Here is a 144,179-nt window from a genome sequence, read left to right as displayed (position 1 = left end):
CGCGAACGTTTGAGAAATAATATCGCGAATGTTTGAAAAATTGAATTTTTTTCCACGTCGATTCGATAATTTTAATCTTCCATCGTTCTTTGGACGAGAAAGTGCACACGCGGATTGAAATCTGACTGAATTGCAGAACAATCGTCAATTGCAAATATGTATACAACAATTACGTATGAAATCCGAGCCGATAATAAATCTCGAACGCTTTTATACTCGACACGATTTTATATATATTGACCTTTTAGGTGGGATCTTTTCTCCCGCAATAATGGAAACGAACGATCAGCCGTCGATACGAAAGAAATGCAAAATAAATTGGAAATGCCGTTTCTTAAGTACGTCCGTAGCCAATCGTTTGTAACGCAATTGGAGAATAATAAGTTCGATGCAAAATATCTTCTTAAGCGAATAAATTAAATTTAATGGCGGTTTAATAGGTGAAACAGGCTCGATAAAAACGATCGGTTCTTTCTGTCGTTGAAGCTCATACAAAACAGGGAAACGTCAACTAATCGGTTTTATATCAAAGTTTATCCTACGGAAGCACAAATTATCCGTTTCTCTACAATTTCATAAGATATTTGTTATATTATAATTATTCCATTATACCAACAGGTAAAACTGTGATAATTTACGTTTATTTGTAATACACAAAACGATTCGTTATTTCGTTGTTTAAATAATTTCATAGCTGTTTCTAAGAAATTTCTATTTTGTGAATCTAACAAATTATTCGATACGAGGAAATTAAACAAAAAATGGACTTACGCTCTTCTCGAGATTGTATGTTCTTGCTCTTCGTATGCAATCAAATTATGGGAATAAGTAGAAAAACGAAGAAGAAAGAGCGAGGAAAACTATGAATAACGAATGAACAGGAACCGTGGCGAATATTTTAATCCGAGGACCTAGCCAACGAAACGAAGGTCGAGTAATATCTACTGGTGAACAAACGTGATTAAAAAACTTTGCCTGGGTCATAATGCAGCGGGTTGATTACATGTAAGAACGTTTCCCTGCTGACTACGTGAATATAATCGCGTCTCCATAACGTCCACGATATCACGAGAACCTCGCGAGAAATAATGATTGCTGGTTCGAGCTTGATTTTGGCTTGTTCTTACCTCTTCCGTTTCATAGTGTGCTGTTGGATCGTGCGCGATTGCGGTAAATTTTTTTTTTCTGCCTGAAAATCGGACGATTTCTCTACAAAAGGGGGAAGGAACGGAAAAAAGCGTCGAGGGAAAAGAGAACGTGAAACGGGTGAAAAAGAAAGGTTGAAGGAAGGGAACGAGAGAGAGAGAGACAGACAGACAGACAGACAGACAGAGAAAGAAAGAAAGAGAAAGAGAGGAAAAAAAAGAAAGAACATAGGAAACAAGGGCAAAGACGGCGGTGGCGGCTGCAACAACGCCGGCATTCGCCGCTGCTCCGCCGCCATTTATCAAGCTAAACGCGAGGTGCACCGCATAATGTTCACGCCGAGGTTCTCCACCCTCGGCCCTTGAGTGGAGACGCCTGCATTGCATACTGTGCTCATGTATCGCCACAGAAATTCGTGTGCTCGCGCGTACATCTACACACCAGTGTACACCACACGCAGACATACCTTCCCAGAAACGCTCGAATTACGGACGATTAAACGCTGACCGATCGGAATCGCTACCTGACCGTTGCTCTCTGCTTTCACGATCGCTCATCCATTGTAGCACTAACATTAAGGGATTAAAGTCGATGACTCGATACATTTAACGTGAATAAACATTTTAGAATTATTTGTAAAATAGTTTTGCTTTCCTTCTTTCGTACGTGAGATTGAAAATGGATGATTTATGGATGATTCTTTAAATCTTTCTTTCTTGTTTCGTATTAATGGTAATATATTGTGACGAAATATTATTTTAATCGTAGCTTATGTTTGGTTTCTGATTTAATATCACCGATTATGTTTGATACTTCAATATTTATCGATTATTAATAGACCATCTGGTTCGACATCGTCCAAAGATCCATAAATATTTAAGAAATTATGTCTCCATACGAATTTCTCTTAAGAAATTATCGAAATAAAAATAAAAAAACATATGAAAATAATTGACAAGAACAAACGAGTAGAAATTAAAATTTAATTTCCTTCGATACGAAAGTGCACTATACATCTGTATACCAATAGTACCTGATAGATTGATATCGTGGTATACTCCATTTCGAATTAATTCCGGAGCTAATTAACAGCTAGTCATGGGTTAAGATTTGATTTATGAAATTACGAAATATTAAATGGTCATAAATCATTAATATTACTATAGCATTTTACTGGATGTAGTCGTACTTCAGTTTCGGATAAACTCGTTAGCTCTTGATACCTGTTAACCGCGTTTAGGAATAATTTATGACTATGGAAATTCATGTCCCTCGAAATTATATCTTTGTTACGATGGCTAAAAGGACGACGCGACGCGATAAAGTGCGCCGTGGTGCAATACAAAAGCTCGTGGCGTTATAAAATATTACGTTACGATAAGGCGCTATTATTCTCGTTTCATCGCGTTAGATATAATGTTACATCACTGGCATAAATTAATGAATGGCTATCGTTTGTTATTTAGTAATATTTTATTCTAAGAAAGACGTCCTGGAAATAACTGACATTATTCTTCATTATCATTATCGTACGAACAATACGTTGAAGAGAAAGTACAGAAAATTATCCATAAAATTTCACCACGTCGGAAAATTTTTCATCCCTATAATCTTCGTAAATTTCATTCGTTGATAAAATTCTAATTGCAATAATTGTAGTCGAGTCTTGGCATCGCTGTATTTTGCGATAATTTAATAGCAAAAAAAAAGAAGCTTATTTCTCCTTCAATACAAGAGAACATACCAAAAGGAAAGGTGTAGATCAAATAGTGATGTTGAAATAAAATGACTGCACGACATGCAACGGAAATTTATCGATATTTCCATCCGCGTTCCCCTTTTTACGAATATCACGAATAGTTTCCATGAATACGAAACGAAACAATATCTGCCGTGCAAGTCCAGCACCCTGTCCCTTCTTTCGGTGTCGGGAAAATCTGCTTTAATTGAGAACTAAATCTGTTTTACTCGAAGCTAAATGAAAATATTTGCTCTCTGACGTTGAACTCCCTAACAAACATCGTTATTTAACTTGCTCGGAAGGTATAAATATATATATACATATCGTCGTGCAAAGAGACACGTATATATACATATATGCATGTAATGCATGTGCACAGAAAGAAAGAGCCGTTGCAGAAGGAGAATCAGAAGAACCAGGCGACCATGAAAAGACGTCTCTGCCCAAAGGAGAGGATATATATCTCGGACTTCTTCATTTAACGACACGATGGTCAGTTCTCGCAGTATTCGCCACGATTCACAAGCGTTGGAATAAAAATTCATAGGACTTTACCGGTCTGAATTATGAATGCGAACGTTTTAATCATTGCCACGCCAGTGGCGGAGAAATGGTCGGGTCACAATTATATAAACTACCGTGTATCATACAAATGCATCTAAACTTTTGTGCCCGTGTAATTTCCAGGTTATACGGGAAACCAGCAACCGGTGTAGATTATATTGAAAGCGTTCGTGGCTTGGTATTGTTATTTCCATGGTCGTGCCGGTGACACTAAAAATAACGTTTATTTCTGCCGGCGATAAATACCGAAGGAAAAGCTCGGGCGGGAAACCGGCGAAAGGAAAAAGGAAAATATACGAAAGGACAGTTGCTTGGATAAACAAAGATAATACCCGAGCCCGACCTTATTGATCGTTCCTCGTTAACGCGACACTAACCGTCTACTACTTATTTTCGTAAACGGTCGCAGAAGCTTTCACATCGTTCAGCGAGCAACGTGTGCGCACGATCAGCGAACGCGGAGAACCATTTCGCGAAAATAGAAACGAAAATACGAATCTGAACGGAAGAGAGAAATTTTGACAGTGATTCATGCCCGTGTGTAACCTATTTCTATTCGATTCGCTATCGAAATATTCTGCTTTTCTTTCCGATATTTTTTATTTCTCAATCCTTTTTTTCATACCGTCTACTTTTTCCTTTTTTCTTTTTTTTTTTTTTATTAAAAGAAGTTAAAGCGAAGGGTAAGCGACCCAGATTAAAAGTGAACTGGGAACGAAAAAGATTCGAAAATGTGTTTTACATCGTACAAAGGGAGCGTAGATAAAGATGGGAAAAAGAGAACGTAGGAAAATGAGAAGACGTCTGTCCATAAAGAGAAGGATAGTACTCGTCTTGCTTTAACGACCATAGCTACATCACGCTCGCCACGTCATTTATTCCCCGAGAAATGAAGATATCGCTAAAGAAATATGTACATATTTGTCTTTTGTCACGGCCTGAAAAATAATCACAAATAGTGTTGGCAAGCTGCGGGAACCATGGCCAGTTGACTATTACTCTGTCGTTGTGTACAACAGGGAATAACGAACGCGAGACAGATTTTAACGATCGTTTTTCTACGTTTGTGTCTTCCTGAAAATTCATTTCAATAGATTTATAACAGAAAATTAAAAATGATTTATAATTAATCAAAACTATTTAAACGTAACTTGGATTAGTAATCCGATAAAAAATAACTAAATAGAATGGCAGCGGTTTTATAATTTTATATTTCATTGCCTTCAAACTAAGAAACATTTATCTAAGTAGTTTATTATTTATACTCTGTATATTCTTAAAATCGTTAAAATTACTTGTAATTTTGAATCGTATTAAATTAGCTGCTTAAAATGATTTCTTCTCGTAGAAATTATTATGCGGAAAATAACAAATAATAAATGAAAACTATCTTAGAGAATATATTCCGAAATAAAATATTACATTTCATAATAAATAATCAATGACAACGTAACGATAAACCACGATTGCAAAATATTTTTGATTATTACTTTTGTTATAATAACCAAAAGCTAATTACAGGTTTAATCTTATTACGTGTATCTAACATAAAGAACGGTGTATCAGATGATGCAACGCATGAGATCGATAATGCATTAACTGTACCCGGGGGCTGTGTGCAATTTCATTCCGCGTTAATTGACGATTAATTTCAAATTTGCAATTTGGAACTTATAACTCCAACTTCTATTCCATTATCGTGCATGTTAGAACGTGTGTAAAATCGAAGAATTACTTTTGCTCAACAAAAAGATACATATCTCGTCATTCGTCAAAACACGTACAACTTCCAACCATGACTTTTAAAAAATATGCCAAGCAATGTTCATTTGTATAATAACAGTAAAATTAAGTATTTTTCAAAAGAATTTCTTCTATAATGCGATTCTTATACTTCATTTTTCTCAGGATCAAAAAAACAAAAGAACTGATTATTAGAGATTAGTAAATTGGAAAAATGAATCCTGTTTATTTCTAAATTGTTTTCATATTATCCTTTATATCCATACAGCGATATCCAACATATTTTAGTTGAAAGAAAATTTATTTGAGATCGTAAACAAACTGAGAACCAATAATCAACATATTCGAAAATTTGAGGTAATGGAAGCGTACAGCAATTTAATCTTGATATTTTTGCTGTATACGTTTGCCTGAAATGTATGGCTATTTATGAACGAGCAAGATTTCAATTTACAACTTCCATAATCATAATAAAAAGACGTGAACGTGGTCTAGAAACGTAATTTGCATCGGTATGCATCACGTAATTCGCGATGAATTTTCTCTCGACGTTTATGAGTAACGTTGAAAGAAATGTTATTACGAGTTTGGAGTAAAAAGACATTGACAAGCTTTATTTCATTCCGACGAAAATCTAGGAAATATCTTCAAATTAGTTTCAATTTGTATGACTTTTCGACAATTGAAAGATTATATCATCATTAATTTATTTAAGAGATTACGTTATCAAACATGTTAATTATATACACAAACCTTTCTTACAACCTATCTCGGTTATTTATATTCGTATCTTATACTTCCTTTAATATAACTTTCTTAATAAATCAAAATAAGTTAAACCAATCAGACGTACGAAAGGAATCTTAACTCGATGAATAAGTAACTTACATTAAACGAAATACTGCAATTGTCAATATATATCGACAACTACATTACATGAATACTAATGACGTGATCTTACAAACTTCGAATGTCTGACTATAAACGTCTGTAACCACTTATCGTTCGAGTATTCATCTACTGCAACTATTTATCCTTCGATCACACCAAATAATATATGATACCATAATTTCGGAAATTCTTCCATCTACGGCGTGCATAATATCACGCAATAACATTCACAAATTTTTAGAAAAAAAAAGCAGGTAACAGAATCAGTCACGGCTGAAAAGAGACAAATTATACCGGGTTCAGAAACACATTTATCATCGTAGCCAATCTAGAGCGAGGCGTGGATGTATTTTTCGTGTATACTATTTCGGTTTGCAATTCCAATAGGTAAATCACGGGGAGCGGTGTGCCAAATGTGTCGTTGCAAACTGGATTAGTATTCACCGCGACACGCGAGCGACCAAGAGAAATCTACATGCCGTTTTATAAGCTTGGCGTATCGTGCATCGAATGAGAAACAACCGGAAGATTCGTCAAACATCGCCGTACACCGGTATCGAAAGCAATTTGCCTATTTTATCGCGAATTTACAATGCGTTTGGTGCAACTCGTTTCGCTTGTGTTACCGTTGAAAATTCCATCGTATTCGTATTCGCACGCGATTCAAACGTCCAATCAGACTTTCACGCTATAACCGTGCTCTACGTTTTTACGGGATCGTTGTAAACATTTTCTACGAAACGTGTATTCAATAATAAACACTTAATTGATCCAGCATTCACGATAATGCGCGAAATTGTCTGAAGAAGGAAAGACGAGAACGCGTTTCCAACATTGCGATCAAGTGTATACAAGAACTCGAAACAATTTATCATCGGCTGTGTCCCGGGGTTAAATTGACACCAAGTGATACATACTTGAATCGACGGTGTTATTTGCGTATGTGTGAAACGTAAAGGGTCAACGGCGGGCCGTATAACTCTCTTCCTAACTTCGCAAATCGTCGTGGAAATCGTACTCTGCTGTGCATTCGACCCTTTCGCGTAAGAAAGAAAAGTATAGTAAAAATGAAGTTAAGATATGAAAAAAAATGTATACACGAATTTTGATAAATTCATCTGAACGTTACTTCAAAGGGAAAAAAATATCGTAGTCGTTACTTATAAGAGAAACTTACTGATAAGAGAAATTTTGTATATGTTCGATTAATTAAAAAAAAAAAAAGTTTTATCCGTGAAAGGGTTGAAAAGAGAGGAGACAATAGGACTGCCTTTTCGTCACTTCAGCCGATTCGTATCGACGAGTTTCTAAACTAGTCTGATTAATCGACGATGATTAAACGATCAGTGTACCTTCCTCGGATGTAAATATGTATGAAAATACCGTTTAGTTGTTTAGTTCGCTTAGACAATATCTAACGACGACGACATGCCGCATGACCGTTACACTACGATTCGTTTTGTATGATACGCTGTATATGTATATTTTGACCAACCGACCACAGTTATTATTGTAATCGTTAAACGAAAGGGAAAGAAAAAAGATAGAAAAGAAACTATAGGAGAATTTGGCGTGAACGTGGGGAAGAAAGTGAAGGAAGCGACTGTAATCACCTATCAACGTCGAAAAAGATAAATGGTGCGTCGTCTCACGATATAATCATCATGTAACATAAGAGCTCTGGTAGTTTGACAAATCGAGTGTAAAAGAATTACGTCTACACATTATATCGATATGCGTAAAACTATACACCCGTAAACTAATTGTAACACAACATTACTGTCGTTGTAACGTTATCGCCTAGTCAGTGTAAAAAAATACAAAAGGGAGAGAAAAAAAGAAAAGCAAAAGACAAGAAAAAAGAAGGAAGGACAAAGTGAGAGAGACACTTAATTGGAACCGTATCGGGAGAACTGTGAATATATATTTACCCGTATACCGATCGTTACTTCTCGTGTGCACGCGCGTGTGTATGTGTGCGTGTGTGAGTATGTGTACATCATTATGAGCGTTTTCCTCGGAAAAATATGAGAAAACAAAAGGAAGAAAGAGCGTGGAAGAAAGGAAAAGGGAGAACAAAACGCGTGTCTGTGATTGTGGCTTTTCTAAATCCTTCGCAAAAACTGTATCATACAACAGGTAGTGACGGCCGACTGTTTCTAGTAGGCCGGTAAAGTCAAAAATATTCGAAAGTCGCGCTCATAACGGGGCACATCGTATGAATAAAACCGTAGCACTCTCGTGGTGTTTCATTTGTCACGCTGACTACGAAAGGAAAATGTTCGTGGCTCTCTTACGAACCAGTTTGCCTTCCTTTCGTTCCTCGATCATATTTTCGCCGATCGTACATATATTATTTTCTCGCATCGATACTACTGGATTTTCGAGTACTACGAAGAAGGTGAACACAGAAAGATGAATTTTTGGTAATTATTTACATCGAGATTATAAAATTTCGCGATTCCAAAGATATTGAGATATTTTGTCAATCTCCTGAGAAATTTTAGGTACATACATGGCCGTCACTCCACTTTAGTTTCAGACATATGTAGATTTAAATACGAAGATCATCAAACATGGAAAGTAAAGAACTCGTTATAGCCTCTGTTCGAGTTCTATTTCTTTAACCGTGTCGATAAAAATTAAAATTTATATAAATATCCGCAGTCTAATCATCGTGTTTCGTACGAGATTAGCAAGTGTTCTAATATTTATGCGCGAGGGTGCGCATGCAAAATTACCAAGAACATTAATGTTGACTTTTAAGACCATAAATATCAGTGGAGCGTAAATCGTTGTAAATAATTACTGAAAAAATGGCGAAATTCCTGCGGTCTTCAATGGGAAAAAGCGTCAGTTGGGTTGTTAGTTCTACAAAAATTAAATTGGAGTATCGTCCACCGAGTCTCCGTATGCCATTAAAATTCATACCCGTGTGGTGTTACGATTTATGATACAGCGATTGCTGTCGAGCTGCAGAAAACGTTTGCGTTTCTTTCTACGACAAACAAACGGCCGCATCGTGCGAGGGAAAGGAGGCAAAAGGACAACGTATGTTGGAGCGTGTGCGCTCCGAGCGAGAACGGGTACGTGTAAATAGTCGTTAGAGCTGGCGTCGCACGTCAAAACGAACAGGAAGGGTGGAAGAGAGAGAGAGAGAGAGAGAGAGAGAGAGAGAGAGAGAGAAGATAAAAATGGCATGGAGAAGGCTACGGACTGAATCCAAGTGGACTCGGACCGCGATCCACGGAAAAACTTTCGCAGATTTCGAGGGAATAATGGATCATCGCGCGATGAAAAGGAAATTAAGTCGTAAAGTTTCCACTCTCGAATCTGCGACGCTTCTCCGCGCGGCACGAATAGACTTCTAATTGTGAATATGTAAGTAAGTAGAGTGAGAGCGCCGGGTAAAAATGAAGTTTATTCGAGAAATTAAGAAGCTTGATTGGAAAGATTATAGAAGGTAAGAAGGCGTAGTGAGAGACGGGCTTAATTCGTTCAATGGAGCCGTTCGTTTCGTTAGAAAGAGAGAGGAAGGCGGCAGGGAAAGTGCAAAGAGACGAGAAACGAATGAAACGCGAGGAAATAGGAATAAAATGCGAATAAGCGAGGGAAAACGAGAAAAGGAGAGTCTGTATATTATTGCTCATCGGCACGGTTTGTACAAGCGGAATTGACCCTTCGAACATTTTCTAAAAATTCCCTGTAATGTAGTCGCGTTCTCGCTGAAAATTGTTTTCCGTGATCGTTAAGTTTCGTCTAATCGAAAAGAACAATTCTTCGTGAAAAAATACCGATGAATCTATCGTTACTACTCGAGATTACGTCTATGCACGTGAGACTAATAAGAGCCATCGATCCATTCGAATATGACTGGAACAAAACGGCTCGTATTATTCTGTCCTCGATTAATGGACTGCGATATCAATATCAATCTGCCCGCATTTCATTCGTAATTATTCATCTCGTGTCGATGTTGCAACGCTCCTGACCGAATATCAGGAAAGCATTGATCACTGGTACCTACTCGAAATATGGGTCCGTTTGCATTTTGTTGCTCGTTGTTTTACATCTGGCATGCCCTTTTGTATCGTTTATTACACCGGACTCGCTTCGCGTTGCATATCATTAACCTGCGTTCACGGTGTACCCCTTCGCGTATAATATGTTCATCCTTTCTATCTTGTATCCGTGTTTGCTCCCTTTGGACCTCGAAATGATTTCGATTAGCAAAGCAGGGATTTGCGGAGCAACACGCTTGTTATCCGAAGAACATCGAAACGCGTATTACCCCTGAAACGTGTATTGCAGTTTGCTGTCAGTGCTGTGACAACACTGACAGGTCAGTCCTCTACCGTATATACCTTGAATAGCCAATAAATCGAATAAAAAGCGACCACATTGTATGAATTTCGTCCGGCTGCCAGTTCATACCACGTGAGCCGCATTCGAGTGTAAGAATCGAACAAAAAAGAGAAAAAAAGAGAGCGAGCGAACGAACGAGCGTGTGTACGTGTGCGTGCGAGCGTGTAAATATTGTCGAATTACTTCAATTAATCGAGACTCGATCGACACGAGCGTTCACTTTAAATGTAACGAAGGAAAAACGATGTAAGCTAGAATATAACGTCGCACTCGACGCGAATCGAAAAGAAGACTCGATTCACTTGTACATCCACTTTAGATTTTTAAGTTAACACCAATCGACTGCCAATCTAGAGCACGGCGATCAACATGGAACAAAATGAACAAAAAATGAAAAAAACGAAACGACTTTCACATCTGTTTTACATCTAACGACAAAACTTCTTTTGCGTTCTCAGACACGCCGTACCACTTATAGATAGGCTAAAAATATACTTATTAAGTGTTTCGTCTAGCCTACGATGTATATTGTATCTATAATCAGAAATAAATTATCGATCGTAAAGTTCCATGGCGTTCTCAATGTTCCCAAGGATTAATATTTGCTTGCGACAGCACGTGCCCTGCGATATTGAAATTTTCAGCGATTCCTTCGCCGAGCTACGAAAGGATATGTTATTATTCGCGAAACGAAATAAAAGCGTAAGATGAGATCTACGAGCCATCGTTCTACGACAAAAAATGACAGCTTTATGGACAAACGATAATGGTAAGTATACGTGTAAATGTAACGATAGAAAGTAAAGAGAACGTCAACTCGGTCTGAATAAAATATTGAAATTATTTCAAAGAAATATTCGACTACTATACGGAATATCTTTTTACTGATAAAAATCTTCTACTTAATAATCCTTTATTTGTATCCTTTTTTTCAATTTGTTGAAGTCACCACTTCTAAGAAAACTCTATATCTGGTCTTTTAGTTTTCTCAAGCACCGAAGCCATCGACAGCGTACAGACAAAAGACTGCGTCGAAGGCAAACCATAAACTGTAGACAGGCGACGATGGCTTCAGGGCTTCCAGTCATAGGGTAACACTGCTAGCGTGCGGATCTGGACCAGCTCAATTATATTCCGTTCTGTACTTACACCTCTGTATTAAATATATTCTCTGCCTTACAATTTATCCACACGTTCCTTTGTTCACATACATCTAATACCTCTAATACCTCAACACAATTTAAACATGTATTGGACAGTGCAATTATATAGAAATTTGTGAATATTTATAGCAAGAGACTGAGTTTCGAATGTTAGACTTGAGACGAAGGCGTGGAAGAATGATGTATGGTTCAAGATGAACGTGATCGAATGCATCGAGGAGGTGTCTGTAGTCTGTATACTTCGTGTAGATTAAATGAAAAGTCGCAAAATGAGAAAAGAGAACATGAATAGATGTAAGTATATATTACAGAAGGTGCGTAAGTGCAGTAGTAGATGAATGTGATAGAGAGTGAAAGTTCTTTTTTCTTGCTGAAAAATTCTGTCCTATTATTGTATGGAATTAGATATCTCAGCTAAAATTATTTAATATCTATACTGCTTTATATATATTTTTTTTATTTCACCAAAGACATCACCTTCTCATCGCGTGGAAGACAGGTAACCTGTAAGATTCCTACAGCTGATTTTAATGTTTCGTATATCTGAAAATTTCCATTGGGATAAAAAATGTTCATATCGTCTGAACGTCAAAATAGATAAATATAAATTGTGCGCGCTGTGAACGCAAGACTGCTCTAAAATACCGAAAAATAAAAGCCATATCTCATATGTCGTTCCAATGTCTTAACCATCTACGTTTCTAAAGTCAATGAATCACTAGAAACGTCTTAAATCGAGTCACGGAACAATTAATTTTTCGAACGCACGATGCACATAAATTACGAAGAATCGAGCCACCGAAGGCCACGATCCAATTAAAGTTGACAGAGTTACAAAGGTTGATAGGTGGGTAAACGGTCAGAACCCTCTTGGATCGAGTCGGCTGAAGGATAAACGTTAAACACGCGACATACGAATTTGCATGGACGATGCATTATCTACACGTGTAATGTGACGTTCCCACCCCTCGATTACTAAAGCCAAGCCTGCTTGCAATTAGACCACTTGCGGTTTAGTCGCGGCTGATTTTCACGATTGTCTCTTCTACCCTATCAAGCTTTGCTAAACCTTTTAATTTGTCTTCGACTGGTAATTTATTGTTCGTACATATAATTGCAAGGTGACAAAAACATTAAAAAAAAGAGTACATTAAAAAAGAGTTCAAGCAACGCATGAATTACAACATACATTCATCTTGCTAAATAGTATAACTTTATTAGATAAAATACTGAAACTTCTACCCCAGAAAATGGTTCAGTAATTTATTTTTACGGTTAATTTTTACAGATACTTCAAAAGAGTTGAATTCTTAGATGTGTAATTCTCCTAACAAATCGATGATATAAGTAAATATATAATTTTTAATTTCTAATTTAAAATTAGTTTAATAATTTTCTAATAATCGAAAAAACATGTGCCCGTACAAAATTGTACGAAACATTACGAACCCCATTATATTTCAATTACATAAAACTTTTATCCCTCAGGCTTGCATATTGTATCGCTTAAAAAATTCCATAATATAACAGGTGTTTCAACAAGTAAACTTCCAAAGAGAAAAAAATAACATTTGTTCAGTTTGCTACGTTCGCGGAACGAAAAGGGTACAGAGAAAAGTAGAAAAGTCTTGGAAGACAATGAGAGAGCGACCAGTCGTCTTTGAGCCTCGAGCAAAAGAGAGCTACTTCGCAGTACTAAAACTCCTCCGGAGAATTCCCGTTGAAAATTCACCTTCATCACCTTGTCCATCTTGTCTTCAAATTTCCTACTACAGTTGATGCAGAAAATAAAGCTGAAGATACTAATGTTTTCGTTCATAATCAACGATAGATCACTATGTTCAATGCTTTATCATCACCTTAGCAACAAGCGACACGAAATTGATACATCGAAATTTTCACTAGGAAAATCACGAACACCTATTTTAAACGTATAATGGTTAAAAATTTCCCCACTAAATAAATACCATCGTTTAATTTCTTCGAAATTGTACTCTTACTATAAATATTTCGCCGTTTCTACGTACATTTTCAGATTTGTTCGAACTTTATCAATACATTCATGACAGTCGGGTTTCATTATAATTCCAATGAAATTTCAAAATATTTTGTACGAAACGTATATGTAATATATTCATAAGAGGTCTCTACAAATCTTCGAATACTTTGGTAAGCAACTGCATATAAATAGCCAAAAAAACGAAGAGACCAACACCTCGAACGAATTATTACCATCGAAGCCATTTTCACCGATGTACCGACAAATCCCGGAAAATCTTTCTTCGCCGTGAAAGAAAAGGGATCTCCTTCGTTCTCGTATAAATAAAGCGGAACGCTACGACGATGAAATTCCATGTGCAAGTTTAAAGACTCCGGGATATATATCGACACGCGGCAGCGGTGCGGCGTAACGAGCTGCACGAAATGCAGGAATTTTTCATAAGAATTCGTCAAGGGTAGGCGCAGAACGTGTCGGTTGAAAACCACGAGGCCACGGTTCACTGGTGGCATCGTTTGAAAAGGGGTGACGAAAAAAGATTTCGAGATGCGCCCGTGCAGAACCTGTACGGTTGTTATTCAGGTATCGGTAGGCGAACAGATAAGGGGTGAGCCTGGCGCAGCGCGCGCTTTCTGTGGTATTGATTACAGCCTCCTATCCAGGTGCACAAGCAGGGTCAAATCTGCCCCTCTCTCCGTCCCCACATCTACTCCTTCCACCCTTTTCCATCTCCTCTTTCCCACCCCAACCAACGAGTCTCTCCTTCCTCGCTCCGCTTCTACCCTCTATCTCATTTCTGCGCTCTTTTTTCTCTTTTCCACCCCTTTGCTCCGTTTCGCTTCTCGTTCACCCCAACCCCGCCTCTCCGTCACTCCCTGCTGGCATATTTCTTTCTCTGCACATCGGTTCACCTGTGAGCAAAGCTGCTGAATAACAAGGAACAGTCATATTAACATATCGTTCTATTGTTAACGTATCGTTCTATATCGTAAATGCTTGTAACCGTACAATTGGAAGAATTGTTTGGTTGCTGTTTGAGAGGAAGTTGTCCTACTTCTTTGGAGAACATCTTTGGTGGAAAGAAGCGACGTACTTTAATAAGCGGACCATTGGATCTACTTTAAGAGCAGGCTACATATCTCTCGTTACGAATACTCGAAAAAAGAGTCGACAAAATGAGAAACGAACCGAGATTTAAGTTCAACGAAGCCATCGTTCTACATCGTCGAAAGTAATGATTCGATTTCGAAGTAATAATACAGGCAGTAAGATCCTAAGCGCATCGTAATATTTTTCTAAATACATTCTCGTGGTTGGGAAGACGACTCGTCTGGTGGACGAAGGTATATCTTCGTATCTGGCTCGTCAGGTGACTCGTTTTCGAGGCTCTTAGTCTGGTGAACAGACAAGGTCGAGTCAATCGATTCATCCTCGTTCCATTTGCGAATTCACTTGAAACCCCATGGAATCGATCAATGCCTGCAACTTAACACGTCAGACTATCTCGCATAATTGAAACCATTAGAAAATTATACTCTTTCTCTGTAATAGATTAACGTAAAGAAAAAATATTTCAAATGAATTTTATGAAGCATATTGGCCGTTTTAATATATATATTTAATCAAGATTTAATGTGCTAGTATTGTTGGTAAAAAGCAATGAAACAATTGTAATCGCAATTTATTTTAAATACAAGAACATTTTAACAATAAGAAAGGAATATTCAAGACGATGAAAATTATTTAAATATATAAACTATGACTTCCTTAGTTCAAAAATGCTATCCACCATCTCTAAACATTCGAGAAAACTGAAGTTTTATTTTTTTTCTTTCTCCCATCTTTATTTTTCTTCCCTTCTCTGTATAATAAATATTCATTTAAAGGATAAAAAACACGGAGAAGCAAATATTTCAACGTATCTTGGAAAATGAGAATATTTTGATTAGGACATTTTAACTAGCAGCGATATAGGCTCAAGAAAAAATAGTGAAAGAAATAATTGTAAATAATAAATGTAATCTCATTTCTCGAAAATGAAAAAACATTCCATACAATTATATAAATATAAATTTATAAAATACGTAAACTATAGCTTTAAGAAAAGAAGCAGATATAAATATTCCCAAGGAACGAAAAGATGTACTTGATAAGACTATGTATAGCGTAATATAATTATTTACACTAGCTGTGCGTTATTTAAACTATTCTGTCTTTGAAATAGGTCGTTTATGCTACAGAGCAAAATCAATAGGATGTAGAAATATTTGCAGCAACTGCATTGTATACGCGTATATCTATCGAGTATTAATTAACGACTAGCGAAAGACCTATTTCACAGCGAACAATTCGCTTAATTCGTCTACGTGTACATAACGCAATAACGAGACGTAATATTACAAACGGTGCGTACGTATTATAAACATAGAGATAATCAACAATAACATTGTACTGCGAAACACGCCCGATATTGATGGCCGCATTACAGTTTCCGCACAGCCACAAATCCTGTAGTTTAACAGTCCACGCCTTTGTGTCGTGAAATTCGTGTCGTTCCCTCATAGAACATCAACATTAATACTACATGGCATAATCTCTTTGTTTTTCTTTTTTCTTTTTTTTTTTTTTTTTTTTTTTTTTTCGTTAAACGACTCGGGCACTTTCTCGCGCGCCGTTGCTCGCATTGCAATTATTATCTCAAGTGGTACAAATCAATTTATGCAAAGGCAGGCACGATTTAGAACACGACCAACGTATAATTCATGGCTCGGTAGGCAATTCAACGCGGTTAAGGGAACGTTTTAAAAGCACAAAAAATGTCGAACGAACCGCAAAACAATCGATAAGATCGTTTTCAGAGAAAGGCCCCTTGGGATCTATTTTTTACATTAAGGAAATCCCTGTTGGGTATAAGGCGCAGTTAAGATGCGTTCGTGTAACGAAACACGATCCATTTTTGTACATCGCCGATGATATATGCAGAATATTGTGGAAACCAAGATTGGAATTTTTATCGCGCAATTTCGTGTAATGGTAAAGGTATATTAATGAATGTCAAAAACAAGAATGAAATGTGGAGAAAACGTGGAACGTATTGAATTAATGTAAAAGAAATCCGCCTATCGCGTGTAATATACGATGTATGTACAGCGGCTCACAAAAGTATTTAAATATTTCCCATAACAACATTTTATGGACATGTCGTGTATTTTATGCAAAACGCTTTGAAATTTCATTAGCATCATAATGAGACCTCGAACCTTATGATTATTCGTAAGGTTTGGAACAAGCTTTGAATATACATAAAATGTAGATGAAAGTTACAAGTCATTTATCGCAAACATACACTTCGTGGTAGAGATAAAAGTACTTAAGCGATCAATTATCTATTTATACTAACGAGGCTCGATAGATTTCACGAGATTATCCTTATCGCTACGCTATGCATATATTTAGGAGAATTATTCGCGTTGCATACTAATTTTTTACCAAGTATATGTTTGCAATCGATGTTTCCTATACATTTTCGAGTTGGTTGAAACTTGCTCGATCTATTGATTATAATCGTATCTCATCGCGGTATTAATAAAATCTCGAAAGTGCTATACAACACGCATAATATATTCATAAAAGTTCCTTATAAGAAACCTCCAAGTACTTTCATGATTTCAAGTACTGTATACAAAGACATTAAAGGAAAAATATGATATTAATGAAGACCGTATCCTGAGGACATTGAAATGTGATATAGAAATTTTCACGTAGAAATTGGCAAACGCACACGCTTCAAGACATACCAGTAACCAATACACGGATTCGTACAATGCTGTGCGTACTAATATCCTCCGGACAATGGTTGGTATAACGCCCAAGCTCAATTAGAAGATAGAATCACCGATGTTCTAGAATTGCAGAGACGTCAGGATTTCCTAGACTCCAAAGACACCAGACCCTAAAGACATTCATATCTACCCTGCAATTCCAGAAATAACACCATTTCCTGAGATACAGAAACACCCAGTCTGAAGAGTACATAGAGAGTAGGGTTAATAACGCTAGAACTACCTATGATTAGAGTACAAAGTTTGTGGAAAAATAACTTGAGAATCAGATTGTAACATTCGTACAAGATGGGATAAATGAAACGAGTCTTTACGCGCATATTTTTTTTACAAAGAACCACTCAAATTTTCCAAACTGTACTATGAACATTTCTGTGAAAAATTATAAATTAGATACTTTGACTGTTTTAGGAGAATTCAGATTCTCCGAGGAACGAAAGAAGCTATGATATTCCTAGCACCAAATGGTCCCTGGGACCGTACAGACCCTGATGCCAAAAGGATCCCTGAATTGGAGGGATTTTAATACTGAACGATCCCAGGTCTAAAAAGAATCTCTAATGTCCAATTCAACTGTTGCAATGGTTGTGATATATGTTTACGTAAAATATTCATTAAGAAATCAAATATATACAAACATATATGATTCTGTTAATATTTTCATAGTTTCGTTTCATTATTAAATCGCTATTGAAGATCGTTGTTCTAGTTTTGTTATAATAAAATTTACGTTATCGTTATCGAGTTCCGTACTAATTCCAGAAAACTTAAGTACGTCAATTCAAAATATTAAAAATATTCGATATCCTACAATCGTGTCACGACTCTAGAAGATTATATAGACAGTATTAAAATGATCGATGAACCATTAGTTACATAGAAACTCAAACGAAATTTATCGTCGAGACAATACACCAGCAATAGCTTGAAATTCTTTCATCCTTTAATGCATGACTGGTGTTTCGCGTTTGTATCCTTCTTCTACAAGCCTTCCATCCCGATATAAGCGACCTATTTTCAGAAACAAAAAGAAAGAATGAACTCTGCTCGTGAGACACGAGATCGGCTAACTTACAAAGGTCTACCTGATCTACTTGATCGCCACGAAAATATTCACCGCGCATCATGCATGTCCGATGTATACATTTAACAATCTATCGACTAGGAATGCATATAAATCCAATGGATCAAGTATATATTTCTTCGGGGTATATATGATACTAATATTTGAACAGGAAGAAATATCGATGCTAATTCTATTTAAATGAAACGCGATATTAACGTTAACCAAGCTATTTCACTGCAACCTGAGTTTCTTACCGATCATAAAGGAAGCTGATATTTATAATATCGATGCAAGTGTTTTCATATTTAAAAAGAAATCAATAGCTAACGCTGCTAAATATTACGTTCGTGCTGTATATAAAGCTTCCTCGCAATCGCCAGTGTACACCATTCATTTTCGATTGGAACGGCACAATTGGAAAAAATGCAAACAACCACAACGAGACTATTTAAACGTTTCACTTTAATAAAATGTAAACAACAGCCGCCGGAGATCTCGGAATTAAACACGACCATGCAAGTTTATCGAAATAGTACGAGTCGCGCATCGAACAGGATCTTTCGCGTAAGTATTTTAAATTTAAATATTTAATATTAACATAAAACATAAAAAGCGTGATACTAAACGATGAAAAAGGTTACACATTATTTTTCCTAAAACACTCGCTGTCATTAACGTATGACGAAGAATTATCTTACTTGCAATTAGATTCTAAATAACGTCGATGCAGTTATTTTGCTTGCAAGTTTATGTGTTTCGACAGGAAGATTAAAAAGATATATGAAGCGATAAGAAGTGTGTTAAAATGAAAATTATTACTTCAAGTGAAAATCTTGTTGATGTGAGATGATCTTTTTTAAAAAAATTGTAATAGCGCTGAATTCGTTATGATGAAAAATTTCGAATTAGGAAGAAAAATAGAAATATGCAAGAACGTAAGGTGAGACTGTTTTATTAAAAAGAAAGAGACAGAAATGAAGCAATTCAGAGATGAAATGAAACTTTCAGACGCGTACCCTTCCAACAAAGTTTCGGATGGTAGAGATACAAGAGGGTTTAATTACGCACAGTGTTACATGTAAACGAACCCTTCGTTTTCTCTTCATACAGATCGTAAGAACAATCGCAAAGGAGGAAAAAGTGAAGGACGGAGAAGAAGAAATGGTTATGGTTACTTTGCGAAGCAGAATATTCATTAAAGACTCGAGTGCTTGAGGGAGTGATAAAGATTCCTTGTTAGTTTTTATATCTGAACAACAATTACACAATATTTGTTCTATATTTACTTTCACGGTTCTTCGAACTCAATGTGAAAAATCTGTTAACTGAATTACTTTAGTATCGCGATTAATATTATCAGAATAGATATAATCACTTCGTCGAACGTAAACGTAGGTAGCAATATTGGAAAATGTAAACGAAGTAATTCACTTGCTTTGCCAGGATACAAAAAGTGTAATAAAGTGGAATAGACACCATGTAAATACTTGTAAAAGTGCAATACGCCAAACAGGTATTAAAAAACAGAGTTCCATAATTTAAGGAAGAAATAGATCGTGATAGTCCCACGAATACGATAATTCCTTGAAACGTGTAAAATTATAAGATCTAGACGAAAGAAGAAATGGTAATGAAAAAATATTGAGTATACCCTTAAACTTTCGTAATCATAATGTTAAAAAGAATCTATTAATTAACTGAAAGAAGATCGATTAAGAAAAATTTGGAAATGAAATGTTACGTTAATATAATGTTGACTCTTAATGTATCGTTAAGACATCTTCTTTCGTAATAATCGAACCACATCTTAAAAATCCAAGTATCCTATAAACAAACACACTTAAAATTTGATTAAAATATTAACCAACATTTTCTTTGTCGAAGCAACTACAAGCCATTTAACTATCCACCACTTTATATTTCCTCGACAACGCTAATTATTCAATTTTCCATCGTCTAAGATTACACGAGGGTAGAAGCCCTTGTCGTTCGGCATCGACCAAGGAATCGAAGACAACGAAGACTGCGCTGAGAGTGTATATTCCGTGGATATCGTTGTGTATTGCATCACCACTTTTGCGTCTCTGCTCTTCGAGAGACGGCGGCCCCTCAGGTAATAGCATCGCATCACGTTGAGTGATTTTACACTCCTCCGACTCCCACGTCAATGCCCTCGATAAATTAAGAGCTCGAGATAAAAAAAGGACGGGATAAAAAATAACGGCACAATCTACGTCACAATAGGAACCCGTCGATCCCGATCCAGACTGTTCGTCGTCGAATTATGACGAAAAAAGACGGGCAAAAAGCACCAGGTGTGCGTGAGCACTAGTGGCTCGCCAAAGATTATTGCTTTCAACGAAAAATTACACACCAAGAACTTGCATGTTGTTCTATATGATCGTTACGAACGGGCCACTGTATCCTTGCACGTTTTCGTGTCATGAATTTTGTGAGTTTCCAGCAGCTCGACATTCCGTGGGAAGGAACCGTTCTCCGAGTAATCGAAGGGAACGTTTTGGTTTACGATCTACTGAACATGAAAATTGCTTGCTAAAAATGATTTCGAATATAGAGGATACTGGCGAAAGGATAGTACAATCAGGCAGAGGATGGCTTCTTCTAGCAAAATGAATCGGGGGTGTAAAATGAAACCTCTAGTTCTTTAGAAGTCAACATCTTACACAAAAAAATGTTGTTTAAGGAAATTATTATAAAGAAACATTAACAACGATAACGTGAACAAAGAAAGAGAGAGGGAGAGAGGAAAGAGAGAGATTTAATAATTACACTGTTACAGATTAGAACGGTATGTCTTTCAGGATGAAGAAGACATTGAAACTTTATTTTTATCTCGGAGATTTTTACTTAAAATTCCTCCTGATATTTGTTGCGAGAGTAATTATATTTATAGCAATTTAGAAGGATGTATTTGACAGTAATGAAACAGTTTTGTCTTTCGCTATTTATTTTTATGTAATGTTTATGCAAATTCAGATTACTATAATGAATACTTTATTTGAAATCTCTTGTATATTCCTTTGTATATAACATGTATGTTCTTTTTATTTTAACACATTTAAATTTCCCATAAATACATAAACATACTTTGTCTATTTATATAAACCTATTTATATAATATAATGTTACATTATGTCTCTCTTAAGTTGAAAAACATTGATATAAAATAGCGTACGTAAATATTCAACAATGTTTTGCGGATTTTATGGCTCTATGATTTTATTATATATCCTGGAACATTTAATAATCGCTGCTAATTAGATTTAAAAATGAGATACTGCTAGCGAAACGCATCTCGTATCTTTTCCTTAAAAAATGTATTGTTAAGGTCGTTTCATGATCGCTAAATCCGATATGCAGCCTCTTATCTAGTTTTAATCAAACCCACTATTAAAAGTTTTCAGAAATACCTCAACGAATGCAACGGTTCGCTTAATTTCTTTAATGGCTTTCAGCTTTAATACGTTCCGGCAAAGCCGATTTCTTTTAATACGGTGGTTATCAAAGTTCTTTGGTGTCAAATTTATTTTCTTGACTTTGAGGAACTTCGGCCGCTAGTCTTCTACTTTTCTTATTATAGCTAAGTTATAAATTATTAATTAAAGCTGGAAACTACTGAAACGTACGAAAATTTATCTATGAAAAAGAAAAGAAATGACAGAGAAAAAGAATTCATCGTGCTATAATTTTCAAAGTTCTGCTCTAACTTTTATTGTTTATATCTGGCGTAAAAATTTAAAAAATTAATGGACAGATAAAAGAAAGTGCAAAAACGAATATACCTTTATACTTTAATTATAGATGTAAATAGATAAAGATTTACATAAAATATATTTCGCACAGTCCCTCTTTTCACGTTTCACGTTTATATAATTTTTCCAACCGTATTAAGATTTTTATTATTCAGAGGTAATTTAATCCAGTTAGAAGGATTTATCTGATGCCAAGCAAAATTTAATTTTAAAAAATATCTAATTAAAAAACACGAACTTTTGAAAATATTTCATTACTTTCCATCCACGATATATTCCATATAAGGAAAAGTCAAATTGAATTTTAGTTTTCATAGCAATTATTGTATTTTTAGTTGTAATACCATTTATATGAGATTTAAAACAAAGTTACTTTTATTTACAATTAGTAGGAAAAGTATATTACTTAACTCACAATCACCGTGGTATCTAATGAACGAACCAACAATTTGACCGTATCTATGATCTCGCTTCTTCAAAAGTAAAAATGTCACGAAGGTCCGTGGAAGTGGAGTTACGTGGCTGTAATTTATATCAGAGTAACGCGCTTCGAATCGAGTCACGCAGATATTAGACGTCTCCTCTTGAAAAAACCACATCTAGGATCGCGTGATAAACTTGCAGCTTGCTTGCTGATAACAAACGAATGAAAAAGCGCAAAAAGAAAATTCCCTCTAACAAACTCCGTTACGCGTGCCAGAAAAATAGGTTGCGTTCTTATAGTCTTCAAGCAATTTTTCCTCCGAATTTGAAACTTTAACATTTGAAATTAGAAATATGAAGACTCTCTTAATACCATTAATATTCTCATATTATTAATTATCATTATTTATGGTGTATTAAAATTAGTTCTCTACATTGTTGCATGACTCTGTTATTTTAGGAAAACAGTTCTGTTTAGATTTTAGAACAAGAAATAATTAAAAATCTATAAAAAAAAATCAGAACAAAATTTATGAAAAATGTATGAAATTAAAAGCTCCATGATTAAGACTCTATAATCAGAATAATTAAAATACTTTAACTAGTTGTATTTAACGTGTTTACATATGAATCTATGAACTAAAAATGTAGCAACAAAAGGGAGAGTATCTTTTTACAGGCACAAGGGATTTAACGAAGTAGGTATTATATTTATTATAATTTCTCTCTCGTAAAATATTTTAACACATTTAAAAGGTCCAAAATTCAGCTTACATGCTGAACAGCATTTAACTCGGCAAAGCAAAAACATAATATAATTTAACCAAGAAAATGAATATTTCCTCAGAAAATCTTTTCCACTTCATACTCTTTCTGTAATCTTTGTTATGCTATAATTTATCTACTAAAAAGGTCAAAATAAATCAGAGTTTAAAATAAAGCACAAATTACTCTAAAGCCACAATTTACTATCTTGTGTAATCAATATGAAAAATAATCTAACTACAAAACACAATATCTTTAACGTCTTAACATCCTGAATACTTTGAATCTTTCTTAACCATTTCATCTATGTCCATTATATTTCTTTAAATATGTAATTGATAAAATTAAATTTTAGATAATTACATCATTTAAATGCACATTTTCGTATAAACCTCGATAAGATTAAAATTCGAAAACAACATTTTCTCCTCGTCAAACTTCTACGCAAATTACATAGAATTACGTAATGCTTCTACTTTGTTCGTCCAACTTGTACAAGTACTGTTGGCTTTATACATGGCAGGTCAAAAATTTCGAATAACTTCTCAATTACATTTTTACAGAACCTTTTGTTAACTTTACTCCTAATTCGGATAGTCAATACCGTCTCTCTATAAATAACATTCCTTTATTTCGATACGCGTCTGATAAAGAAATTTTCTAAAGTAACAGGACAATTCCAAATTGACATTTTAGAAAATTCTTGGCTTTTATGAAACACGTAGTCGCCAAACTTTTATGCTACAGTATATAATAAAATCGTGAGCGTTATTATTGTCATGGTATTAAAATCTAAAATAGTCCCGCGCAGCTGCCAGTAGCAAATAAGTTATTTCGAAACTTCTGTTCGACACGACCTCCGACACGAAGTCCATAAAGCGAACAACGAGGGATGTTGAAGAGGAAGAGAAGAGAAAGCTGAATTTCCTGGCATTGTATATTTTACGCGGTTAGTTTTAGCAGGTACCGACTAAAGCTAAACCCTGACCTATACCACCTAAGTTGCGAGTTCGTTTCGTCGAGTATGCCGCTGGTTGAAATATTTATCATTTACCCATTCTATCCACTACCCCTACAGCTTTTCCACTCGTCCCTAGTTCTCGCTTCAACTCTTGTTCCCAACGATCTTCCTTTCCACCTCGTATAAACTGACCTCTCGCACAAGCGACCCGTGCTACATAGCAATGCAACCAACGTAACGTTGCATTTCCGTGATGCGCCGATGTCACCAATTCTTCAAGCGATAAAAGGGAACAGGAAAACGAATAACGTGCAAGTATGAAGAGGAAGAGAATGAAAAATATCGGGCTTCGACTGTGATTGATATCTTTCGATGTCGCTCTGTCGATTCTTCGGTGAAGTTAGTATGTACATGAATATAAATATAATACGACTATTAATGGTGTTAAATTACGAAGTATAAATGTATTAGCAGAATATACAGGTGAATTATAATCGAGATTATCACGATGAAAACTAGACTTCGAAAGATCTTCTTTCTTTTGCAATTCGTACGAGGATTTCTAAAACACCATAAGCATCACAAGGGACCGATACAACTATAAGTGAAGAAAATGAGAAGTTTCAAGTGTATAATGTGAACGAATATGTATATGAATTAGGAAAATATAGTAATACAAAATTTACAAATGAAAGAATCCTTCGTAGATTGGTTTTATGTTATATGTATGTAGAAAATTTCTATTATTTGTTATTCATCGTGGAATAATTGTTGAGAAGTAAAGATTAAAATAATATGTCGAGTACCAGAAATTACAACAATTACATTGTAAGTTGACGTATCTATGTCAGCATTATAGGTACGGAAATATTTAATGTCGATCATAAGAAAAAGGTTCGATTTGAATGGAACGACACTTACGACGATTGACATACATCCAATTCATATATTGCACTTTCACGGTGGTATTACTCCGATAATACTACGATATGGCGAACATAAAACGGAATACCGAAAAGTAGAGAAACGTAATAAAAAGAGGGAGCGAACTAAAGTAACTGAACCAACCAATGGATTGAAAGAAATGTAACTGGCGAGAAAGCATAAATGTGAAGAGATAATAAAAATCATACTACAATAAACATATTTCAACCCTTTTCAGGCATACTCATATACGTGTAGCTACTCGAGCATGTCACCGTTCCAAGAAGACGCTTTATCGTCGAGAATTAGAAACGCTGTACAATGTAAAATGCAAACGTTAAAAGCTTTCGTGCCTTGCGCGTGCAGAGGTCAAAATAAAAAACCACTGAAAAGTAATAAAGAGAATGTTAAAAATCTTTTATGAAAATATTTCTATAGACTTTATCCGATGTTTTACATTAACTCGCAAGCGAAGCTACTGTCTTTGTTTACATTATTATTCCTCTTTCTCCTCTCCATTTTTCACATTTTCCTTCGTTTCTTCTTTTTAATGAAAATGAACATGGTGGTCACCTCGAGCCATGGAAAATAACAATATTTTAACATGTTGCGACTTTATGATTCATTCTGCCATTTTCGATTCTCCTATTTGAATCGACGTGCTTTACGGTGTTAAATTAACAAATATTTTAAAATATCATACACAATGGAAAAGATAAACAATTATAAATTTACAAGATCTTTCAATTTATATATAAAGAGTGACATTTAACCAACTCGCATGTTGTATATTCAAGCGGCTCTAATAATTTCAAACCGATTTAAGCACTTCAAACTTTGCTGCAATTTATACTACGTAACAAGCAACTTTGATTTTCGAGGAAACTTTTCAAGCAACATCTCGTCATTATTAAAAGCACCAAACTTACAAATCCTGTAACGTTTCTAGTGAAGCATTTATAAGGGCGCACTAGTAAATTGTTTTTACAAGACACTCTGATCCTGTGAACTCTTTGATTAGCTGGGAAATTGTAATAGATTCCAATATATGAAAAATATACATATGTATGTATACATATAAGGTGTCCCACACAACTAGACTGAGTTATCTCTCATTAGGCGAAGTTTAATGATCTGAAATGACGTATGATCTGACATATGCATTCATTTTAGAAGTCAAAACGTTTTGAAGTATTCCTAGTTAACACTGCTGCAATCTATCAATTCTTTGTGGCTCAATTTCGCAATTCAATTCGTTTCAAACAAACAAAACAAAGAAAATTTGAAACAACGATTCCTTCTCATTTTCCTCAAACTTAAAAGAAATTCAGAACGATAGAAAGATACGATCCGGTTGAAAATGATAGAAAAAACGCAGTAGGACTAATAACTGGAAGTTTGCTATACTACACTGCATACTTTCACAAAAATTGAATATTATTTAACTTATTATTATTTCATCATTATTTTACCTCGTTCATTTAATATTTAGCACTTGGTACTTAGTACTTGAAGGAGCACTTATCATAGCAGATTTTGCTCGACGTAAACAACTTTCATAGCAATGCGAATAAGGAAAGACCAACACGATACTGGAAATGTGAAACGGAGTGTAGCGCGCATTCAACCACGTCGAAGGTGTAATTTACACGGCAAAACGGATTACTTGAGGGAGCCAAGAGGTTCGATGATTACGAACACCCATCAGCTTTGCGTTTGGCCAACGCAGAGTTGATGTTGCGGTCGTTTGTCAATCGCAACGGCGCACGATACGCGACGACATATTGAGCACGACCGCAAAGACAAAACCACTGGTTGGCGTCCTGACTAGACGTGTCTGTATCGTTCGCTTCAGCATTAATCAAAAATTCACTTGGAACAGGTCGGTTAAGTATATCTACAATAGTAACGTTCAAGTTAGTATTTTGGAAAGTAAAACAAGTTCTACCTGCTGATTCAACTCTATCTACAATGGTTTACCAAAGTATTCGTGCACTTGTTTGACACCACTTATGAACGTATTACGCGTGTCATACAGAATATTTTGAAGAGTTTAGCCAACTCTCATGATATATTATATTAGTGAAATATTAGACGATCCTGAAAATATATACAAACGTTACAAGATCGACGTTACAGACGTAGCATATATTATATTTGACAGAGATCAAAAGAACATTTAAACGAGCAGCCATTCGGAATACGAATAAGTCTCAGTATTCAGTGGGACCATCTGTTTAATACTTGTTACATGCTTAAGACCACTACTCACGTTGTATGTATTTTTCTAAATTTTTCTACACGTCACTACAGTATAGATGTGCATGTTGTATCGTCATATATTTTCTGCGCTTTTTTTTAAAGACAAGCTTGTAGTTACAATTCTTTTTTTTTTTTTTATTCAAGGAAACACTCGAAAAAATGACTATCGCAGCTGACTCGTCTACCAAATGGGTTAAATCGGAAAAATTCAGTACACGAGAGAGAAAAAATGTTTGAGTGAAGTTTGAAGTCGTATTAATTTTTAATACTCGTGTTTTAGATAAAATACTATTTTCTATGTCAGAGCGTTAAAATTTACGCTACGAACGTACCGATATATCGTGTAAGTGATAATGAAATTAAAGATCTTAGAAATTGAAGATTAGAAATTAATTTGGAATATTCACTGCGTAGAATGCTTCATAGATTTATTTTATCAAGTACGAGTACTACTTGGCAAATAAATTGAAAAATTCCACGTAAACTTATGATTATGTATACATATATTATAAGGTTCCATAAAGTTATGGTCCCTTCACATTTTGATAGCTGCAATTCTTTAAACTTGACGACGTATTGTATAGTTAAAGAGAAGGTAATAAAAAAGTCATAGCCAAAGTCGGTCAAAGTGCCGCGTATAAGAGGAAAGCTGAACTCTTATGAAAAGGAAACAAAGTGGTTGTTGGTATTCGCAGCGTTACTTTAGGAGACGGTACGTCGAGCTGTCGTAATATTCGACGGACACGTTGCTTTCGAGAATTGCACGACCAAACTTAACTTGGTTTGATGTGAAATTACACGCTATGCGTTCTATACCTTCTGTTCTCGTAAATTGAAATCGATTTTTATAATTCTTCTACAAAGTAGAAGATCATACGATAGTACCTACTCATATCTTAATATGATCGTAAATGTTAAATAAAGAAGATTCTATCAAATATCTCTAGAAAGCCCCTTTTTCAAACACAAAAGTTAATTAACACATTGACAGCACAATAAGATAACGACGAGTTGAAAATGAAATATTTAGAAAATCATCGTCTCCTTATCCTCCAAATTTCTTCCATTTTTCACTTCAGATACAAAAAATATACATACTTTCGACTTTTTATAGGAAATAAATATTAATAATCGCGTTGCATGACGAAAAAATTTGTAGTATTATATTTGACAATATGCCCAAGTCTTTCTCCTGCTACACTGTTAAAGAACTAATTCTTAATTTCAATATCTTCGTGTCTTCGTATTTCAATTTATAAAATCAATTACGTTTAATTATCGAGAAGAACGCGTTCAGCTGATGATAACCTTTTGAGGAAAAATTCTTGATTAATATGAAATACGATTAAAATTCTAGAAAAGTACACCTTCTCTGTTACCCAATTCCCATTATAATATCTTCTTTCCATAATCTTTGAGATAAGATCCTATCGTACTCAATTATTCAAGTTATGCATATCAAACACCGACCATCCACTTACTTCATCATCCTACTTGCCTTATTATTTAAAGCACAAAGTTGAAGTATAACTTATTATTGTGAATGTAGTTGGCGACTCAAAGGCGGCGGATTTTCAAATATCCTGAGGATAGCCAGGAGAAACATCTTACCCGGTCAAAAGAGCTGTCACTGTAGTCGAGGATGGCTGTCGCGAAACTTCTTCGGGAGCGGAAGGAAACGAGCGGTCGAGAGATGAATCCAAAGTCAAGCCTGAAGAGAAACAGGCCTCAAGGGGCACTCCTAGAATATTTGACAACATGTGTCCCCGGACGATCGTCTGGGAGAAAAAGCCAACTAAAATATACGTGCTCGTAGGTATGGCGTACACATATGCACATCAGGGCAAGACGGTTCTTGGGATTTGCGAAGACAACCGACGAGACGTGGCATCACGCCGTTATAAATATCAAAGCGGGACAAGCTTTCGCCATTATCAACGTCATTTATCGTCGTCGCGGTACAAGCACGGTATAATAGATACGCCGTATGGATAATCCATGTTAAGGCTGCTGATGCTACTAAATCTAGGATTTTCGTCCCTCCAGCGAGTTTAACTCGAAACGTTTTACAGGATCCTTTAAACGGTGAACAGAAACGTGTCTAATAATAGGGTGCTTCATATTTAAATGCTGCTGTCCGATGCCTCGGAATAACGTTCTACGTGGATAACAGAATTTTGGAATCGCCGCTACTACTTGCAGCCATGTAGATAACGATGCTGGACAGTTATCCATTTTAAACTTGCTATTAAAGTAACATTTTCGCAAATTATGCGAGATATATACAGATGTTGAAGATTTTCGAAGGAATAGGCGTGGGTGATGCGAAGCGTATAAACTCGAAATAATGCTAAAACCAGTCAGAATACTATATAGTGAAGTCCACATGATATGATTACGATGATTATTATTCTGTTCGATTTTTCATCATTATCTGTAAAAATGTGAATTCTAATAGCGATTCCTGCCAAATACGATTTAAATATCGCGAAAAAGTTTATTCACGCTGGCAACGCTAAGTACGGGCTACCAAACCTTTCATCCACTATATCTGTATCTATTCATATCTATATCTTTATAACTCTATGATCATGAAGTGGATCCATCCTGTATCATCTCGACTGCGCGTTGCGGTGGAATTTGCCGCAATTATGCGAAGCGTTTTCAAGGCCATATACGAATTTCGAACCTCACGTGGCTAATAAACTTCAATAGCCATACCACGACAAAACTCACAACGCACGTTCCTCTGATTAAACGAAATTTCCATCTTCTCTCATTCTTCAAATGGTGTTTCCCTTCATAACATTAAGATCTGATAGAACGATAGGGCGTACGTTGTCGATGAATAAAAAGTAAGAGAGTTTGTAGCAAAAGGAACGTTGGAGACGACCTTAGCCCCTAAAAGGGACAAGTAATTAAAATAATCTGGGACAATGACCTAGCGATAATCTAGAGGTGAGATAAGAAAGATACGTGCTCATCGTGTAAGGTACCAGTTAAGTTTAAAATGTACTTGTAACGCTAAATCATTTTGTGGTGCATTGTGTGTGTAAGTGTACAATTTGTTGAAAACAATGAATAGATTCGAGAGATGCAGCTTTAGGATAATTTAGAGTATCCACTTCACAGGATAAAGTTCATTTCAAACGAAGCAGCAAGTAACGAACAAAAGATTACATGCAAAAGCACAAATGAAAAGTACTGTGTGTTGATAGAAGCTCGATACATTTACGAAATGCTCTACGATGCAACGAAATTCAAAATATGTAAACTTCAATCGATAGCTAAGAACTAAGTAACTAAGTAAATTACGTACTAATAACTTGAAACTAGACTTTGAATCTCGACTTGTCATGAAATGTTTATCATAGCACGCTGTTCAACACGTTTACCACACATATGTGACGCTTTAAACGTAATTTAGCTGCAAAATAAATAGACACATAACTAATACAATAAACGATATATATTATACAGAAGTATAAGAAACAAAACATGATCTGTGGCGGTCGTTTTGCTTCAATCCACTATGGTAGAGTGCGTGTTTTGTTACGAAAGAACAGAAATTACATTCGACGATTTCCATTTCGATTCATTTCAGTTGTGCTTCAATAATAAATAAAAATTGCACGTAGTGTTTAACATATATTAACATGAAATGTGTGTGCGTGTGTGAAGAGATTAACTTGTTTACTGCAAACAATATGCAAGTGATGCAAAGATAACGGAATATTTATCAATGTATATTCAGCACAACAACATGAAACGCTTAAAGAGCTAAAAAAACTTGTAACGAGACCGGGTAGCTACACAGGTACAAACATTGGACACGGTCTAAAGCAAAATTAGCTAAGTTCCGGGGTGGATAACGCAACATACTCGTGAGCTGGATATCAGAACTAAGCCGTTTTGTTCTACGTTGCACCACTGCGGTCGTATAAGCTGCCATACCACGCGTACACCCAGTATACCAACTTCCAAAGTGACTTACCCAAATTTACATTTAGCTCGTCGAGAAGCCAACGGAAGATCATGGTGTCCTTATCTGTCCTAACATGTAATATTTTTCCATTTCTCCTTTTTCTCTTCTTTCTCTTTGCCTTAACTTGTACGAGACCAATGGTAGGTGCGATACGTTCCACAATAATGTTATGATTTTTCTAACACCACTCAAACCTATCGGAATATAAGATCCCTGAAACAAAACACGATAAATACATATGGGAGTGTAAGTCACATTTCAAAACTAATAAAAATTATCAAACGAAAAAAAAAAAAAAAAGAAAGACGATAGAAGACGCGATAATTGGTTTTTCAAATTTAAATATAAAGTAGCTGAGATAGAGGAGTGCGGCGACGTTCAACTAAATTAAAATTTCAGCTCGCATGCTAAAAATTAATGTTCTCCTTAAAAATGTAATTAAATACATTTCCCAGCTGAATCTCGAGGATTCGTTACGCTCGTAAGAGAAGTTTATAATTCAAGAACGTGCAATGAATTACTCATGAGAAGATGCGGAGGATTTGAATTTGTCATGAATCGGATTTTACCGCGCGTAAAGTGCTTAAAACTGGAATCTCTTTCGTATCATTTGATTCAATTTTATTATAGGTACGTTTCCTTCGACGTTCCGAGTTAGAAAATTCATAACAGCGTGTGCGTTGTCTGCCATCCGCTAACTCCACCGTCGTACGTCTTATCTCGATCTATTTGAAGTTTGGCGGCTATTGGAATTGGAAATGAAATTTGGTAGACGTACAAATGGAGACTAACAGGCGCAATACGTGTTACACCACCGAACCGGTAGAAACGTATTATGTGCTGGCATAGCAATCGATTTTAGAAACACCGATTTATGTTTACGGTCGTTCGAATACCTATAGACACTGAAGACTCACTATGAAATGCATGAATGGCAACATTACTCTATCGACCACCTTGTTGACACAATTAACTCTTCAATTGTCCTGAATTCTTCGGTCCTCGAATTCTTATCTTTAAATCGCGATCTCGTTTTGACAAACCAAAAAACGCTTGATGTTTCAACGATGTCTCTATTAAAAGATTGCAAAGAAAAATCGCGGATATCGATAACGATTATTTTATCTTTTCTTCAAACTTAAAGAAATTCTTAAAGATAGAAAGATAAAATAATTCAAAGAACTAAGAAGACTTTGTTATAGTTCATATTATTTATTATTACCTAGTTGTGGCAATAATTAAAGAAATAGTAGTACAGAAACATTTCTCTATCATAATTCTAAAGATATATTAAAGATATGAACCTTGTAATAGAATTAACAATGTACATACAATATAGAATAGTTGAATGATAGAAAAAGTATTTGATTTGAATTTAGCCTACGTATTCTGAGAAGATGGAGAAGTTTATATAAAAGATATTGATTATTCGGTGTAAGTCTAAGAACTGGAAACATTGTAAAGAATAGAAATAAATAAAGTCTCTCGCTAATCTCCTTGATGAAGAAGAAATATTTCAATTCTCTCTCAAGCGTTCCATTCAGAACAAATATTTCACAATTGAAATAGACGAGCTTCGATCCTTTCGACTATTGAAACTCAATAAATATCAGTTGTATATGACTGACATTCTCCAGTCCTACGTCAAGAAGATCTTTAGAAATATCGAACGGGGTCATCTCTATTTTTGTATTTTATTTTGGAATGAAATATCGATATTTTTATAATTCAACAGGAAAGTCAGATACTACATATCCGCAGATATAATATCTTTTCCAAATTTTCAAGCTTCTCGCTGGATGTATACTGAACGATTCAATTTATAAATTTATTGAAAATTACCAATTATTGTATTATTTTCGCACTTCTAAAAGTATTTAATCGAGCGAAGCGATTTTCGTAACGCGATAGAACTAAACGCAATATAGCGAAGATGCATTGTATTTTTTAAGACATTTATAAACGCTAAACGATTATTAAATTAGTAATGCAGAAGATTAGGATTAGTAATCCTTAAGGCTGGTAATTTTATTATAGAGCCGTAAGAAAATTTAATCGGAATAAAACATGTAGCGAAAAATCGTGAATCTTCAGCATTTTGTCGTGATTTATCTTTAGGGCAATAAAAAACTTCGCTATATTTCCATCTAACACGGGTATATGATGCATAGTGTTAATAACGTCCGTACTCTCGTTCATACTTGCGTGTGCAACATCCTACCCATCCGCCACCTCTGTCACAGTTTTTCCCTTTTCCTGTTTCGTTACTGTTTTCCATCTTTCTCTTCTCGTGTATTTTCTTTCGTTTGTTCCTCTCGTATATTCGATTCCTCTCTCTCCCTCTAATCCTTTGTAACAGCGGCTCTCGAAGCTAAAAGTTAAAGAAATCAGAACACTTGTTCATAATTTTAAATAAAGATACATACTATAGATATTTATGTATTTTTAGCGTAAATGAATTTTTTTAAATATTGTGTATCACTGTACATGATATATCAATATGAGCGGTTCTTAAAATCAAGAGAAGTAGAAAATATAAAAATATTTGAGGACCACTGCTTTGCATACAGCGTACTTCATCTTCGTTCTTTGTTCTTTAGTTCTGTTTCCGTTGCACTTTCTTCACTGTTGTCTTTTTCTCGTCTAGAGAATGTATTGTATTCAACGTATGGTACAGTTACTCGGGTTGAACTTTTAATATGTCTCGTTTCAAAGTTTCATTATCTATAACACGACAATCCTGTAGTACGTTTTTATCGATGTATTGCCTTTCTAGTTACGAACCGATATAATGAAATCAAGAATATAATATTACATTGTCACATACATTTCAGAAAAATTAATATAGTAATATTATTGCATATTGATTTAATATTATGATCTACCAAAATTGTAATAAAATATTAATCATGAAGAAATCACAAAGTACATGAAAATAATAAGTACTGCTGTACTTATTAATGAAAATTCCACAATATTCACGACATTAATTATACGCAATTAATTACGTACAAATAATATATTTGCAATATCATTACGTTATAATAAAAAGAAGACTTCGAAATGAAGTTGGGTACTGGAAAATAAATACAGAATCAATTGCGCCTGGAGGTCGTATCGTTTCATATTATGTACATGTACTGCATACATATACATATATTTCACGAGAAGCCGTACACCTATATGAGAGACAGATACAATATTCTGTTGATACGAGGCATCAACGATGTCTCCGTTCAACCCGAACACGTATTCACTACTACAGAGGTTTATAATCCTAAATAGCTCGTGTTATCAGTTTTCCCTATTGCATGTTACAATATATTACATCCATGTTCCATTAGAATAATGGATTTGTAATATATAATAATAGTTCTCACATCGTATGTTATACGTTAACGTATAAATGTTAAAAATGTGCTAGAAATAAAATACGACGGAAACAAATATATTAATCGGATTCAGATGTAAACTTGTTGTATAGACGAATATTTTATTCTGCTGTGAACGGTTTGAACTGCTGTTTATATCCATATGCAAGCTACAAATAAAATCATTGTACCTATAATTACATACATATTTCCACGCAAAAGATGTTTTATTTTACATGTACACATATATGTAATAAATGTGTAATATCTACAGCGTCTCAAAATATATAAGGATAACTATAACCTATTTTAGAAGTTAAAACAAACGGTTGCATATATGGGTTATCTTCCACAGTAACTGAAATACATTACCTATGAGAACAAAACCTCGATGGTACTGCAATGGAGCTGTAAGCCTGTATTGTTTTGAATATTCTGTGGATATATTTCAATGAATTTCCATGAATTTCAGACAATTGTCACGTAAGATGATCATTTACTTTGACACATTTCGCGATTGTAATACCTGTAATCCTCTATTGTCACTTTATAACATTATAACGTAACGCCAAACATACACAGATCTGGAAACTCTGGAGGGACTATAGCTAGGTGCGGATCATCGATGAGGTACCTTGTCTGTGCTCTCACGTATCGGAAGATGTTACTGAAGTAAGGCGCTTCGATCGATTTCTTAGGTTTTATCATGCAGCGCTTATTGTGACTGCAATCTGCAACACGATCCTGCCTGCAACTGAACTTTACTCCATTATGTAAATTTACATCTATCTAAATAACATTTTTCTGTATCACATGAAATACTATATATTTACTTTAAATACATTAAATAAAATTATAATAGATTAATCTATATTCGTTACTTACGGTGATAAGGTTGGAGAAGATGGCGCGAAATGCAGAAGTCTAATAAATCGATCGCAGCGCTATTACCAGCAGTCAATTTATAAAACACACCGCTTGGAATTAAAACCCTTACCATCTCCAACTGGAATTTTCAGATCTGCGTAAGCGACCGTAGTCTGTACGTGGTCTGTATCACCGGCCAAGTACAGCGTATTTTTTTTAGTTTATTTCCTATATAGTTATAATGCTTTTTCGTGTCCCACGTTTTGAGAATCACCTGAACCTCTATACCAATTCCCGGTCGTATGCGACGTTGTCGATTCAGTATAGTACTGATTTGAATTAAAACTAAAGCCTTGTATAAAGTTATAAATAAAGTACAGAACAGGATATCAAAATAATAAAATATTACAAACACATCATTACACATACACGTACATTATACATGTACATTGTACAATATCAAAATAATAAATTTTTCTTATCAACATAATAGGATTTTGATTTGAAGTCAGATAAGTATTTATGTACAAAATAGGTTCATAATGGACTTCATAGGTATCTATCTTATGGTTAATTAAAACCTGGCGACGTTTCGGAAGGACGGTTGATCAGTGACTATTTGCCGATACTATGAAATGTGATGTTTCCATTATAATACAATCAAATTGACAAGTAATCTAAAGTGATCGTTCATTCCAAAATGACAAAATTTATATACTTCAATTTGAAATAATATAGATTTTTCGAAATTCTTGTACAAGATTTTTAGCTTTCACAGGGCCTCGGAATATTTTGTAATAATTTATATATTTTCTTAACGTAATCATCGTTCAACGATTAATTATTAAACATATATATCTAATATATATATTTTCACATACACAAATCTGTCTTACTTTCTAATATAAGAATATGTTAAAGATATGATATAAGATTATGTTGTTTTAGCTAAATTATTAATTTAATTACTCACATTATTTTATTTAATGGCGTCTGTAATATGCCGCAGAATTTTGTTTATTTGAGCCTGCCATGCGATAAATATTTACGTCCTTACTATTTATGGTTTCTCGTTCATATTATATAATAATTCACGTTCGAATAAATAAAATCACTGACCAGAGATTTATTTAATAGCACTGTGTTAAGTTTTATCTGAATAAACAGAACGCGTTCAAGCGGACTAATTATAATTGTCGTGATGCATAAACTGTAGAGGGCGTGAGGAACACTGACTTTTTCGAAATCGGTATTTCAAAACCGTTTTTATTCCGTTATCCTTAGTCAATGACTATTTTTCGTTTCATCATCTGTGATAAAAGTACTATATCAACTGTAGGTTAAATTGGAAACTAGTGTAACTACGCGAGTATTATTATTGATTACTAGTGAGACCTGGCTACTTGTGATGTTACCGACTCGAAATGTTTTACCATCTGTCTATCTCATAGCGAAAGGTTGTGTCGGGAACTATTCGTAAGCCAGTAGGCGCGATAGGTACTACCCTCTGCAGTCAGGTATTAAAACGGGGGTGTGCAATTGAGTTGGTTTTTCGACGTCGGCTGATCAGCTGTGCGGTTTAAGTTGGACTTTCCCCTTGTGGTGTGGTGTCGTGCACATTCAGACTTTCGTTCGATTGGCATAGATACGTCGGATCCGTGTATCGAGGATAGAATCGGAACGGTGTCATAAATACAGGGACGAAGTACGCGCTGGCGGCGATAAATCGGTAGTATTTTCTGGTGAAGGGGGGCAAGTGAGGCATGACGGGAACAGGTGACAATAGAGCTTCGCCATGTTAGATTTGACGAGATCACGAAACGTGCGCCGCTGCTGCTGCTGCTGCTGCTGCTGGTGTTAGTGGAGAGAGAGAGAATTTATTTTGTTTTCTCGACTCTCGTGCTACTTTCCTCAGCGGTGATCCAACTGAAAATCATCCAAGCTGGATAGGTTACCCGAGTATCTCCGCGATACCGTGGACTGGTTTATGGGGTAAGTGTTTTCGAGCGAAATTTTCACGTTCGGTCAACGATTTTCTCGATAACTCGAGAATCACCGGAGCCACGGAATAAAAGGTTAACCTCGACGTTCATTGATGGCCTAACCTCCCCGTCGAGGTTGACGCTCTCTCGCTCCGGTTTGTACTCCGTCGCATGTTTAGTAATCGTTTTGTCGTTTCCTTTTTTCTGAGAGAAAGTGAACTCTGCAATTTTTCGTTTCATCGTTTCATCGTGTCTCGCGTTTCTATGCATGAAAACCATCCAAAATTTCGATCGGGAAAATAACGCGTGGATAGAACACCGTCGTTCGACCGCACAGTGTCTCCTCGTTCCGCTCGCCGTCGCTTTATATTCACGAAAATCGCTGACAGTGCCGATGACAGCGTCAATTATATTGTTCTTAGTTAGGTTACAAATATCATCGGAATTTAGGATATTGATATTTTTATGTAAAAATGCGGTTTCAAGTGGCGACGTTAAAAATGTCCGTATATGTTTGTCAAACGCTGACAATTTACCTTATGTTTATTGGATTTCTTATTTTTACCCTTTTATCGCGATACGTAAGAGAGTAACTTGCACCAATTTATGAGAATTCCGTAAACGTGAATTGCATGACATCCAAGGAAAAAAAGCTGAAAAACATGAAACGAATAACATTTTTTTATGCAAAATCCATTAAACTTGACCGGGTCTGCAAATCTACTTACATTATCTTATTATTGTATTTCATTTTCTGCTGATGACACGCGTGACGTGTGCATTGTACCTGGCCGATATTTTCAAAAATGTTTTATCAGCGTTCAAGAAATGTGTTATTTAGAATAGAGTATAGAGTAGTTAAAACGGCAAAATAAGGTAGCTTTAGGTCTTTTCAATTTTAGGCTATTGTCTGTGTTAGCCATCCGTAGATAATATCGAAATCATTTTACCTATTTTGTAAATTCAGAAATGGCGATGTGTCACGTTTTTACTGCGTTGTTACTACCTTTTTCCTCTTTAATTATATCGTGACACGTGTGAGTATTATGCCTGTGTCGTGTTTGATACCGTTCTGTATTGGTGTCTGACGTATACCTAAGTTCATCCTCCAAGTAAAGTACGTAGTTTTCAAGTAATATAGCATACTCATTGTGTCAATAGTATAGATTTCCTGTATTACCATTCTGATTGTTGTATTAATGAAAACTCGAAAGATAAACGATTCAGAGCGCTGTATTTTGTCATAAAATTGGTACTTCAAGTTCCTTCGAGAAGGAAAATTTATTTCAATGTTACCAACTTAAGAAATATCGACATATATGTTTGAACGAATGAAAAACACTCGATCATGACGAATCACTTGAATGTCGAATCTTTTACAATTACTTTATCAAATGTTCACGATACGAAAGTGCAGGCATATCGCTGTCGCGACGATAAAATTATCACGCGCCACTACCTTTTGTGATTTCTGCGAATCATCGCTAAAGGAAAAAAGCACGATGTTGATAATTCGTGATATCGTCGAGTATGTACAATGGATGACCGATTGTACAATGAATATCGGCATCGGCGCGCTAATTTCACGCGTCGACAACGCGCAAAGCGACTGTTAGCCATAGAAACGAGTCGTGAAATAGCGAACTGTGATATTCATAATCGCGTACGTGCGAATTACTCTTCTTTTTCGTCCCGCCAGGTGGACTCGAAGACGTAGAATAGGGCGTCGACTCGCGTGAGCTGATTTTCTCAGTGACGAGGTTGCTTTTAATGGTTTGCGGTTCATTTCATTCTTTTTTTTTTTTTCTTCTCTTTTCCGTTTCCGTTCAACCTTCGTAGTGTGGTTGAAAACGTATGATTTTATCACGGCTTACAATGGAAGAAGCGAACAAAAAACAAAGGGGGGAACGAGAGACAGAGTACGTACAGATAGCGCTGTTCGTTTCAATTAGGTGCGCCGTTATTTTTGTGAACGCGACCCCGAACGTTAATTTATCGTCTTATGGAAATGATTTGGCCTGAGCTTCGATCACTGCAGTGTACGTATCATGTAAAAATATAACGTGCCGCTTTTAGCCTATTGATACTTGTGGAAACGCGTATCTTTTATTGTTAATGGAACCTTTCTGTAAGTTATCGAGCTTGTGGATTATATATATGTATACAATGTCCCGGTAGAAATAGAACGATTGATTAACGAGATTATATTGTATATTCCTGGTGATCGATAGAAAGCTTAAGAAAATTCTTTTGGGATAATTGTTTTTTTGAAGAACTAAATATTTATTTATCGTGAAGGTATATTTCTAAACTATTTCTACACTATTACAAACTGTTTACTTGTTTGAAGGTTAGTTTTTCGAAATTTCAAGATTATATATATCTTTTGCGACGAAAACAAGTCGAACAGCATATAATTACTAAATTCCATTACGTTTGTAGCAAAGATAATAAAATTATTATTTATTGTACAATTGTATAATTTATATATTAAAAGTATGTGGATTTTATGTAGAGAAAAGATATGTATTTCTAATAATACAAATATGCAACTTCGACTGGCTCACTGTATATGTATATATATACACATATGTATATTCTAATCCAATTTCTACCATTATATATTAAAGATTATAATATTCATAATAAACACCTATATATATTCTTTCACAAATACACATTCAGAGGAAGCCATATTGAAATTTGCTCGGTATCACATAATGTACAGTCGGTGCACTGCATTTAATCAAAAGTTTCTTATTATTTTTCAAATATAAAGGCATAAAACCGTAATGTTGGAATTGAGATTTTCTTGCTGATCGTGTGGAAGAAAAGTAGAATTTCTAAAGTGTTCATTGTACGTAATGTAGGTATATGAATTATTTAATAAAAAATCGCGTGTGATCTTAAAAGCAATATTGAAGTTGACATAAAGAATAACATTCGTAAATGATTATACACTTGATTTTGTTATTTTATAAGTAACCTATTTATGCAAAAAATCACATTACAAAGTAATTAACGACTAATTATCTATTAAAGAGATTTTTAATCGATAAAATTTTGCAGAAAATATTCCTAAAGAAATATATTAGACGTGTAAGAGATATCGATAGTTATACGACTTATGGTCGCCAACAATGCTTCCATATTAATGCTTTGTTGGGTGTGTAACGTGAAATAAATTATATTATATTATATTTACATAATACATTTCGACAGAAATATATAGCCATTTATTTATTAGAAACGAATTCGAACGTGTAACGTTTCCCTTAAAGAGAACTGAATTTATAAGCTTATAAAGTGGCCAAAATAAATTTCATCGCTTTTTTAAAGAAATATGTAGCGAGGAAACATGAGTAAAATCTACACATAATATAGTATCTTTTAAGTATCAAATATTCTGATGTCCAATAGAATTCCATTCTTATCTTAATCTCAATTTCAATACTGACTTTTAGCTACTTGGCATTTTTTCAATACTTTAGTTTAATTGATCCCATAAGTTCTATAGGGGATTTAGCTTGGTCGATTGAAGAGTTGAGCGTTAAACTTTAGGACAATTGCATAATAAATATTCTTTCGTTATTTAAGTTTTTCCATTAAGCTCATTATCTCGATTGAACTTAGTTGTGTTTTACGTTTCTACTTTATGTCTACTTTTGAACAGATTTTCTTTTAAAAGGTTCAAAAATTACTTCTTATCTGAGATATCCATCGGTGAATACCAGTTCACCAACACAAATGCTCGAGATATACCCCCATACCGTTACAGAACCTGCTCCCTGTTTCAAAGTTTAGTTTTATTAAACTTTTAGTTCTCGTGGTGCTTCGTTTGCTCTTCATCGCCCTATGCTTTTTCTATCCGAACCAAAAATGCCATGTTTGCTTTCATCCGCAAAAACAATATCCTCCCTTTGCGATAAACCCTTTAGAATATGTCACTCTTTTTATTTCTTACCTACTTTGTTTGTGTACAGCATTATTCGAAATATGCTAACATAATATTCGTTTGTTTTCCAAGTACTCCAAGTATTATTTCATGAAAGATCTCCGAAGCAAGAGCTATGAAATATTGGAAAGCAAATTTTTTCAATAGTTTTCTGTTTATCAATTTTTCCATTTCATCTTCAATTTCATATCTATAAACGTTCTGTTTGTTCCGTTTATTCGACGTATATTTCTTATATCTTTCGACATCATCTACTACTTGTTTACTACCTTTCCTCGTCCCTTAACAATTTTCTAGTTTTACAATAACTTTTACCCTTTCCTTTATAATAAATTACACACTACTTTTTATCAAAACTGAGACTCTTTTCTATTCGTAACATGTTAAACTTGCGTTATTAATGCTTCAAAGTATACCTTTATACTGACCTAGAATTATATTGTAGCAGCTCATGTTCATAACGAATACGAACGAATACGGGGTTAGCGCGTCAGTTTCTTAGAGAAGATAGATCGCAGAATGTAAGCATTCGAATATCATTTTTACGTGATATTTTTTTTTTTTAATTTCAAATCTATTATGCGAATAATTATTATTGTTGAAAGGAGGCGCAATTTAATTTTATCTTTATGGAAATGCACCGAATTTCGTGATCTACTTTTCTCAAAACTACGAGACCAATTTTAATTCGATATCAATTGAATAAATAAGCAATTAAATAAATTGAATATTAATGGGACGTAATCTTTTTCACAAAGTCTTTAAGAAAAAAGCTCCACGATAAGTAACAAATTTTTCAAAACCTGATTATTAATCTTCTTTTTTCTTTTCTTTTTTGGAGCTTCTAGAATCTTGCGTTTTTTGAATCGTCTTGTTATTACGTAAACAAACAATTATATTATTAGTTTCGAAGCACGAAAAATATCAATTTCAATTTCTGTCCGGTTCGTTATTATTATACGACTTTGCTATATCTCTAGCACCAACTGTACGTGTTTGCCATATTTTCAAAGCACTTGGATAGGACAGAGTGTGTGCTGCGCGCGACGAGCATCACGGAAAGTGAGCGAGAACACCGTAGACCGTAGTGTGGTTGCTGGCTTGAAACCGAGCGGACCGATGAGTCACGCCGTTGTTTCGCGCCGCGATCAGCTTCCTCGGTGAATCACGCGGCGAGTTTGCTCGCCAAAACGGAGACACCGTAGCGTAGTGCTTCCTCGAGACGTCGTAACGTGCAACAATTTTTAAATACCATGGCAATTTTAGATTTCTGTTTAAAATTCCATGAAATCGTTGCCACACGGGTCGTCGTCTCTCACATACGATGAAACTTTTAACAAATTTTAGCACGCAGCATTTGCATCCAATAACCGAATTTATAAACTTTTATCTCATCAACTTTAAAATCGTCTTACTATTGCATAAAAGATAAAATAAAAGTTAACCGGTATATTATTCCATACTTTCGTTAGAATTATATGCGGAATACGATTTTATTTAAACACGACTTTTATTATTTGAAAATACGTTTTGATATCGAAGAGAAAATTTGAACGTTGAAATATACAACTAGAGAGCTGGAAAAATCTATGCATTTCTTTTACAAAGACTATTCCTCTTGAGCAATATTTTCTTCCGAAGAAAATAATAACAGCAAGTCATCTATAGATACAAGTTGCTCTTTCTTCACTTTTAACATCGATTTCACGTTATCCAGCCTTTATTTTTAACATCATCCCTGGTAAGGGTTATAAAAATATCGCTTTAAATATTCGACTTGTTTCTTCACGAATCGTTTTACCCAGTATAATATCTTTTATATATTTCATAAAAGTTAGATTATTCGGAATTAACAATTCTATTTATAAATGGGCGGTGAACAAATTAGGCTCGGGTTGTTGAACGGTTCGCGAACGTGCTCGGAACGTAAAGTACCGCAATGTATATTGTATTCTTTAAATAAATCCGTGCCGGAACGTGTGTGTATAGACCGCGCAGATAAAACGGTTTTATCAACCACTTCGACGATAAGACAGCTTTGGCGAACGCGTACGCGTTGTTGACGGATCCGCAAACAAACTTATCGCGTGATATCGTCTTATGCGACGTGCCTCTGACAAAGAGATCCTTTCTACCTTCGCGCTACATATATTCAGCTTCGTGTTCCACGTTCTACGTGCAAGCTAAACGAACGTTAGAATTCATCATCTTTAACGTTGCAATATTTTACCGTGGTAAATGGTGAAAATTGGAGCACACGGTAGAGACGTTAGAAACGGAAATTATGTATCTTGGTTGATCAAGGTCGACATTTTATACCTTGTACCGTTTTGTGCGCATTATGGGAGCTATGTTAGGATTTGCTAATTAGTACTTGTTGAACCGCCAGATACATGTTGTGTACTATTTATCTCTTTCGTAGTCTCGAAGAGTCATCAAATAATTCCGATGTTATGTTGATTTTCCCAAGGCTTCCACAAATCAGCGCCTTCCTCGAATAAGAAGTAGAGCCTCGACTGCTGTCGTCGTTGTAAAAGTTGCTGATCTCATTTGCTGTCAATATTTTGTTTTATTCGTATGTTACGTCGGTCGACTCTCTACCTAAACCAGGCCACACACCTCGGGCAAGATGGCATCTAGATGTCTACATATCCTTACTACCTCAATAAGCTTAGGGACTTACCTTAAAACTCAGGAATTTTCTAGATAAGGTCCTTCAGACCAAACAAATATCTTTTTACCTAATTGTTCTCAAAAGTGTATTGTATACTACGGGTTAATACGGGAAAGTTAGTTATTCTCACGTACGATGCTTCACACTAGCAACTTTCTCTCGAGGGCGGTTAGGACCCTTCCTAATCCACCAACCTTATTATTATCCAATCAGAAGCAATATCTTCTGCCCTCACTTTCCTAACCAAAATTGTCATCAACAGATCCGATGGTCCCGTGCGCTGGACACACCCATCACTAGCTTTCCTCCGCCATAGCATCGTCACTGGACTGCACTTATTCTTCATCGTTAGAGTAGTCAACATATTTTTACCGGGTTATCACTTACTTAACTTGTACATACGCACCAGCGTAACTAGCTTCTATATAAAGTTGTTGGAGTAAACATTAATTTATACGTGTTAATTCAATGCATACTCAATTGAACCATCCCCATTATCTTAACAGAAATAAGGAGATCAAACAATTCGTGGTGTCGATTATCAAATCGTAACGGAAATTTACGACTCCCGTTGACGTGCTTTCTCGCGAATGGCCGAATAAACACCGTGGCTATTTAACATTGGAAAGTCGCTTCCGATCGATATCAATTCTCGATTTAAGAAAGAGCAAACGAAAGGTCGCATTTTGCATATCTTCGTTATAAATTATTCTTTAAATTCACATTGAATGATGGAAGAGCCTCGTTAATTATATCAATAGCCAACCGCTTCGTGTTTCTGCAGACTGATCAATACCATTTTTTCGATGCTCGCGAATGGAAAGTGCTGATAATTTTCTTCTGCGAGCATCGTTCTTGAGATTGAGCTACAGACGCAGAACGCCGGAGAAAGTTTCTGCTAGGTAAACAAAATAAACTGATATATTCTCGTCGACTATTACTATCATATTGCCGATCGCTTATTTTTAGATGGAAATATGTAGATTAGTCGATAATTGCTGCAATAATCGCTAATTACGCTACTATATTCAGACATTATTATAAAAGTATAAGGATAGGATACGAGTAGCTATAAAAACACGAGAACCGTTAGTTTCAGTACGTTTATTGGTGAAAGTGATATTAGCATTCCTCATTTTTTATCATTCCTTCCAAAGGATATGAACTCCTTACATGAACAGCTCGTGTCGTTTTTTTTTTTTTTTTTTTTTATTTTATTTTGGTTATTTTACAATTTGTCCTTATGGACATTTGGTAAAGTGTTATATCTTATTGGTGAAGAAAAAAAAAAATAAAATAAAAATAAATATAGCATGTGGGTGGCTACCCCCAGCGGGGTGCCAGCTTCGTTTTTTCCAAGTTATATCTTTTATGTAGCTCATGTCGTGACTGTAATTTCAATATTTTTCAATATGCTGCTACGGGCTCCAATTTCAACTAGCGTATACACGCGCAAAGATCTGTTTGCTTAAACGAAAAGATATTTCATGGAGAATTTACTGAGATAAAAAGGCGGTAGAATTTTATAATTGCCAACATGTTGGCCAAGGTTCCACGAAAGATAGGAAATAAAAATGATAAAAGAATTATAAGAATCGTATCGTAGAAATCTGCCATATAGAATTATGTATCGTTTTGAGATACAGTACACGCAATTAAACTTTTGTACATATTACAATCGGCTGCCGTGTGTACGAATTTGAACGTTTTCTTTGATAATTTAGATCAGTTGTGACAATTCATAGCAGCAAGTATCTTAGCTCGTACAAAAGGAATTGTACGTGAAACGTTTGAGTGGAGCGTGTTTCGTGAAATGTATTAAAGCGTTAATGCACAAAGAGGAAGAAACAGAAAGCGGCCGGAATCGTCGGTTCATCTTAATCCTGCAACAGACAGCGCTCCCCTAGGACGAATTGAGAGCACGTAACCGGGGACCGAGTGCCTGTCACATTTACGTGACATTCATCGGTGCTCTCGTTATCCTGCCGTTCATTTTTCACGGTAATGTCGTCGGACGTTTGTTGGCAGCGACACTTGTGAATGGATAAATGTCGTGTGATTCACGGCCAGACACGAGCTCAAGTAATTGACACTGCTGAAAGTCCGGGATCCGCTCCTTTATAGCCCTAGCTATGTGTTTCCATGTTTAGACGCGTGTTGTGATGAAATTTTCTCACAATTTTCACCGATCTTTAATCTTTCTTCTTTCTTTGCTCCGAAAGCGATACGAAACAACAATATGTCGTTAACATACAATTTTGTAAATTTAGTGGCGTTCTTTATTTCTTTCACTCTTTGCAGATATTCTTAGGAAATGTGCACATAAAATCTCTGTAATTCTGTATCGTAATTAGAAACACATTATTCGTTAGACTAAACTCTGACGCTCTACATTCTAATAGATTAATTGTCAGAAGTTCTCATTCTGCCCTCTCGGTCTGGTTCAAACATCAATTTGGCTCAGCCAATAAAAATATCACTTCCGCTGTGATGTGGTGAAAACGAGTAAATATCAGACGATGACGTTGCGTAATGTTTGCCGCAAACTCAATTAGATTCTTGCCCTTATACGGAATCGAAATAAAAAGATTCGATTTAAGCTGCCCGCAGCAGACGGATTACATAATCCTCGAAATCGATATTAACCGTCCGCTATATCTTACTTTTCTTTTGGTTTTGTAAATTTAGCAGATTGGATACATATTTTAGATACAAGCACACTGATACGTGTTAAGGGAGAGAGAACGTCGAGCTTGTAAGTCAGAGGAAATCTAGCAATTGATACGGGATATGATTTCAAGGTGAAAGATTTCTTATTAGCATTGGGTACAAAATTTAACAAAATATCGATCATTTGTGTTAGAATTTAATCTTGAACTTAGGATTCATAACCTTTGGAAGACACAATGTTTGTGTTGAAATAACATTCAGCGATGTTTATTAAACAGAAACTACAGAACCTGATGTATACAAGCGAGCGATATAATTAACAACGTATACAAGAATTGTTGATTGTTGGCCAGTTACTTTCAAACTAGACTTAGGTAGTAACCCATGATACCTTAAATACTTTGAACCTCACTCTCTATACAGTAATTAGTATGACCTGTGTAAGTGTCCTGTTCAAATGTCTGTGTAAGTGTTGTGTAAGGGTACTTATGTCTATGCGTGAAATATCGTTGTATTCCAACAATTTGTATTCTACGTTCTATTGTATTTACATCATATTCTATTTGTATTTTCAAACAGCAACATCCAAAAATATCCATTTCACACATTTAGCAGTAGTAGAACTATTTCTTCCTCGTCTTTCAAATCGCGAAAGAAATTGCCACGAATATGCGTCAATACGCGAGCGTGACTTACTCATCGATATATCGATATTTATCCCGTTGCTGGGAACGGGATAACCGAATTGGCCCCGGACGGTGCGTTTTGTCGGTTTCGTCCTATCGATACGCCTCTCTTTCACCTTTCACTCTCTGCCACCATGTTCATCGATGCCGCCGCGACGCCGCAACGGTTTCACGTAATTCATTTGCTGAAATTTTCATCGATAACCGATATGTACCGTGAACTATATCTACTCTTTTCTATTTTCCCTATTTTTCTATCTTTTTTTCTTCCGTCATTCGGGACGAACCACTTTTTACGAGTTCTATTCGCCCGACCATTTTTTAGTGCATTTTTCAGTGCATTTTTTCGGCATGGATTTTGTACGGATTTCGGTTAAATTACAACCTTAATCTTTCTTTTCATTGAATCCTTTTATGTCCTTTCCGGAAATTCTTTTTTGTACCGATATTTTGTATTTAACCTATTGCGCACCGAAATTATATTCTTCAAGGATCTCTAAAATTTGTGTCTTTGCTCACTTTTCACGCATTGCTGTTAAATCTGCATAAATAACATCTGCGTAAATAAGAGCACTAAAAAATGAAATAATGTTTTGTGATGCTGATATTATACATGATAAAAATGTGTATATACGAGCAACGCAACAAATGTTCGATGTAAACATAAACTCGTGCCGTGTCGGAATTCCTTTTTCGCATAAGTGGCAGACGAGCATAAAACACTCAGAGAAAAGTGGCCTCTTCTGGGCAAAAATCGTGCTTTTACATGGACAACGCATGGAATGCTTGAAGAGGCTGCGCACCAAAATCGCGTTACTAGGCGTGCTACACTTACAGGGTAGATATTTTTTACGGTGTTCTCGACGATTTTTCAACGGACACTTTCGTCAACGATACTTCACTCGAAGTTACCTTTCCTTTATGATTATTATCATAATAAAAGCAAAAAACAAAAGAGAAGAAATTATCTTTGCTCGTTCTATTAAAATATAAGATATATTCTTTGTTTATTACGCCAACTGAATATTTCTGACATGTATCGTAGGTTCGATTCACGATGAAATTAAAGATATTTGCGTGGTATATATCGTCGTATATGTATGTATGTAAATGCTACATAACCAGTATGGAAGTGGTCTTTCAAATAACGTGTAACAAAAATTTCACCTATCCTCTGGCTGAATACTCACAAATTACGAGCTTGAAAACACGTCAATCTGAGAATTATACCAGCTGCCGCTCAATGAAGCATTGATGCCGTGAAACTAGAGATGAAAAGATATTTTTTGTATTCCATGTATTCCAATTTTGAAGCTAATAAATATTTATATTTATTAAAATATAATTTGTCTTATACAGTAATTGAAATATATTTCATGAATATGTTTGTTCGACCGCTAAATTTCAAAATCGATATTTCTTTCTGGAAAACAATCTTTTGCATCTTTTCCAAACAGTTTTTCTTCTCATAAAACTACCTTAATTTATATTCATATCATGGTAGGGTGTTACGAAACGTAATATCATGCATCGACTGGCCTTAACCTTTCGTATTTTGCAAGACACGTGAACCAGTAAGAAGACACGTGAACCAGTTGCGCCCACTTCTTCTTGCTAAAGGTGCATCGACTATTGACAATGCACAAACATCCCTTTTCGTAAGCGTAAGGACACGTTAGTTCATTAGGAAATTACTGGAAGAATACTTATTTTATTGGAAACCTTAGATCGTAAGAAACAATACTTTTGTTCCTATCATATAATTTTTAATTCTCTATATATTCTAAATATTTTATGTTCACGTTTCATTGTAGCAAAGATTAAAATTTAGTTTCAAGAAGGTCTAAAACCTGTTTTCACAAGAAGGCATTCTTCTTATTCAAATTTTATTTGCCTGAAAAAATGGATACGACGCGCAACAAGAGAACGACAAGAAATCGAAAATGCAGTCTGCGTCATTTATCACAAAGCAAAATCCCTTGGAGTTGGCCGTGTCCCGAGTATCCGTAGACATGTATCCCTCTCACCATCGCCTTCCTCCGTTCCTCGACCTCATCTTCGTGGAATCGGCCCGTTCGTTCCGCCATCATCGTCCGTCCGCTGCATCACTCGCGACCCTGAAGAACAGGTACGCACGCTCCCGTGCCGCGCTGTACGAATGTTGAGGAGAAAGAACTTGTCCGGTTTCGTCTACTGCTAGCCTCTCCCGTAATTACATTACAACGAAAGGCGGAAACAGCCAAACGTCCACGCGTATATATAATACATCTATGAGAAATAACGATAAAAAAGTTGAAAAGTGCGACAAAGACGAATATATAGTGTAGGAACAGGGGGGAAGCCCCTTTGTGCCAAGCTATTCCCCGCCCCACTCCTCTCTAAAACACTCTTACACAAAGATATTTCACATCCATATATTCCTGCATCTTCTTTCTGTTTCATCGGTAATGCACACCCATGCGCTGTCTTCTTTCCGTCAGTCTTTCCAAAGTGTTACATGTTGTACGTAGATCTAACATGGAATACTCTTTAGTTTCGATGTTGCTACGTTTCGGCGACGCACGCATCAAGTTGTTTGTTCACGTATTGTATGCGTCATCGGTGGCGTAAGACGAATACCAGATTAAAGAGGCCATGGTGTTTTCTCAGTTCGTTGGCTACGTAGACTGGAATAATAATCGAAGCGCCAAAGATCCAGGTTAAATACCCTAATATAACTTGTCTGCTTTGTTCTAAAGCATCTATCAAGGACTACTTGTGCATACAATCGCTCACGATTCCACCAGTAAACAAAATTCTGCGATCACTCGTGGATGAGAGCTTTAAGGGCTCTGCACATGGTACGATGATCAAATAAATTTCATATCCGTGTAAAAATAGTCTTCATTGATTGAAGTTTGTGAATGAAACAACAAAGGATGAGTCCGCGATCTAATAGGCGACGGAAATATGGAACGCAGGTAATTGTTCGTTATAAAGAATAACAAAACGGAACTAATTAATATTTATGAACGTATCGTACATGTTACGTTGCTATTGTATTACAGAATTACATAGAGGTAGGATGGGTGAAAGATGGGTGTCGATAACCTGATCAATTTGCCAAACGTTGGAACAGTGTGTGTAGACCTTTATACTTCTTCGTTTTTTCCCTTTATTCGCTGCTTTTTTCGCATACCCCACCACTTTATGGACTTACCCCCTCTCCGGGACTTGTCTTCTCCCACTGCCAAGTCGACCGTGAGTCGCTTTCTCCGTTTATCGTAGCGTGGCGGCCGATAGCCGATAGCGGTAGCTGGTACCTGGCGAACGCCTGGAGAACGGCGACGTCAGTCTGTGCTTCGTTGCTCGTTGAATCCGTACGCGTCTCGATCACCGTATCGGTCGTCGCGTCTCCTGTTTACATTTCTCCCCTCTTCCTTTCTCCTCGCACTTTATCCACCTCACCTTCCACGTTCCGTTTCCCTCCTGTCCCTAAATAAATAAACTAATTAGTTTATTTTGGTTCTGATTTTGGCCGTTATCTTCCATTGATCTCGCTCGTTCAAACCGTTTCGGCGTTTCAGTTTTCTTACCTCGCTGTTGGTGGAAGTACAGCTGGTGTGTCGTACCTTGTTCGCCAAGTGTTCAGTGTAATTGGTTCGATGTTTGGTTCGGGAAACAGGAAGGTACTCAAATACTCGGCCATCGACACGTCCTTGTCCATGGACGTTGAGGACACCGTCACGTGCTTCTGCAGGTTAGTCTTTTCTTTGAGCGCATGCGTTCCTCTCGACCGGCTAGGATCTACGAGATCCCTTCGAATACAGCGATCCTTCACCTAACCGCGAACTGGGTTTCCATCTGGCTCCGCCGAGAGAGCTATGAATGTTTCAAGGAAATCTCAAGCGTTTGTTTTCTCCTGCGGGTACGAGCGAGACACGAATTGATGATACAGCGATGGCCAGTTAACACGGCAATACTGTATTCTGCGCGAACTAACTTTCTCTGACGCCGATCGTGGCTGAAGATGTCGTTTGGAGAGCAGTCGAGTTCGTTGAATCGAGTCGAACAGGATACAGAACTGGAAGATTCTATTGTTGTGCGATTTGGGTGGGCTGGCAGTATTATAGTCAGACGCTTTTGGGATAGCTTGCGGAATGTAAGCGTGATTCGAGGTTAAGTGGGGGAAGTTAGAGAGCTCTTTTGTCGAAGTTTTTAGAGAATTGTGTGTTTGGAGGGTCAGAATCGTTCTGTGGCGAATTCGTGAGAATACATGTGATATATGTTGCTTTGGAGTCGCGGTTCGAGCGTAATGGAGAGCAATTATTCGAATTGAAAGGAGCAGTTGGAGATTCAATAAGTACGACCAAGTGTTTGCGAATTTTGTAGAATTTTCTTATTGCCACGTACTCACCGTGTGCTTATTGTTACCGTGTAAGATGTTTAAACAGTGAGATATTAGAAGAAGCAGATAAGTTTTAATACGTTTAGTTGGCTGGGAGTCTTTAAGCGTTTTTTTAAAAATCAGGCTATTCAGCTTTATTTATAAAAGGAATTAGTAACGATAAATTTGTAAACAATATCTTATGTATATATAGTTCTATTAGCTATGTAAGACTTGCGTTAGAAAATGTCTTATGTATAGACATCTCCGTACTAAGCAATAAATCCCTACTTAGTTAAAAGATAATATTTTCAAACTCACAACCTAGTTAGTCTTTGATATAAAGAACGATTGTTTTATTCGTTTTAAGATATATCTTACGCATCTGCGCGCATAGATCGTTTCTGCTAAAATCAATGTTTGTCGAGTTACTCAAACAATTAAAGTTGCGTGTTTTACCTGTGAGTATCGGTCTAGTTAAACGCAAAATGCAAACAGTTAAGAAAATTTTGTAAAGAACAAAGTTCAATTTAACAGTTGGGTTGCATGGTATTTGAGAAACTTGTAAATATTTTCGGAGCAACCGTTTGATAAGAATGAGAGGAACCTCGTTATTTACGAAGTTGATGGTATTTTTTTATCGGGATTCTGCTATTTCTACGTTTCTAGGAATTTAGAGCAAAATGATATTCTCGGTCGATCGATCGATAAAACTTCGATAAAGCATAAAAAGGTTATTCTAGTTTCTCGAGAAGTTATTTTTTTATCATGGAACACGGGTAATCGTAAACTTTAAATTAGCAGAGTACCTGAGAGCGTAAATAATTTGTTTATTAATTAAACGTAGAGGAAAAGATTGTTCGAGAAGATATTGCTATCAATGCCAGAAAAAATATTATGACTTACCATTTTTCTTTAGGACAAATACGATAAATTGTCTCTTATTTAAATAACAAAACTCCCGATAATTTAATCCTGAAATTCTCTTTGATTCCAAGAGAAGGTTGACATTTAAATGGATGTTAAATAATGTTAACGAGTACCAGGAAACCTTCTTTGTATCCTTTGTATGGATATCCTATAATTCTTTAACTAAGGATGTTGGGAAACTTTTCAATTTCATAATTCTGAATACTTAATGTTATAAGTGTAAATAATATACAGACGTTTCCTTGGCTTTCTCTTAGTTATTTTACAAATACATTGATCGAAGAATATTAAACGTGTCGTCAGAATACCAGAGATTAAGATAGAGTATCACCATCGCAAAAATTATTCTTGCGTATATGATCTTCTTAATGAAAGTAAGAAATAATAAAAAGCAGATCTTCACGATTACTGCTGTAGTTCAGAAATACGTTTATTAGCAAAGATTAAACAGATAGCAATAAACGGAGGTTTAAATTGTATGCAGATGATAGTGAACAAATAAAAATCGTGCATTTATCAAGCATTTGCGTTTAGATGCATCTACGTTTAATCAGCAAATATCGCGTATCATTTACATTCGTTCGTTTAATTTCCAAATTCGAGATAAATGTAATCGCCCAGCAAAGAAATATTATAGGTATGAGATATGCAATAAAATTGCAGAAGATTTGTATCGATTTCTTGTTATAAAATATGTCATTAAATATTTTATTAAATTCGTATGATACTGCGTCATAAGTAGAAATCACGATCGCTTTATCAGTATGGCGTGCTTGCAGCTAGTAAAACGCATTACAACACTTCTAACGTAAATAGCATCGCGATTAGTGCAGTTTTCGTCACGTAGACCTAAAGAGTCTACTGTTTGCTAGAATCGTGCAGTTTGTTGGAATTTAGTCGTAATTTGTAACTTTTCTGTGGAAGTTCACTCGTACATCCTCGATTAACAGATTTCTATGATGCAAAAGTAGCGAATACAGCCACTGTAGAGGAGGTAAAACTTGATCGTTGGAGATCCGTTGGCGTTCGCTGGCGTCTCGAGGATTGTTTGAACGGCGTAATAACGAGCAAGCGAGCGAGAGATCGCTTTTGACACGTCAGCCAGGGCTGAGACAATGTGCAAACAATCGGCGAAGGAATTAACAGTCTTATCGAAGCACGATAATGAGGTTACGAGAAAAGAGTATTGAAAAATGTCATGATCAAGTTTCTTGATAACTATGTTAGAGTGGTAATTTGCACGATGCTCACTTCTCGAGGATTGTTGTTTCGGTTGCGAAGATCCAGGTAACATTGAATAGCGTTGAGTTGCGTGTGTTCTTTAAGCGAGTTGCACTGTTTGCGGGTTGCAGTTTCGCTGATTGTTTGGCGGAAAGATGGTGGGAAGTGGATGACTCAGTCTGGACGATGTTATAAGAAAATTTGCATATGAAAATTGTGAAACATTTTTATATGGTGAAGAATCGCTGATTTATTTGTAACGAGAAAGTTCGAACGATTGACATTTCACGGGGTTATAAATTTTTCAAATTAAATTGGAAACTCGTTGAAGCGAATTGCGACGTAAATTATTCGTATCAGGCATGCAGTTGCATCGTATGAATCGAATTAAAAATAGTTCCGAACCGAGACGTATATTTAATTGAGACAAACCGGATATGCTTTAACCAAATTCGCAGCTGTTCGGTTTAATTCAGTTCGGTTGGCGAGCATTATTTTTAGATTCGCCTGTGAAACATTTAATTCGAGAAACGGGCCGAAGTTTCCTGAAACACGACGATTAATCGTGTAGGAAACAGTGTTGCAAAATGAAAGTTATTTAGGTACAAAAGGAGTATAGGAATATGAGCTATAATTTTCATCCTATTTTATCATCGTATTTAATGATTATTTATACGTAATAAGGCACAACGCTTTTAGTAGAAATTATGAAAAATATACGTCTTAAACAAAGAATGTATCTATATATGCTGTGAGGTATAAATTCTAATCGCTTGAACTTAAAAATAGAATTTTGTTTCGTAAAACGTACCGTATTTCATGAGTAGATTTCTTTGAAAACCTACAAGTATGCATACATGCATACATATAATGAGATGAATTGCGATCGATTTGTATCGAGAAGGAATAACGAAGAGTAACGTATCCAAGAGATGTCTTTCGTGAAATTCATTGGAAAATTCATCAGCTATCCGATCATTCAACCGTATCAAATATTGCTGCTTAATCGACCGATAATTATCCGTTCTTCCACATGAGGCTTTTCAAAAAATCCAGAGTTTCGTAAAGATTAATAATAAGCTTTTTTTTAAGAAGAATCTACGGATCAAAAAATATAACAAATTACATTAATATTAAAATATATTCAAAATAAGCAATGCAAGTGATATTCGTGACATATATTTTTTTTAATTTAATTAGAAACTCAACAGTCGTTCGATTATTGTACTTGGTATAAAACCCTGAGACCGAGAAAAAAGATGTGCAGAATTCAAATCGAAAACCTTGGTGAATATAGGATACCTATTCTTACTCGTTATTTCCATAAAATTAACATGATTTGTAGACATAAAGAATACAGTATGTTAACGGAAATTTATCGAGGAAAAATAATGTTAAATGTATTCATAAACGTAATATATCCTTGACAAATGCAAAAACTGTGTAGTTCATCAAAATGCACTAGTCATTGTAGTTTAATCAAATAATACTTGTTTACTATTTCTCACGTTGGAAAAGCAGTACAAACAGTGAAATAAATTTTAAAATTAATTTTATATTAAAATTGCTCTGAAAAATTTATTTAATTAAAATCATCAGATTCGATATCCATAATCAACGACCGTTGCTCAATTCGATACTTGAAACGAATCGAGTTGAATCGAAGATTGACGGACATGTGAAAATTCTAATTCGATCGCGATGAAACGACAATCATCGCGACTGCAACAGGACTCTGGGTTTATCCTTCCTATTCATTCGGTTTATTTTTTCACTCTTGATGACTTCAGTTGTTCAAGGTCGCTCTTCGATCGTTCGCGTTTCCCGGAAGAGCATGTGTTTCGCGCGCGCCTCAACGTGTACTCGTGATTTACAGACGCACATATTGCACGAAATATGATGCAATCCGCGACTCGCTGATTTTTCTCTATTTTAATTTTTCCTTATAATTCTGACGCGATATTTGCTTCGCAATATATCTCGTTTAAGAGAATATTATGCATTGGTTATATACAGAAATGTTCAGAAATCGATCGACTTCCATGTTATGTTTAACGTCTCGCTGACCAGCTAGTCAGAATTTCAAAATTTGTTATTTTTTAAACGTTCAAATATGCAGATACGAATACTTGTAGCAAACTAGAAATTTCTCAGTTAATAAACATACAACGCCGTTAAATTTGTAATACATGATACATAAAAACAACGATGACGAATGACGTATCAAGATATATTACATGACGTGTTACACGGAGAACATTGCCAAATTGGTTGGCACATGAAGCAGATTCTCCAGCATTCTACACTGAATCCAGTTGGCACTTTGAATTCAACGGATTAACCTGTTTGTCCTGAAAAACAGGTCCTGGACAACACATACTACTACTGGCCAACGCTTTTCATGAAAAAACTTGGACACGTTATTGATACATCAATTTACTGCGTTACAGCGGAGAAAAAACACATATTCAAACGTTCAAACCATTCGAGTAATATTTTAAACCGTTTCACGAAATAGACCGACGATCGAACCATATCGCAATAGTCACTGAAATCTATCTCTGCGAATTGCGCAAATGCCAGCACTGATATTGATCACAGGAATTAGAAACTATGCGTAGTAAAAGTTGAGATACCAGCGAAATTAAAAGTTGAGATATCAGCGTGGCTATTAAGGAAGTTGAAAGAACCGACTGGATAACATATCGTTTTAACCAGAATTGATAATTAACGTGTAATAATAATTGCGATTGAGCTGTAACTTTGAAGAGTTGAAGAAAGTTGGAAAAAAGAAGGGAAGAGTATTTCTACTCGGGTTCTGTCAAAGGACTCGCATCGATAAGACTATCTTGCTATTAAACACCATGATAGGGGAAGTCATATCGGAAGTTGTACGTATTTATCGGAATTGATCGGTGGATGTAGTACTCGCGAGAAAGTGTCGTATCGGTAGACCTCTGGTGGCAGAATAGGGAATGTACGTACACGATAGTAGTCGGAAGAAGTTTCAGAGATAGAATGTTCCCATTTTTATTGGCCTTTTTTCTTTGCAGATTAGAAAAGTAATGTGTTCGAAATTTGAGAAAACTGAGAACACAGAATTAGGTTTCACTTACGATTGTTAGGTATATAGCAATATTTGAATTTCAAGCGTAAGTAGAATTTGCAGAAAATCGATGGTCACATTCATGTTCGTATAAATCGTAAATTGCAAGAAAATGAGGGTTGCGATATGTAAATTCGAAACATAAACGGATTTGCAAAGAATCGATTTTCGCATCTATGTAAATTAGTAAAGTTAGATGGGGACCGTAATCATGTGAGCATCAGCTGAGAAACAAATTTAAAGTCACGAATGTATAAATTGTGGCCGTGAACGTTTACAAACGAATTACTCTTTCTATTTTTGTAAATCAATATTTATAGGACGAAAACCACGTTGGAGGTCAGGTCGCAGACTAAGATGAAAATCTTCCATTACTTCTAGATCTTTTGGTCGTATGGTTGTTTTCCAGGGAAAATGTATAGACCAGAGCTGGATAATTTGCTATGGTTATTATCTTTTACCTTCTTTCTTCGTCTTATTTCCTGCAACACGAATTACAGTGGATTTTTCTCGTTACATTAACCGTTAATTTGATAAACAGAGCTCTGGAGATATCGAGGTTCGAACTTTTAGTGTAAAATTTGGAAATTAGCAAGCCCTACCAATTTTGGATGTTTAAGTTTGCAAATTTTGGATCACCGTAATTTCAGTCATACGTGCTTTTAAATCTTTTAATCTCGACAATTTCATATTTCATATCTTTGAGCGTCCATCTAATTCCGTTATCTACAGTGTGAAATAATATAAGATGGGATGAAAACTACGTCGGAGATCAAACCGAAGACAAAGGTAAAGCTGAGCCATTACCATCGAAACGCTGGCAAGCGGTTCTCAGAACGCAGAATGGCATTATTGTCCAGTTACTTATAGGGTCTCTCCAAGAAAAGAGTATTCGCTCACGCCTCGTTTATGTCCCCTGCTATTCGCAAGGATATGCTTCTTACAAAGCTAGAAACGCCCGAACCCGTTTGTGTCGTCGGACCGAGGCATAAAATTCTTGGTTGCTCGTATCGTATCGGAGACGCGCCTTAAAACGGATCCATGCGGCCCAGACGGATTGAAAACATTAAAATGTAAGAGTCGTAAGATTCTTTGTCTTCGTGTGTTAGTGACGCGAAGGATTTTAGAAATTGATTGCCTACCGCTGTTAAGTGAAACGTTAATTTTTACAGAACGATGCATCACACAAATGCTTATGTAGATACGTGTTTACTTTTCACACTTTGTGTCTTCTCCTTTGAGATTTTTCTATACGGACCAGGTATTTTGCAAATTGATTTTCATGTCGAATTTTACCTCCAACTATGATGAACAATAGTTTATCACAGTTTTCTTAAAATAATTCTATTTCTACTATTCTACTATTTTACTTGTAACGCTTAACGCTATTCAACATTGGTCAATTCTTTTCGGTGATTTCTCAAACGGTTAAAAAGTTGTATATACATCAGCTTATCTCTAGTTGCGAGCGTTTAACATAATAATTTCGCGGATATGTGACGTGTCCACTCGAAGTACACGACCGTGGTGTGTGCGAACGATCGAGGGAGCGAATATATGTACGTACGTATATACCGGTGTTTCGAAACTTCCGTCACGAACGACCATGCATTGCTGCGGTTCCCTTCCGCGTTGTTTTATGCTTCATGTGCCGATTTATTCCCTCTCTTTCCTTTATTTTACGAAATACAGTCTTAGCAAGGACCATTCGACGATAGGTACGGAGAACTTTTAAAGGATGGAATTTTGTGAATGTTAAAATTGCCGAGGAGAAGGAACGAGGGAAACGAGGTGAAGCTTTGGCGGAATTTATGGATTGCGACAGAGTAGTGGGATGTGTCGAAGTGAATATCGTTTGAAGATTAAGATTCTTCGGCTAGAATTTTTCTGTTTTGTATCGGATTTATCGAAATTAAAATATCTATCTTCCAAACTGAAGATCTTTCTGCAGAAAAGCATTGATCCATACGTTAAAAGACATATGACGTTCCTTACGCATTCACGTAGAAAAAAAAGAACGCAGTGAGCGACTGTTAAGACACTGATTTAAATAAAAATGACTTAACAAAGCTCGAGATTTACCAAAACCAACAAACTACAGTACAGAAGTTCAATTTCATCTTTCAAGATCCTCTGCTTGGTAAATTTCATCGTCTTCGTTTCATCAATTTAATTCTGTCGCGAACTCGGACGAACAGTCTGGACGTGGAATAATAAAACGTGTATCGAACGTCGCATCGACGCCGCTCGTTGTCATCCAGTTTCTTCCGGAACTTGGTATGCGACATAGGCATTAAGGTTAAGTCAATGTTTGATCACCGTGAAACCGTGCTTGTTGAAACGTCGCTAGTCCGTGTCCGTAACAGGGGGGGATCGAAGCCAAAATTAATATGCGACACCGCGGTTTCAAATCCAAATTTCAATGCAGAATGCGCGGCGAAATTGAATTCTACCCCTAGGGGAATAATTGGTGGACCAATATTGACCCGTATGTTCTGCGGATAAAAGTTTCTCACCCACTTCTGACCACAGGGAAATCCTGTACTGTAATTGCAGAAGATAACTTGGCGATAACCTCCCAAACGTTTTGCTTTATAGAAGAAATATCGTATGTTATTTATCGTATGCATTATCTTTTGAATTCGCTAATGAAATACCTTATACGTCAATTTCTTTTTGTATAATTATGATAATTCGAATTGTACGGTTTACTGTAATGGGGAAATAGTTCCAATATTTAAATCGTGGATATTTACTGGATGAGAAAGAAAGGTAGGTTTAGATTTCATATTCAAATTGTTACTACAAATGTTAATTGACTACGAATTTATAGATGATTTGAAAAAGTAATTTGGTTTTCATTGATTTTATCAGTTTACTCACATTACTGGAAAGTGGAGTCCTTGCTACCTTCGCATTTCAGCGCCCCTTCAGTTAATAAAGCTCGATGGTTCTATTTGATTGGTCTAACGAGGCAGAATATCGCGTCCATCTTAACGTAGAACCTCGAAGGGTTAAAGCTTAAATAGATGAGACTCACCGCTTTATAGATATCTTGATCAACCGTGAGCACACATATCGCATCATACGACTAATTGCATCTGTTAGATGGGCGACGGTGTCTCGACATAGAGAAATCACGGTTTCCGCACGGTGACCTTGATCGTCCTTAACACGCAAAGGTCGCATATATCGCTGTTTGCGTGGCCTAGTTTCGTCCGATCTTCCGCGTGTTTCTAACGGGCACGATCGTTTTCTCGGGTTATTTCCCCGATTACCAACAAATCGATCACTTTCGAATCGATCGCCATTAAAACGCAGTCGTCCCGGAGGAATTTCAGTGTCGTGTTCGTTCTTCAACCGACTATCGACCCTGACATCGCATCTTCTACTCGATCGAAACCAAGAAATACGAGATCGCGATGGAACGAAAAGACGTGTTTGCGTCGATCTTGTAGAAATGAACTGTAGAGATACTTTCTGACTTTGAATTTTGTGTTGGAAGACAGTAGACAATAGATAAATGGATAGAGGTTGATAGAATGAACGGAGTGTTCCACAAATATATTTTTATTATTTTACATAATAGTAGAAAATTATTTCCGCGATAATTTTTATTACGTATTTTCAAGAATTGATATTTAAAAAAGAGGAATAGAAAATTTAATCATCTTTGGAATATTCCCTCTCATCTTCGTCGGAAGAGTCGAATGAAACGGGAAACCTTCGCGTATTTCGTTTAATTAAGCGCATTGTCTATCTGGGAAATTTAATTTTAGCCAGGTGCGAGTAACTTACCTTACGGTTCCTTCCTGAAAACGCCAGGTCCGCCCCCGTGCGAATTCTCACATTTTTTCACACAGACCAGACAACCACCCCGGAAGATACTTCGGGGAATCTTAACGTCGCTTGAAAAGCGTCTTCCAAGACTTTATTGTTTATTCTTGTCTCCTGTCCTTTCTCCAATTCTGTTTCGTTCCAACTCTGGAACACGTGGCCGTCACAATTGACCGACAATAGCAGGAAGAGTATGCGAATTCGGTATTCTTGACGATCCATTCTTTGCGATAAATAAAGTTCAAATTTCGTTTAAAAATATACTGTACTAATTCATACGTATAGCGAAACAAGAAAAAGTACAATACGAAGGAACAAAGGTTCGAATTTGCTTTTTCCGCTCCATTACGTACTATGAACTTACCAAATAGGTAGACAGCAATGAAAGATTATATTTCACTGCGATAAATCCGTCTGTTCCCATTCGCCAATGATTCTTTCACGTCGAATTTTCCGCTAAATTCTCATCTCGGAAATCCTTGAATTGCGTTATACCCAGAAAGAACCCTTCGCCATTCTGCGTTTTTCCCTTGAAACGAAACAGACCCGGAATATCAAAGAACGATCTCTCCATTCTCCGTCCATTAACCAGTTACTTTGATGTTTCCATCGAATCGATACAGGACGATATTCGACGGTATACGCGTTCAAATCGCGTCCCTGTTACGATAGACAAACCCACTTTCGTTCGAGAGATCCTTCTTTTCCCTCTTTATCTATCGAGTAAGGACTCTAGGATCGCTCGCTTTTTCCTCTTGGTACAAATAGAGACGTAACATTCGTAAGAGAAACCTTTCGAGACGTCCCGCATGTGTTCCTCAGGACGAAAAATGGCGTAACGTGAGCCGATTAATGGACTTCCGGTCTTCCTGGGGAAAGGAAGCCTTTCACGAGCGCTGCCAGGACACGAAACGGTGTACATACTTACATATAGCGCCATTTAGGCCATCTTATGATCAACTTTGTATTTTATCGTGAAGAAGGAATGCTACTAAAATTAACAATACGTCGATATATCTTTGGAATTCTGATCCTTAAGAAAGTGTCTTGTATTGTTACAATTGATTGAAGCCAAAGAACACGACGATCGAATGTAATGTAAGGTGACAGTTGTTTCTGATTCTGATTGACGATGGATTTTTACTGGTCCTTAATAGCGACGAGCATTTGAATGTACCGACGAGAATCAAGTCGACGATTATTTATTTCTATAGACAGTTGCTCTACGAGTCCGTAGTTGTGAAGGACCCAGTGATGAAAGACAGATCGATTTAAATGGTGCTCGAAGTTATTTAAATTAGAATGGAACAGTGTATTGATTAACAGAGATTTAGATTGATACTTGTCATACACAAGCAACGATAAATGTAGAATTTTATAAGGCCATCTTTGGATATCTTCGAAGCGGAGACTTCTGTAATTTAAAGAAATATATGAACACTTAATTATCGACAGATAATTATTCGTTATAGATAATTATATCATAAATGACGGAACGTATTTAGTTCATTTAATTTCTACTTAATTATTTATACGAGCTTGTCACGACGTTGACATATTGCATTGAAATTTGCACATATCGCTTCGAATGAATTCATGTCCCTGCATGCAAATGAACATTGAACATCCTTAATGTTGATAACACCTCTATCGATGTTTATCATCAGTTTGCTCGTCTCTGTCAAGCTTCGCTATTTAAATACACCGGTGATATTATGCAGCTTCATCGAAGGACGTCTAGGATAGGAAAAATACAAATACATATATGCATTACGTTGTAGCACACGCGCATTCTCACACGGATTTTGTCGCTGTTTTATTCCCTCATAAATACATAAATAATTTCATGTATATAAATCAAAAAAAAAAAAAAAAAAACACCGTCTACAACACATATTTCGTGAAATCGTATTATGTAACTGCTGTTCAGACGAGACAGCTGTGGCAAAGGGGTTAAAGGAGTGAACACATTACATATGTACCCTTCATCTTGCGCAGAAATCGTGGAGATGACCTATTTCACCAGCGTGCTTACTTTTCCACCATCATTGTTTATTTTTCCACTTCAGTTTCTGACTTTTCCGCTCTAATTCTTGATTCGCATACCAAATATCTCTCTTCCTCGGTTTCCATTCTTACGTTTCATTATTCTCTGCTTGATCCTTGCAATTTCCCAAGAACTCAATCGATCGTTCTCTCTGCAACCCCATCGACGCATCCTGCTCCATATAAACAACTTACCCTACGGAATTCCAGCCGACATCCAGCTTCACCATCCGCATTGCACGTATACATATATGTACTTCTCACCATGTTCACGGAACCGCGTCATCGGACGAAACTACGCCCCATACATAGGAACACTCACGGTCATAAGTCAGTGTAATAAATTTGTACGTCTATAAATCATACGAATGTCTGCCGTAATTTGGAATAAAATATTTATCAAAATAGATGTTTTTCACGCACCAAAAGAATGAAAATAGCGCGATTCGAAAGGGGCATTTACAGTACAGAGTGGAATTTAACTTTATCGCGTCGTTTGAATTTTTTTGAAAATTTTATCCTCTATCCTTGATTCTGTAAATGGGAAGAGAAGTGAAATTTTATGTATAATCAAAGCCGTAGATAATACTAACGCAAATTTGCTACTCGTCCTAAATCAATTTTCCCTAAAATTACTACTTCCAAAGTTATCGAAGCGATTACAGTTATATAGAACATCCTGTGCAAGGTATATATCGGCTTGGCTTCATAGCTTCCACATAAATTGACCGTATAATATAGCGACTTATGGCCGGGAGTGTACATAGAAAAGGGGAGTTTCTGGTTCACACCGGAAAATGGCGTAGGGACAGTTAATGGCCGCTGGGCCACGAAGCGAAGGAAGAGCGAGTAAACAAACGTAGGAAAAGTTGATGGCGAGAAACAGCGACTGGTCGACGTGCACGGCCGCCTCTCGGGCGCCGTTTCCGTCCATCGATCGCATCCTTCGCGTAATCCTGTCGAGCGTGAGCGGAGGCGAACACCGCCGCCGGAGGCTGCTGCAACCAATCCGCGCGCGACATTCCTCCTCGTCTTCGTGGCGCTCGCGCGCACCAGGAAGCGCCCGATTGTCCGGATAATTACGTAGTTAAAAGCTCCGCTTGTTTTCGCCTTCGACTTCCGTGTACGGTCATCGTACTTGTTCCTTTTTATTTGGAGGTGATGCTGATTATAGGGAGGAGAAGAGTTACTTGTGCGTCAGGGTGATTTATACTCGAGCTAGGGGTTCTTAACTGTTCATGAAGCCATGATTACGTACTAAATGAAAGATAATTTGTTCCCTGGTGCAAATATATTTTAATCACGGTCAATTTACACATCGTGATGGATCTACCTACGTAGAACTATCTACTTCTTCTTTCGTTTATTCTGCGAGCATATTTTTTATGATACCGTGGGCTTATTAAAATTTCTATTACTCGTGCACTATGTCAAATGTATGTATGTGTGTGTATGTGTCGAAAAATCGTTTGTCAGATAATATATTGGGTTAGCAACTAAATGATTGCGGATTTTGTCAATACCATCTAATGACAAAATCCGCAATCACTTAGTTACCAACCCAATAGGATAAAACTGCCAAAATGACGACACTCCTTCCGCCACTCGCCTTTAACCAATCGAGTCTGAAATTAATTAAAACCGCACCTAAATGGTTCACGACTCGTTTCCCTTGACAATTCCAATGTCATAGTTCATTCGAATTAAAGAGTCCCCGGTGACCTTCCAATAACTCGTTCTACTTTTCTGCGACTCCGTTACGAGAAACTTGAAGTACTTCGATTAATTTAAAAGTACTACAACTGAAAAATAACAAATAAACGACAGGTAAAATTAATCGACTCGGGTGTTTTTTATCTTTTTCTTTGGCAATTTAAAGTTTCGATATAGCTACCTCGTACGACTGAAATTTCATCGATGGCCTAAACAGATTTTCAGAAATCTTGTTATCGACTCAGCTCGTGCTACGTCGTTAATCGAACGCCTTCTTCGTTGCTTAAATTCGAGTAAGCGAGCAAGCGATTACATGTAAACGAAGCAGCTAGCTCTGGTAATTGAAGTAGGTCGCAAAGTTTTGAAAATTGGAAAACGATGCTTAGCCATATGGTGTCCCTCGTGCCCGGGTGGTCGTTTATTTAACGATAAACGGAAGATAGCGATATTGATCTTTCTGAAAAGTGTTAACCGATAAGAAACATTCTGCACTCTGTAACCTGAGTTAGGTATAATGAAATGTCACCCAGAAATATGGTGTTTTATTAATCCTCGATTGGTATCTCTGTTTAGGTGACTACAACAGTTTGAATTAGATTTGCGTTAGGTTAGCGCATTCGCAACTTTTAGAATTACGTGTTATCGTTATCACAAGCTATAATTGGTACTAGCGTTATAAAACTATGATATTTTACACAACTGCAGAAAAATGTATAATAGCATATAATTAAAAATGCTTAAAAACACTATGCCAATCTAATATGTTTTTTTATTTGAAATAGAATAGAGAATTAAAAGTACAATTACGGAGAAACTACGAAAAGTTGAAAAGGTCAAAGTTTGAGTTTGTCCCGATTACCAGGATGCTTAATTTAACTTTACTAGTACTGTCGTGACATCGCGTTTCATTTCGTTCTTTGACTTTCTGGTGAGTATACGTTGTTTCCATAAAGTTAGTAATTAAAGTACACGGAAAATAGATTTATGTAGAAGCATGTTGATTTATTTAAGAAAGAAATGCTCGCTTAAACGGTATTTTTGTAAATATATTTTGTAAATATCTTTGGAAGATACAGAAAATACGAAATACGCAATTTTCTACGAGATCCCATTTTTTAATTAACCGAACAATAGGCAAGATTGAAAGCATTTTCTTTCGTACGTTTTGTATATTTTCGCTCGAAGAAACTCCATTTTTCTACGTCAAAGCACCAAGTAGAAAAAGCATGGAATATTTTAACTAAGTAATTACTTTTACAAAGCGAAATAAAACCGGTAGAGTGAGAAGTTTTAACGTTCCATACTAAAACCAATTTCCTATGTAAACAACTTCTTCTAAAGAAACGTTATATATATAATTTATTTTATCCAATGCTTAGTAAATACAAATTACTTCAAAGAAGTTCACCCTCTCGTATAAAAATTTGTTTTCCATACTAACAATTAGGTTTTGCACAGAAAAACACCTTCTTAGTTCTTAGTTTTACCATAAAGTCCAATCTACTTTCTCCTATGATCGAAAACTTCCATATAGCTAAATTTAACAAATGTTCCTTGCTTTCTAGCTTACGGGTCAAAATAACAAATAGGAATCGATCATAATTCTTTTCGAAAAAAGACAAGATCCAAATTATCGAATTACAGGATATATAAAAAATATCTACGTTATCATACATGCTTATAAAGGTATATAAATTCATAACAAAGTTCATTAAATAAGAACAGATCTCGTGTGCTGTGCTTTTACTTTATCTCATTAAAAAAAAAAGGGAAAATTCTTGTGCCATTTTTCCCAAGTTCTCCTTTCTAACAACCGAAATTATACATTCACCCGCGTTTCTCAGAACCGGTTATCCTTGCGTGGAAATCTCGGTCGACCATTTCCGATCACTCGAAACAAGAAGGGAATCGAAGGTTCTCGTATTTTTCCGCGTCAGTCGATTGCTAACGGGTCCGTTCTGCTCACGATGGAGCTATAGTGGAAAAATTTATCTGACGGTTGGTTCCCGGCGCGTGTTCGCCAGTTTGCTCCGTGTTCCGCAAAATACATCGTTACCGCGTCTTCGAGATAAGCCCGCGTAGCCCGAAGTGGATAAGCCGGAAGGATGGGGCAAGTCAAGGTCACGATCTACTTTCCGCCCTTGCTCGCAATTTCAGAAAGGCAAGGGTCGGGCAAAAACGAGGTTTTCGCGTCTGCTATGCTTTAAACGAGACTTCTGTGATGGTTTGGCATATCAAAGCGCAGACGAGATGTTATTAGGACAGGCTGCTTTCCCGGGTTTTCGTTACCACGAGGTAGACGTGTAACAATGGAAATGATTCGATTATTTCTATAATATCAAATTTTCATCACACCCTTTTTCGTCCTCCCATCGTTGCATCGTTCACTCTTCAAACTTTCCATACCATCGCTCCATAACGTAATTTCGCTTACAATCTTTCGAAGATTGTATAAACTACATACCAGCCATAATAGATAAACATCACCCCCAAACAACAACGAATATCCTCATAAAGCATTCACTCACCCATGATCGGAATTCCTTGGCACACTTTCCTTGAAAAGGTTAAGGAATTCACACGCGTGATGCTTCTTGTTACCTTCGAACGAGTGGGTGGTGATAAGTCGATTCGCAAAAGGAAGATTCACTAGCACCGAGGGGGTGGACGATGTGTATCTCGAAAGGGGAAAACGCAGCCACGGGTAGGACTGAGCACGAGGGCAGAGCGGGATATCGATTGTCGCAGCGGAGGGGCCGCGGCCAGTCAGCTGACTCGGGTTGCCAGTTCACAGCTGATCCGACACGCGATGGTCCGCGGCGCAACTACCGCCGCATTGCCGCCCTCCCCACTTCGCGCCGCTCCCACTACGCTGCTCCACAACTCCACACCGCGCCCTTCCACCCATCCCGCAATCGTCTCAACCACCCGCAATTCCCTATACGTACCTATATACCCGCGTTTCTCAATTTTCTTCGCACTCTGCGGATCCCACTAAGCGCTGCAACCGCACGAATTATGCGGACCCACTTGTTTTTCTCTATTAATTGTCAAGTTTTATACTCGTGTCACGTCTTCGACTTATTGGTAGGGTTAAAGAATTTAAGAATTGTTTTATTTTTAATTTCTTCGTAGAAGGGAGCAGTTGTCGAAGACATGAACACCTGAGATACGACAGGTGATCATCGATGATCGAAGTACCGTTAAAATTTCTTACAAGCGTCAAACGAGTATGTCTAGGCATTCAGCATGCGTTTATCTATACATTTGAAAATCGATCGCAGTGCGCTCGCGAGTGAATTGCTGATCCACTAGTCAATCGTCAAACGCATATGTGTATATCATAATGTGTATCATTAACAATATTAATCATAATTCGCGAACGATAGTACTCAACATGGACACGTCAGTAGATATAACATCTGTCGTTCATAAGAAATCCTATATCATTATAATTTTTCTAGAGTCGTAATGTATAGCTATAAAGGATCTTATTATATCACTGAAAAATATACTTGCAAGTAATAAATTCCATGCAGTGACATAATCTTGATCGGACGTATAAAAACATCGATATAAAGTTTTCAATAAGTTTGATAACTGATTCGCAACGCAAGACTCTTGGTATCTATTACGTGATTAATTGAAAGCCATAATTCGAAATCTACAGCTTACGAGCCGGTCGAGTTTAAAGTTACTCTACAGATCTCTATGAAACTAATTATGAAGAGGTACTTAGAGAGGTGACGTGATTTAATCCGTTAGCCGACTACCGCGTACGTTGCCCTTTCCTTTCTCGGTTTCCTCCTTGCAGGATCTCGTTCATCAAATTCGACAAGTTCTTTATCTTACGTCGGGAAGTTGTCTCTACGTACATTACATCACTCCATTGTTAGAAGAAAAGAATTATTCGTAAGTTCACTTGGGTGTAATTGTCGATAAAATGCTTTGCTTTCTTCGTGCAAATTGCATAGAATAGCAAGGATGACAGACCGGAGAATACATGCAAATTGTTGGCGGAGGATTCGCTCGACCGTACTGATTATTATGCCCGACATCGAAGGGCCGCCATTATTTTGCCTTTTCTGTGTCGTTCGTCGTCGCAACGACATTTATTCCTACCAGTTTCGCCGCGACAAATGCAAATAGATCTAAATGTTGTTCCTGGTGGCTGATCTGACTCGTGGAATTATTTTCCTTCTCGAGTGAAAGTAGTCCAAGAGGGAATTTACGATTTCCCTAGAGATCTGTAGAAAATTGTACAAGTGGTATCCAAGTACTTCGAATTTAATATTACATCCGATGTGCCTTGTGTCTTAAATCAGTGTGTGAAAATTGGACCACGAGACGACACATCGAGTTTCAATCAGATTATCGAAAATTCGTCCTGGTTCGATAAAGTCACCAATTAGATACCAAAAACCAGTTAAATGTTAACAGAAAAAGAGGAATGATCGAAAGAGACGATAGTCACGAAGTGATGCGTAGTGAAAAGAATTTCAATCAGTTGGAAATTATCAACATCCTTTAAAAATTGAGCCTGGACTAACGAATCCACCAAGTAGATACCAGAAACCAGTCAAATGCTAAAAGTCACGGAAAAAAGAAATAATTAAAGCAGACTAGAATCACAAGACAACACATCGTCATAGAAGTCTCAATCTGTTTCAGTTGCCGCGTCGATGCTTTAGAGATCTTTTGTACTCGCGTTCTCCCAGCATCTTCCCTATCTTCATATTTACCCATCGTGCTTCGTTGTTTCGGCTGCCTCTCGTTGTCACTTGTCGTCCCGTTCGTTACTGCTATAACGCATTCTACGTAGCTTTGTCGTGTGTCGTAGATATTTGTTCACCATTCCTAGTACGCCTGAACACTTTGGCGTTCGTCTTCCTTCCTCAATTCGGGTCTCGTCTGCTACCGTTGCTATCCTGCAAAGGGTAACGATATATGTATGTATGCATAGCATACAGGGTGAGCAGTAATTCCGTAGACCAGAGCAGCGATAATAGTCCGTGTCGTAATTCCACTCGAACGTGATCGTTCCTTCGATATAATCGCGCTGGATTGAAGCGGATCGAAGCGCCTCTGAAGCTGTCTCGAAGTTAAGCTCGTGTTGCGGATGTCTGTTATTTGGCAGGAATTTTGTTAGTTGCTCACGGAAGTGTTTAATAAAAGCGGTTCTACAAGATTATCATTTTCTTTTATTCCTTCTTTTCTTCTTTCCTTCCTTGCTGTCCTCCTCCTTCTTTCTCTTGCTAACTCGTTCCTTTTTCTTCTAATATTATTGGACATTTTTCTAGAATATTTAGAGTATTTATATTATTAAGCACTGTTTAAGGCGAACAGTTTAGTTTAGAAAAGTTGAAATAAAATTGTGCTACTGATTAGTCAAGAGAGAAATATAAAAACGTAGTGGATCTGTTATACGCCATCGATGTTTTATGAATATTTTTAAGCACTGAAATTACGAGAAGTTTACGGACATCTTATAATAAATATTTTCTAGAATATTTATTATATATTTTCGATTTTATGAATATTTTTAAGCACTGAAATTACGAGAAGTTTACGGACCTCTTATAATAAATATTTTCTAGAATATTTATTATATATTTTCTAGAATATTTATTATAAGAGGTCCGTAAACTTCTCGTAATTTCAGTGCTTAAAAATATTCATAAAATCGATGGCGTATAACAGATCCACTACGTTTCTATATTTCTCTCTTGACTAATCAGTAGCACAATTTTATTTCAACTTTTCTAAACTAAACTGTTCGCCTTAAACAGCGCGGATAATATTCTCCGGATAATATTCAGTGTAAACGTTCGAAATGTTAACTGACCAGAATCATACGAAGTTAGAAAACCAGTCCATTTTACTGTGTACCTTCCAGACGAGAGTACCAACACAATCGATATCGATTGTATTATAAAAGGTTACAAATTCAATACCACCTTCCATAAATTTGTCGTAGCTATCACAATCCCGATTGCATCGCTCAAGGAAAATTTCCTCCCCAAAGAAATCCTCGGAAGCGATTCGAAAAGACGTCGAATGAAAGGGGCGTGCATCGTTGTTGCATCGTCGTTGCATCGTCATCGTATCGGCGAGTTTCTCATCACCATTGCCTGGTTTCTTTCATCTCAAATAGCAATATCCTCTGCCCGTTTTCGCGCCCTTTACTTCCGCCTAATCGAAACTAATACTTATATAAGCAACACCGTCATTGCACCCTTATCTATTCACCACGACAGCTAGTAAGTAGTCCCGTCCATGTTAACCTAGATCTAACCCAGACCCCGTTTTATAACTTGATCTAAACGTGACCCAGATTTTGTTTAGATTCAATCCTGACCTAATCCATCAGTTTTATCTTATTGTCAAGTTCACGCCCACCGGTGCGATGTGTCTACATACAGAACATAGAGCTTGTTGGCTCTATACGAAAGCCAACAAGCTAAGCACCACGCCCAACCTCGACAGTCGTTTTTCTTGCTTACGGAGCTTCTCGATCAGTTGCCTTTCGTGAATATTTTCTGTAACGCGGAGCATACGAAACGATAGTATATAGGTGCTGGATGGTGAATCAGGTGTTGGATCAATGGGACGAATGTGGACGGATTTTGATTGGAGGAGAAAGAGAGACGAAGAAGAATAATTAGCACGTTAATTATTTTGAGACTGGATTCCTCTTGGGCTGTGGACAAAGTTTCATTTTTAGGGCTCAAGTTAGATTTTTGCGAAAGGAGAAAATTTCCATAGAAATTGAATTTTATTTTTAATATTATATAATAGTATTTATTTAATACTATATGAATTTTATTTTTAATATTACATATAGTATTAAATAAATACTATTATATAATATTAAATAAAATATATGTTAACGTTCATCCAGCAAGAATGAACAACGAGAAACCAGTTTTCCGAAGTAGGTAATTATCATGCTTACGCAATTTCATTCTCCTGCCTCGTTGAATGAACGAAACTTAACGCGAATCACATTTAATCCTGTCTAAGTATTTTCCGAACCGGACCGTGACCTATTTCGTGTTTCAGAGTCAGCACAAAATCCGATCTCTCAGAGTAGTTCAAAGTCAACTTTGATTTAACCCAAATACTTAGTAACTCCAAACGCATTGCTCGTATGTAACGAATGCGTGAAAATTCTACATCGAATTTGTCTACATCACTTACGATCATCATCGTGGTAATTTTTATTTGTTGATCGATGTTTATAAACCAGACTATCTAGCTTCAAAAATCCATAAAAGAGAAATATTGACAGGTTTATAGACGTTGAAAATAGATTAATCGCTTATGAAGGATGTTAAAGTTGATTTAAAATAAATATTTATAACAGCGGCCGTAGGAAAGTCTGGTCGTTGTAAACGATTGATGTTTTACCGTCACATTTCTAAAAATAAACAGCTTCTGTTTAAAAACCAACTTTGAAACCTGAGGAATGTAACCTTGGGACAAATATTCCGTTAATCACAGCCCAAGTTCACGTTCTTCCTTCAAATCGAAAAATTTTCCTTCTCTTCTTTTAAATTTTCAACATAATTCTAATTATAACTGCTAAAGATAATAGTAAGAAAAGATGAAAAATATGACGCGTCGTTCATAAGCTTCTTTTGATTCGAAGGTGAACCGAACGATCGTTTCAAAGGTGATCCGATTTCGCGCCAAATAAGTATACGAGAAAAGTCGTCTGAAATGTGAAAGAAATGGAAGGTTCCTATAGGAAATTTAATCGCATTATCCGTAATCGAACGCCATTGACGATTGTTTAAATAACGACACAGAAGGGACAGTATTATTTCCTTGGCTTTTTCCTCGCTTCTTCTTTGTCCGCGATTTCCGGGGGACGCGACGGGGCTTGCATGGCTGGACGCTCCTCGCTTCTCCGGCTGCCCCCACCTCTCATCCCGGCGCCTAGCGTCGCATCAGGCAGTGGAAGGGATCGGGAAATGCAAGGACTTGGAACTTCGAGCGTTTCAGTTGCGTTCGAGCTCTCGGCTGTGTTGGGTCGAGTTCGAGTTGAATTCTATTCGGTTCTCAAATGAAATCTCAGTGAACACGGTACGAGATATTTCTTTTTTGTGTCTCAATTCGTAATTAATTAATTTTTCGTATTCCTAGTAGTTAGGACTGTTTATGTAAGTTTAATAATCGAGTGATAGAAATTTTTCTGTGTTCGGTGAAGAGTATATGTACTAGATTTCAACTAGATACGTAGCATGTACCTAGTTAAAGAAGTATGATTACGGTAGGGAACATCTTGCGAATGGAATTGGGTTAAATATATATATGGTGATCGATTTCTGTAAAGAAAAGTCGTCTTTGGAACGACAATATTTTCTTGTAAAGTTTTTTCTGCCAGAATGTCCTAAGATAGTTTTGTCGAACCTCTTTGCGATGAATTTCTAAAAAATGAAATGATTTAACGTCCTTTTTTTTTTATTGTATTTGGTTAGACTTGTAATTCGAAAAAACAAATACGATTGTTCGATAGATTTTTTATATTTCACTCTTATTTCAAATTTTCTTTTTATTTCAAACTTCATTTCAAATTTTGTATTTATTTTATTTTAAGTCGAAGCAAGCGCATAGCAGTAGAAAAAATGTCGTTCCATGTTGAAAGAAACATATATTTACGTTTGCCCAACCATTAAGATAACAGAAGGTACAAATACGTATATCGCGGTTTTACTTTGGAAAAATTCGAAAGGTCAGTTGTGAAAATTCAATTACACGAACTTATCGTCGACTTGTTTTTCAAACATGAGCCCAGTCTCCCACTTTCCAACCCTCTCTACTCGTTCGGTCAATCACTGGATGTTCATTCAATCGGTTCGCCGCGTTTTTCCCTTGAACCCAGTCCAAATGGACTGGATCCATTCGGCTACTTGGGAGACGTTCCTCGTTGTCACGAATGCTCCAAGCGATAGAATGAATGGAAAATGCATTTCATTTAGAAACGATTGACGTTATATGCCTATGCAGTGTAATAACAAAAAATTCTACGACTTCGGTGTCCTTTAATTTGTGCTGATTAACTATTCTTCGCGTATCTAATCAACATAGATCTCGTCTTTTGAATAAAAGAATAAAATTCCGAATATACTTTTCATATGCACCGATGCATACAAGTATACGGAATTATCACTAAACTTATCACGGCCGGTCAAATGGCCAGTTTCAAAATTTAATTTAAAATTGTACGTTCGTTGTTACTTCTTTTGTTCGTCTAACTTTATGTAAATTCTTATATCAAAAATAATTGGGAAATTTATTAATCAGATAATATAAGAATTTACATAAAGTTAGACGAACAAAAGAAGTAACAATGAATGTACAATTCTTATATTAAAAATAATTGGGAAATTTATTAATCAGATAATATAAGAATTTACATAAAGTTAGACGAACAAAAGAAGTAACAATAAATGTACAATTCTTATATTAAAAATAATTGGGAAATTTATTGATCAGATAATATAAGAATTTACATAAAGTTAGATGAACAAAAGGAAAATAACAGAAAGTGTACAGTTTTTAAGTTATTAAATTTTGAAACCGGTCATTTGGCCGGACCTAATAAGGATCGTGTTAACATATGTAGAATCGTAAAGCACTTAACTCTATCTCACAGAATGTTTTTCCATATTTAAGCCGCTCGAAAATGTCCCAGTCATTGTCCCAGTTGCGCGAGACACTTATATACTGAAAAAGATGGCAATTACTTTGTATCTAATATCGATAATTTCGATGGTATCTATTCAGAAGCTTAAGGCTCAACGAGATTAACGAGCTGCATATTGTTTACGGTTAATCGACGATTCAGTCTCTGATTGAGATCGATTTCGGGAATAGAATAGGTTCGAAAATGGCAATGGTTATCCGAAAGATTAAGAATCACCTAATTTGACCGTTTTAAATGGTTCTTGCAGGCAACTGTTGGTCAAGTTCATGATTAATATACCTGATAATAATTGCGAATTTAGTTTCGGAGTTGAAGTTGAAGCGACGCGATGCCAAGAATGGAAAAGTTTAGAGAATGGTGACGCTGGAAGATTAGGTAGCCTTTTTCAAGAGCATCTTGTCCGGTAACTCATTGAGAAGGATAGGAATTTTTTACGGAAGTTTGACTTTAAAATTGAAGCCAGTAAATATTCACGAAGAATATAATGAAATTTCTTTCAAGCTTTATCATATTTACTTAAAGTGGTGAATCTTGTTATAGTTAAGCAAAATTCTTTAAACCGCTACTGTTTTACTCCATGTCAAGAATTATTCATTCTTAATCGTTAAATTAGTTGGAAAAACGCGATTTCTTTAGAATATTTCACAGTTTCATTATCTCCCATGCAATTTTCTTTCCGAAATCGAATACGTATATCTTTCTGATTGGTATGCCTCGATATCGACAATATCGATGTCGTAAATATCAGGATTTCTTCTTTCTCATATCGAAATGCGACCATCCAATAAACACGTTCCAGTCTCGGTCCATCCGAAGATTCGGGAAATGTGACAAGTCTACTGACACCATTGAGCGTGACAGCGAAGCTAATACATCGTCCGCTGTGCTGATTTTTTATCATTTTTCGTTCCCGTCACATAGATCACGGCAATTGTTATCACGTTCTTTAAACTACTAATTTTTCCAATAACATTGTATTTGCAAAATTATAAAATTCATACGCCAAAAAAAAAAAAAAAAAAAAAAAATCGTAACTTTGCAGAGAACGAATAATTAGTAATATTTAAGCAATCAGCGCACGATTGAAAGAAATATTCTTGGTTAGATTTAGCAAGGAAGTTGGAAATATCGTCCTGAATGAAAAGTTCGATATGGGGCGTAGACAACCCACGCAACAGAGAACGTGTTAAAGCAAAGTTGAAACTTCTCGCGAGAGATCCGCGTTTCGCGAGAAGGCAAATATTTGTAAAAGGGAATTCAAGTTTTTATCAGAGGTCTGACGTGCTCTTCAGCGTTGACGTGAAGTAGTAGGTATACCTTCCGTTGTTTGTCGCGCTATAACCCGTTTCGCAAACTAGATCGCGCGTTTGTCTTTCAGAACTTCTTAAGAAACGCAACGATGAGCGTTTCAGTTTGTCATCGTCCTCGGTAAAGACGTTGCATTGTTTCGCGTTGACGTAGCCGTAGTGGTTAAGGCAGATTTACCTTCTCGTGTAATGAGCGTATTCCTGGCGATACTTTCCATAGCGAAAGACGAAGGACAACGCTCTTCTCTTTTGAACGAAATTCGAATTTTCAAAATCAATTTTCTCCAAATCCCAGATGGAACAATTCCATTCTACGTTTAAAATATCGCGTATCATCGTGGCTTTCTACGTGTTTCTATATGTTTTTTGTTCATATTACGTTCATACAGAATCGAGTATGTAGAATCGAATATACAAGTTGGCGTAACGCGTAATTTCCAAACAGGGTGCCGAGCAAAGTGCATTCAGTGAGTCTAAAGCTTGTTAGTCAAATCCAATTTTAATATTTCCTGTTAACTAAAAGGTTTACTTTACCTTCCTAACGTCATTTTACCGAGTAACATAATTAACCTTTTCGCTATGGCCGCCTCTGCCGAAAATATATCGCTTGTGGTCCAAGTTACGCTGATAATATTTTTCTTTCTCTTCGCACGTTCTATTTATTTACCGGTACACTCGATTTCGTTACTTGGGATATATCTTTTATTCTTTGCGAAAAAATCCTCTGTAATGAAGATTTCATTCTCTTTAATTCTCATAATGGCGCGTCGGTTAAAGTGCAAAACTAGGAGAAAAAGACGGGACACGAAACGTTGTTTGAGCAGTCATCGAGTCGAGCGCGCCGAAGCAATTTCCCGGTAATTTCATGGTAAAGGGATGCAAGCGAACTTCTATGCCACCGTATTCTTAACTTAGAATCGAATTTCTACGGGACTCGATTTCTCTTTCGCCGCCGTTTCAGCAGACGAGAATATCGCCCAGAATTAAATCATTTTTGAAGGCTACGAGTTACTTTCTCGTTTACGTTGCTTCAAACTTATTCCGCTTCATCCCATTTCAATTGAAAATGCCGCCGACTATCTTCAATTTTTCTTTCCCCATTAAATACAACTGAAGATCACAAGAGAAAAATATAATCAAAGTCGAAGATAATTAAAATCTAATCAGAATGAAATTTACATTTTCTGTGTTCTTTTTTTTTTACAAGGATATAAAGGATTCGAAACAAAACGGAAACTGCCTTTTTATTTTTGGAATTATCGATCTGCTTGTGCAATAGACATCATCTATGCGTTTGTTTGGAAAGTTTTAGGATTGTTCGCATTCCTCGAAGCTTCTCCATCGCAAGAAATGTTCTAAGTGGCACCAATGTCGTTAAAGACTGCGGACTTATTTCAAACAAAGAAGACTGGACGATTTATTTTAGACAAAGAACGTTTACGACAGACCAAAGTTGAAGATAGTCTAACGGTTTAAGACAAACTATCGTCTCGATCTTCTGTTCGAAGAATGAAACATGTTCGGAGGAAATGGTTCTTTTACACTGAAATTGGAGTGACCCACAAAAGTATAAACAAGATCCAAGATAATACGGATTTTTAGTTGATCTTCGTAAAAAGTAAAATTCCACGTTGAAATCTTTGTTTCTTCGATTGTAATATCCTGTAGCACGCACGCGTTACGTTGCAACGTTATGTGAATCTACGTTGTACGATCCCCGTGGGTTATGCATGGATTATGCGAAACTATTTACAAAGGATATAAAACGAAATTGTAGCAGGAAGAAATTGTGTCTGTAAAATATTTTTGAATTTACTTTGAAATACTATGGAAGTAAATGGGAAACGCTTGCTGATTGCAAAACCAAAAAGGATACTTGGAGATTTATTGACGTAAATGGAATGAAAGTCGAAAGCGAGCTCCTCGTATTCGATACCTGCAATTAAAAGTTTGAGATTGACGTTCGAAAGCTAGTTTAAATGCGAAATTCGAAATGTCAGATGTTTAATTCAAAATTGTATACTTATACGATGTAATATAGAGGGGAAACGAGGTGATGATTAAATATTTCCAGATATATAACTAACAGAATAAAATGCTAACATCACAGCAACGAGCTTAACGCGAAACGCTTCAACACCTTCTGTTGGTTTCATAATCTAAATCAGGGCAAATCTGGAGCCGTGAAAAAACCCCTAGAAGACGCAGAGTTCTCGAGCCGTGCTCTTCTTCAATTTCTCTACTTAGACTCGTGGCTGACACCGGTCGCATATAATCCGGAGAAAGTTTCCATTGTCCTTCCACGCCTAGCGAAACGTCGAACGTTGCTGAGATAGTTGTCGTTTTTACTCGAAACTCGAATCACACTTTTAAAGTTAGCACTGTTATAAATAATCCTGTATAAATATCGATTTCTTTTTCCTCTCTGTGACCAGTGCGAGAGATCGTTAAGGGTGCAGTACGTGATGACGGTGGTGATTTATCGAAGCTTATTGGATTGTGACGTGTGATGTGTGCGGTTGCTGATAACGCTTTTAATGTTTGCACATTTGAAAGTGTGTATTATTGCGGTTCTTTCGATGTCGCTAGAACGAAAATCTCGGGGATGTTACGTAACTAAGGTTTAGAGCGCAGGAAACGCCAACCTGACTCTGATAGAGGAATGGTCAAAGTATATGGTTTATGCGAATCCTTTGTTTCCTACCAATCGAACGATGATTGGTAAATTGATTGAAATTTGACTAGAAAAATTCTGAACAGAAAGTTCAAATATAATTTCACTAGAAAACCAATGAACAGATAGAAATTAAAGTAAATATGCAGGCTGTTTCAAATGGATAGTACAACAATAATTCGAATGAATTCTACTATGGCTCGTAACGTGGATTGGTTTCGTAATAAGAACGTGACTTCGTTATATTTTAAATTTAGGATTTTTACGTTCTCTCGGATCCTCCGCCGTAGCATAGTTATTTATGAATAGAGGGGATTCAAATTTTAATTAGATCTCTGTGAAATTGAAATTTTGCTGTATATATATGTGTAACTTATCCTAGATTACGAGAAGGATAGATTGAGATATCCGCTATGGGTTTCCTAATAATTTTCTTTGACATTTGCATTTTAATTCTGCCGAGGATTAAATATTTTGGTACAATATTTAAAAAATGTTCAATTTTTCCTCATATTTACTTCCTGTTTTCTTTCTCTTTTTAAATATTTCTTCATCGAAAGATCACAGTCAAGCGGCATTGTCACGCGAATAAGTAGAAATTTCTTTCTGCTCGACCGATCGGGACGATTCTCGAGGCCATGACCAATGAAAAATGAAACGTTCGAGGGGAGAACGATAATTCATCGAAATGTCATCGAAACTGTATATCCAAAACCCATTGAAGAAGATTGATCGAAATAGGGACATGCTTACCCTGAGAGAGAAATTTGTATAGGTAATCAGTTCTGTGATTTAAACGTTTTAATTCGACACATCTGAATAAGAAATTTGTATCTCATCTTGTTGTATTTTTAAGTCATTTTAATACCAATGACTGTACTATTAAATATTCGTGTATCAATCTTTCGCTAACATTCTACATAATAATGTGATTTAGTGTGACCAGAATAGCACTCGACATGACAGTCTAATTCAGTTTGTTTTTATGGTTCGCGTACGAGCGACGTGAGTCTGACCGAAACTGACTTACATCACTGTCGCCGTCGGTGGCTCATTAGTTAATCGTCACGTGTCCTTGATTAAGCGTAGAAAATGAATATCAATGCCCCGAAGTCGCAATCGTAGACACGCGTGCGGATGTTGAGACGTGCGTTTCCATTTGCAAATCGGTTAGAAGCTTCTGTTAGTTAAGCGGCTCTATTCTCGTGAAATTCGAGGCGCGTACAGGATATTCCACACAATCATAAGTGTTACATAGAAATGCAAAAAGTAGTACGACATATACACGTATGCAGAAACACGAGAAATAACTCAAGAAACCTTCACATTTAAATGCTAAGGACATTATTGCCATTATTAACAGTAATTAAACATGGTATCTACTTCCCTTTAGTGAATTCACTGTTTTAAGGATTGTACGTTTAAACAGCGCATTATACAGATAAAAAAGAGACAATTTCTTGAAGGTCTTGATAATGGAACGCATTACTGGAAAAAAAATGGAGGCCACGGATGTTAATTTGGTCGTTGAATAGCCGCGCTTCTGCCATTTAACCATGAGTCACCAAAGTGCTCGACCGATAACTTCTCTCCGGCAGTTATTTTCCAAAGCATTATTCATCGATGTGCCCATTTCAGAGTTTACTAACTGACTACAATCAAGAAACTCTCTAACTCTTTACAACCGGATAACTCCCTCTTTAATCATGGCGTATCAACATTTACGATTTTCTACATAAATCCGCACCACGTGCTCTTTCTTCCTCAATTCCTTACATTTCACGTGTATACTCCAAATTCGCATCTGTGACCGCAAATCTTAAGGAAATCCAGTTACGTGCCAGACCAAACAAACTCTGGACCATTTATGGTTAAGTTGTGGTGGGGATAGCGACCTTGGGCAACTGAAACTCGTAACTTGTTCTACTCCAGATACACGACTCTCTCGTCCATTCAGTTCGTCGTTGAATTTTTAACGCGTTATACGTTTCTCTCCTCTCATAGTACATGTCTAGTATTCACATTTAGTTTGAGGGTGTTTCGTGCAATTTGAATTGACTCGGCGCTTCTAAAAGTTTAAGACGAGCAAATATCTTATTTTAATTTATACGCGAAGAGATTAAAAAACAAATTTAGATCCAATCGGACTAACGATAAGTAACTTTGTTACTCCAACCTATGTACATCTATTTTAATTTACTCAATGAAAAACTCCACCTAAAAAGCGAGTTACATGTACATACACAACTATCGAGTAATTCTATTATATTTCCACACGCGCATCCATTAAAAAAGCTCGTATGACAAAGGTTTAAAAATACGCGTCCTAATAACACGAAACACCCTGTATCATCGATACAGGACATACTATCAACAAACAAGTTACTCATTATTTTACAATCAATTAAGAGGCAATATTTGCCACGGAACGCCTTGGTATTGGAGCGTTTTTCAGTGCCGTGAAAGAACCGGAGAGGTCGGCTACGTTGTTGACGCCAGTCACGTACGTTTATTATCCGTCTCCCTTGCCTTAACGACGTCACTTTAATGAGATGCTCAGTTAAGCATAAATTTCGATCGACGGCGTGCGATTGATCCCTGCGATGCTGCCTTCGTGTTTGTCTTTCATCCGCGTATGTATATACTTACGTGTGTATATCGTTGATGAAAGTTTCGAGCAACGAAGGCGCGGTTCATCGGAACAAACGCGCTCGCGCCTGCTCACTGACGTAAGCTACGATGATTTAATTTATACAACCTATGAAAAACCTTGTTTGCCACGCGCCCGTTACATCTTTAATACCCTTCATCCAATTACGATTACTACATTAAAACACGTCTTATCGCGTTTTCCCTTTCGTTATGTAAATACTCTATCCACGTTTTTTACCGAGATTCGAAAGTCTTACACGTGTTGTCTGGCGAAAACACGTGTCGAGGTAGACTCGAGCGTTCTGCGTTCGCTCTTATGACAGCTTTGATACTCCTTGGAATCTTATTTTCTTTTAATAATTTTATCTATATTTTATCCTCGATATTTTATCTATCCATAACCGTGGATAAAAGCGCGAGAGAATAATACAGTTGTTGACAAATACGATAATTTCAATTCACGGAGTAGAACATTATAAAATGAGCGAAAAGATAAACACGAATATGGAGCGTTACACAAAGTCTTGTTTTTCACAATGCGAACAACTGTGTTACGCAAATCTATTCTCATAAATCGACTCCTACACGTTAGCACGCTTCAACATGCATCGAATAACCATAGTACGTCTTCCTATTCATTTATTCAATCACCTACGTGTGATCTCATTCACTGATTTTTTGCATTTCCTTTTGCAAGACTAACTTCGATAATAGATTAATAACATGAAAGTTAATTTTCGTTTGAATTATTCACCAAAAGAATTGAAATTTTCATTCGTTGATAACGCTAAATGAAACGGGGTAATCTAGCTTTAATTTAGCTTGTGGGGAATGGAAGAACAGTGGAACGTTCTATCAAATGTCACGTATTAGAAGAAATACAGTTACGTATGTGCGTACAAAATTTCTAGGAAATAATGACGCACATATTCGTGCTCAAAATACTGCATGTGTTCGATACATTTATGAACATTTTCACGTGTTGATAAGCGAAGCTCCCAATTACATCCTATAGATTAATTTTTTTCTGATATTTATTTTTCGTACCTGTGGTGCGATCGGATGAATTTTGTATTTTTTATAATAATATTCGAAGTTGGGGTAAAATTTTCATCATTTCAAAATGAAAAAAAAAAAGAATTTGCGCTACAAACGAAAATTTATTTCTTTTGTTGTCGTCCTGATGTTATCAATACGAATATGTTACCTGCTAACAAATTTTATGAATTTTAAATATTTGAATATTTATTTTGCATTTTCGTATGAAATATAGTTCAAATGTACTGTTCAAAATTCTAATATGTATCGAATATTCTATATGTTTGCCACAGGGTGTTGATTACAAATTCTATAATATTATTCTATAGTTAATACTAAAAATACATTGTGAAATATTAGTTCGTTTTGTTTAGTATCTCGTTATCATATACAAGATGTACACATATTTCATAATTCAATGCAAACGTTTATTATTCATTATTGTATCTACTTTCAAGTGGTTTTTAATCTTATCAGTTCGCTGACAGCGACATTGAATAGTATTTTGTTAAATAAACATTCTACTGCTATTGCATTTACCTATCAGTCTGACAATGAAATTTAATTTAGCAAAAACTTACCAACAGTATAAGAATCATTGCTATTCTACAAACTAACGCAATTTTACCTCAGCAAAAATCGAAATATCAATATCATATCATCGTCACGTGCATACGAAAATTCCCTCTTCTCTAGATCGTATCTTCCTCTGACAATTTTCCAAATAATTAAGCAAACTTCTATGTACTGCTGGATCGAATCCTCAAGAAATCACACTGCGCAAGAAAACAGGCGATAAATATCGCGGATGCTCGGAACCCGGCGGTCATTTCTTTAATCGCGCTTGAGGGCTCAATAAATCGAGCCAAATTTACGATCCCAGTGTACTCGCACGTTCGATGCACGCTCGTTATTTCCTCGCACACATAAGTCGGAAGCCACGGATTACGAGTACTGCCTAACGCCATTGTGTATTATTTCGACCCTGAAAAAAGAAAACTACGGTACAGTGTGCGGCCGGTTATGAAGCTCCATTTTCGTTCGTAAATAATGTCTCGTTGGTTTTATCGCGCGAAACGTCTGAGGAAATAATCGGGACTGTTACGACCGTTCGGGTATAGATGTACATAACATACAGTCTTATGTTTTTCTCGGAGAATTAGCGTTAAATCGAACGATTCCCTTGCTGGCGTATTTCTTTTCTTTTCTTTCTTTTTTTCTTTTTTAAATTGGATCTCCCACAGACTTGCGTTTATATAAATATCAGTATCAATAGAGTAGGTATCGCTCTTTTGGCGGAATTTCAACTGTGCAACAAAGTTTCAAGATTATTAATTTTGAGAAAATTATCCACAAACATTTAGGTGTTTGTTCCCTCTAAGAATATTATTGATACACTTTTAGTGTCTTGTACTTACATGAATACATATTGTGATACGGCAGAATATTCATAGTTGCGTTCTAAAAAAAGGATGGTAACCTTGAGATCTGAAATGACGCCATCTTGACAGAAATAATTTATCGACTTTAACATTATACTTTCTCATTAACCATTTTCTCATATGTTTTCGTACTACTAGAGGCAATGGGAACATCTGGAGTGATCGTGTCAAATAAAATATATTGTATATTATTAAAAAGGCGAGAGAAAACACTATAGAACATTTGGCAGGGAACATGTTAATGTAGTTCAATGCCTTGAGAATTGTTTGTCGTGGATCGTGAATATTAAACGCAGCTGGGTCGAGAAATCTTCCGATGAGACATTGTCTTGGTTAACTTTTGCGTTTCGCTCGCGCGATATCAGTTTCTTGTAATTAGGTTAATGTACTTTCAGAAGAAGCAGAACTTTATCAAAGAACAAGATTTCTTTGACACGCTCTAATTTTCCATCACTTTCATTCTTATTTCAACCTTTTTTTATAAATAATTTCTGTTATCAAATTTGATAATACAACGTCGAACTTTTTCTTACATATTAAGAACATCTTCATCAAGAATAGTCGAACATAATATTTCTCTTAAATAACAATTAAGTATAAATCATAAAAAGTAACATTTGTCGTTTTTAAGATAATCTTATGGCAGTACGCACGGTCGATTCGTAGAAATATTTATTTATGCACGTAGCGAAAAACGATCTTTTAGTCGTTGGAATTGAAACAGTGACGCGAAGGAACATGGAAATATATCGAGTGGAATATAAAGCTTCCCACGCACGCGACGTTCAAATGATTGGTTGAGTTTTCTGATATTTGGTGCAGCGAAGAATGATATCTGGTCTTGGAACTCTGGTTATACAGTGAAATATACCTGCGAGTGTGTAAGGAGTTGATAAATTTCCGGAAGTTCGGCTGGGTATTCGTGCCACGATTCCGAATCACGAAAGCGAATTATTTGAATGCTTTGAACGGCCTTTCAGTGAGAATACACTTTTCCAGACGTTCTGCGATATCAATATGATATACTCCACGTTTCTTTAACAATATATTTGTGGGAATAATTCACACAGTAATGTACTTAAATGTTTAAGGTCGTGAAAGTGCGAGACCAATCTTTTTTTTTTATTCGCAAAAGAATTTTTCTCTTCAAGACAAATTGTCGAAAATTCCATAAAATTATACTATCGATTTTAAGTAATAGATAACGGAAGAAACGTCACGTTTCATGAAATTCATCAATTAAACGTTGTTATTAATTTACTGCGAGAATGTAATTCTATTTATACTTCCGCGTTACATCATTGCGGTTTCCTATCGAACCAACCGGAACTTTATTTAGTTTAACTTCGCATATTGGGACTTCATCCATTTCCATAGGTAACTCGATGCAATAGCAAATATTCAAAGCGTACAATATCAAAAGCCGTCCGTGAAATTCTAACAGTGTGAAATCTGTTAAATAAATTTTGGGAAATTTATGACAGGTGTAAAGTCATGGAAATAGTTCGAAAAATACAGCAGATGCTTTCTGTATTTTATACTTAATTGTATTTTATAATATATATATAAAAGTAATATATTACTACACACTTTATTCGATATTTAAAAATACATATCGAAACAATTTATTATATTTAAAAAAACGTTGATATAATATATTGTTATCGTATGAGTATTTTCTTCTGGAAACTTCTTCGACATATAGCAAATCCAAAGCTTTTACCGGAAGCGGTGTGCACCAAGGTTCGGTTAACATGGGAGGTTTACCGATATTATTGGCACGAACCGCTAGACTATTTTTCACTCGATACAGCGGAAGGACTGTTTAAAACACACACGCGAATGCAAGATGGGTGTGGTGTGTGAACTACGTTCTCATGACTAATTCAATCAGGTCACCGGTTGTTTATTGGATTGCAACTAGAGACGCTCTATCGATTGAAATTTACTCCGACGAGTGAGAATAAATAATCGTATGATGCAGTGATGCCATGTTAGTATTATTTCTAACTGTTATATAAATGCAACTGTATATCTACTAGATAAGAAAATGAAAAGAAAATTTCAGAAATATAAAGATACTGGGTAACGAGTACAAATCAAATTTATTCTTATACTGTGATTGATGATAGATCGCGTTATGTCTAAATGTCAGACTGTCGATTATAACGATATATACGAACCAGCTAAAGACCTTGATCAGCGACAGTCTTTATCCCATATTAAGCTTTAGGTCTATCGAGGGGTGGTTTTATTGCAATGGCCTTGCTACCCTAATAGCTTCTTCAATGCGTTGTTTCAGATCATCTGTTACAGCCATTTCTCTTGAATCCTACCTATTTGTCTCTTATAGCATTTGATTTTCTCGATATACGAAGAGCCATCGAGCAATCTCGACCCAATTATTGCATTTCCTATCTCTCTTTCTTACTACGCACACTTTCATTTCTTTGATAATATCTGAAGCTCGCTATATTTAACAAGTAATTTAATTTCGATATTTAGTTATATTATCCACGTGTTTCTGCTGCTGCATCTGTTCAATCGTCGGTTCTTCTTTTCTTTATTTCGATCGAACTTGATTTGTTGACCAACACGTAAATTCTTAAAATTTCACATACGGTTCTAAGGTCAGTAGCGCAATATCTTTCAGTTTAAAGGCATATAAACACACTTCTCGCGATCCTCGGAGGATCTCGGAGCTATCCGTGAGTCAGTTGCACAGAGAATTTTGGCGATGGTCCAGTGGCGCATATTCTAAAAATTCCGCCGTATTTCTACCCTAGAGAAGGGGGATAGAAAACGAGCAAGCGAAGAGTCGTAATCGCGATCGTCCTCGTGGCCTGTTTCGATTTCGGCAAGGAACGCGCTCGCCTTCGAGAACCGAACCTTCTCTCTTTTGTCTCCCCAAGCGTTTTTAGCCTCGCGATCGTTCCAGAGGACGTTGTCCTGTCTGAAATGAGAGATGCCTCGCGAAACTCGTTCTGAATTCTGCACCGACTTATTCTCGGACAACTTATCGAAAATGTTCGTTAGAGTGGAAATGTGGTAGAGTTGAATATTAACGAAGTAATTAGAATTGGATTTTTAGGCAAGATTTGAGTTACTGGAATAAATTTCTTTAATTTGAATAAATTAATCCAACGATTGACAGTTAACGATTATCATGTTAACAAAGTGAAAATGTATTTAAATTTATTTTAAAGCCAATTGTATATATAGGAAGCGCTATTTCGAAAGTTAGGACATATTTTACATCTCAAAGCGAACAATAAATACGTGTCTTAAAAATATTTATTTTTATAACACGGTTATTTTTAACTCGAAGCACCAGTCTACGTAAAATCTTAGAAACGGCCTTCATTGCCACGTCGATACGGTATATCATTGATTTTCTCGCGTATTTGAGTATCCTCTTGACTGATTTCTTATTTCGCCACACAAAAAGGATTTTCCTTTTTTTTTTTTCTTTTTATATAGAAAAGCCTAAACTTAAGCAAATCGGATGTAAATAGACCGACGAGATTTTTTACTTATTCCATACTTTACATTGCCAAAAGATATAAAAGAAGAAACGAATTCTACGTTCTCCTTTGTTATTCGCAAGCAGAATATTTATTCGAAGCTATCCCAAGACATCTTCGTGCTTTGTCCATTACATTTTGCACCACATGTCTGCGTAGAAATATGAAAAATGAAATATGTAGTAATCGTTTCACACGACACTTTTCTTGAGCCATTCATTCTGCATACTTCATATCTGCTCGAAGTAGGATAAAAATGCCTTCGTACCTTCGAAAAATTCCACAAATGTAAGCTAGTAACATAGAATTCTTCTTCTTCTTTTCCCTGTTACCCTACGCATTGCTTCTTTTTCCAATAATTCGCCCAAAAATACTTTTGTTACGAAAAATATCTCATCCATAATCACTGTCCCGATTGTTCGTGCATTTGACAATCGAATAATCAAATTCTACATATAACGTCAAGCTCTGTTCGCAATCCTTTCACATTCAACGATATGCCATGCATAAATGTTAGCAAAAGCGATATTTTTATAGGACAACAGCGTCATCTTCGATCATTAAATTCCAGCGTCGAATAAACGAATCCGTTCCATGAAGATACATCACCCGCTCTTATCAGTCCTCTCAAACGCCATCCAACGAGTACAAACTCGTTTTATTCGAAACGATTTTAAAGCTATCTCGGTGAAATGCATCGTGCCACGTGATCATGAGAGTAACCCGGATTAATGAAAAATCCAGTAATTCGCGTAGAAAGGTGTTTGAACGATGTTTAAACGTGTCCCCGATTACGATTTCGATCGAGGAAGCACGCGTTTAGGGGTGAGTATGTGCTTAGATTGGAGTGGCATCGTCGCTACGGTGCACTAAAATCTTCTCGGTCGAAATCGCAAGCGGGGACTCTTTATTTAGACGTCGACGAATGATTGTTCCCCCCAGAATACCGCGAAAGTGAGAAAGAAAGAGAGAGAGAGTGTGTGTGAGAGAGAGAAAGAGAGAGAGAGAGAGAGAGAAAGCTGTGGTTCAGCTGGAGCTCGCGCGAATCGAGAGCGACTCAAGTTCAATGATAATCGAGACGGACTTGGCACGCGTCACCGCGACCGGATTCCCTCTTCGTTGATCTTGGACCGATAGTGGCGCCACGCTAACTACAGACATGGCGTCGATCATGTTTCTGCGCGGAACAGATGGATCTGCCAGCGAGACAACGACTCTACAACGTGTGTATTACCTCGTGTTCATCGAACAGTCCTAAAAAAATGCATTAAGACACTGTGAGACAATTTCGATTGAATAAGACTTTGAATATTTTCGGAAACAAAAATAAAAAAAAAAAAAAGAAAGAAAAAAGAAAAGAAAGGAAAAATTGAGAAAAGAATAACAGAGACAGAGTAGTTGTTATCGGTGGAGGGGTGAAGTTTGAGGATAGTTGTTGGGATTGACCAAGGACGAGAACACCAGGCGATAATTGGTGTCGCAGCCGGTGTTCGATGAGAACCGAACAAGATTTGGTGCATACCCAGCGTACGTGAAAAGATCCTCGGGCACGAGGACGGGGCGCCGAAGAGATCGTCTTCAACCACGACGATCACGACGACAGCGATGCTGCGCTCGCCGGCGCGCGTCGTTCTCCAGGATTCTTCCGCCTCGACGTCCTCGACCCTGTCGGCGCCACCGACGCCGGTCCACCACGGCGCTGCTACCAGCTCGACCGTCTCCTCGCGTCTTTCCCTTCTCGACACCTGCCACAGGAAGATCAGGTTCTTCGGCGAGCTTGTCGCGTGAGTCCCTCCGTCTAGTTCCATCTCGTCTCTAGATCTCTATGTACATACATATATATCTATATATCTATATAAATATATATGTTTATATTTAAATATTGTACGTGTACACATGTGTACTTGTACGGAAATGTCTTCGACATAGAGGGCTCTGGCTTGACGTTGAGTAGTAAATGGCTACTAGCCACCTATTTATGGAAATAGGGAACAAATCGAGTTCGACTTAAGGTTAGGCCAGTATTTCTCATACCGGAAGTTCCGAGTGTAATATCGTAGGGATAGAAGAAAGATTATCAGCAAACGTTCTATTGTAAAATTAAATTATGCATTACGTATAGAACGGTTTACTGAAATAATAGGGTTTAGGCAGGTCGTTGTCGTAAAATGTTTCATCACAAAGCCTCTCTGATAATTTTCTATCCGAATATGCTGTTTTTTTTTTTTTTTTTCTTTTTTTGTTCTTTAAGTGGAACGATCGTGATACCTTCTACCTAAATTTGAAGTAGCATCCTGCTATCTTGAGTCTAACCAATGTGGTCGCTTTTAGATTATAAGTAAAAACTAAAGTTCGAAGTAATTCGAAGAACGTAGTTCTGGGAACTGTTCCACTTTCAAGAAGTTTCTGAAAGAAAGAATAGGGAAAGAGCCGCGAGTCGTGCAATCTGGATCATTGACGGATTTTTTCAAACTTATTTTTAGCAGTTAAACGCTACATTCCTGCATTATCCAGCGAAATATCGATAGTTAGAAGGCTACTACGCCCGGACAAATTTTACGTAACATATTTTTATTAGCTTGAATGTAACAGTGAAATATAACATACTAGCCTTCTCATCGAGATATCTTTTTAATCTAAATGTTTGTCGCAGCTTTTTGTGATGCAAATTGCATTTCTTATTCAAAGACAAGCCAGTGTCCGTCTTTTGGAGACATTTTGCATATGCATGGTGTAAAATTAAAGCTGTTGCGAGTCAACATCTCAACGACTACAAAAAATAGAAATTTTTGTATTATTACGCTCGCTTTGGCATGAACGTGTCTTGGTATTTTACATTAAAATTCATTATAATTCATATGATACGAGAGAACAGAAATATCTTTAAAAGATTAAGTATTTAATACTTCGTACATTAAAAAGTATAATGAAACGTAAATTTCATAGTTATTGAGATATTATCTCTCGACGTCTTTTATTTTTATACTATGCACGAAGGATTAACAGGAAACAGCGATGCAACCGGAAATAGGATAATGCCACCATCGAATTCATGAAAAGAAATTATTTTATTATGAAAAAAATTGTCTTACTTCCGATTGTATCATGATTTTTCATCTACCTTGTTATATATATATATATATTTCTCTGTATGGCCGGCTGAAGATCGTTCGTTATGTTTTATTGCATGGCATACATATGTACTTCTCTGAATGAGCATCGAAGATCGAGAATTTTTCATTGTTTAACGCTTTGCTGGTCTAGGTTATAATATATTTCCAGGTTTTTTTTTCTATTTCGAATCCGTCGCTTATTCGGCATAAAGATCAAAAATTACATCAAAGTGCAGCCAATAATTTTGAAAATCTCTGAAAACAAATTTTAATAGAGCTGAAAATAGGAGTACGTTCGTTCGGGAAAGGGAACCTTTCTTGTTGCACGATATTAAAAATTGGAAAGTTAGGTGTGTTACTTCGTCAATAAACGTGCATTATCGTTACGAGCTTCTTGTAATCTAATATCACGTTAAACGCGTGATCTTTTATAAATGATCTTTTCCAAGATTTTGTTATAAAAATTGTTTGTGTCTGGAATTTTGATTTGTGCAACATTACAAAATTGATTTAGACGCAATATCATTGTATCCTTTCTTTAGTTCTCTCTATGCAAGAGAATTACATTGCACGTATCAGTGTTATAATAAAATTCAAAATGGTGAGTCCACAGTCAGACGACAGCGTACGTTGAACTTAATGAAATATCTTCAAACAGTGTAGAAGAACTGCTATACATCATTCAAAGATTTAGAACACGCAAGTTTTTCTGACTCGCATAAATGCAATACATACTTGCAACATATACCGAGAACCGGCGAAGAAAGATAAGTCGGTAACACGCTTGAGCAGTGGCCGGTGGCGATTAAGCAGGAAAAAGAGAGCGCGCAAGAAAATCCAATCGCATTATTATGGCGGCATTTTATATTATTAAGGTTTGAAGTCGAATGGAATTTTTCAAATATACCTAGCGTTCACATTGTCCAGATCGATCTTGATCGACAGGAATTTAGTGGAAGTTACCAGAAAATGTTTAAGTGAACGATTTTCCATTAGATAAATAGAGTAGAGATAAGGATCGTTAAGAAAATTAAATATTTTGAACGCTCGAGGCCAATAAAATATTATTGGTTTTCATAGTTCTGTTTTAATATATCACGTGAGAAGACATCTGGATTAGATAGACTGGAATTAGATCGACAAATCTCGAACAAGGTAGGTATAGGAAAACCTGAATTTTAAGAGTCTCAGTTATCGTCATTTTTCTCCATTGATCTTTTAAGCTTTCGGACCCAAATAATTTTGAATTAAAAAAGAAAAAGATGGACAATTATAAAAAAAAAAAAAATGAAGAGATAAGAATGTTCGATACGATGATAAACTAATAAAAAGTTGGCCTCGAGCAGTCAGATATTTTCATCTCTGTCGTAGTTTCTAGCGGCGACTGGATGTTTTATTGTTTTGCGATATCTGGTCAAAACTGGCAATAACGAAAATGACGAAAGAGCGAAAAGCGGAGGATGGTCAACGAAATCGATTCGGAAGAGCAAGTTCGGCCAGTTTTTTCCAAACAAACGCAGCTTCTTTCCGGTGGCATGAGCTTCTATAATATAGAGGAAAGGACCGATGCTTTGACCCGCGTAGACGTGGCTGAATTTTGTAGCTCTCTGGTTATACTGCATGCGAATAGAGCATTTTAGCGGCTAACAGGAAAATGATTACACAATTCCTTGTTAGAGTTCAGATACAAAGTGAAAACATCGAACACTCGTCGCCACTTCTCTCGAACAACAGTTCACGATCTTTTTTTATTTCACTTTTTCTTGTGATTTGCAATTATTTGTTATCTCTCAATTCTCTACGTACTCTATTAAGTCTCTGAGAGGTACGAACTAATCTCTTTTTCTTTCTTTTGAAATTTGTATTCGCTAAAGGATTGGACATTGAAAAACGATTTTTCGTCAGAAATATTTGTCGAAATAATCATTAGTATTCTGTGCTCATAATTAACTTCTAGTTCTATTTGATATAAATAGGTAACACATGTTTACCTTGCATCAATTTTTTTTCAAAGAATTCTGGTCAAAATTGTCAAGTCTAACGATAAAACCTGTCTCAAACAATGATGTACCATTAATCAAATTCACCGCAGCCTTGAAGATCTATAGCACATTCGAAAAACATAGAAATCAAATAAACTACTTCATCGGTTGACCTAGAATCCTACGACCTAGAATCTGGCGATTTAGAAAAACATGCAAAATCGAAATTAAAAGAAGAAGAGAGAAGAAACTAGAAAAACGAATCGATTACGTTCGGTTCTAATCAAACGTTGATTCATTTCCTGTTTTCGTAGCAGAAGTCGAGCAAAGTTTGTAAGTTGAGCGTGAAAAAACACGTGTCATTGCATTGATTCGATCGAGAAATGCGGCGGGAATAAAGGAACTTTAATCAATTAACTTTTGTCCGGGAAGAAGCTTCATTTGTTCTTAGGAGAGGAAGAACGAAGAAAACGGCAATAAGAAAATGTCCGACCAACGACTCAAATGATAGATTAAAAGCGAATTGAATGGAGCTATTCGTAAAGACCATTTGCTCCTGTACAAATCCGATAATTCGTTAATCTGATTAGCCAACCGGTGCTAGTCGATTAAAGATGTAATGTTCTGTGCACAATGTGATTAGCAGTCGTTGCTCATGAAGCGCAATTAGAATGTAGAACATGGGTTAACTGTGATATCGACGAGTTTGCAAGTCGTAACGCTGTCTTTGTCTTCGTCTTTGTTCTAAATTCGACCGTGAAAAAATATTTTCCTATTTGAGGGAAGCTCGTCGATTTTCTCTTATTTGATCCTAATCTATTCAATTTAAGTTATACAATTGGATATGAAAGGAAGAAGCGTATCTCTTTCAAGAACTGTCCTTTAGGCGTTAAATTTTTAAGGATGAAAAATTATAGATGACGTGTTAGTAGAACCGTCTTGCTTATGTCAGTACCCTCCTTAAATAACGCAAACTCCATCCGCAGCTACAGTAACAAGCAGAAGTAAAATTCTGATCAAATTATCTCGTTTCTCACAGTTAGAAAACCAGTCGATTAACTACGTTTTAAAATATGCCTGAAATTCGCAGGCAACCAGAGGTTCCAGCGCTGGTGTAATAACATCATCGTCATGGCAGAAACCGTGAATTCTAATTAAAAAGTAACATCGTTTTCATTCAAAGAGCGGACTCGCGTCTTGTCGCAACGTTGATAAATGAATCACAGGTTTCAATTAAAAATACATCGCAGAATTTTCCCACGACCTTATTAGGAATTTATCTCGCGACATGTTAAAAATTGACGCTGTTGGTTTTAATGAAAATATTTAACGTGCAATTTAATTATAAAAAATATCATCTTCGTGCACACGTTATTTTTACAAGTAAATTCGTTCCTCGCCGAAATAACTCGAATAATTCGAATCGTATACTTATTGTCGGTATTATACGAAATAGTTTGGAGACTATTGGCAGTTAGATCCAAGTTATAACATGGCCACCATTGTAGTTAAACGTGGATTAAAGGATTGTTGGATCGAGAATCGAAACAAGTTGCCTCGACTCTGCTTTACTAAAAGTTAATTAACACGTACGGAACACACGTTATCGTTCGACAGTTGGGCATATATTTTATCGTTTGGCGAAGTTTCAGGGACCTTGATTTTATCGAAGCACAGTCGATCCGTATCTAATTTGAAGAAATACATAATATAAATTATAATTAAACGCAAGTCGAAGCAGAGAATATTTTTAGGTATTATGCTGAGGTTGGAATTAAAGTAACAGTTGAGTAGGTTTCTCGTTTTTCTTAATGTTATTTAGTTTCGTAAATGTTTGGTTGACCGACGAACTTCTTTTAAAAAGATAAAATTACAATTATAATTTTTCTGTTTATAGATAGAATTAGACGATACGCTTCATTAAAAAAAAAAGAGGTGAAATTACAATTACAATTTTTCTTCTTATAAATAGAGTAGTTTATGTAACTTCCGAGTCGCGTGACGTTAAAAGACATTTATTAGGTAAAGTGAAATTGAATTAAGGTTAGATTCGTCTCGTTTAGATTCAATTAGGACGAATTAAATTGAATTCAGTTTTGAATTATATTTGGATAACCTTGGAACAAGTGTATGTTAAATTCCTTTCGGTTAAGGTAGCTTACCCTAGATTAGGATGGGATTAATGCATTTACTCTTAAACTAAAATACGTCTCTACCGGTGTCAGGATTAAAATTGCAGATGAATTTCAATCAACGTTAAAACGATTTCGTTTGCCGTCCAGTTTACCGTGCGTGTGTAACTTACATTAAACCACGAGTTTGATTTTTCGGTTTAAGTTAGGAAGCATCGTGAAATTTCCGGGGCTGCCGGATGGAAACTTGCTAATTACGAGACATCCGAGCGGACAGAAGAAGAGGCGGCCACAAGTGCATCGCCTCTTCTCGTGAGTGCACATTTCGAAACAAGCTCGCTCGGCTCTAGCGATTGTCGGAAAACCGTGTGCGAGTTTACCTTCCTGCACTTCACTTTCGGTTGACTATTTAGTCTACTTCCGAGTGAAACGTTTTTCCGTGAACATCAGCCATAGCTTTTTTTTCAAGAAAAGTTTATTCGACGTGTTCAAATAAGTATCAGATAGCGGAGTATGTATTAGTAGACGACGATTGTACGTAATTTCGAATATTAGATCGCAATGTTTGTAATTCTTGTTGCAAACAATTTAATAAAGTAACATGTTGTAGGAATATACGCTACTCTGCTACGGTGGATCTTTACTTTCAAAGACGTTTTATCGTAACGGTATAATAAAATTAACCTTGGCTGTGGATTTCGAGAACCACCACATTATACGTACGATACTTTGTTATCGATCTTTTCCCACTTGATATCCTCATTACGCGTAACTATCAAGGAGAGAATTCGACGCGAATGCGGTGCCGTTGTAGGAACATATTGCCGGTAGTATTAGCGATACCAGGCTAATGAGCTTGAATGTGTTCCAAAATTCGCCGCGGGAGCTGACGATGTATGCAAGAGGATGGGTAGCAGGAGAAACGTCGGGGAAAATCACGGCAAAGAGAGACTTTTCGAACAAAGTGCATTTAGGCCAACATAATATTGTCCTTCATGCCGGGAATGAAATTGCTTTTTTGAGTTACACGCTGCCCTTTAATTTGTTTTCCACCCACGTACCGGTATATAGTACGTTCTTCCGATTTTACTCTTTCGTTTCATATCGATCACCTTCGGCCATTTCTTTTTTTAACAGATTACTCGACATTTATATCATGGTTCGAACAGAGATGACAAAGGTACCAGAATATGTACGAATTATTAGTTTATAGAAATATTTTTATCGTTGTGGAAATTTATGTGGAAAAAATACAGCGGCCAAAAGAATGCATGGAGCGCATTATGCAAAGCAGATTTCCAAGCGGTTCGCGGTAATAATTCATTCAGAATCGAGGTTATAGAAATCAAAAGAGATCGTCCGTGGAATAGTTTGTGGCCAGCTTCCGTTTTGCCTTTCTTCGCGCATAATAAATGCTCAAAATATAATTACGAGTTCAAAATGCGCGTTAATGAAAACCTATTCTTCGCTTGAAACCTCAGACCTGTTCTGTGAAACGTCTCGCTATTCTGCTCCAAGTAACCCAAACAGAGAAATAAGGTTTATTATCTCTCCTTCCTCAATTACATTTGCAAATTGTTTTATCGTGATAAAATCAATATACTATATCTACATTGTAAATTACTACGAACGTTATTTTACTTTTTTCATCATCTTTCGTTCCTTAGGCTATTTATTTATTTTAGTTATCATCGAATATCGAGTATCATCGGAATATTTTTTAAGATCGATTATTTCGTCGTTCGCATAAATCAGTCGCCTGATAACATATCAATAGATCATTTAAAATGACCAGCGCTGAATAACGTCGCGTGCCAGTGACTACCAGCTCGATAATTAGTCTTCATTCATACCGAAATCAATGGAATGTAATTTCAGGCGAATCACATGCCACGCGCCCTATAATCAAAGATGCAACGTGCGAAATAATACCTAATCTAAAATGTGTCGCAAACCATGCTTCACGACTCGCTTATTGCTGTTTGCGCGGTAATCGATGCTTTCCAGATTAATGAAATACTACCAAACAAGAACGATCTTGTGGTCTCGCGTCGAAATTTTGATCGCGTAGAAAGTTTGTCAGACTTATGCAAAAAAGTGAGAATATCGTGTTAAATATTAATTTCCAGAAGTTAATTTTTTCTCTCGAGTTCTAAAAGCCCTGTCAGCTCGGTTCAGCGACGTTTATATTCGCTATGTTTTGCATTAAAATATTTGCTATCATAGAGATTTCGATATTTGCAAACATCAAATCGTTCCACGAATTGCAAGCTAAATAAGCTGTTTTAAGACCTCGCCAATCGTATAATATATCTATGACGAAGACAAACAAGGTCATAGCCATTTCTCTTGGTTCTCGCATTGCGACACGAGTCTTACGATAGAAATGTAGTACTATATTGGCAACTTACGATCTCGCGTTTGTTCATCGAATATACAACAGTATTATATTAGCGATTAGCAGCTTTTACAAAAGGGACGGTCTTATAATATGGTATAAATAAAATTCCTCTCCTTCGGAACAGGAAGAACACGGTACTGTTTCATATTTAAAGAAAGGTATACCAATTTAGATAATCTTTAACTGTAACTTCCAAGACAACGTATTACTACGTGGAAACTTAATTTCATACCAAAGACCCTAGATTACATCTTATTAAACATTAGAGCCCATATTGCATTTCATTGAACACTATATCACCTTACTACTCATTCTTACCTTCCATTTACGATAAAACGTTGTAAGTCTATTATTATCAATTCTAATTTTCTCACAGAAAAAAAACAAAAAAAGAAGAAAACAAAGAAACAAAGGGGCTACGCTACCACAAAACACGAAACAAAAACCAGAAACGATTGCCTAATCGAATCACGTCTATCGAAATAACACGCGGTGAGACAAGCGCAGTGTTTCGAACGTTTGATCCCACTGAATAACAACTGGTTGCAAGTTTTCCCGTTTTGTCCTGGCGGTGTTTTTTTTTCAGCGGTAATTAACCGAATACGTATGCATTGGCTTCGAGCGGGTAATTTCGCGCGCTGGTTGACAAATACATTGTGCCTACAAATACAAACGGAACGTAACCTTCGGTAAAACGAGGATCGTAGAAAGCTAGAGGCCGTGGCGAACTTCGTTGTTCGTTATTAAGGCAGACCAGGCGGCTGTAACCCTGAGCCGAGATGAACAGAGTGCAAGATGTTTGTGCATTAATGCTTGCGGTGGGCTGCAATCGAGCACGATACACCACCTACCGAAACGGCTCGTATTTCATGCGGACGCAACGTTCATTCGTGTTCGCGTAATCTCAGCCTCGAGACCGTCTACCGCTACCTAACCCGTTTGTGCAGCGATGGCTGTTAACATTCGCTGCCCGAAATTTCGCCAACGAACGAACGTCGCCTTTCTCTGTAAATATACAACTTTCGTTGTATAATTCAAATTTGACGTTAATTAAGAATCGGAAGAGAAGCCTGGCTTCGGGCCACCTTCAACCAGACAGTGTTCTGTGCGGAATAGATTTAACGTTTCTGAAATTGTTAACGTAATATAATACGTAGTAACGCGTAATAATTGTCTTTGACCTTAATGACTTTGGTAACTGTGAGTCGAAATTGTAGAACATTCGTGTCATCCGCAGTGTTCTGTATGAACATATATACTATATATAAGGCATAGAAATAGCTCGTACTTCTGTGGAATTATACGTGAAATGAGTAACATTTACGGTTGCATGGTGAAAATGGATTTTGCACTACTTCAATTATGGAGCTTTCAGCCATTAGCGACATTCATACAACGAACTGGGTTGTTGGTCGCATTTCCAAGTGAAATTGGTTTAAATTTTGGTCCTGAAGATTCGTATCATTTGCATCCAATTTCCATTCGATTTATCTCTGTGTAAAGGTATATGTATAAATATACAATTAAAAACTGCAAGTCAAGGAAATGATGTAAAATATAAGACGAAATGCGGGATTCCTCGACAGTGAGCAATAGTTTTAATTACTTTATTAATTAATCGATTACTTTATTCGAAATATGCAATGCTGTAAAAAGTGAATACGATATCGCGTGTCTTGTCAAATAATAATCTGAAAACAAACAAAATTGTACAAGAAGAAATGTAATTGGTCCAACAACTTGCACTCGCGATGAAAACGTAATCAGTGAACTGCAGTTGGTAATAATCTCTACATTCATAACATATTCAATGGTAAATACTTGCTGGCTTTTGATAAACAATTCTCTTTTTATCGTATGAAAGCACTCAACTCGCAGTTTACTGGAGCAACCGATAGTACATAAAACTACTTTAAAACGGAAAACTAGTGGGAGTCGATAAATCCGGCAAAAAGAGCGCACGATTTCTATTCCCGTATCTCTGAATGTGCGTGCAGCAAGTTAAAGTTTCTCGCGTGGCGATCTCTCGAAAACGATCCTCGACTATCGTTCTCTTCTCTCTCCCTCGAGTATTTCTCGTGCTCTAGATCCGTTCAGCTCGTCGATCAGTACGCCGATAACGCGTGCTCGAAACACAGATCCAAGGAGTCATTTGTAACGAGACGTCGAATTCGCGGCTGCATCCCTCTTCCATGTACCTACTTTTCTTCGTTTGACTCTTCTGGTTCTGAAGAGGCTCGCAAAATGCGTTATCACCGCTTTCTTTCATCGGCCAGGCCTCGGTGCTTCCATTAGAAGAATTTTTACCGCAAAAAGCACGGTTGTCCTTTACACGGTTTTTGTGTAATCGTGATGTATAATCGTGGTGAACATGACAGTGGAGGATGTCATCGATTCGAAATGAGAAATTTCGCCGTTAGGTTCGACCGAACGTGCTTTTGGGCACGATGGACTGTTTGGAATTTCTTTCTCAGGTCTGTTAATTTTTACCAGCTTCGATGATCTCGTTAGATAAGAGAAGAAAACATTGTAATGTAATCACCAGCAATTTTATTAACAGTAAAATCAAATATTTGTAACGCCAACCGTGCAATTTCGCGTCATTAAATGAACAATAAGCAAAGGACTATTTATATTGACACCCCCGACAATGAAACCAATATTTTCCATTCGTCATTTTTCACATACGAGGACAGCGTATCATCCATCCCTCACCATATCGAAACACAATTTTCCAACCCGCACTCTCACACTTCCTCGATAACATTGAACACGATTCACCTTTCCGGATTATAAACCGAATTACCATATTTTTTCGTAATAATGCCGAACACGAACAAAAACGTTATTCAGTCTACTTTTCAATTATAATAATCCTCGACTAATACTATGATTTAAAACTAGCGAAAAATTCCTCTTACAAATCCTTCTTCTTTAATGCCACATCACCACTCACAGGTACCATTCTGAGATCGATATTCGGCTAGATCGGTCGCGACACACGAAACCCTTACGCTGAGCAATAATATGCTTTATTACTTGGGCAATTGGTAGCAGGTTGTGCGATGGAGGGTCAAAGAGAAACTAAACGAGCGATTTCACGCTATTCGTAGAAAAGCCCGACGAAAGGAGAAGGATGCGGGAACTACAGAGGATCCGAAATTGTACCTCGAGGAGGCGGCCCTTGAAAGGCAGCTGCCAGAGCTGGACCTGAGGATGCTGGTCGATTTACCACCCGGTTTGGACTACAACGAATGGTTGGCCTCTCATACTCTCGCACTATTCGATCACATCAATCTCGTTTATGGAACGATATCCGAGTTCTGCACGATGACGGGCTGTCCCGATATGACCGGTCCTGGCTTAAGGTGCGTATCGTACGAACAATAATCGTACGTTGATCCAACAAACTAACTTATAATTCTTGCAATCTTAAGGTTTTTAGTTCTGAGCAATTGAATTGAATTTTTTATCTATCGCATTAAATTACTAATAAAATAAAAGAGGCAAAGGATCGTAAAAATAAGGTAAACGCAGCGAGAAAAAATTAAGAGATACAGCGACAAAGTAGTTAAACGCTATGGCTGAACAAGCACTCCTCAATGGTCTTCAGTGGTCAATTGATTTTGGACGTGCACTATCGAGGGGATAAATAGAATGTACATCGAACGATTTTTGGATAAGTCGAAGCAGTAAAAGTCGTTGAATGTAAATAAATTGTACGAATCGATATTACGTTAAGAGATTATGTTATTTACATTGTATTCAGTTAAAAAATCTTGTTTATGAACATGAATAATCATAGATGACGTATAATAAAAATCAATAATACAAAATTAATTCAATATCGAGGTAACAGATTCTTCTTATAAATTGAAAGTTGATGCTCTATTTCATAATTTTACAACTATCATGTTCTATAAAGTTAACTAAACACACGGTTCCAGTACAATATTTTACCAATTAAGTTCATTGAAATTTTTCCTACTATTTGATTAATACAGCTACCTTTCTCTTTTTCGTTTCATCGATGTATGCAAGACGTTCTAGTAATCACGATACATGCCGTCCAACAAATTGATCCACGCGCTAATCCATCAGATTGCTCCTCCATGACTGGAGGTGTTAACCTTAATTAAAGTTTATAACGTGTGATCGTTGACAGCTTTTTTTAACTAGGCCTATGCTCGATGATAGAAATAGAATCGGATATAAATAAAAAAGATAGGATGAATATCGATATCGTAAAAAATGGAAATGAAACTAATTTAGGACATTTGTTATTATATATATACACCTATAAGTTATTCTACAATATCTGTACCGATGTAACTTTTTAGAAAAATAACAAATTCGTAATTTTAGTATTTAAAAAGTTAAACAGTATATTCCTATGTTTATTAAGAATTTTTGTTCACTGAACTGTATGTACTATTTAAAAAGATTCCGCGTTATAGCATTAATTTCCACAGTCTCTAAATAAGAAATTCACGGCACAGGTAAATTTCACCAATAAATAATGTATCATATAGTAAATAGATAAATTATCTCGGATAGTAATCCTTAGTAAATTCTACATTATCCGCTTTCAAAATCTACTTCGAACGTCCACGATAAATATAATGCTTGCCCTGACCCAGAAAAGAAATAAAAGAAAGGAAGAAAAGGTAGAAAAAACGAGGAAGGATTTATTCTTTGAACAGTTTTCTACTTGCCCTCGATCTGTTTCCTTTTCCTTTATTTTTATCATTTCTACCATTTCCGCCGGGTGTTATTACGCACTCATGTAATTCGCCTTCTTATCGTTTCAGAACTTATCTGTGGTTTGATGAGAAAGGGAAGAAAACGAGAGTGGCAGCGCCACAATATATAGATTATGTTATGACTTTTACACAACGCACCGTTAGTGACGAAACTATATTTCCTACGAAATATGGTAAGTTATCTGTTTTACCTTGCCACGGCGGCGACTAAATAGTCGTGACACACCGTTAACGTACAATTTACCATTATCTATAGCGTCGCATCTAAATACATTTTCTTCAAATTGTAAGAAGGCTAACGGCGCACTAATATTCACGTAGTTCATGTTTTAGAATATCCAATAAACTATCATTTGAAAAATAAATAAACAGAGTAGAGTATAAAGCTATATTTACAGCGACACGCAGTCAGAAGTCGAGTAGTTAAGTACATTGAGTGGTATCAAGGTTTCACAGGACCCGATATGCAGACGAAACCATAATCGTATTAATTGGTTCGTTTCCTGAATGTTTCAGCAAATGAATTTCCTAGCTCGTTCGAATCGATAGTGCGTAAGATCCTGCGGCTACTGTACCATGTGGTGGCACACATTTACCACTGCCACTTCAGAGAGGTAGCACTCTTGGGGTTGCACGCTCACCTCAATTGTGTATTTGCCCACCTCACGCTCCTTAATCAACGCTTCAACCTTATCGATCCCAAGGAAACGGAGATCTTAGGAGACTTAGAAGCTGCCCTCTTGGGTAAGCTTTACCTACCGAGATCGATATTATTATGTAATACTCGGGAACGTTATATTATCATAATAGGATTACCACGGTTTAAGAAGAAACATTAGCGTTACGAATGATACGACCTACTAAAATCTCACGATATTACGTAGAACAGTCGCTCGATTAACCACAGACAAAACGATAAGCTTCGAACGCGTAGCCATTTTGATACGTTCATCATAAAAAGGATATTTCTTCGATTCATTGATGGAATTATTGGATCCTTTTAACGCTTTTATCGGATAGATAGTCTCGGTGCAGTCGTTGTTTATACATTTATAACTTGATAAAACACTCGAATATTTTATTTCGCGCGCACCTGCAAAAATATTCGACGCGTGAATTTCCATATACTTAAAATGATATAACGTTTTTTAATGCGTTTTAAATTACCATTTACTAAGAATGACCACGTAATTGCAGGTGACTCGACATCATCATCAGCGCCTTCATCACAGACCTTAGCCATCCAGGAGACTCCGACCACAACCACCTAGATCGCGATGCACAGAAAGCAAGAGGTTGCAGTTCCTGAGACTAGGTGACGATAGGCGTTTTATTTCTTTCCTTATTCTTTCCCTTCTCTGACTTTCTCTTTTTTCTCTTTCTCTTGCTATTTCTCTCCCCTCCTCTCTCTTTCTCTTTTCTATTTTGTTTTTTTTTAAATAGAATATGCGAACGACAGAGTTTAAGCATTAACGACTACATACGCAGGTGGAGCGAAAGCGCAATTCTGTAAAAACCAAGTAGTACCTGTACATAGCGAAGTGTGAACAACTACATGATGTAATTAGGTTCCTCCGTTTGTTGTTTGTGAGATTGTACATAATTTATTAAACAGTAAGATATACGAAAGAGACGAAGGATGATTATTAATTATTATTGACAAAGTTAGTTGCTATAAGAGGATAATTTGTTCTGTAAAAACAAAAAAAGAAAGAAAAAAAGCAAAAAATAACAAAATGAATGAAACTGATGATAATATTGTAAAGTTTAAATAATACCAAATATATACCTGGTGTTAAGGCATGTGTTATATTCGTTGAAACTCGAACAGCTGCTACCGAGCTGTTTCCGAATCTTCTACAGTTCACATCATTGTATCCTGGGACAATGCCTTCTCGAATCGATGATCCAGATAATTTATCATCGTCTACGGAAGGTCAACGGATGAAGTTTATAATTTGCTTGACGTGACCATTCATACGCACAAATTACGCTTTATATTAAGTTTCTTTTTTATAAGCACATGTGATAAAAGGATTTAGTTATTTCTTAACCCTTTGGGATCCAACAAAATCCTTTTTTAAGTCGATACAATATCTACTGTCTAAAGAGTTTTGGAATCTCGCAAGTTCAAGAGAACGCAACGTTTTTCCTTCTTTTTATATATGGCCTCGTAAATATTCTAAATAACAATGCCTAATAGGAAGGCCTGTACTTAACAAACACACTTGGATCTTAATGGGTTAGATTTGTTTTACTCTACTTAATCACGGTTCAGTTTTACCTCGATTCCCTCATAATCGTTCAAATACCAAGATAATGTCAATCACCTAGATATAATAAGTCGTCCTTTTTTCATCTCTGAACCTTGAACAATGAAAAACAGATACAGTACAGGGTAGAGAGGTATAATATTAAAATAGTTTGGAAACAGAAGCAATTCCGAAGCAACTTCCCTAAACCAACGTTTGCATGGTGCTATTTTTTTACGAGTCGTAAGAAGGGATTACGAGTTTGGTACCTTATTCCCTTCTTCGTCATTGAGAATTCGCGTTTTCTTCTATTCGATCATCAAGTGCAAGCAACCGAGGGAGCGGTACCCTGTTTCACCTCGACGATTCGAATCGCCGCACACACGTGTGCAATCTCCCGTAGGAACAACCCTATCGCTTCTGCGATAGGCTCGCAAAGATCCTTGAAAGACGTTGCAATATTGTATAACAATATCAATACAGGCTGTATCAGGGCATTGAACACAATCGACAATAGGGGTTTTATAAAATAGTCCGCCAACAATTGCAAGATGCCCACTGTCAGTGGACGGATTATACTGTAAAGTATAAATCGAACCAATTGTAGAATAAACGCTGTGATGAAAGCAGTGCCGATATGAATAGTCCCAAATATCTCGGCCCAAAAGCGAGTCGCTGCTTGGTCGGTTTTCTCGGCGCATTTCTCGGTCGCTAATATCGGCGGTGAATCCGTCGTTTGATAATATCTGTGAAGATTGTGAAGGATCTTAACGTTTTAACGAACCTGTACGACTGTAAAATAGCTAACGTGATGGTCAAAGTTGCTTTTTTAAATTTCTTAACGATGATATATATAAACTTTGTTTTTTGTATTTATTATTTTTTTTTATATATATGTTTTTAACGATAACATTTTGATTAGAATCTAAGAATTGAAAAATCTTAAATTTTTAAGTTTAATTATCATATTTGGAAACTAAATGCTTGTATTTTTCTGGTTTTTGTTCTTAGACGATATAAAATCGAACGATTATGTAAGAGCAATTGCCTGCATAATAAAAATTATAAATGATAAAAAGAAATCTATTGAAATATATGGTTGTACCTACGCAGAGTTCCCATGATCGAAATAATAGATGTCAATTTTCTCAGTTACTTCCACTTTTTTCTTTTCCGTCTTTGGTGGTGTATCGACTGATTCTGGCGCGTCGTGTTTCTTTTTATTTGGTATCCCTTCTGATATTTCACAGCACATGAAGGGCTAAATGAAGTGCATTGTTATCCGCATTAAGTATACCAATTGTTTATATACTTTTTATATTTAATGTTCGTACTTAAGAATAAAAGGAAAAATAAAATAATGTTATTCTATTAATGTGTATATTGTGATCTACCTCCGCATAATGGGGACATTTCTTTGGTGTTAATTTCACTTTGTATGATTTGTCTTTACTTTCTAAGTATTCCTTCCTTGGCCACTTCCACTTAAAGGGACACCAAAATAGTCGTGATTTATCTGAAAAAATTATATTTCGAGTGAAATGGAAATAGATCAAAAAAAAAAAAAGAATCAGCAAAGCATTTATATTATATTAACTAAAATAAATGATATTAAACGCATTGTGTTTAAATTAATAAAGAATGCATAAGATTTGCAAATATAAAACAAAAATCAAAGAAGTCACCTTGTTAATGATAGGATAAATAATTTAAGAGGCTGATGTAATTACCATCTCTGTACTTCAAAGGTAAAGTATAAGTTCTGCTAGAAGGTAAAAAATATGGTTAATTAATAATTGTTAAATAGAATGGAAATACTTGTATTACATCTTGTGACCGTGACATAAACATGGATTTGAAGACGGCTCCACGGAACTCTTCTCTTTTGGTAAATCTTTCTTGTAAGGATCCAGAGATGCTCCGTGATGTACAGCTGAATGTATCTCTCGACATTTACAGTCTTTAACTTAATAAGTGCGATATTTATAGCTGAATTCTAGCTGTTTAAATGATTAAATTCCTGGTGGTACCTACAGTTAAGTTGTTGAAAAGGATCGTCCTCTCTATTCACAGGATCACAAAGAGGTTCCTTAACATTGGTATTAACCGAATAAGTAGGTTCTGTCTGCAGAGATGTTATGTTAGAAGATTCTGTTGCATCTGTACATGAACAATCTCCTCCAGAAACCATGATAAACACATTTCTTGAAAAGAAATTTAATAAAACTTGAAATTAACGTAACACGAATTAAAACAAAATTAAACTGTCAAGTGACAGCAACTAGAACATTTAATTACATTCATATGTTTGCAATGCCATAATTATTTGTGATCCTTTGACTGTTGGCAATATTCAATGCTCGATAATTTGGTAAATTCGAATTCTTTAAAAGAAAAAAATTCACAAAAATATATTTCGCTAATCGAACCAAAATGTAAATAGTAAAACAATAATAATCGATAAATTAATCATTTATATATATATATATTTTTTTTTTATTTGTTATACAACGTATAGTAACTATAATTGCATTTTGCAATTAATTACCAAGAATGTTTACATCTCCGATACTTTGATTTTTTAAACTTTATTTGTTCTTAAAACGCCGTTAGAAGTAAAAGATTATTATTTACATTGATTGAATCAGAAGTAAAGTGTTATAATTAGCCTAATATGATTCGATACAACAGCTGTAAACTGATCTATGTTTGCGAGGAGTTCCATAATTTTTCAAAGTCGTAACAAGTCAGACAAAAAGTTTTTACAACTATATTTAATCGTTTTTCACGAAAAACTTAACTAGAATCTAAACTAGATTAACTAGAATCTAAACGTTCAAATGCTCACGTATTTCTAAATATCTGCTTTTTTTCAAATCTTAATCTGCATATTTAATTCATTAATTCAACTTCCTTATACATTTTCGAAGCAAACAATTCTTGCAATTTACAAATTAAATGTTTAAAAATGTTAATTATTATAAAAACTTTCCTGTCTTGTATTTATCTATTTCTTAGTTGTATGTTTCTCAAAATGTTATAATACAGTTTTTCAATGCTTGTATTCGTTGATATTGCATCATTAACTACACAATCCTTCTTTTGTTTCCGACTCACTCACTTTGAAAAACGAGAGAAATTGCTTGTTATACATAAATCGACTTTGTCTTGTCACTCATAGGAAGTAAACATAATCTACATACAAGTTTACCTTAATATCAATTGGACTAGATTGGAAATATGAATAAATATTAAACGTATACCATACATTCGAGAGAAATTATATGCTTGACTTAATTAACACATTCATTCTATAAGTAATTAATAGTTTGTTATCAAGTAATTACATCTAACTAACATTTGTATTTATAATATTTATACGCGTCGTGTTTCTTGTAGTAATTCTGACATAGAGTATTCATTCTTTAATATCATCGCACGGTCGATTCTATATATTATATAATATTACATATGTATGTATCAATGTTTTGTACAAACACCTCGTCGTAACATTCTGTACAAGCAATCAAAATTGAAATCTCGTTTTTAATAAATGAGAGTTGGATAAATGTACCAAATATTAATTTTGTCTTGTACATGCGTATCCTTATATCAAAGACTTTCGAAGAAAATTGTTAAATTATCAAACTAAAATTAAGTTCAGTTATATACATAGTGAAATTAAATGATTTGCATATAAACTGTTACTATAACGTAAACTCGAAGAATCTAATAATACAGTTGATGAAATGATCTAATCATTATCTTCGATTGTTACGCAGATAAAATTAATAAACTATGACACGGCATTCGTCTATGCTTAATTATTCGGAACATATTGAAGATTACTTAACGAATAAAAACTTAAATTTAAAGTATTCCTAAACCACTTTTGATCGATCCACAGAGTGTCTTTTTTATAAATTCATATAAGGTAATATACATAATTGGATATTTAGGCACCTATTGGGAATGCAATGTAAAAAACACATGCACTCTCTTTAGCTTGAGTATTTAATACTTATACTTAATAACTGGTTAAACGGGATCATTGACGAAAATATTCGTAACATGGGCTTTTATTTTAAATTATATCTTAATAAAATTAAATTGAGTCCTATCCTGTTAAGGATGCAATCAATTGTAAATGTCTGCTTTCCTTTTTTAATTGTGCGCGCAACACAACTTTCATAGTATTAGTATTTGATAATTACGACTAAGAATGTTAGAAAGTGGAATTGACATAGCACTTGCAACCTTAACAGTGCACTCCAATTGTTTACGCATGTCAATGATGCTGACAAACGAATTAAAAGCATGAGCATACATTTTTAATCACACGCTAACGTTATAGACGAAAAAGAAATTCACAGTTATATACTGAAGTACGTTTCTGGAATGTAAAGTAACATCTCACAATTATTTTCTATTAGTAACTGTCGTTACACATTGTAATTGTACAAAAATGTATCAGGCTCCTCTCTTATTTTATATTTGGTATTTCTACGCATAATAATATAATTTTTTGAAATTGATGACATTATCAAAGTATGACATCTATTAAAACAGACATTATAAACAATTGTTATAGACTATCCTATATTGCTATCGTTTAAAATGGTTTTTACATAATGTAGTAATAGATTAGATACAACAGACAACATTAATCAAATCTTACAAAGAGCATAAATAAATACTTATATATATATATATATACGAGTGTAAATACGTATAGTATACGCATGTCTTTTGAAGAGTACAAGCATGGCACTTAAGTCAGGTAAACTTATTCATAAGTACGAAAAAACGGATTAAATTGCCAACAATAATATGCAATGTAATTTTACTTTACAATAATGTTGCACAACGTTTGATTTATTTTTTGGATTGAAATTGATCCATTAATTACTAAATATAAATATGCCATACTTTTCGTTAGTAATACCTTTTAATAACTTTTTTACATACTCTGAATTTTGTTCAAATTTAATATGAATACCCATGTTTCTATCATGAACAACAAAAACTACAAAGTACAAATAATTGTAATAAATAATGTCGATTATATAATAATCTTACACAACTGACTGTCATGGCTTTTTTTTTGTATAAAGATATTACTGTTTTCCAACATGATCAGAATTGTACTTATACAAATAAATTATTTATGGATTAAATCTGATACTCGTTGGAATTTACAACATCTAAAGTAAACTTAAAAACTTGTAATTGAAAAAAAGAAAATATTAACGTATTCATGTTTTGTGACGTTACAATTCCATGAAAAGTATAGATATTTACAATGCGATGTAAACTACGTTTTAATCAATTATGTTAGCATTTCGTTTATCGAAAGTAAGAAGTGAACTGTAGGGATAATATACGAAGACAAAAAGGAATCTTGGTTCATAATTTGTTGTAAAAATAGAGTCAAAGTACTTGTGCAACGTGTTCTTCTGTTTCGTATTTGAAACGAAGAGTACACAAATGTGGGATATGCATACTTACGTCGTAGAACAGTCTTTTACGGTAGACGAATGTTAAAATTTGTATTTCATTAAATGTAAGAAATTACTTATATTATGCAATTTAAATCTGTATATGCAAAATCACTACCTTCCTTAAAAGTCACTTCCAATTCTGTAGTAACTCTTTGGTAATTCAGAAGTATGCTCCAGACGCAAATGATATGACACACTATGTTAGCTTCTGATGGCAAAATTACATTATCTTCCATGACAGTTCTGCGACCCTTAAGAAAAATTCTAAATATATTGGAAGTTGTCTTTCGTAGCAAGTAGAGGCAACTTTTCGATGCTCTGTTTATGATCGAAACTATGTAACCAGTCTGAGCTGGGCTTTGCTTTTACTCCACAGAAGCTTAAATTACAAAAATCAGCCGCATTCTGAAGAGCACCACGATGGAAAGGATTCCCTTGTTTGAAATGTGCATAACGTCCCGCATTCATACGTTCGTTTGTTGTCATTCCAAGAACCATAATCTAGTAAATAAAAAATATATATTACGGTGAGAAAATAAATTGTCGTAACTCGTTTGGTTATATAGACATAAAAGAGATAATAAACCTGATAACATTGACACGCAAGTAGCGTGCCGACCCAAAAGAAATGAAGGGCCGTATTTGCTGCAACCCACATTACCCAAGCATCGCATGTAGCCGTAGTAACTAAATAATTATCAGCGGTATGTCCTTTTGTTAAATTTGTCCAACACTCAAATTGCCAATACTGTGCACTAGCGGATAAAATAACAATACAGAGGCCTAATAATGATGCTAAAAATCCCAGAAAATACTTGTGATTATGCGCACCTAAGTTTTTAAAAAGAAAAAACGGATGTTAAAAATTGTAAGTACAACTGCGCTATTTGAAATTAGATTGTCTAAAGCTAATGCAATTTGAAACTGTACTAGTTATATATGTTATTAACATAATAAAACCATCTTCCACATAAGTTTTTTAACATACCAATGCAATTATTAATCCAAGGGCAATGATGATCAAAGCGTGCAACGCATCGATCACACGTAGAACAATGTTTAGATCTCATAGGTCTTCTAATCAAGCAACTGCTGCAAAATGATTGTGGTTCAAAACCACCAGACTCTGCTAATTCTATAATTGTCTGAAAACAATAAAAAATTGAAAAATACACTTCATCTACAGATAATGTAATCGTAATATACAGACAGTTACATTTAACTTATCCTCGTGTGTAGCTGTAATTACACCTGGATCACCTCTCCAGGATTGTAAGAAACATATCCAGAGTGGTACAGATCCACCTACTAATAGTAACCATAAATACCATGCAGCATGTATGCCTAGCCAAAATATCCATGTTATATATATCCACATCTGTAACAAATGATCTTAAAAGATTCTGATTATGAAAATGCTAATGTTACACAAGTTACATATAAAGTAAAAAGTTATTGAAAGAACATTAAATCTTTGTGCTATTTTCAATAATATTAATTTATCTTTCATGTGTTTTGTGATAAGGCACTTGTTGTATCTAATATATATCGTGATAAGTCACTTGTATCAGTTATGTAAAAGTTGATATCTGATATAATTCAGTCACTTCTCTCTACACAGATTTATAACATTATTTAATTCTAAGACTTTAATATAAAGGGTCTATTAATATTAAATATGATATGTCCTTTTGAATACTCACCTTTGTAGCCAAATAGATTGACATTGGTATAATATGAAATAATCGTTCATCAAAGATAAAATGATTAGCTAAATACAGTGCTATATAAAGAGAGATAAAGGCACCTATTTTTATTAGATAATCCAATCCACTTTGAAAAATCATTCCAATGAGATAAAAAACTATAAATGGTGTACTGACCATACAATACCAGCGTACTCTCTGCAAGAAATATAACTTTAAAAAACGAAATTAGATAAAAACAATTAGAGTGCATACCTTATCCCTACACCATATTCGTGTTCTGCCTTGTTTTTCTCTGATTTCTTGACTGATTTTATGTCCTAACCAGGCAGCACCAATATGACGATCCAATAATGTCATTGGTGTTTCATATAGAACATTAGGTCGGTCCAAAGATGCACCATGATGGACTAGCGTTGATATCGCTGTACTATTCTCAGCTATAATAGCCCAATGCAAAGCAGTATTACCATGTAAATTATCCGCGAGCAAATGAGATGCTCCTAGAGTCAGTAACAGGCGTGTTGGATCTAAACTGTAAAAGGAAAAACTTCAAAGTAAACAATATAATGTGATTCTAAAATTTTCACAAATAGATATTTTCATTTTTCTTTCACACTTACCTATTAACTTTATAGGCACTCCACATGAGGGGTGTCATTGCACTTCTGTCTGGCATATTTGGATTTACTCCTTTTGCAACTAGATAAGCAACAATAGAGGTATGACCAAATTGAGCTGCCAAATGAATACATGAAAATCCTTCAGAATCCCTAAGAGTTGGATCTGCTCCTGCTCTCATTAATATCACAACTGTAGATAAATGACCTTGTCTGGAAACAACAACTTATGTTATTCGCTAAAAGATTTATTAGATTCTATCATAAAATCGATTTGAATCATAATTTAAAATTAACCTTGTAGCCCAATGTAGTGGAGTGGAAGCAAGTTCACCACCGATTGCATCAACAACAGCTCCCTTTGCAATTAGATATTTTACTATGTCTTTTCGATTATTTATTGCTGCCCAATGCAATAATGTTACTGTTTCTGAATCTGGCTGATTTACATCAGCACCAGCTTCTACTAATTCAGTCACACGATCCAAAGCTCCATACTGTAAAGAATTAATTTTCCAAATAACAAATATTTTTCAATGGTTAAGCAAATAATTAGCCAAATAATAGTATTTGAAATGTAATTACCTGAGTTGCTCTAACAATGTCAAAGGAACTACAATCCTGTGCCGGAGGTCTAACAGGTTCTTGGTGATGACTACTTGGATCATCAGGTTCCCCACTACCCTCGCTTTGACAGGCAGTTTGTATTTTTAATGCATACATGTTGAATTTATTAATATTAACTTGGAAATCAGGCTATAGATACAAGAAAGGTCTGTGTCCAAAAATAAATTTTTAAAATTGGTTTATTTTGTAAAATGTAACTGAAACAGTAACAATATATTGCTCTATTAAATTTCTGTTCTATTCTAAAATTTTTCTAAACATTATTCATTTCTCTAATAATTTTTATCCTATTATTTAAATATCAAAGTACCCATTTATATAGTCATTTATTATTAATAAATAAACTCGAAGAAGTTTTCGTATAATTTTTATATTAAAACATGTTTAATTTCCTAGCATAACAAGTTCTTTATATATTTAAATAAGAATAATAGATATTTACATAAATACTTATGACTTTTATAAATTTATATTACGATCAGATTTATTGGTACTTTGTCACATGACATCTTATCAAATTATTAATACTTCTATAGACCATATTATAAATGAAAATTCACGATTCCCCTTATTTGACCTTATAAGCTAAATCGATCGGAAATATAAAATATTATCAAATAAAAAGTTGCTAACGTTATAACATACGAATGTTCTTCGTCTGACGATTAATATTATTCAATTTAACCTACAGTAATCAATTCATCATTTGTATTCACCGTGTATACCGCGTTGTAAATACGATGTGTATTATGGCGTACATCGAGCATATTGACAATCGATTCGGTATTCGCGTCAGGGACTAATGATAAACGTCACAATGAACGATTCTTTCCCATTATTGAGAAATTTTCGAATCACGTTATTACATGGAAGAATCTTACTTCTCTACCGAAGTTGTTGGTACATATATAATTACAAAAAAATATAATTCTTGTAGTTATCCCAAGGAGGGAGCAATATAACCGTTAAACATCAAGACAATTCATAAAAGGCAACTCCATGATAAGATTAAATTATTTCACAATATCGATGAAATGATTTCCGATCACATCTGTAAATACATCTGTGACTACTATTACGATGGTATCATATCTTACCTCCTAGGCAATGACAACGGTGATGATAGATTTGCATAGTATGCGGCATGCTACCCTCGAATACGTGGTAAAGGGTTAGATTTATACTTAAAGGATAAACAGTGAGCGAGGGTGGGTCGCCGGCACATCGCATACAATCCAGACAAGTGTTGACCTTTCTTTCTTTCGTCTGTGGAAAGGATATTCTGCAATAACTTGCTATTTCTCCTGCGACTCAGGTATGTCAGCACTGTTCTTATTCTCTCCTTATTTGTCACAGAATTTCATCGCCGTGAACGTTTCCTTTTTTGATGGAATTATTAAGCACAGGCCGCGTACCGGACCGATACACGATACACCATTCGCGTCACATGTACGCACATTCTGCTATCTCAAATTTCACGAGGAGCTTCTTATTGACCAAACGGCTTCGCAAACAGCCCGATCGGTATCCGATACTCATCGAACGAATGTAAAGTCAGGTAAAGTTATCAGCGAGTCATCTGGCGGAGGAAGTAAATATGTACGCGGTTATTCTTTCTTTACAATATCGCGTGAACTTGACTTTACGTTTACCGATATCAATATACAGAGTAGGAGCAAATTTTGAAATCGTTTGTACATATAGTTAATTAACAATAAATACGATTGTTCTTTGTGATTTCTACTGTCTAAATTTGGCTTTACTATAAAGCAAGTTAGACGATCCGAAGCTACAATGAAATCAGCAGTAATATGCCGTCGATGAAACAGAATCTAACTGACAATTGAATCATAAATATTTAAGAGGATGAACTTGGAATATGAGAGAAGGATTAGGACAAAACTTAGAAAAAAGGATAATTTCTCGAATCTTTTTTTTTTTTTATATTTTAGATAATCAACATTTCGAGTGAGTTGCTGTAAAATTAAAGTTATATTTGCATTCCAATTGTTATCTTTAATCTTTTGCGCTCTCTATCGAGCATAAAGGTTCATCTGTATAAACATTAACATTCGTAAAATGAATTCTTAAATAATCACTAGATATATAACACTCATGAAAATCGGACAATTTTATAAATAAAACATAAAACTTATCTATAAATAATTAATTCATGGTATAAATACACAATCTGTATTTCTAATCTATAAATTTAATAGTAAATGAAATATGAAGTTTTTATTGGTTAAATTCTAACCAACCACTGATTATTCAAGTTCTTTGTTAAATGGCTTCTAATATTCATTGAAAGTCGCTCATCTAGTAAAATTAAAGTTCATGGAAAATCTCATCCTCTGAAATTTATTCTATTCTATGCTCTATTTTCCCGCCGATTTTGTTACGATTGTAATTCGGCAGTAATGTTTTATCAACATATTGTATTTGTGAAAATAGTTCTTTTAATAGTTTAATTTTAGTGTATATATATATTATTTTTATTTTGGAATTCGTGCATATTTAATTCATGATTTTCTATTTCTCGTATTACATACATTTATCTGATAAATTATTGTTAGGTTATAACAATGTATCATTGACAGCTTCGTCGTCAACCTTGTCAGTTGATGTAATGTTGTAAAAAAACTTTGATATTTAGATATATTTAAGTAAGATATACTTTTTTATTCGTTTATTTTTTATTTTCAATTAAGTATTCAATCAGGATTTATTTTAATCTTGTGTTTCTTTCTCATAAGGACTTCTGAGATGAAAATGATGGATAGCAATGAACAAGATGATGGCGGTTTCGAAGTAATTTCTGTCAAAAAAAAGAAAATGAAACAAGGTACTTAATTTTTAATAATTACAGTATTGTCAATATAGTTATTACAAAAATATAATGTAACAAAATGAGAAATTTATGCATGTAAAATATGTAATTTGAATTTTCAATATAGCACAATTACCATTCCAAATGCGAAGTCCAGTGGAGTCACCAAATGTTGTGCACGTTAGAAAGAGGAAATTATCATCACCTCCTACGGAATGTAAAAGTCCAAAAGTAATGAAAAGTTGGAAGAATAATTTAAGTGAGGATAGTGTAAATAATGAATCGAATAGAACGAGTGTCGATACAGGAAACGAAGATATCGATCTTATAGAAATAATAGAGGATCCACCCACAGAAACTGAAAATGCAAAAGAAAATGCATTTAGTAAAGAAAAAGCTAACAGTAAAAACAGAACTTCAAAACGAATTGTAACTGGCCAGAAAAAATTAGAGAAACAGGAGAAATTAAAGTCAAGCCCTTTAACAAAGTTCCTTCAAAAGACTGATAAACAAAAAGATGCCTCAAAAGAAGAATCTGAAATTTCTTTCCAAGAGGAGAAGAATGATTCGACTGAAGAAGTTGAGGAGAGTTCTAACAAAGCAACTAAAATCAATATAGATACACCAGGGACAACCAATAATTTAAGCAATAAAGTAGAAAGCTTACTTTCAGTTACCAATAATTCTTTGTGTCAGTCTGATTCCGATCTTGTAGTTTTATCCTCTGATACCGAAGAGAAAGACGAAGAAGCCAAGTCATCTGCAAATACTACGACAGATACACCTGGTACATCGCAAATTATCAAAACTTCCAAAATAGACAAAACAAAGCTGAAGAAATTAACACCTAAACAAGAAGAAAAGAGATTATTAAATGCTAGAAGAAAAGAAGAGAAGAAACGATTGAAAATGGTAAATTGGGATGCTTATAGCGCAGATATTTTATTTTGTTAATTTAATTCTCAGTTAATTTTATCATTTCATTTATTTATTAGGAGAAGGAAAAGAAATTGGAGGAGGAACGACAAAATCGGAAAAAAGAAAAGGAAGAGAAACGGAAACAAAAAGAGGAAAGGGGAAGAGTCGAAAGAGAACAAAAATTGATGGAAAAGAAAAGAAAAGAACAAAGAAAACAAATGGAGATCGAGTACGGATATTTTCTATTGTAACATTCATAACTTTGTAAGAATATATAGTTGTCAGTTTTCAGTAATATGTATTTACAGACAAAGACAGAAAGGAAGACAGGCAAAGGAGGAGGAACGTCGAAGAAGGGAAGAAGCTAAGGAGGAGGAAAAAAAAAGAAAAGAGGAAGAAAGGTTGGAAGCAGAGCGCAAGAAACAGAAAGCTGCAACGACTTTCACCAGTTTTTTCGTCGCTAAGAAACAAGAAAAATCCGTCGAAGGCGAAAGCATGAATGAAGTGAAGAATTTCATGCCTTTTGAGGTAAAGGGAGACATGAAGATAGCTAAAGTCTGTAGAAGATTCTTAAGCGAACAAGAGAAATTGTTATTGGACAAATTGTTTAGTGAAGCAACCACACAAAAAGCAGATTTGTATCTTAGTGAGATTAAGAATAAAAGAACAATTCCACGCAAATCGTCGAAAACTTGGCCGCTCGAAACGAAAGATGACGTAATTTTATTAGGTAAACATTATTCTTCCTTATCAATCATTCATATAATTATACATCATAGTTAATCACATGTCGTTTCCTTATAGACGAAGAAAACGACGGCAGTTCGAACATTGTGAAGCAAAATGTTGTTGTAGAGATGCGTCGACCTAAATTGCTACAATTTTCTGAAAATCAACGTCCACCTTACTGGGGTACGTGGAGAAAACGCAGCAGAATTATCAATTCTCGAAGGCCCTTCTCCAAGGATACGGTAAGTCTGAAGTTCTGTTTATTGCATAAAAGCTCTTTCACTTTTGATGATGTATATATGATACTGAGGCACATTTGCGACGATGATTAGGCACATTTTTGGTATATCTAGCAAAGTCTTTATCAAGAACTCGAGGCTTTCACAGTTTGGTTCTAACTAATGTTATATTTTACAGCTTCTCGCTTAAATCGTATTAAATAATCAACAAACAATTTATCGTATTTTCAACAATTTATTGTCACATTATAAATTTTGTCACTTAATTCAGTTTGAATTATATTTTCTCGCTAAAACTTCAACACGGAAATCATTTTCCACAATTTTCACGCATCGAGAACTAAACACTTTCTTCCCGATTTCCCGATTAAATATCATCGCAAGGAAGCAACGAAGCTGCAAATTCGAGAAATCCGAAAGAAAATTCTTCCGACGCTCAATACCATCATCGTCAGTTATATTATATAAGATAAATTGACTAAATCTCCGCTGGTAGAATGGAATTCATCTTTTCTCCGCGTAGCCCTCTTCCCCCGTGAAACAATGGGTAAGCGTTCTTTCTGTGCACTTTGCGATGTTTGGCCAAGTGGTCGCTGCGCGCGAACCTCTTTGAGCACATTTCGCACGGATAAGGCTTTACGCCTGAGTGCGATCGTCTATGCCTGGCTAGTTCATCGGATCGGCTGAAACGCCATCCGCAACCGGACCACGTGCAGGCAAATGGTTTCTCGCCTGTGTGCCGACGTAGGTGAGCTTTCAAGTGGGACGCCTTTGCATAAACCTGGAAAAGTAATTGTAAGATTTCTATTTTCTCAATTCTAATATTTAAAAATTGGTAAATATAGTCTTCGGATATCCTATTGAGACATGGACTAGATATATCGTACCTTGACGCATCCTTGATAAGTGCAAGGAAAGCATCGATCCTCAGCCGCGTTCGCCAAACTGCGATTAGTGTAGTCGTGGGTTGCTAGTGCCGCGGCAGCTGCTGACGAAATATTTTCTTCTACTTGATTATTGTTATAATCTTAAATCAATAGAAACGATTATTGCTGATTCCGAATTGAAATAATTTCTTCATTTTGTTAGGTACATTAAGAAAGCTACGATGAATTATTTCATAAATTTGCTCTCGAAATTTTAGGACAACTCGGTCAGAAGATAAACACGATTTCAATCCAATAGCTTTCTCTAGTATGATAATTCTGGAAGCTGTTCGAAACTTACCTATACCGCTGGTTTCCAAGGTATCATCGAGGGCTCTCAAATCGATCCCAAGTACCCATAATGGTTCCTCTCGTTGAAACGTTTGCTGTGGGTTGGGCAGAGGAAGGTGTAGAAAACCCTCGCAGCCTGCTGTGCACAATGGTGTTCTGTCCGGAAGACCCGAATTCCAGCTTCTGTCTAAACACCATTCCAACTCCGAGTCTAACTCACTCAGTTCGCTTAGTTCGCTTAGACATCCTGTACCTAACAGAAACAGCGTTTGTCAATCATCGTTCAATCTACACTATGAAGGCTAAAAGAGCATATATCTCCTTGTCACTAGCTACCTGACAGTGGCGTTGAATTGTTATCAGACCATTCGTTCCAAGATGTCTTCGCCGGACAAGTCAGATCCGTGTAACACTCGATCGTGTTCCCTATATTATTCGATTGATCGACGGTCTCCGAGTCATCGCTGCGTGGCGTCGTTCTGCAAGAGGATGCCTCGTAGTCGCACGCGAAACTCGTGGAATTTGTGGAGAACAGTTGCTTCTCGACACCTGTGTCCATGGTCAGGCCCAACGCGGAGAACAACAACTCGTCCGTCATCTGTGACGAAAACAAAGAAATAAGATAAAATAAGAAAGAAAAACAAGAGAATTCGTCGTATGGAAGATCGAAGAGGATCGTTGCAACGATGACAGCTAGAAACAAAAACAAAAAGATGATGGATTCACGAGTAACGTAACGGGACTGTTTATTGTTGCGAGAGTTGCTTGTTTCGGATTAATCGGGCTGGTTTCTTCGTGATACCGACAATAAGTCAAGCGGCGCGAACGCTCTATATCTGTTGATTAACATTCAATTCTATTTTGAGTTATCAGGCATCGAAAGAAAGAGGGAAACAACACGACAACTGCGATGGTCACCATCGTTGTCGATTCTTGCCTCTTTCCAAACTATTTGATCCTTATTCTCTATTTAAATAATTAATAAGATGTTAATCGGCTTGGCGATTAGAATTGTTAATGATAGCTGTCTGCGTTTGCGGTTCTTCTGTATATCTTTTACTATCGTCAGCTTCTACTTACGTCAAACATCGCAGCCTCTTCTATCATTTTGTCGGCTAGTCGAAGCTCTGTCTAGTCAAAACCAATGTCTCATAAAACTACGCAGTCCGTGACGTCTTACTCTTCTCTGTTTGTCTTCTTTAGTTGTGTTTCATATATAATTAGTTCACTATTAATCACTGTCTCGATTTCCTATGCGCATTATCACTTCCGATTGCCACTGTTACGAAGCTGCCGATACCGCGCGCCACCAACAAATCGGCGCACGCTTTCGATCGTCCTTCCAAACCCTTCTTTCGAAACTTCTAAATATCCCCTCTGAATTTTGCAAACGTTAAACCACTGTCATCCTCAGTGAACGAAACTAAGTCTCGAAACTTTCTGCAATAATAGAATACTTAACGTTTCCTTCCTAACGCGATATAATTTCAGCTGAAATATCAGTGTATCGTGAATTTCCTAGCAAACCACCCTTCTGAAACGAAATTCTAGCCCTTATATCGCACCATAGAACGAATGAAGAAATTAACGAAAGAACAACGAAATATCAAACGATCGTACAATCTTCTATTTCGATTTGTCCCTTCTGGAGAACTTAAGGAACGTCCTGGGAGACTTGGTGCTCGCGTGGAACTGTCGAGGTCGCGCGACCCACCCTTCCGAACGCTTCGCGGTCGTAGAACGCGTGGTGACTGCGACAGCAAGTCGATCTCGATTCCGAGAGAAGACGCGGTGCTCGTGGTGTGGCTTGTCGCCACACGGGCCGAGATAATCGAGGCTGTGCCACCCGGTCCCGTCGCCGTGCTTCTCCCAGGGGAGAAGTCAGTCCCAGAACACCGGCAGACGCGCCAGCGAAACGGCTTCCTGGCTAATTGGCTCGTCACGGCTCGCGCTTATTTACGACGCCAGTCACCCCCGATAATCGGCCATGAGCGACGTGTCCGTGTGGCCCTGGGCCTATTCGGCAGGACCGTTGGTGTTCTCTTCGCGAAATCGCTAATCGTGGTTCAGCGAATCACGTCGAGGAGCACGTGGCCCATCGATGGCCCTAGAAGTCTGCAAGTGACGATGACGTTGGCGGATGACGATTTTTTTTTAATTGTACCGTTCGCAGGAGAAATTTTGCGATGTGATCGATGGTTTGACTCTTGAATGGCACACGGCTGACATACGGTAGTTGACAAAGATATTCCTGCAATTATAGAAGCCCTTTATAAATACGTTGTACCAAGCATTTCGAAAAATTGAATAATTGATTGATATCGAATAGATTATATTATCGAGAAGTAGTTAGCCAGATGTAGAGCGTGTGCGTGCATCTGTCAATTCGGATAACGACACGTCGACGGTGAAAATCGTTGTCGAACCGTTGAGTTTACGGCAAAAGGAAGCTCGAAGAAAAAAGAAAAACGTAACAAGCGGCGAATCGGTAAATGCCGGTTAACTTATGACGAGAGAGTTCAAACGCTTAACCATTGTGCCGGTATATCAATCGGAATAGAATCAAGTGATAGATCAAGCGAATAAAGTCGCAGGGTCGTAAACTCGAGTCGAGTCGAGTCGAACAGACGAACCGAAAAGTCGGTAATTGTTTGAAAGTTGGGTTCGCGTGCTGAGGCGTGGCGCCGAATGGTATTTGTTAAAAATTACTGTAACGTTGTGTTACATTAATATATTTTTCATCAAACGTAGTTCTCATTTACCAGTTCGCGTCGTAAGATCGCAATTACTCGATTTGAACTATTATTTCTCTCGACCAATCTGATTCTACGCAGATCATTTTTGCAAATGGATCGAAGACCTTGATTTTTGGCAGATATTCACTAGTCGCGCAGATTTTTTGCTCGTCTGTGATCGTAGAAATAAAATAGTTGTCTAGGAACAGTTTTATAACTGTCTTGGGACTCCCATGATCCCTCGAAGAACGTCCAAGCGAAAGAACACAAAGTTTAGCTGTGAAGTCGATAATCTTTTTCTTTCTTTTTTTTTTTTTTTTTTTTTTTTTTCATTAAATCCTATATATACCATGAAGTAGACAAAAAGTTCGTTATTAGCTTCTAGTTTATTAAAGATCGGGATATTTTCATGGAAATAATTGGATATAACATAGTACATTTCCAAAGAATGTATCAATGGGGCAACGATATTATAATTGCAATGGCTTTGACCTAGAGTGACAAAAAGGAGCAGCAACCGATAATATGGTTCGAAGTCAGTGGCAGTAACAGCTAGATCGCGTTCGTAATACGTTTATCCGTGTCGGAGGAAGTTGACCTTAGATACAACGAACATATTTTGCATTCAATTAAAATGTCAAGAACACGTTGCAGCGAAGAGAAGAAGTGCAACGTCTCGACCTTGTGCTTTCGAGCTTAAACTCTTGGAATAATCTGTACTGTTTTGTTTCTTGGTTTTCCTTTTTACATTCCTCTTCTTTCTTTTTTTTTTTTTTTTATTTTTTAGATGGTATAAATAAGAATGGTCGTAATCACTGAAATTTGTGTAGAATGTATTTTTTGTACGTACTTTAGTTTGAATAATTGGGTTACTGGAATAGGTTTGAATTTGGTTTGGTAATTATAGCGACGAAGTATTTTTCAAATGCGCAAATCATTATTTTCTTCTTGTTTACCTGAGTATAGAATTACATAAAAGTTGGGGAATATCGGAGGAATATCGGTTGGATAATGTTCTTTGCGAACGTAACATGGCACGTCGTTTATACAGCGTGATCCAAAAAGTGAGTTCATAATTTTTAGAGTAGATAAAAGATATTTTAATAAATATGGATCGAAATATTAATAGTTTCAAAGTTATAAACAATGTTTTGTTTCGCTGAAAGCGAGTCATTTTCTCGCTTTAACAGCTGTTTAATACAAAGTGCCAAGTGAAATAGTTAAGTCTGGGAATCTTCGAAAAACTATGCAGATGTCAAGCGTGGAAATAGAGGGAAGACACTTAGAAAATCTTTTGCAGGCAGGAAAAAGATAAACGATAAGATGATGCACTGCTTGGATCTGAGGCGAGAAAGTTATTTCCTTTCACCTTGAACGAGAAACTGTTTATTATTTTCAAACTATCAATTTTTTAACCCAAGTTTATTAGGATTTTTTTCGTCATTTGGCAAGTACCGTTTACCCTAGAGCTTTGAACTCTATTTTTGTTTCACTCTATAGATATCGTTATAGAAAACAGACCATCGCTCGTTGATATCGATGTATCGATTTCTGTCGAACTGAGAGGGGATTATATCTTTATGTAAATATTCGTTATGCTTTTGGAATACGTCCAAGGAAACCTATGTCCACGTCAGAAATTTCTTATCTGCGACTGCCCGAAAAAGCAAAGCGAAATGACAGTATTTGAAATGGTTACACATATCTTCTAAAACGATGCAGCGAAGAAAGTATCTATTCTAATTGTTTAGCAGTTACACGCGTTAAACGTAAATATTCATTGTTTTACTCAACAATCTGACCTTGGTCACTCCGTTTGTTTTTCTGTTCTCTCTTTTTTCCTCCGTATCTTAAGACGACATCCGCTAGCGTATCTCGGCAGAACATCAATACCCCGCAACTCTATTTTTACAGTTGACATATCTTTTCCCTATTAATTACAAATCAACGTATCCTTCTTCCTAGATAATACATATCACAGAATGAACAATAAATTTTTCTCGTTGGTCCTAGCTTCGTAGATTTCGACATCGTACTTGCCACAAAACATTCTAACGAATCGATCGAAGATTGAAACAAATAAAGATCGTAACACAGTGCAGTAATTTTATCCGCGAAGCGTTGATTTTGTTGGCGCATCGTAATTACATTTTTATTTTATCTGTTAGACGCCGATTGCTATGTCATTTACGATACTTTTACGTTTTTATCGTTTTACGCTAATTTAATCCGTAGAGAATGTCGATCGATTACGTGGCTTTGTTAACGTTGCCTATGAGTTTTCCGAGTAAAAGAGAGATATCGTACGGCCGTTTATCTAACTGACGCACTCTCGAGAAACGTCGTCGCGTTGCGACTGATTGTCGACGGTTTAATTGAAATATCAAAAACTCCATACAACTTTGCGCCGCAACGACGATCCCCTCTCTCTATCTACCCTCTAGAGAGATTTATTAATTGCGCTGTTGGTTGCGTCACCGTTTGCAACCGATAAAAAGCTTCGGGATTCATTTCGCTTGTCGATATCTTCATCGTTCTCGCTTCAGGCTCGATTGCTTCTTTTTTTCTGCCAAGATTTTGCAAGCAGATCGTGGCTGAATGTTTTATTTCAACCAACTTTTCGTTACATCAACGAATCGCTTTCCGAACCAGTTCTATTTCCAAATCGCATAATTTTACATGCGCTTTTTACACGGAAGTTCGTCTAAAAGTTTCGCGATCTTTAATTAATGTTTGGTATCTCAGTTAAATTAGCAGCGATTGTATTTCTAGGAGCTTATTTCGCTAATCTCGCCGATTCCGCTATCATGGTGTCACTTGGCACGTCTTCAAAACGCGATTGGGATAAAGTTCGCTGTTTTGTTTTCAAGCGAATAAAACTCAGGGGTATCTCCGTTTAATTGCGATAATTATGTTGATAAGAGCCACATACGTTACTACTATGTACGTATTGCCTATGCGGGGAAAAAGTAGTCTGTTTAATTTGTTAAGGCGTCCGTGATCTAGTTTCGAAGATGAGATACAATACGAACGTTTATAAGATGAGATACGAACAAACAATTAAAGAAACTTAAACATCGTGGAGATGCGATCGATGTTGCAGCAATGAAGAAGGGCGGAGCCAGCAAAGGCCGCGTATCTCAGCCGAATATTCGGATAATAAATCAATTCGACATGCAGGGATTTAATCTCCGGTGTGCAACGTCAAGAAGCACCGGCTATAATCTTAATGGAGCATAAAACAGCCATTACAGATGGCCCGATGGGTGACAACACGCCGTAAATAATCTACCACCGCTTTCGCCAGGCATCGCTCTAAAGTTACGGGTCGCGTTCCACCGATAACTGCATTTCCTCCGACGCGTCTTTCCAGACGATGCCTACGATTTTCCAGGCGGAAACCGATTAAACGCATTATCATTTCTTCAAATTCTTTTCTCCATTCGTTAAATCGATGAATTAAATTCACGCACGCACGGGGTACTTACGCCGTTGCTCGAAAGCTTTGCAGCAATTATTACATTTACTGCAAAACTGAGAATAATTAAGTAATTGTTAAAAGAAGGTATCTAATCTACTAGGATTTATATTATAAACTGAACATAATTTCGAGTTCATAATTTACATTAAACACACAGGAGGCTCGGTAAAAACGGAACGTCTATTTTAAGATTCCTAGCGAGAGTGTAGATGTTTTCCGTTATTTCTGATTTTATCACATTTTTTTTAATATATACAAAATTGCGTAGGAAAGAGCGATGATTAAATTGAACTTTCCCAACAGATTTCTTATATAGGAAATAAAGTATAGAAAGAGAATTGTGCCCTGTATATGGTTGTTCGATAAGGGAACATCTTTGTGAAATTTCTCAACACCAGTTGCTCGGTGTCGAACGATCTTGTGAAAGTGTGAAGATCGACAGTGCAGAGGTAACCGGACATAATTTTTCGAGATACGTTTTATCGCTGCTTAAATAGCACTTGACGATACCGAATACGATCGCTGGAAAAGAGTCGAGGTACCGTGCTGGTGGCATGCACGAAACCGTATCAAATGTTCTGTCAACGCTAACATCGACCACGTTCACCATCCTTTCGTATGTTACACCCTCTTCGTCGTGTTTCAAACAATAGGAAAGAAGCGCAACTTGAACTGGTTACAGGAAAGTAGAGAGTTTTGATTTACACCGCTATGATCCTCAGTCTGTCGATTAGTATTGTTAAACCACAGATAGATTATAGAACTAGATTTATCGATGCTAGATATATTATATTAAATATATTAAAATACAATTGATAATATAAAAAGAATTAAATGAAAATTAAATTGAAATTAAATAACGATACAATTCTGCGATCCAATGATGTTAGTGGAGAATTAATACAATAATTTGTTGGATCCTTGGCATCGAAAAACGCTTCTAACGATCGAAGAAATCGACACTCACCTCTGCTACGCTGCCGAAAGCTGCTCAACTGGTGGTCGCCCTTTTCCTCTTTGTTCCTCTTGTTCGCCGGTTTTCCGCGTCACGCCTCGAACGACGGTTAGGTCGCCGATCATTCGCGATATTACGTTTCCCGCCGCTAATAAATTAATGTCAAAGGGAAGGTCCTGTAATTGATGCTCGCGCGGGGATCAAATCGACGTTGATTTATCGATCGAGCCCGCGCCTCGCGCCGCAAACAACAAGAAAACCAACGATTTATTGACTTTTCGGTCCGATGCACGATCGCCAGGATGTTTGGTTGGGTAGATGGGTTCTTTTCGTCGTCCAGTTCGATCGATCGATACGAGTCACAGCTCGTAAAATCGTATTTCTATCTTTCTAGACCTTCTCACGCAAAGAAACGCGATTGCTGCTTCGCCTCTGTTTCTTCCTCGAGCTCGAACTTTGGAACGTTTCAATATATTCACCTGATCTTTACCTTTGAGTTTCTAATGCTCTACGTAAGATTTATAATTTAGAATTAGATAATGTTTTAAATAAATCGATAAAAATAGCTACTGATACAAGCTACCAAGTTGCTTGCGTTTGATCAAAAAATCATTCCATCGTTACTTCAATTCTTCGTAACTCTTCTTTCGATTCTACAAAGCGAATCGTCGATTTTTAATTGCCGGTCTTCGTCAGATTCTTTGAGGAAATTACCGCGTAAACACGGACTGCGTTTCAGTGAACGATATAGTTTACACAAGCGTACTATTTGTTTGCCGTATATTAAACAGCCTTAAAATATTGAGTATCAGTATGAGTCACTTTTCCATTATGAATCCAGCAGTCGTTACTCCGGTGAATATGCCAAAAATCCGCAACTGCTTTTAAAATCCCATCCTCGAACACTTCGTTTCTTCGACGTCCGATCGCACTCGTCACTCACTTGAGTGCAAATTTAATTTAATAATTTTGTACAACGTAAGATCGATCGATTCGCAAGATTCGCGTTTCCAGTAAACAGAGCAGATTCGTTTACAAATTTTCGACTGCTTGTTCAATTTATTGTTCTTGTGGCATGGTGACGATTCGTTGGAAACGAGGGACGATTTCGTGGTAACGTATCCACATCCACATTTCGAGAGCACCGACTCGTTGACGAGTATCGCTCAGCGACTAAGAGAATCACCGAGAAGAGAAGAGCAGCACGTGTGCCGACGATATCACCCGTCAAGGAAGTCGCATTGATACCGACGTCCTGCTTAATCATGTTTTACACTTCAGTGAAATCCCGTGGCCGTGTTCGTAACTAAAATAAAGTCTGTGAGGAACGAACCGATAATGTTTTCATGAATCGTAATGAAAAATTCCGAATAACGATCAAAATCAAAGTTCCTAAGGAAATACGAGAGTACTTCAAGTTACTTTCAGTTACTACTGAAGAAAAAACAGGTTTTCCCAAAAATTTATTCGACGAAAGCTATACAACGAATTGATTTGATTATTATTCCATCAGAAGAGGGATATATCGTAGATTGATTAAAAATAATCGTGAAAGTTGCGTGTTGGCATGCAGCTTTTGACCAAGTTTCGAGTAAAGTTTAAGCAAAAATTGAAAGATACGTAACTATTACTAGCGTTCGTTCGACGTTCTCCAGCTGTCTTCATATTCAGCGTCCGTTTTTATCAGTGGCAGAAAAAATTCTCGATAAAAAAATGGTTCGAGCCTTTAATCGCATTTCGATAGATTATTTGTAAATCCATAACGCATCGTGTTTTGCACTTATTTCGACTCTTATCTACCATACGACGCTTCACATTAGAATCACGTATTTCGATTATACTTGTCACATTGAGCTTTCAAATTTTATTTGAAGAACTTATTCTTTTCTTTTCAGCAATGGTTCAATTACGAGATTGATTCGGACGAAGAATGGGAGGAAGAGGAACCAGGCGAATCTTTGCGCGGTTCTGACGATGAAAAAGACGAGGAGAATACGGAGGACAACGAGTATGATGTAGATAACGATTTCATGGTTCCTCATGGGTAAGTCGATTCAGTTCATTCTCGATGTTTAAATATTTATACATTTTCATGTGTTTGTAAATCTCCGTGTTTTTAATAATTCAGCTACTTGTCCGATGAAGAGCTTCGTGCTGACGAGGAAGACAAGCAAGACATGGTAAGTAGTTTTAAAGTAAATAATAATCAATCGTGTCTATCGAGAGTAAAGTAAATAATTTTGTTATTTCCGTAGACTCCTGAAACACAAGAAGTCAAGTTGAAACTACTCGGAGAACAATTCGAGTCCGAAAGGAACGCAAAGACCGCGAAGTTAAAGCCAAAAATAATAGGATGTATTTGGAGAGGGTCTAAAAATGAATTTCAACCAAACGGTGAGTATTCGACATACTAAAATATACCTAACATAGCTGCTAGACGTTGGACCAGAAGATAAGCGTGAATTTTTATTTCTACAATTGTGCCATAATGAGAAATATCTGACAATTATCTTCTGCTTCCAGTGCCACCAAGGATCGTAGACTTCTTGTCAGCCCGAGACGCCTGGGTGTATCGAATACCGATACTACTACCAACCATGAACGAAGCCATGGCAACCAACGAGTGCAGTACTCCCACGCAACAGCAACCGCTGACGAGTTCAAAAAAGACACGATTTCCGGAAGCAGCTATACCGGATCTTATTCGATTAATACACGGGAACACATATAGTAGACGCTGTCTTGTAAAAGAATTTATGGCCTATTGGAGTAAAAAGAACACGGGAGCTAAAAATCAGCCTTCGAAAGCCAGTATACAACAAAAGATTCGCGAGATTGGTAAATGGATGCCGTGTCCAGAGAAGGGGCCGATGCATTCGAAGGCATGTTGGTACGTCGATGAGAACATCAGAAAAGAGCACATCAACGAGGAGCTTTCTTTGCCAAATTGCTGGTCCTATGTCCTAACACCCAAGAGGAAGAGTGATATCACGAAAATCAGATTATTCTTCTCTCCGAAATGAGATTATTTTAAGATAGTCTTCCAGTTATTCAAAACGATATGTTCAGAGGTTGGGACAAGGATAGATTCGAATCGTGTTTATAAAATGTTATTTAAGACATTTGCAATGTTTTTAATTGACATCTTAAGCTATTTAATAATCGAAATATCGATTTTGACGTACTGTCTCTTTGATTTAAAATCTGGTCATTTTTAACTGCAATTGACTTGTTAAAATCGACTTGTAAGTTAGTTTAAATCAATTGAAATAGTGCCATTGCTTTCTAAATATGGATCAATATGCATTTTGTTGTAATATTTAGTTGGTATCGTTCGATGGCAAGCATCCAATTTAAATCAGATACGAAAAATAAAAAATTTAATTTTATTTCTTACTCAGAGTTACAAATCGTTGTGGGTTACTATTTACGATATAATCCATCAACAATCGATGAAATGGCTCAAATAGTACTTGGATTAACGCTACATGTCGATTTGGATAGTTCCTTCTTTTGTATACACTTAATAACGTTATTATCGATGTTTTCTTAGAAATAAAATGGTGTCGATGATTTCACACGAATGATGCTTAATACGACAAAGATATATCTCGCGAAAGCTTTACGATATTAACTAGAGGAGGTTGATATCGAAGTCACAATATACTTCATGTGATATATGTTTCTAATCGTATAATTGAAAGAAAGATCACGATCGGAATGCAGTATCGTTAGTTTGTTATAAAAAGGGCAAGAGGGGAAGATAGAATGAAGCGTATAGAATTTATAGCTCGTTATGCTGTTCTATTAATACAGATATACTTTTATAATAAAAGTTAATAAATAAATCAGTGGAAAACTTGTCATCTCCCGTTGAACTAATCGAAGAATATCATGATACTCATTTTTTTTTTGCCCTTTTTTTCTTTTTTTTTTAATCCCCATCCATCGTTCTCAAAGGGTAAGTTAGAAAGGAAAGCGCGAATGGGCATAATCTGTTCGAGTAATGTGAATTATCCAGAGGATTCCATCGGCTAAAAACTTTTGCACCGGTCAGTAACGTTCGAATGGGTTAATGCATCAGACCAGGCTTTGCGGAACGTGGAATTGCATTCCGTCAAACAGTGCATCGGAGTTAAATAAAATAGCTGCAACGAAAAGTTTTGCACAGCATTCTATTATTGGCGGTCGACCGGAAGAGCGTGTCTTATTGGAACGAAAATGATACGATATCGGGAATCGGTGAACGATAGAACCTTTCTCTTCAATTTGTCCATGAAATTCCATGGGAATGAAAATGTTTGGATTCTTCGTTCTCGATTGCGATGATTCTTTTTTACGTTCTTTCGTATGATTTTACCGCACCCATTGCATATGGTTCTTTAAGAGATTTTTCAAAAGATTGCAAAAACTTGAAATCTTTGTGGAGAGATGTGTCCATTGGATTGTAACAGAGGTTGAGGGTCAGATTAATGCCGATGTCCAGTGGCGAACTATATATATTTTTCTACTCTTATCCAGCCTTTATAGTCTTTTCGTATTTAGCTGGATGGAAAGCTTTTATTAATTTAATTAGTAAAAGTTTTTAATATAGTTATAATTAAAATATTCGAAAATATCAAACAAAGTACTATGCTTCGTTTAATTACTGATATCAAATTTTATACTTTATTATTAATTATCAATACGGAGCTCGCTTTTTTAAACGCTTATTATATAATGAAAATGGAAGCTGCCACAATGACGAATTTATATTTCGTCGCAACTGGAACGTAATAAAAGTTATTAGCTTTTGAAAATTATTGGCTTGTCATCCAAGCTAGCTTCTCGTAACTTTTGTCACAATTTCGAGTTTTAAACAATTTCATAAGAACATGAAACTCTTATACCAAAAACCATTGAAAACAATCGATAACTGTTATTGCGATAACGCGATAAATAAAATAAATTTTTCAATTCGAGATAACAATCAATCAAAATCTTGACATCCGAAACTGAGTAATTTTGGGTTGCGACAGTATATTCCCCTGGTATTTTGTTGATGTGAAAAATTTGGACAAAAAATAGCTATTATTCTGGGCATAGGGTGAAAAAAAGCGAGGGAATTTTTTTGTTATTTTTACCACCATATAGGTTCGCTACAATTATTTTTAGAATGTCGATATTAGATTTGATAGCCCGTGGTTTTAAAATTGTAACAATTCCATGAAATTGTTAGACCACTGCGAAATACGTATTGAAAAAAAAAAAAAAAAAGAACTAACGAACACAACGAAATCCGCTGACGGATCCTGCGGCGTTCGAGCATCCGGGTACACGGCGAGGAGAAAAAGCAAGAATGAGTCCAGTAGGAAGTTTTACGGCCGGTAGTTCGGGATGTAGCTTCAGGCTGGACGGCATATGGCCGAAATAAGGAAAGGCTGTGCCTTCAGATTATGGCAATTATCGAATCACGTTACGGGATCTGGCGCCACGCGGCTCGAAAACGCAGAAATTAAGTTCCAACCCCCCGGGGATGGGTACGCTTGCTCGGTGCTGGCACAGCGAACGTAGACTAGTTCGGACGAAACGCGAATGTTCTCCCTTCGTCGCAGGCGACTTTCAGCTTTCCTATACTCGTTTCAATGTCTTCAAAGATTTCATTGTTAGCCCTGAAAATTGTCATCGAGGGAAACAACGTGGAAACTGAAATCTCACCCGGAATAGTTTTTAGCGATTAAGGAATCTCGACAAGCGAACGAGAATTTTGAAAGAAATCGAGATGAACGGAATCGCGAGCTTGTACGAAATTGGCGGATGTCGGTGCTTCGAGATAAGTAGACCGATGCTTGCCAAGTGGCATTCTCGACGAATACACCAAACTTCCTGAAATTGACGTGTCTCCCTCGCCCACCCCATTCGATATTCCCAAAAACCGAGCCATTACACCTGTCCACCCAAAAATCAATAATCCCGCCCTCGAACCCGGAGCGTCGTCCTTCTCGTGGCCATAGACCATCCTCGCACAACCTCCGCAATCCCATCACGATGGAAGAACTCCCCTTGAACGGCCGATCCGTCCAATTCCACTTTGCAATTCCTCGAAAGCTCGACGTTGGTTCCGCGTAGCGTCGAGATGTCGCGGTGTAGCCGCAGCCAATCAGAGGTACCCTCCGCCGGTGGACCGGCTGGTCGTGTCTCCGGATATTAATGAGAGGATAGAGAGGCGGCCGGAGCCACGGATCACGGCGGCGGACTCTCTTCTCCTGGACAGAGGGACGAGCGAGTAAGAGAAGAGAAGAGACGAGAAAGAGAGGGATAGACGTAGAGGCGAGCGAAGGCCTGCCACCTCCACCCCGCGCGCTTGGCGGACGCCGCGGGGAGACGAAGAGGAGCAAGGAGGCGCAGAGAGGGAGGGTCTCCACCCTGGGACCACGGCGTGGAGGGAGAGGACGTCGTCGGGTCACGAGAAACCGTCGGAGGGAAGGACGGAGACGGAAGGCCGGCGGCGCGACCACCAGAAAGAGATATAGCGATTCTATGTGTGTGTATGAGCGCGCGCGCGCGCGTGCGAGTGACGATGCTGGCTACAGCGACGGCAAGAGGAAGAGATGGAGGATGAGGATGTCGAGGAGCGAGGAAGAGGGAGGCGGAGGAGGAGGAGGACCAGGAGGAAACGGAGCTTGAGAGGCTGGGAAGGGGTGGAGTGAGGAACGGCGAGCAATGGAGAGAGAGAAGTCGAGAAAGGGAGAGCGAGAGAGATCTGGACCCCACGTAGGAGACGTTCAATACTGTAGCAACGACGCCGAGCCAACGCCATTGGCTACCATTTTCTCTCTATACCTTCTAGGCATACACCTTGTACTCTATTCCGGTCTACTCCACTTTATTCCTGCTGCCGTTGCTCGTTGCCCGGTTTCTCCGATGGCTACCCAACCCTTCCGCGTCGGTTCCACTGGTTCCAACAGAGAACAAGTTGCGCGGAAGGTGTACCGAATAGGAGGAAGGGTTTTCGGGGTCGGTGAGCGACTGCACGGGTGGCAATTGGATTTTTTTCTTTTACTCGAGACTGTTAGATGGGTCGTATGGGAATGACTGGGGAGGGTGTCGCGATTCGAGAGAACTGGAGGCTGGAGAACGGCGCGTGGCTCGAGGAGGTTGGGATATTGTTTTATGGGGAAGCAGAGGGATGGGATAATTTATCGGCTGAATAGGAGAGAGGTATCATGGTTGGAGGAGTATGCGGCAGCTTTGATTCGATATAAGGGAATCTTTTAAGTCGATATTTAATTCGTGCTGATATTCGATCAAAATTAATTCGATTAATTTGACGAAACCTCGTAAAGTTCGTCGGTGCTTCGTTCGAATTTAATAGAGATTTAAGAGATTTAAAGATCGTATTTAAATTAGATCCAATTCGATTTCACTCCTATCCACTTCGATTCGACTGTCTCGCTTTGTATTAAACTCGTTCTCTTCGACGATTACTATGTTTCGTCCGTGGGACGAAAAATCGATAAGTTTTATAAACCGATATCATTGGAACCATCATTCGCGCCGACTGTGATATATCTTGAAACATACAAGCCGTTACTCTAAACCACGATCTACCCTATATCAAAGTCATAGCCTGCACGAAAGCGAAATCGATCGCGTATTCGCAAGGAGAATCATGGAGCGCGCGTTACGCGTCGATCTGGCCGATCCGCGGCTCCTTATGATTACCCTTACCCGCGATCGTAGAGCCTGGACGAGGAGGAGGAAAGAGAGTATCTCTCTCGAGGGCGGGACACCGGATTCGAGCTGGCAATCATCCAGTGGAGCTCGGCACCGAGAGTTTCGTGCCGATTGCCGGAGCTTGGTCGATCGCGGGCCATCATCATCGCGCCGCCTATCCGGTCGCGCCTAGGCTTACGCAACACGAACACGGCGTGCATTTATCTAGACGTGACGGCTGCCAGCGAGCACCATCGCGGCTTTCGGCCTTAGCATAATTGCCCGTAAAGGCCTCGGTAATGCGTCTATTACGCCGATGCCTCTGTACACGGCTACTGACACAGGGCATCAATCCTCTGCCTCCGAGTATTCAATTAAGTATCCTCCTCCCCTTCTCGCTCCTCCCCCTCCCAACTTGCTCGAGAACATCAACCTGGATAGCGTGTTCTTTCTGCCGTTTATTCTTCTTTCTCCTCTCTCTCCCCTCTACACTCTTTCTCGAGTACAATGGATTTTTATCCAGCGCCATGGCGGGTCTTTCTAACACGAGTCCGGGTTATCCTGATCTATCGAGTTAGAAGATGGTCCGGGCAGACTAAATATCTCACCGAGAAGGGTAATCGGAGGTGATTTTGCTCCTTCGCTGGTTAGAAGTAGACGGTTCGCTTTGGTGATTTCCTGGTGCGGATTTCCGGAGAGATTGAAAGATCTAAGGGTGGTCTCGAGGAGAGTTTGCTTCAAGTACTGAATATTCATTTGTACACTCAAATTATGCCCTGTTGAGGTTATTAGATGTATGTGAACAAAGGAACGCGTGGATAGATTGTAAGGTAGAAAATATGTATTTTAAATGCTGAAGTACAAATCGGAATATAATTGAGCTGATCCAGATCCGCACGCTAGCAGTGTTACCCTATCACTGAAAACCCTGAAGCCAACGTTGCCTGTGTACTGTTTATGGTTTGCCTTCGACCCAGTCTTTCGTCTGTACGTTGTCGATGGCTTCGGTGCTTGAGAAAGCTAAAAGACCAGATGTAGATTTCTCTTAGAAGCGATGGTTACTTCAAGATGTCCCCTAATTGTTTAAATTGTATTTTTATTTATTTTCATGATCGGGGGATTAAATAAGCGTTGCCATCAAGGTGGTAATAAGTGAAATCCTCGGAAGTTCCTTTGTAACGAGATTTGTCGCCTCCGCAACAGAGGCGGCGCATTACGTTTCTCTAGACTCATCATGGACACCATGGTCCCATAGGCCACGCAGCCCGCAGCTGCTGGATCTTATGCTAATCCCACCCTCGCGGGCCAAAGTCTGGCGCGCATCGTATGAAAAAGTTGCTCGTTACACGCTCGCCCATAAATCTCCTCGCTAAAGCTTAATCTGTTCCCGTGGCGGACGTCAGCCACGGAAAACTCGCAACTCGCGCGCTCCGACCAGCTGCGCGCCTGGATTTTCATAATTTTTTATCCTTCGGCAAAAATTTCCAATCCGCCTGTATGCTCGACCTCGACGAAAACTTAGGCCCCGTGGAATCTCAATCATTTCCACCAGAAAACGCTGGAGGAGGAGATTCAGAGAGAAAAGAGGAGTTTAATGGGTTTTTTGACGGAACATCTCGCGAGATCCTCTGTAAATTGACGTAGTATTTCACAGAAAGAACGTTTGACCCGTTCTGTATATCCGGTTTCGGCCTTCTTCCGAAGAAATTTATCCAATATCCATTGGAATTTATTCTAAAATTATCTTCATCGAAACAAATGATTTTTAGTTCGGGAGAATAATCGGTAGGTATCGATCTTCTGTCCGAATTTCGAATATTTCTCAAGCTGCCTCCATCTTATAAATAAGCGTATCTGTTTCTCTCTCTTAATTCGATCACTATCCTCCGCTTAAGTTTCGTCTCGAAACTTTTGCTCCATATTTCGTCACTTTTTCGTTTCTTGTTTCATCGTCAAACATTTACCCGGATCTTATCGTACTCGTGTACGGGCCACGCTTACTTATATACGTAACAAGGCTGGTGAATTTTCAGCATGGTGTACACACAATGCGAACGAAGCGTGTGAGGAGGCGGAGGGGTGTGTGGGGGCCATTATGGAGATGGATCTTCCTTCGAATAAAGCTCGGAACTTGGGGGTGAACAGGGGGTAGTTTGAAGTGCCGGCACCGGCAGTCGCTCCGAGGAGGTGAAGAAGGTAAAGGAAGAGAAGGGGTATGTGACGGGGTGGTGGCTAGCGATGGGCATTCCAGTCTTTCTTTCTCGCGAACTTTCGAGCAATTTGGTAAAGCGAAGGTGGAATCGTGCGTGGTATGGTTCGAGATGAAAAAATGTAAAAATTTACCTACACGTGTTCTACTTTTGTTTCTTAAGAATATGTCGATTGTTCGTCTCGTACTCTACGTTACAATTTGTTCAATGAACGAACATAATCATGCAGTACCTACGTTAGGGAAACATAATTCTATAAATTTCTATAGAATAGTATTCTGCACGTTTTCACGCTTTTAAGTTGCCCATAAATGCATAAACATTCGCAAACTCGGTATTTTCTAAAAATGACGAAGAATGGAACGATTCGGAAAGTGTACGTACGGTGGATGGTTGGAGGAACTTCGAGGCCATCGCTAGCAGTGGAAAACGCGGAACGAAGAAGGAGAGCCGGCAGGGTGGAGGCGGGGTAGTTGGTGGTAATATATCACCCTCTTGTCGTCCGTGAGACGCGAGTAAGCCTGTCGGCCAGTACCCACCTTCTCTTGCTCCTCGCTTCGTCCTCCGACCTCCCCCACCTCCTCACCCCTTTCACCTCCACCTCTTCCTCCTCCGACGGAGGTGCAAGAGGGAATCGATATCTAGGTACATTCGCGGGCAACTCTCGCCGGACGAGTAGCATCTCCGATTGTTGTTAGTCGGTGTGTAGCTAAGCTTCTATCGCCACGACGAATCGATGACCCGAGACAGACCGTCATCCATAAATCGAACCCTTCCAATTAATTTTCCGGTTGTGTCTTTTTGAAATACCGTAACGATATTTACTTACACGATAATACCGTATTACCTCTTGAAATTCCACGGAATTCATTTGGAAACGTTTTCAAAGCGTAGTGTAGACTTCCAATACTGAATCGATATCGTTAGGGATTAATCGCATTATTCGATATAATTTTGTATTTTATATCTATCGCGATGAAAATCATTAATCGCTTTATTTTTTGAAATACGGGAAAATTAAGTAACCCAACCCAACCTGATCTGATCATCTATAACCCAATGATCCTGTTTATCGAAGTTCAATCCCACGCAATCGAATACGAATTAACCCGTTGGGTACCTGGAAACTTCCCAGAATACGTATACGTAATCTCGCATCGGCCGAAATTTAAACTTCGAAATCCGCGTGTATAGCGTTAAATCCGCATCACTCGCACAAAGAGCTAAAGATCCGAAACTTATCAATGGATCCGTCAAACCCGATTACGCTTAATCCTGGAACCTTCGTTCTATGCCACTTGCTCTCTCGTAGCCCCGATATTATCCACGGTGGAGTTGATCCCCATGTTCCTATCGAAGAACGCGATCGTGGCAGCGACGTGGCCGGAGGGGTTGCACAGCGAACAGCCGCAAGGGGTTGAAAATACCGCGATCCCGGCCCGATTGCAACCGCGATAAGCGTATTGATATAGCTTTTCTATTTCTCGGGCGTATCGTAGCGTGACCTTTGGTAACGGTTGCATTGACATCCGGTTGTCGAGTGCAGACGTGGCCCGTTCCAAAGTTCGATCGCTTTGAGCGGTTTTCACGACCCTCGGGCGAGTCGGGCGAACGATCGATCGCTTTCTGATCCATTTAAGTGATTTTCCAACGCGAGCTGCTTTGGATATCGGTAGATGTAAACGTTCAACGAGCGGCTAAACCATTTTCAAGGAGTGAGTGTCGGGAATTTCGAGAGGAAATCGAGAAATTTGGATGTTTTCAAGCAAAGGTATCGTGGAGAGGTTCCGGAGTTTACGTAACGAGAGCTTCTGGCTGAATTTGTACATTTGTTGCAAATATGGTGAGCAAGGTGACGGCATTGAACAGCGCTCGATTAGTTCTTTGCTCAAATAAAGTTAGTTTTTTTTTTTTTTTTTATAACGTTTATTGTCCAAGAAGATGAGTATTACATGTGTATGTTATTCACAATAAACAATGAATTTCGGTTGTAGGGTGGATTAGGCAAAAGTACCGATACGCGTCGGTACGACGTAGCCATGGTCTAATATGTGTCGTGGGTTTTCGGTTTTTGCGTTTATTTTTTTGTTTTTTTTGGGTTTAAGTCGCATTGGTGCGTGATTTTTGTGTATTCTTGTGTGTGTTGTATTTTGTCCTGAAACTTGGCCGCAAAACAGGACTCCTTCAAATAAAGTTAGTCTACCAGAAGCTATGATCCTGAGCCGGTTGTTCGATTTAGCTGTTTAGCTGTTTTGATTTCAGCTGTTTGATGCGAAGCAAAGAATCGTGAACTCTAAAAAGACCGTAAATGTATAAATCTACGTGTAAATGTAGACGATATTAAATACGTTCGCGAAACATGGATGATATGATTTAAAAATCGAAGAAGAAAATCCAACGAGAAGGGTCTCGTACAGCCGTGGCGATCATTGGAAGCCATTCTGTTTAACAGGACTTTTGATTCCGCTGTTTTTAACCGAGTCGAGTGTTTCAAAATGGACGCATGGAATGGACTGTGTTTCAAACAGACGTTTGAATGCGCGCCGAGTAAAGTGCTTCATACTCCTGATGCTTTTTCTGATTTAGATGCATCAATGCGATGGTTTCGTAGCTATCACGCGCTATGAATTTCGTGTCGTGTATTCATCCCTGTAGGTAGTTTTCATGCGTTCAGCATTTTTTTTTTTTTCGAAATAATCCCAGCAGAAAATTATCGACGTCGCTGTCCAGGTCACTTGCCTTTAAAATATCGAATATTAATTATGCGTCTGGTTCGTAAGAAACGGAGTCGTCGAGTTTGGCTCTTGACAGATTCCAATGATCCTACCGTACTATGATCGCACCCCTAGATCCTCAACTTTGCAGCACTCTGTATCTAAAGCAGCAGCAGCAGCAGCAGCAGCAGCGACCAAAACGAGCAACGACGGAGAACGAGGTCCGCAGCAATGCGATGGTTTCGTAGCTATCACGCGCTATAAATTTCGTGTCGTGTATTCATGCCTGTAGGTAGTTTTCATGCGTTCAGCATTTTTTTTTTTCGAAATAATCCCAGCAGAAAATTATCGACGTCGCTGTCGAAGTCACTTGCCTTTAAAATATCGAATATTAATTATGCGTCTGGTTCGTAAGAAACGGAGTCGTCGAGTTTGGCTCTTGACAGATTCCAATGATCCTACCGTACTATGATCGCACCCCTAGATCCTCAACTTTGTACCACCCTGTATCTAAAGCAGCAGCAGCAGCAGCAGCGACCAAAACGAGCAACGACGGAGAACGAGGTCCGCAGCAATGCGATGGTTTCGTAGCTATCACGCGCTATGAATTTCGTGTCGTGTATTCATCCCTGTAGGTAGTTTTCATGCGTTCAGCATTTTTTTTTTTTTTTTTTCGAAATAATCCCAGCAGAAAATTATCGACGTCGCTGTTGTCGCGTAATTTTTGAGTAATTACACAACTGTTGAGTTCAGTATAGTCTTTATTCTTTAGACTTAGTGTTTTATTACAGAGGTCAATATTGTAACTGGATTGAAATTAGAAATAGAACTGTTTGAACGAACTCGTACCATCAAAGAAGAAAGCTCGGTGTGGGTGTTCCCTTTGGAACTCAGAACGCGGATTCGTTGTCCACACTTTTTGGTGGAAAAGTGAGGGTAACGATCCGCGATGCCCATTGGTAAATGAATTAGGTAGTAAAGACAAGGAGAGCTAGATATGGCTCATGGGCATCCTTGTTTATGGGAAAAGTCTTATCTTGCCAGACACCCGCTTTCTCCGTATTAGGTAAGAGTCGAGTGCAATAAACATAAACCGAAAATGTTTACGTGAAGAAAACAAACTGAACAGATTCGGTTTATGGCGTCTTCTTAGGCCTGCTGCGAGTTAATGGAACAATAGATAGGTCTTGGCGTTCGGACTACGGGGAATTTTACAAGGACCGTCACATCTGGCGTACCACATGGCAAAAAGGAAAGTTGGTTCGTGACACTGTCGAGGTCACTTGCCTTTAAAATATCGAATATTAATTATGCGTCTGGTTCGTAAGAAACGGAGTCGTCGAGTTTGGCTCTTGACAGATTCCAATGATCCTACCGTACTACGATCGCACCCCTAGATCCTCAACTTTGTACCACCCTGTATCTAAAGCAGCAGCAGCAGCAGCAGCAGCGACCAAAACGAGCAACGACGGAGAACGAGGTCCGCAGAGACGTAGAAAGAATAGGTAGAGGCTACGGAAAGGGAAGCGGCGAAAGGAGGAAGTCGGCCGTGGGGAGAGAAGGTGGTGGGTGGTGGATGAGATGGAGGTTGTAGAAGCGTGGATCGATGTGTCGCCCGCGTGTCCAGCGGTCACAGGCGCTTGCGCCCTGACGTCCTCTCTGTCCTCCAGGACGTCGCCAACCTTCCTGATTCGTCCGACTCGTTGACAGTCCTCTCTCGCGTGTCACTTCCCGGCTGCCTCCCACTCAACTGCTCCACTTTCCTCTACTCTCTCTCTGTAACAGGCTGTTCGCGTATTCTGTCGCGCTCGTCTTGCCACCCCGTTTCATACCGGCCTCCCTCTTGTCAACCAACCACCACCTGCCGTGTTTTCGAACGCGCGACAGATTCCGCGCTCGGTCGCCGCCCTTCGTGGGTGGGGCACGCTACGATTTTGCAACGGATCTTAGTTTCCTTTCCGGTTCTTACTTTACTTACTTACTAGACTTTGCCTTTAAAATATCGAATATTAATTATGCGTCTGGTTCGTAAGAAAAGGAGTCGTCGAGTTTGGCTCTTGACAGATTCCAATGATCCTACCGTACTTTACTTTCTAGACTTAGGTGCGCTTATCAGGTCCCCATCGAGTATCTTTATGCGGTTATCCGTTGGAATCGTTATCGATCGTTTATATTTTATTCTTTGAACAGGCTTTTAACGCTAAAGTTGTATCGATGATCTACGATGTCTAAATGATTAGAATTAGAACAGTCGGAAACTGATAGGCATAGAGGTCTGTCGTAGTTCTTTTGTTACGAACCATTCGATATTAGGAAAATCTCCTTCTCTCTATCTCTTCTTCTAACGTCGATAAATCCCTCTAAATGCTCCTAAATTCTCATCGACTCCTAAATTTTTCGCAAACTTGTAGACAGGGACTCGGATATCTGCGATCCATGGCATATATTTTTGCCGACGTCGAACGTCCCCGATGATCAAGGGATCGTGGAAGAACGTCGGGATCGCGAGTAATCGAGAGGATAGCGTCACTATGGTCCGTCGACCGAGAGGACCGAACGGAAACGAGCGATTCCGTTGATTGGCCGGGAAAGTGGTTCGGTGTCGCGAGTGGAAAGCATCGAGTGCTGGAACGAACGGTGTCCCTGGCCAGGGATTCGTTCTCGTAGAGTTGGAATGTCGCCGAGCTGTGTCCCCACGGCAGGGCGACACCAACGACAGCGGCGATTGGCTGCCTGAGGGGACAGGGGCGTGGTTAACCTCCATCGCTGTCTTTCGATAATTACAGCATGCTCTCACCTGCACGTCCCGACCTTTACGATCGCTACGACCTCCTTTTCGTACCTGTGTTCGCTCACCGCTTCGATTTCTTCGACGCTAAAAATGTTAGTTCGATAAGTTAACTTTTTTTATTTTTCTTAACGATACATACATGAGATTTAGCTAGCAGGTGCGATCGAATATTCGATCAGTTTCGGGACAAGAGGCAGTTTTTCGAAAATAATCGTGAAAGGTAGTTTCGAGCGATGCTTCGTTAAATACAAATTTCTGTCCGATTAAGATGCAACGAATATCGATTCGTTCAGAATACATAGATAGATATTAAAAATCACGTAAGAAATATAAATATACACATGGGGTATTCGCTCATTCGATAACATTCCACGCGGAAAATAGGCAGGTACATATATAGATAATAAGTATCGTACTACATCCAGCGTAGAGCAAATTGAGAAATACTCGATTCCCATTACCAACGTAGCTGTGTAATTCCGATACAGAAACACCGACACGACATTATAGAAATATGTATCTAATAACTATAATTATCATGGACGAGACCTCAACTTCTTTGTTTCCAGCAACGTCCGCGAAACATGCCCCATCACACCGTCACCGGATTCTCAAACTCGCAAACAGCGCACCTCCTTGCCGCGGAACGTTCAACCTTCGTCCGATATGTCCCACAATTTACTCCACTTGTGCCCGGCCGCGCACGTCGTCATTATCTCTTCACCCTTTCCACGCTGCTCGTTCAACGTCACCTCGTACGGACATTTTCATTACGCGCAACCGCTCATTAACTCGGTCTCTGTCGCCCTCGCCGATACTCCCTGCAACTGCAGACGAAGACGAACGAACGAAGGAAGAAAAATCACGAGAAAGGGACCGAGCAAAAAGAGACGTATAAATAGGTAAGATTTTTCAGAGAGGAACGAAGGGAGAAAATGTTTAAAAAGGAGAAAGCAAGAGAGCGAATTACAGGTAGAAAGAGAGGCAAAGAAACGGTGGTAGAGGGACAGAAGGGAGGAGGGGGCAAACGATAGGGGCGTGTTGAAAATCCTCTCTCACGGCGAGAGCGTGGGCCCTGCCGTGTCGCGGGATAATTGGGACACCGTGTATTATCGCTTGCGTGCCATACTTGCGGTGTGCGGTGTGTGATTGGATAGGCGGAGATGGGTCGCGCGAGATAGCTGACCCTAACTAACGTAGAAACCGAGGGCTATATCTTCGAGGACCATCTTCTCCATCTGCAGCAGCATTACCTATCCACGTCACGGTTGATGCATGGCGTGGGCGTTCCTGCGTTCGTACGCCGGGGTTCTCATTTAATTACCGTTCGCTTCCCCCTTCCTCTCCTCCGCGATCATCTTCTTTCGTGATCTCCTAGAAGCTTTTCCCTCGATTCGTCGAAGGGGACGGTTTCCGGCAAAACGCCATCGTCGATCGCGTGCCATTTTTTCGGGACGACGGATGCTGCTACGACCACGTTTCCGACGTTTCCTCTTACATCCTTGTCCTTTCTTCCTGCATTAAACTATGGTTACAATGGATTCGTGTCCCGTTTTGCATACGCCGAAGCAATTATACAGCTACGTTTGCTGCGACAAAAGACTACGACCAATGACTTGTCAACTCGCTGAAAAGAGGAACACGTGTTTGCTTTTGGATATGGTGCAGGTAATGGAATATTATGCGTATTACGCAATGGAGAATTATCTTTTCCTTCATCGCTACCAATCACGTTATTGTTTCTTTTACTTTAATCGTAAATCACGCACGTTCCTTATTTATTTGATTTCTGAACTAACCTTTGACTGCTGAATGCAACAACGTGCAATTTGACGGTAGTTTGTCTGCAGCTCGGTGCCATCGTGACGGTGAATCTGCAACGAGGCAGCATTCTCAAACAGCTGTCCTTTGGCCGTCACAGCGTGACGTAAATGCTGCAACGTTGCATGCAACTACTTGCTGCTACCATAATTGACGCTATGTGGTAAACTGAAGTCAATGTCAACGTTGTCACGGCACGACCGTTCGATGATGAAACGCGACAGGAGACTTCATCTTCTTACAACGGTAGCGAAAAATATTCGAGTCATTCGCTCCATTCTAAATAGCGGTTGCAGTCACCTACGTCGCAATTCACTTATGTTACGTTGTTTTGAAATTTCAGGAACATCGTAGTCGATAATTGGATGCTAAGCGTCGTATTTCTTCCACGTAGCTGTACCCATTATAATGTTCGCTTGACATTAAGCTGACTTTAACTTCCAATTAACTCCGAGGACGCGATTAAAACAACATTTCATTGTACGATTTTAATACCACGTATTAAGTTACATCGTAACGCGAATAATACCGGGAAAAAGAAACGACGGATGACAATTTTCTTGAAAGACTTGAAAGATTCTCTTAAAAATCGTCAGCAGCGTACAATATGCAACAACTGCAAAATAAAATCACGTTTCTCTTGGTGAATATAGCGTCAACTATTGGAACGTTCGTGTCATCGAGAATCCGTGTAGTACGCAGTAACCGTGTTGAATAGAAAACGCTTTTCGCCTTTTAATTTCCTTGCCTGATTTCTTCAGCTCGAACGACACCGGTCGTTCCATTCGAGCTTCCAATCGCGATGAATCCTCAAAGAAAGGAAATGAAAATTTCCCGTCATCGCAAAGCATAATCGAGGGTGTCTGTCGAGGGCAGGGGAGGACACGCCCGATTATAAATCACAAGGTACGCTCGAGACCCTTTGACGACCCGACGTTCGCGCACCCCGTGCCCCACCGACACAATATGCCTCGTTACGCACACACGCAAGTACCTCATACAGAAAGCACGTGCACCTATAAACAGGGTACACACGTCCGTGGGACGTAGACGCGAGATCTTCGTCCAGCACGCACATACGACACACGAGGGGAGGGACGAGAGGCCTCATTAACTGGTTATTAATAGCTTAGCCGGCTCATATTAATGACAGACGCATCTGCTTCTTATATATCTACCTGGCTTATCCGTTCTGCCCCCGCTACGACCACGGGTCAACAATTTTTAGCGGTCGCTCTTGTTGCTCGATGTTCGAGGGATGCTCCTGCGAGGAACCCCGAGTCGAACTAATTTTTTTTTGTCCAGTGGCTCGTATTTTCACTCTTTGTAACGTCGTGTGCACGCCAAGATTTATGCGTGTT

The 144,179-nt window shown here is 37.2% G+C and overlaps 6 protein-coding genes and 2 long non-coding RNA genes across 18 annotated transcripts in view; 4 read left to right on the top strand and 4 right to left on the bottom strand.

Moving 5' to 3' along the window:
• Positions 1 to 11,019, top strand: part of LOC132915996 (lachesin-like) — a 480,024-nt gene extending 469,005 nt beyond the window's left edge. For all 4 annotated transcript variants that reach the window (XM_060975752.1, XM_060975751.1, XM_060975749.1 and 1 more), the window contains exon 7: positions 1 to 11,019. This exon is cut by the window's left edge. The gene's annotated coding sequence lies outside the window, so the exon portion shown is untranslated.
• A 26,387-nt stretch (positions 11,020 to 37,406) lies between these two features.
• Positions 37,407 to 103,580, top strand: LOC132909755 (MOB kinase activator-like 2). Of its 3 annotated transcripts, none has more exons than XM_060964803.1 (6): positions 37,407 to 37,843; positions 100,128 to 100,382; positions 101,826 to 101,950; positions 102,294 to 102,521; positions 102,975 to 103,092; positions 103,221 to 103,580. In XM_060964803.1, the coding sequence occupies exons 1-5, from the start codon at positions 37,839 to 37,841 to the stop codon at positions 103,046 to 103,048; spliced, it is 687 nt and encodes a 228-aa protein (XP_060820786.1). In that variant the 5' UTR covers positions 37,407 to 37,838; the 3' UTR covers positions 103,049 to 103,092; positions 103,221 to 103,580. The 3 variants fall into 3 exon arrangements, with proteins under 3 accessions (XP_060820786.1, XP_060820777.1, XP_060820768.1); XM_060964794.1 differs by lacking the exon at positions 37,407 to 37,843 and adding an exon at positions 51,306 to 51,557; XM_060964785.1 differs by lacking the exon at positions 37,407 to 37,843 and adding an exon at positions 88,744 to 89,170.
• On the top strand, positions 71,860 to 88,392 carry LOC132909771 (uncharacterized). Its single transcript, XR_009658606.1, has 2 exons — positions 71,860 to 73,125; positions 88,302 to 88,392. It is a non-coding gene; the product is annotated as an uncharacterized LOC132909771 (long non-coding RNA).
• LOC132909772 (uncharacterized) lies at positions 102,438 to 103,036 on the bottom strand. The gene is made up of 2 exons (XR_009658607.1): positions 102,945 to 103,036; positions 102,438 to 102,870 (listed from the first exon to the last, which is right to left on the bottom strand). It is a non-coding gene; the product is annotated as an uncharacterized LOC132909772 (long non-coding RNA).
• Positions 103,581 to 104,275: 695 nt separating the features above from the next.
• Positions 104,276 to 105,617, bottom strand: LOC132909769 (uncharacterized). Its single transcript, XM_060964817.1, has 2 exons — positions 105,139 to 105,617; positions 104,276 to 104,775 (listed from the first exon to the last, which is right to left on the bottom strand). Exons 1-2 carry the CDS (start codon positions 105,282 to 105,284, stop codon positions 104,349 to 104,351), a joined length of 573 nt encoding a protein of 190 aa, XP_060820800.1. The 5' UTR covers positions 105,285 to 105,617; the 3' UTR covers positions 104,276 to 104,348.
• An 877-nt stretch (positions 105,618 to 106,494) lies between these two features.
• LOC132909727 (palmitoyltransferase Hip14) lies at positions 106,495 to 114,066 on the bottom strand. 2 transcript variants are annotated; one of them, XM_060964716.1, is made up of 10 exons: positions 113,581 to 114,066; positions 112,442 to 112,680; positions 112,154 to 112,353; positions 111,860 to 112,069; positions 111,492 to 111,786; positions 111,234 to 111,434; positions 110,747 to 110,908; positions 110,519 to 110,675; positions 110,117 to 110,361; positions 106,495 to 110,031 (listed from the first exon to the last, which is right to left on the bottom strand). In XM_060964716.1, the coding sequence occupies exons 2-10, from the start codon at positions 112,577 to 112,579 to the stop codon at positions 109,795 to 109,797; spliced, it is 1,845 nt and encodes a 614-aa protein (XP_060820699.1). In that variant the 5' UTR covers positions 112,580 to 112,680; positions 113,581 to 114,066; the 3' UTR covers positions 106,495 to 109,794. The 2 variants fall into 2 exon arrangements, with proteins under 2 accessions (XP_060820699.1, XP_060820709.1); XM_060964726.1 differs by having other exon boundaries at positions 111,492 to 111,771; positions 113,581 to 114,065.
• An 809-nt stretch (positions 114,067 to 114,875) lies between these two features.
• On the top strand, positions 114,876 to 129,192 carry LOC132909721 (chromatin assembly factor 1 subunit A-B). Its single transcript, XM_060964702.1, has 10 exons — positions 114,876 to 115,149; positions 115,240 to 115,328; positions 115,441 to 116,225; positions 116,309 to 116,460; positions 116,540 to 116,961; positions 117,036 to 117,202; positions 127,483 to 127,631; positions 127,716 to 127,767; positions 127,843 to 127,981; positions 128,111 to 129,192. The coding sequence occupies exons 2-10, from the start codon at positions 115,250 to 115,252 to the stop codon at positions 128,608 to 128,610; spliced, it is 2,445 nt and encodes an 814-aa protein (XP_060820685.1). The 5' UTR covers positions 114,876 to 115,149; positions 115,240 to 115,249; the 3' UTR covers positions 128,611 to 129,192.
• Positions 117,033 to 126,305, bottom strand: LOC132909734 (Wilms tumor protein homolog). 5 transcript variants are annotated; one of them, XM_060964736.1, is made up of 6 exons: positions 122,954 to 123,150; positions 119,497 to 119,856; positions 118,753 to 119,014; positions 118,427 to 118,669; positions 118,087 to 118,226; positions 117,033 to 117,980 (listed from the first exon to the last, which is right to left on the bottom strand). In XM_060964736.1, exons 2-6 carry the CDS (start codon positions 119,521 to 119,523, stop codon positions 117,678 to 117,680), a joined length of 975 nt encoding a protein of 324 aa, XP_060820719.1. In that variant the 5' UTR covers positions 119,524 to 119,856; positions 122,954 to 123,150; the 3' UTR covers positions 117,033 to 117,677. The 5 variants fall into 5 exon arrangements, with proteins under 5 accessions (XP_060820719.1, XP_060820728.1, XP_060820744.1 ...); XM_060964745.1 differs by lacking the exon at positions 122,954 to 123,150 and adding an exon at positions 120,131 to 121,061; XM_060964761.1 differs by lacking the exons at positions 119,497 to 119,856; positions 122,954 to 123,150 and adding an exon at positions 125,600 to 126,305.
• Positions 129,193 to 144,179: the final 14,987 nt, after the last annotated feature.

Source organism: Bombus pascuorum, chromosome 1 (genome assembly GCF_905332965.1).
Source record: "Bombus pascuorum chromosome 1, iyBomPasc1.1, whole genome shotgun sequence".
Lineage (NCBI taxonomy): Eukaryota > Metazoa > Arthropoda > Insecta > Hymenoptera > Apidae > Bombus > Bombus pascuorum.
This window is presented reverse-complemented; position numbering and strand designations above follow the sequence as displayed.

Excerpts from the sequence above, each read along its gene's own strand:
- LOC132909755 (XM_060964785.1), top strand. The coding sequence starts at position 88,992 with ATGCTGCGCTCGCCGGCGCGCGTCGTTCTCCAGGATTCTTCCGCCTCG. Across the intron at positions 100,383-101,825 it reads ATGACCGGTCCTGGCTTAAG|AACTTATCTGTGGTTTGATG; the intron begins GTGCGTATCGTA and ends TTATCGTTTCAG. Across the intron at positions 102,522-102,974 it reads CTTAGAAGCTGCCCTCTTGG|GTGACTCGACATCATCATCA; the intron begins GTAAGCTTTACC and ends ACGTAATTGCAG.
- LOC132909769 (XM_060964817.1), bottom strand. The coding sequence starts at position 105,284 with ATGTGCTGTGAAATATCAGAAGGGATACCAAATAAAAAGAAACACGAC. Across the intron at positions 104,776-105,138 it reads TTCGATCATGGGAACTCTGC|ATATTATCAAACGACGGATT; the intron begins GTAGGTACAACC and ends CAATCTTCACAG.
- LOC132909727 (XM_060964716.1), bottom strand. The coding sequence starts at position 112,579 with ATGTATGCATTAAAAATACAAACTGCCTGTCAAAGCGAGGGTAGTGGG. Across the intron at positions 111,787-111,859 it reads AGTGCCTATAAAGTTAATAG|TTTTTCCTTTTACAGTTTAG; the intron begins GTAAGTGTGAAA and ends TTTACTTTGAAG. Across the intron at positions 111,435-111,491 it reads GAATATGGTGTAGGGATAAG|AGAGTACGCTGGTATTGTAT; the intron begins GTATGCACTCTA and ends TATTTCTTGCAG.
- LOC132909721 (XM_060964702.1), top strand. The coding sequence starts at position 115,250 with ATGAAAATGATGGATAGCAATGAACAAGATGATGGCGGTTTCGAAGTA. Across the intron at positions 115,329-115,440 it reads AAAAAAGAAAATGAAACAAG|CACAATTACCATTCCAAATG; the intron begins GTACTTAATTTT and ends TTTTCAATATAG. Across the intron at positions 127,632-127,715 it reads GATTTCATGGTTCCTCATGG|CTACTTGTCCGATGAAGAGC; the intron begins GTAAGTCGATTC and ends TTAATAATTCAG.
- LOC132909734 (XM_060964736.1), bottom strand. The coding sequence starts at position 119,523 with ATGATAGAAGAGGCTGCGATGTTTGAC. Across the intron at positions 119,015-119,496 it reads AAGAGGCTGCGATGTTTGAC|ATGACGGACGAGTTGTTGTT; the intron begins GTAAGTAGAAGC and ends TTTTCGTCACAG. Across the intron at positions 118,227-118,426 it reads CTTGGAAACCAGCGGTATAG|ATTATAACAATAATCAAGTA; the intron begins GTAAGTTTCGAA and ends TATTGATTTAAG.